This window comes from Tauraco erythrolophus, chromosome W (genome assembly GCF_009769465.1).
Source record: "Tauraco erythrolophus isolate bTauEry1 chromosome W, bTauEry1.pri, whole genome shotgun sequence".
Lineage (NCBI taxonomy): Eukaryota > Metazoa > Chordata > Aves > Musophagiformes > Musophagidae > Tauraco > Tauraco erythrolophus.
In genome coordinates, this window is record NC_141497.1 from 23,037,504 (window position 1) to 23,181,682 (window position 144,179).

Consider the following 144,179-nt stretch of genomic DNA (forward strand, 5'->3'; position numbering starts at 1 on the left):
GTCCCTGGCTAGCAATCCCAAAGGAGGGAAATCCCAAAACCGCAGTCCCAGAAGAGAGATAGCCAACTTCCTGGCCAACCCTTATTTATATATTGAGCAGGATGTTGCATAGTATGGAATATCCCATTGGCCAATTTGAGTCAGTTGCTCTGGCTATGTTCCTTCCCAGCTTCTTGTGCACTTGCACACTAGCAAAGCATGGGAAGTTGAAAAGTCCTTGATGTCTCAGCAACAACTATAAACATCAGTGTATAATCAACATTCTTCTCTTGCCAAATCCCATACTAAATCCAAAACAGAGTGCTATTCTAGCTACTAAGAAGAAAACTAACTCTATCCCAGCTGAAACCAGGATGTTAAGAAAGACTTTATGGTTTGGAGCATGAGTACTTTAGAGGGAATCAAAATTGCTGAAGAGCTACAAATTTTGTGAAGTGCTTCAATTTGTTAGTGACTAAAGTAGCACTGTAGTGAGTTTTGTAGGGCTTTTAGTGCAATCATATGCACAGCCTATAAATGTTCTTGTAATCTTCCTTAGGGTTTTTTTCCCCTCTCTATGTGTTTGGTGCTCTTGCTCATAAGACTCCCACTGTTAATATCAACATTTCTATTCAATAGGTGCAGGCGGCACACAGCCTCAGTCTGGACCAGGTGAAATGGAGGGGGATCATTGCAATGCTATCATAATAAAAGTAACCTGAAATTGTTGTTGGCATAAGTCACGTTAAAGGCAATCACTCCCTTGCTGTGAAAAAAAGAGCATATATTTTCACTCTCACATGTTTAAAGACTAAAAAGTTTGAGAAATTGAGATCAGAAAAAGCTTATAATTTAAAAAAAATATCCTAGGAAAATTATTAAAAATAAGTCCATACTAAGTTGTCTCTGTCTTACTAAGACTTATAAACATGAAATCACTTTTTTTGACAACGGACAGAATTTTATTCAAAGCGGTCTTAGGTATTCTAAAGAAAATGTCTCCTTATAGGACAACATGATTTGGTTATTTTGAGTGTTTGTGTGCATTCTTTCCCTTATTTTTTCTCCTTATTTTGTAAAGCAATATGAGAATAGTTCAATTTTCTTAGCAATCTCAAATGTTCATCCTTGTAAGGAAGGAAGGCTTGAAAGTTGTGGGTTTATAACGGAAAGATTTTGTCTTAAAATAAGAAAGGAACATTCATGTATCGTATCAATAGTGCATTTCCTGATCAATATTACACAGGGCAAAGTAAAAATTGCTAGTTGATTTACAATGTTTTCCACAAAAGCATGAATTTTTCTCAGCATTACATGTTTGGAATGATCTGACCTTTGTCATCTTTTTCATGTATTGTTTATGCCCTCTGAAATTCAACATCTGGTTAGTTGTAATTGGTCATAAATTGTTTTGTCTTCTGAATGAGTATAACTCAAGATCATAGAATCATAGAATGCTTTGGGTTGGAAGGGACCTTTAAAGGTCATCTAGTCCAACAATCCCTGCAGTAAGCAGGGACATCTTCCACTAGATCAGATTGCACAGAGCCCCGTCCAATGTGACCTTAAATGTTTCCAGGGATGGGGCATCTACCAGCTCTCTGGGCAACCTGTTCCAGTGTTTCACCACCTTTACGAATATCTTCCTTATATCTAGTCTAAATCTACTCTATTTTACTTTAATCATAGAATCATAGAATCATAGAATCATAGAATCATAGAATCATTTGGTTGGAAGAGACCCTCAAGATCATCGAGTCCAACCATTCACCCTGCATTGTCAGGATCCCTAAACCATGTTCCTCAACACCAAATCCACATGGTTTTTAAACACCTCCAGGGATGGGGACTCCACCACCTCCCTGGGCAGCCTGTTCCAATACTTCACAACCCTCTCTGGAAAGAAATTTTTCCTGATATCTAACCTAAATTTCCCCTGGCGTAACTTGAGGCCATTCCCTCTCATCCTGTCATTCATAACGTGGGAGAAGAGACCGACCCCCATCTCCCTACAACTTCCTTTCAGGTAATTGCAGAGAGCGATAAGGTCTCCCCTGAGCCTCCTCTTCTCCAGACTAAACAGTCCCAGCTCCCTCAGCTGCTCCTCGTAGGACAAGTTCTCTAAACCCTTCACTAGTTTTGTTGCCCTTCTCTGAACCCGCTCCAGCACCTCAACGTCCTTCTTGAAGTGAGGGGCCCAAAACTGGACACAGTACTCCAGGTGTGGCCTCACCAGTGCTGAGTATAGGGGAACAATCACCTCCCTGCTCCTGCTGGTCACACCATACATGCCAGGATTCCGTTGGCTTTCTTGGTTGCTTGGGCACACTGCTGGCTCATGTTCAATCGGCTGTCGACCAGCACCCCCAGGTCCTTCTCTGCTGTGCAGCTTTCCAGCCACACTTCCCCAAGCCTGTAACGCTGCAGGGGGTTGTTGTGGCCCAAGTGCAGGACCTGGCACTTGGTCTCGTTGAATTTCATATAGTTGGCCTCAGCCCATCGATCCAGTCTGTCCAGGTCCCTCTGTAGAGCCTCCCGACCCTCAGGCAGATCAACACTACCTCCCAATTTAGTGTCATCTGCAAACTTGCTGAGGGTGCACTCGATCCCCTCATCCAGATCATTGATAAAGATGTTAAAGAGAACAGGCCCCAACACTGAGCCCTGCAGAACACCGCTGGTGACCGGCCACCAGCTAGATTTAAGTCCATTCACCATCACTCTCTGGGCCTGGCTGTCCAGCCAGTTTTTGATCCAGCGAAGCGTACACCCATCCAAGCCATAGGCAGTCAGCTTCTGCAGAAGAATGTTATGGGAAACAGTGTCAAAGGCTTTGCTAAAATCGAGGTAAACAACATCCACAGTTCTTCCCTCATCCACTAAACGGGTCATTTTATCATAGAAGGAGACCGGGTTGGTCAAACAAGACCTGCCCTTCATAAATCCATGTTGACTGGACCTCATCATCTGACTGTCCTGTGCATGTCGCATGATAACACTAAGGATGATCTGTTCCACGAGTTTACCTGGCACTGAGGTCAGACTGACAGGCCTGTAGTTCCCTGGGTCTTCCCTCTTACTTTTCTCGTAGATTGGCATCACGTTTTCCAACCTCCAGTCAGCTGGTACGTCCCTTGTTAGCCAGGATTGTTAGTAAATGATGGAAAGTGGCTTGGTGAGCACTTAATACCATTACCCCTTCTCCTATCACAACAGGCCCTACTAAAAAGTCTGTCCCCATCTTTCTTATAAGCCCTCTTTAAGTATTGAAAGGCCACAATAAGGTCTCCCCATAGCTTTCTCTTCTCCAGGCTGAACAACCCCAACTCTCTCAGTCTTTCTTCATAGGAGAGGTGCTCCAGCCCTCGGATCATCTTCGTGGCCCTCCTCTGGACTCGCTCCAACAGCTCCATATCCTTCTTGTGTTGGGGACTCCACAGCTGAACACAGTACTCCAGGTGGGGTCTCACAAGAGCAGAGTAGAGGGGCAGAATCCCCTCCCTTGACCTGCTGGCCACACTTCTTTGGATGCAGCCCAGGATACGGTTGGCTTTCTGGGCTGTGAGTGCACATTACCGACTCATGTCCAGCTTTTCATCCACCAGTTTCCCCAAGTTCTTCTCCTCAGGGGTGCTCTCAATCCCTTAATCTCCTGGCCCATATTGATACCGGGGATAGCCTCGACCCACATGCAGGACCTTGCACTTGGCCTTGCTGAACCTCATGAGGTTCACATGGGCCCACTTCTTGAGCTTGTCCAGGTCCCTCTGAATGGCATCCCGTCCCTCAGGTGTGTCAACCACACCACTCAGCTTGGTGTCATCTGCAAACTTGCTGATGGTGCTCTCAATCCCACTATGTCATTGATGAAGATATTAAACAGTACTGATCCCAATATGGACCCCTGAGGGACACCACTCATCACTGATCTTCATCTGGACATTGAACCGTTGACCGCTACTCTCTGGATGCAACCATCCAACCAATTCCTTATTCACCAAATAGTCCATCCATCGAATCCTTCCCTCTCCAATTTAGAGAGAAGAAGGTTGTGGGAGATCGTGTCAAAGGCCTTATAGAAGGCCAGATAGAGGACATCCGTAGCTCTTCCCTTGTCCACCAATGTAGTCCCTCCATCATAGAAGGTCCTAAACCTCCCAATCTGAATCCTCATGGCAAGTGAGATTTACATTTGTCTAGCGGCGTGTATTCATTTTCTTGGGGATTGACTGGAAGCAAATGTCAGCAATTTAGTTCCCTCAAAATTGATGGGAACTTTCGCCTAAGGAAAAAAATCATTGGAATCTGAACCAATACTGACATAAAATTTGTATCAGTATTCACCCAGGTCTACTCATAATAATGAGCCTAAAGAGTTTCCTCCTTAGAGCACTCTTGTTAGAAACGTATTATTGAATTAATACATGATTACAGATATGCCACATTCTGCACTGTTATAGAATTTTGAAAAAATGGCAGTTAAACATTGACAGTCTGATTTTTATTTGTCACTTCTGAGACATCTGACCTTTTTAGGAAAAACTAGGAGAGCAGTTTTCAAAGACAAAAGTGCCAATTAAGACAACCACAGTGTTGTGCACTGTTGCACGCAAAAAAAAAAAAAATAAAATTGAGATTTACTTGATCTGTAACAGATACCTATTAGGAACACTCCCTCTTCCATAGAAGCTGTGATTGTTTACATTGCTTATAATTGGCTACAACACACTGCACTAGACAGAGGACGAATGATAAGTAGCTCTTATCCTTTTTCATGGTTTAAAAAAATGTCTGGGGCTGAATATCTCCAGAGTGAGCAGCAAGAAAGTATTCTAGCCATTGGCAAATGTTCCCCTTCATTTTTCCCTAGAATGGGCCACACGACAGAAGAAATCATCAGGGAAGAAGTGTGGGCAGGCTCGATTCGCAGCGCCACTGTCCCACTTCTTTTGAGGCAGAGCTCGGCTGTCCACCCTGTGACCTGGGGCTCCTCAGGGGCCTGTCTCTTCCCCTTTAGGATGGGAAAATGATCAGAAAGGGGAGGAAGAGGAAAGAAGAAGGGGGAGCAACTGCCACTTATCGCCACATATTGTGATTTTGTCTCTGGGAGGAAGAAACAGGACAGCAGCAGCTAAAGGGAATGGGAGTGGCTTTTGCAGGCTGTAGTCATGCTGTTTGATCGTGATTTTTCTGGTCTGTTTGGAGAAAAGAGGAAATTTCTTGGCTGCAAACAGGTGTGAAAGCCTGCTTTGTTCAAACTCCAGACTGGCATGTGGACAAACATGATAAATCTTTAAAACAGTATAAACCAAGGGATGGGATCGGAGGGATAAATAAAAGGAATAGTTTACATATCTGCTTTTCCCCCTTGCTTGGAAGAAGTTTGGTGTATTTTGCACTTTTTGCCTGTGAAGTGTTTCAAGACCAGACAATAATTACTTTATAAGCAGTTTTTCATAACTTCTTATTCACTTTGGGTGCCACGTTCAGTTTTCCACATGATTCTCTTGACAATTGCTTACTTTGTAATAATGACCAGAGCCTGAGAATAATTCTTTTACATTACAAGTGCATTCTTATAAACTATATTTTATGTTGGGCTGTAAAAGGACTTTGCACTCCAACACAAATGCAACACGATGTGAAGCTTTTTTTTTAAATAAAATTTATTCAAAATGTTCACTTTAATAAAAGTATTAATTTCCATGCTAGGCTATTTTTGCAATTAAATAATATTCATATTAAGATCTTTTAATGGCAAATGTAGCTAACATTTTATAGAATCATAGAATCATAGAATCATAGAATGGTTAGGGTTGGAAGGGACCTCAAAGATTATCTAGTTCCAACTCCCCTGCCATGGGCAGGGAAACCCTCCACTACACCAGGTTGCCCAAAGCCTCATCCAACCTGGCCTTGAACACTTCCAGGGATGGGGCATCTACAACTTCTCTGGGCAACCTGTTCCACTGCCTCACCACCCTCTGACTGAAAAATTTCTTCCTTATATGTAATCTAAATCTCCCCTCTTTCAGTTTAAAGCCATTGCCCCTTGTCCTATCACTACATGCCCTTGTAAAAAGTCCCTCTCCAGCTTTCCTGTAGGCCCCCTTTAAGTACTGGAAGGTTGCTATAAGATCACCCCGGAGCCTTCTCTTCTCCAGGCTGAACAGCCCCAACTCTCTCAGCCTGTCTTCATAGCAGAGGTGCTCCAGACCTCGGATCATCTTTGTGGCCCTCCTCTGGACCCTCTCCAGCATCTCTACTGAATTTTACTACTTCTCTACATTTTATCTAAAGACACAGCTGACAAAATGGAAGAAACCGAGTTTAATATAAAATGTGAATAATACATGATGAGAAAAAAATAAAAGTGAAGAGACATTTCATGATTTTGATATTTCCTAGGAGGTGGATTTTTTTCCCCCAGTATTAAGTATAAAACTAACTTTAAAAGATTTTCCTCCATATGGTTGTAAGATCTAGTCATAATGATAAGAAATAGTAATGATATCTTACATTAACTGTAGCAAATGAAATGAAAACTCATTAAAAAGAAAAAAAACGGAAGCATCACTCTCCTGTTCACCTGCTTCACAAAATCCTCAGACTCTGCCCTGCATCCTTCCCTCCTCAAAAATATTTAACATTTTCCATGTTCAAATATTTGATCAGAATAGTATATATGGAGAGAGGCAGCTTTTATATGTCATCTTTAATTATGCTTTTTGCAATATGGCCTAGGCAAGTGTCACGCCCTATCCTCTCCCATCAGCACTGCTGGGGATCTCAAGGGACCACCAAGCTGCCAGCACTGCCTTAGGCACAGTAGCCCCTAGGGGTCCCCAGTTCTGCACTTTGCCATACTGTGGACCGTCAGGAGTTACAGTGCAGGGAAAGGGCTCTAGGAGTGGACAACAAACTTGGAATGAAGCTGGAGCGGGACCTGTTGGGGAGAGCTCCCGTGGAACCTAGGGAAACAATTGTGGCAGCCATAAGTATGCAAGAGGGTACTGATGCATAAGGGGTTGGGGCACTCTCACAGCTCACTGAGACCCTGGTGTCCTCTCCTTCTCACAGAATCACAGAATCACAGAATGTTAGGGATTGGAAGGGACCTCAAAGGATCATCTAGTCCAATCCCGCTGCCGGAGCAGGACCACCTAGATTAGATCACACAAGAACGCGCCCAGACGCGTTTTGAACATCTCCAGAGAAGGAGACTCCACAACCTCTCTGGGCAGCCTGTTCCAGTGTTCTGTTACCCTTACTGGGAAGAAGTTCTTCCTCATGTTTAAGCGGAACCTCCTATGTTCCAGCTTATATCCATTTCCCCTTGTCCTATCATTGGATGCCAGTGAGAAGAGCCTGGCTCCATCCTCATGACAGTCACCCTTTGTGGATACTAAAAGGCTAGAAGCAGAAATTTTCCAGCTACTGCAGCATCCTGTGAAAGTTCTTTTTCCCATGCAGGCTAGCTGAGAAACAGTTTGAGGTTTTTGTAAACTAAGACTTTATCTTGCACCTGTAGCTTGTTATGCAGTCTTGTTTATGGCACACTGGGAAAGTTGTTTTGAAATGGGTGTTGTAGCATTTAGCCAATCACTCTGGGAGGTGGATGGTCAAGGGACCAATTGCCTTGGCCATCCTTGTGAACAATGTTATATATAATACGGATTTGTAATTAATAAACGGCTGATGCTGCTGCTGCCGCTGCTGATACTGCTGCTGCTGCTGTTGCTGTTGGCGTTGGTATTTTCTCCTGCACCTGAATTCTGTGTTGTTCTTCTCTCCGTCCCCGGCACAACAGCGACATTTGGTGATCCCGACGTGATACAACCGCAACTGAATTTAGAAGGTACGTGCTCCCCCCGAGGCTCCGGGGACAAAACTCTAGACTGAGAAGATGGGGCAAAGCTCCGTGAAAGAAAGCACGATATTTTCTGCCTTCAAAAATGTGATAACGATCGCGGGAGCTGACATAAGTGATGAAGCTCTCTGTGAATTGCTAAATTGGGCAGCAGAACATGAGTTTGTAGCTGATCCGAACACTGCCCTTAACCCAGAAGCTTGGGAACTGTTAGGGGATAAGTTATTTCATGAGACAGTGTTTGGAGATAAGAGCGTACTCGACCTGCTACGTACGTGGTGGTCGCTATACGGTATAATGCAGAAGTGGACAGCAGGAAGAGAAGGGAAAGAATTACTGGGCTCTGACGAATCTGCGGGTGAAGGCTCTGAAGGGGACGATGAGTTATTTGAGGGATCACTGACCCCGGACAGCACAGGCAGCGCACCCACCGCGTCTCTGCTGCCCTCGGGGACTGAGAGACTCGCGGGGACTGCGCGGAGGTCCTACCCCTCCCCGTGGGATTATGTTCCGCCTGAGTACCCCTCACCAGTGGAACAGTTAGCAAAACTAACCGGTCAAAGCAAAGCGTTGGAGCGGCCCCCCGCTCCTCCTCCGCACTACGGCCGCCCGTACAGCCGGCTGCTTCAGTTACCGCAGCGGGATCTGTCCTTCCTACGGCTCTGCCATTGCCGCAGTCAGGCACGGCAGCCGGGGTTCTACCGCAACCGGGAGGGGCAGGAGGTATCACGGCGGCGTCGGCTCCGGCGCCTTTGTGTCCCGCGCCAGCATCCGCGCATTTCCTGGCGCAAACGGCGCAGACGCCGGTGGCGGATTTCTCGGCACACCAGCGTACGGCGCTTTTGCGGGAAATACTACAGCAACTAGTGGTGCTGACGGAGGCGGTGCGACAGGCGCCGAGTGTGGCGCTGGCAGCCCCCCCCGACGGCGGCCCCGGAAGTGGCGCCGAGTGCGGCGCCGGCAGCCCCGGCGGCGGCGCCTGCACGGACAGTGATGCCGCCGCAAGCCGCAGCCCCCCAAGCTGCATTGCCGTGCGTAGCTCCGCAACCGTCCGCAGCCTCCGCCGCTACACCGCCTGCTGGCCCGGCACCTGTGCCCTGCCAGCCTTCCTCATCCGTGAGGCCCGATGATGCCAGCAGTGTTACTGCGGACTCGCTTACTACACTGCGGGAAACTGTGGCGGTGGTCAGACATCGGCAACCAGTAACACAGCTGGCCTACAGCCGTCCTTGGACGCTTCCCGAATGTAGTGTGACTGTGCGTCCAAAAAATTCAAAGCGGTTTTGGGAATTGGTCAAGAGGCGGGCTCTGGAGGTTGGGGACTGGGATTTAATAGAGAAAGTCGGGATGCCTAAAGATGAAAAGGGACCTGAGCGGGTTATTATAGTGCCTCAAAGTGCTGTGCAGGTAGATCAAGGTGGTAGTGAACCCACAGAGGGTATCATCCAAGCCTTTCCTGTACAGAAAGCTCTTCCTAACTCAGGTCAGTCTGACACACATGAAGTTATCGCTTGGAGAGTGGCCCAAGATTTGCAATCCAAAATGGCACAATATGGGCTAGGGTCTCCTGAAGTCATGCAGATTATTAGAGTGCTGAATACTGAGCTGCTCCCTCCATTTGATATTAAGCATTTAGGTCAGGTATTATTTCAACCTGTACAATATTCAGTTTTTGAGGCCAATTGGAAAAGGATGGCTGAAAAAGCTGCAGCTGGGAATATGCAACTGCCTCCAACTGATCCTAGACATGGAGTTCCAGCAGATGCTCTTATGGGAGCTAATGCCTTTTCTGATCCTGATCTTCAAGCCACCTGGCATCCTCAGGTCCTTGAGCAGGCTCAGAAGATTGGTATGGGAGCCCTATTAAAAGGCATGGACATGGCTGCTCCTAAAACACGATATGTGAAAATAACTCAGGGGCAGAAAGAGCATTTTTTATCTTTCGTGGAAAAGATTGCTGCAGCCCTCGAGAAGCAGGTCGAAGATGAGACCTTGCAGCAGCTGTTGTGCAGACAACTAGCAAGAGATAATGCCAATGATGAGTGTAGAAAGATCATAGATGCTTTGCCAGGGGAACCCACACTAACAGAGATGGTTGAAGCCTGTTCCAAAGTGGGATCTGAGAATCCTAAGTCTGCTCTGGCTGCAGTTCTGCGGCCTATTCAATTAAATTCTGATCATGGACTGAAAAGGCAACCTAAGGTTGAGAGCAAGCAGAAACAGATTAGACAAAAGAAGAAGAAGGAGAACAGGGAAGCTGCTCACTGCGAGAGATGCGATAGGCCAGGTCATTTTGCAAAATACTGTGAATCTATGTATGTCCTGGTTTTAGCTGGGACCGGGTTAGCTCTTCTTTTTAGCAGCTAGAAGAGCTCCGTGTTTTGGTTTTACTCAGAGGCTCGCTCTGAGAAGAATGTTGATAGCAAGCTGATGTTTGTAGTTGGACGTGAAACTCCAAGGACTTTTCAGTGTGCCGGAGTGCAGAAGCACGGCGGGATAAGGGGGGAGCATAGCTGGGACAAGGGGGACACGATTCCCCTTGTGATTTGTGGTGGAACTTAAGATTGAGGGCCAAACTGGCCAATTAGTATTCCATATCCTGCAGCGTCATGCCCAGTATAAAAGTGAGGGTCAGCCGGAAAGAAGGGCTTTTGCACTTTGGCTCTTTCGCCGCTTTTGCTCTTTTGCGCTTGCTGCGCTTTTGCTCTATTGCTTTTTTTTCCCTCTCTCTCCCAGTACTCCCACTCTCGGAGTACTCTCTCTCTCTCTCTGCCCCTCTCTATTTCGGGGCCTCGCGTTCGTCCAGGATTGCAGCTTCGGGACGAGACGGGCTTCACATACGAGGGGGTGGTGAGCATCTACACTGTGTATTAAATCATCTGTATTAAATTGTTCTTATCTCAACCCACGGGTTTCCCGTTTATCCTTTAATTCTCTCCCTCATTCCTGGGGGTGGGGGAGGGGGAGTGACCGGCTGTGGGGGGGGGTTCAGCCTAACCCATGACAATGTACCATGCCAATGGTAGACCCTTGACACGCTTGGGAAACTCGACCAGGAGCACAAAGGGGATGTGCGCTCAGACACAAATACTTCCCCAGGGCATGGCACCGACACAGGCCTACTCAGCCAGCTTAGAGCTGGCACCCAGGGATCAATCGGAGTGGATGTGCACACCGCAGCAACAGTCATCTTAGAATCCTGTCATGTTTATAAGGTTCCCTTGGATGCATTCGGGCCCCTAGGACAGGGACTGAGTGCATTGCTGGTGGGAAGATCTAGTGTCACCTCTCAAGGGATCTTTGTACACCCAGGAGTTATTGATGCTGACTTTACAGGCCAGATTTGTGCTATGGTTTCCACACCCACTCCCCCCGTCACTATTCCTGAAAAGACTCGAATTGCTCAACTTGTGCCTTTCAAGTCGTGTATTCCCAGGACAAAACAACGAAGTCGTGGAGATGGTGGCTTTGGATCTACGGGACTTCCGCAGGTCTTCTGGACCACAGACATCTCTAGCCAAAAGCCGCAGATGACGTGTACCCTAATCCTGCCAAATGCCCAGCCGTCCAAGATTCAGCTCCGAGGTTTGATCGACACGGGCACTGGCGTGACAATCATCTCCTTCTCTGCGTGGCCTCCTACGTGGCCTTTAGCCCCTGTGGGGTCAGCCATTGCAGGGTTGGGGGGAACCACACAGAGCTATTTAAGCGAACGACCTGTGGTGGTGAAAAATGCAGAGGGGCAAACAGCTACAGTTCAGCCCTATGTCACTGCAGGTCCGCTTAACCTCTGGGGGCGGGATGTATTGGCAGCTTGAGGGGTACGGATTGGGACAAATTTTTGATGGGGGCCACTGTGCTGAAGGGCGCACAGCATCCTATGCTGCCTTTGCGGTGGCTAGTGAGCAAACCCATCTGGCAACCCCAGTGGCCCCTACCAAAAGAGAAACTAGTCGCCCTTCATCAGTTAGTTCAGGAACAATTACAACAGGGACACCTTGAGCCTTCCACTAGTCCCTGGAACACTCCTGTTTTTGTAATTAAGAAAAAATCAGGAAAATGGAGATTGTTGCAGGATCTCCAAAAAATCAATGCAGTCATGGAAAGTATGGGGGCATTGCAGCCTGGTATGCCCTCACCCACCATGATTCCAGCAGGGTGGGAAATCCTGATCATTGATTTGAAGGATTGCTTTTTCACTATTCCTTTACATTCTGATGACAAGCCAAAATTTGCTTTTACTGTGCCTGCAGTTAACAATGCCGAACCTGCGAAGAGGTATCAATGGAAGATTCTACCTCAGGGCATGAAGAACAGCCTGACTATCTGCCAATGGTATGTCGCTCAAGCTTTGTCCGGAGTCCGCGAGCAGTTTCCTGAGGCATACTGCTACCATGCCATGGATGATATCCTGGTGGCAGCATCCACCCAGGACGAGTTGCTGAGGATACAGCCTCGGCTGCTCGCTGCTCTGCATTCTTATGGATTGCAGGTGGCTCCGGAGAAAGTTCAAAAGCATCCTCCTTGGAAATATTTAGGAGTCAAAATTCTGGATCAAACTATACAACACCAAGAGGTGCAATTCTCAGGTTCTATTAAAACCCTGAATGATGCTCAGAAATTCCTGGGTATCGTCAATTGGTTACGTCCTTATCTAGGGCTAACCACGGCACAACTTTCCCCACTTTTTAATATTTTAAAGGGGGACCCCGAGTTTAATTCAGCTCGGAAATTGACTCCTGAAGCGCGACGAGCGCTGGAGGAGGTTCAACAGGCTGCTTCTGCTCGTCAGGTTTATCGAGTGGATCCCTCCATTGATATCACTGTTTTCATTACCACTCCAGATTTTCACCCTACAGGTATCATTGGCCAGTGGAATAAACAGTGGCCCGACCCTTTGCATATTCTGGAATAGGTCTTTTTGCCACATCAGCCAAAAAAGACAGCACCCACATTGTTTGAATTGATCGCTTGTCTGATAATCAAATGCCACCAACAGTGTTTGCAATTAATGGCAGAGGATCCTGCAACAATTGTTCTTCCAGTACAGCAGGAACACTTTGAGTGGAGCCTTACTAACAGTGCTCCTCTCCAAAGTGCGCTGCAAAACTTTTCGGGACAGATTGCTTATTATCTGCCCAGCCATAAATTACTGCAATTGGCAAAATCGACAAGCTTTACCTTGTGGCCAAAAAACAGTCGGGTGCCAGTGCAAGGACCCACCGTCTTCACCGACGGGTCCGGGAAAACCGGGAAAGCTATTGTTACCTGGAAGGAGGAATCTGAGTGGCAGGTGCTGGAAGGCCACGAGTCAGGCTCAGCCCAGTTGGTTGAACTGAGGGCCGTTGCCATGGCTTTTCAGCCGTTCTCTCAGGTACCTTTGAATTTGGTCACTGATTCTGCCTACGTAGCAGACATAACCCAACGCTTAGATTGTTCACTTTTGAAGGAAGTGAATAATGCGGCTCTGTTTTCACTATTGAAAACTTTGTGGTGTGCAATTCAAGCTCGAGTTCATCCGTATTACATTTTGCATATTCATAGTCACACCAACTTGCCAGGTTTTATAACAGAAGGCAATGCCAGGGCTGACATGCTAGCTAACCCTGCATGGGTAGCGCCTCAGCCTGACAAAATTGCACAAGCCAAGGCATCGCATAGTTTTTTCTATCAAAGTGCGCATACCCTGCAGAAACAGTTCCACTTAACGCCCACTGAGGCTCGGGACATTGTCAGCGCTTGCGCTGACTGTCATGGACTTGCTGCACCTCTGCCATTGGGGGTAAACCCCAGGGGTCTAAAAGCCTTGCAGCTTTGGCAGACGGATGTAACGCATGTTCCTGAATTTGGCAGGTTTAAGGTGAGATGCACCTGCCTCGAGCGAAAGTCTGGGTACGGGACCTGCTCACTAAGAAGTGGGAAGGCCCGTGTGAGCTTATTGCTTGGGGTTGTGGGTATGCTTGCGTTCCCACAGATACTGGGGTACGATGGCTACCTGCAAGATGCGTTCGCCCTGACCTGCGGCACCAGAAGCAGAACAGGCAACCTCCAAGGCAACCTTCAAATGATGGCCAGAATGCAGATCATTCGATTGATGATCCTCCTGATGACGATCGAGACATCGACCATCAGCCCGGTCCTTCTACAAGCAGAGACTGAACTTTAAGTTTCTTATGTTATGGAGTCAGAATGTAGAGCAAACTACAGTTGACTGGACGTATAACTGGGTTTGCTATATGTGTATCTCTTATGGCATTGCTGGAGAATCTCTCTGCCCACTTTAAATTAGTCTTAAACAAAAAGGGGGAATTGTGGATACTAAAAGGCTAGAAGCAGAAATTTTCCAGCTACTGCAGCGTCCTGTGAAAGTTCTTTTTCCCATGCAGGCTAGCTGAGAAACAGTTTGAGGTTTTCGTAAACTAAGACTTTATCTTGCACCTGTAGCTTGTTATGCAGTCTTGTTTATGGCACACTGGGAAAGTTGTTTTGAAATGGGTGTTGTAGCATTTAGCCAATCACTCTGGGAGGTGGATGGTCAAGCAACCAATTGCCTTGGCCATCCTTGTGAACCATGTTATATATATATACGGATTTGTAATTAATAAATGGCTGATACTGCTGCCGCTGTTGCTAAGGCTGCTGCTGCTGCTGGCGTTGCGTTGGCATTTTCTCCTGGACCTGAATTCTGTGTCGTTCTTCTCTCTGTCCCCGGCACGGCAGCAACAACCCTTTACATATTTATAAACATTTATGAGGTCCCCCCTCATGAGGTCTCCTCTTCTCCAAGCTAAAGAGACTCAGCTCCCTCAGCCTTTCCTCATAAGGGAGATGCTCCACACCCTTAATCATTTTTGTGGCCCTGCGCTGGACTCTCTCAAGCAGTTCCTTGTCCTTCTTGAACTGAGGGGCCCAGAACTGGACACAATATTCCAGATGTGGCCTCACCAGGGCAGAGTAGAGGGGGAGGAGAACGTCTCTCCACCTACTAACCACACCCCTTCTAATACACCCCAGGATGCCATTGGCCTTCTTGGCCACAAGGGCACATTGCTGGCTCATGGTCATCCTGCTGTCCACCAGGACCCCCAGGTCCCTTTCCCCTGTGCTGTTCCCCAACAGTTCAGTCCCCAACTTGTACTGGTACATGGGGCTGTTCTTACCCAGATGCAAGACTCTACACTTGCCCTTGTATTTCATTACATTTCTCCCCAACAACTCTCCAGCCTATCCAGGTCTCTCTGAATGGCAGCACAGCCTTCTGGTGTGTCAGCCACTCCTCCCAGTTTAGTGTCATCAGAAAACTTGTTGACCATGCACTCTATTCCCTCATCCAAATCATCGATGAATATGTTGAACAATACAGGTCTCCTCCAGTGTCTTTCTTTTTTACCTTGCCTCATATGGTTTGACATTTGTGCCTGATTTCCAGCAGAAGCCTCAGTGACTTACACTGATATTACCTGCATCTCTTTGCCCTTTCCCTTCTTAATCTTCTACTTTTACAGGTGGAGAAACTGAGGCATGGAGCTAGCAAGACATAACTCTGACCACTTACTGGCCTATGACAGAGCCAAGCAGATTCCTAAATGCACCTGATACCTTGTCTTCTCTTTATCTTTTCCTCCACCCATTTTGATGTCCCCTTTATTAATCTTCTTGGAGATGGCAAACCATTTCTTAGACATTGTTAATCAAAAAACAGCATCAGGTAACCACAGACAGATACACTGTCGCGAATGGTTGATTTAGGCTGCTTAAAGAACCACTGTCAAAGGTATCAGCAAAAGTAGTTTTACTGAAATATGATGTTGTAAAAGTGCAACTTAACGAAGTTTGATGGCAAGGTTCACTCTATTACTTACTGCACAAATGATATAACAATGATTCAAACTACCAAGACAGAATCAAAGTTACCAAGACAAAATTAAAGTTACCAATACAGAATCTTAGTGCACTATAATACAAGATTATGTGCGATATCAGTCACTTAACAAAGAGCTGCAATTGGTAAAAGGTCTCTCTGCCTTGAGGAGTTGTCCTGGTTTCAGCTGGGACAGAGTTATCTCTTCTTTTTAGCAGCCAGAAGAGCTCTGTGTTTTGGTTTTAGTCTGAGACTTGCTCTGAGAAGAACGCCGACAGCGCACTGATGTTTAGACTTGGCACTGAGGCCTCAAGGACTTTTCAGCTGCCGTGTTCTTGCCAGTGTGCAGGAGCACAACAGGATAGGGGGGAGCATAGCCGGGATGGGGGGTCCACAACTCTCCTTATGATTTGTACTTAGACTTAGGATTGAGGGGCAAACTGGCCAATTAGTATTCCATATCATGCAGCGTCATGCCCAGTATAAAATGACGGTCAGCTGGAAAGAAGGGCCTTTTGCTGTTCTGGGACTCTCACTTTCGGACTCTCAGCATGCTCTCTCTGTCTTGCTCTCTATTTTCGGGCCTCTCATTCAACTGGAATTGCGGTATCGGGACTTATCTGTTTCGGGATCGTTAGTTCGGGATGAGATGGGCCTCGATCAAGGGGTGGTGAGCAATTGCACCGTGCATCACTCATTTGTGCATATTTATCATTGTACATAGTAGCAGTAGTAGTAAATTGTTCTCATCTCAACCCACGGGTCTTTTTTTCTTTTTCTCTTTTAATTCTCTTCCTCATCCCTGGGGGGTGGGGGAGGGTGAGTGAGCTGCTGTTTGGAGTTTAGCTGCCGGAGCGGCCTAAACCACGACAAGGAGCAATCTTGAGAGGTGTCCCAGCTCAAGGGGAGATCATCACCATGCAGCCAGCTGCTTAGCAGGGAGAACTCAAAGAAGGCTCATTTAGGCTGTCATATTTATGGAATAAAGTGGTTGACTCATAGTCAAATCACATGCCATGGAAAACGTATGCATGAGACTCCTCATATCCACAACTTTGTTCCTTGATAAATGAGTCTTGGAAAAGCCACTTGCTATTCATGTGTTAATCATGTAATTGGTGTTCCAAGCTCATATGCGTCAATGCTCACCATGTCACTCTGTTCCTTTGTGGGTTTCCAGAGAACAGATTGGAACTAGAGAAGTTCTTGGCCCAGTTACAGCTTAGACCTTTGCCTCCTTTGGAGCCTGAACCAAACTGCCACTAGTTTGGCCAAGGAGTGGAGTGCATCTGTCACATGCACAAATTTGTGCATTCTCCCTTCTTGTTGCTTAACTTCCTTCTTCTTATTCATGCACTAAAGTGTACATGAATTAGGTCTTGATATCAAAAGTGAACAGCAGAAAGAGTCTTTCATTAGAATTACCACTATATTCCTGAAACACATGGAAAAGTATTGAGCTTAAGTTTCAGTGATGTAGCAGGTCACACCCAAACTGATTCTGCTTTCTTTTATTGGAGAGATTTTCTTTGTGAGATAGTTTTGATACCGTAAAAGTCAGCAGAGAAAAACCCTCTAAGGCTTGTTTTGAAGTTTTAGAAGGCAGGCATTCTTTATTGCAGCACTGGAGACACAGGAGATAATTCCTCTGAACATGTCTGCTTTTGGTTGAAGTTAGTAGAGTTTATATAAGTCAATTGTATCCATATGTATTAGATTTCCAAGAATGATTATACATATTCATCCCATTTCCAAAAACTAATGATAATATTTGCATCCTGATTACACATGTGCCTTAAGTCCTTTGAGGTCTTCTGTGAGGGTCCTTTGGGGTCTTCAGGACCCTCTGGTGGTCGTTTTTTAAATGTCCTTTGGTTGAACTTTCTTTGGAGCATATGCTCTGAGGAAGCATCCAAGTGTCCTTTATTTTGATTCTAATGGTTAACCAGTTCTGGCTATTATTCAAGGTTGATCTGGTCTATGTTTAGCTCAAAGTGATTAGTTTTCTGCTCGTTAAAATTCTTGAATAATCATAGAATCATAGAATGGTTAGGGCTGGAAGGGACCTTCAAAGGTCATCTAGTCCAACCCCCCTGCAAGGAACAGGGATATCTCCAACTAGATCAGGTTGCTCAGGGCCTTGTCCAACCTGGCCTTGAACGTCTCCAGGGATGGAGCATCCACCACCTCTCTGGGCAACCTGTTCCAGTGTTCTACCACTCTCATGGTAAAAAATTTTTTCCTAATATCCAACCTGAACCTACCTCCCTCTATTTTAAAACCGTTACCCCTTGTCCTATCATAACTGGCCCTCCTGAACAGCCTCTCCCCATCTTTCCTGTAGGCCCCCTTGAGGTACTGGAAGACCGCTATAAGGTCACCCCGGAGCCTCCTCTTCTCCAGGCTGAACAGCCCCAACTCTTTCAGCCTGTCCTCATAGGAAAGGTGCTCCAGCCCTCTTATCATCTTCGTGGCCCTCCTCTGGACCCTCTCCAACTGGTCCATGTCCTTCTTATGTTGGGGACTCCAGAACTGGACGCAGTACTCCAAGTGAGGTCTCACGAGGGCAGAGTAGAGGGGGAGAATCACCTCCCTCGACCTGCTGGCCACGCTCCTCTTGATGCAGCCCAGGACGCGGTTGGCCTTCTGGGCCGCAAGAGCACATTGCCGGCTCATATTGAGCTTCTCGTCCACCAGTACTCCCAAGTCCTTCTCCTCAGGGCTGCTGTCGATCCATTCACCACCCAGTCTGTATTTATGCCTGGGATTGCCACGACCCAGATGTAGGACCTTGCATTTGGCCTGGTTAAACTTCATGAGGTTGGTACGGGCCCACCTCTCCAGCCTGTCAAGGTCCCTCTGGATGGCATCCCTCCCTTCCAGCGTGTCGACGGCACCACACAGCTTGGTGTCATCGGCGAACTTGCTGAGGGTGCACTCCATGCCACTGTCCACGTCACCGACAAAGATGTTGAAGAGGGCCGGGCCCAACACGGACCCCTGAGGGACGCCACTCGTGACCGGTCTCCACTTGGAGATAATAATTGGAGACAATAATCTATTGTTTAGATATAAAAAGGGCATATACAAAAAGAATACTATTTCAAATTTTCAGTATCAGTTTTAAAACAGGAAGTTTTATTCCTAAGTGTGCAGAGAACAATGACAGGTTTCTTCTACCTTGATTTCATTAATCCTAGTAAAGCATCAGTCAGAGCTCATCTTCATGAAGATGAAAAAATGATTTTACTAGTTAGAAAACTTAAGCTTGCTTTATAGTAGCAAGATAAACTATTAAAAAATACCTGTTTGAGTTAGGACCCAATTTTCAGGAGTCACATGAATACAAAGGTTTAGGACACAGATGAGAAAAATAGCTCAGGGGATCACAAGTATTGCAGGAGTAGTTTAAGACTACCATAATTGGTAGTTCCTAAGGGGGTACTGATATACTTGTGGCCTTATTTGTCCAATGCAATATGATACTACCTTTTACTTGTTGTAAGGTCCATATCCTCAGTTCTACATCACCTTCATGATACAGGCATAAGCATTGACCTTGATTCCCTACCATCCATTGGGCACTGCTCATTGTTCTATGTCTGCTTAAAGACTGGCCTTTTAGTTCCCACTTGAGAGTCTTTTGTATGCCGAGCAGGTGAGGCTTCCAACTTTGGTGTAATTTACAGGTTGTTGACAGATGTTGCTTCAGGCTAGTGCAGCAATGAGTGTTGGAGGAATTATATAGCCATCACCTAGACTGTTGGAGTGCAGATCCTTGAAGAGACTGCACGAAGAAAACCCTGTGTAAATAAAGACTGGAGCTCTAAAGTTAGGCCTCAAGGGCAGAATGCCCTTGAAGTTAAGGATAAGAAAACTATGCTGTATGATAAGGGAGTAGTGTTTGCTTAGAGCAGAGCTTCGCTAGGCAGGTACCTGTTTGAAATAAGCTGTTAAATATGACAAGCATATGTATCATCCAATAACGGTGTAGAAAAGGTGTGGTCTCAGGATTATTGGCAAATACTGTCTATATAAGCAATAAGAACTGCGCAATAAACAAGACTTCCTGCAGCTAACTCATATTGAGTCGTCTCAGTACTTCTCCAAATCCCTTCTCCGCATTATGGTGCCCGAACAGGGACGGGAAAAAAATGAGCTGGACTCACTATCGTTTCACTTGGGACATTATTACTTGTTCTGAACGAGTGTTATTTTAGCGGAGAAGGGACGGCGACTTCAGGCGGCCCATCGGGGAAAGCCGGGCGGATCTACTTCAGGCGGCCTATACGGGAAAGCCGACGATCCGCAGGATCCACATTCAGGCGGCCCATCGGGGAAAGCCGTGCAGATCTGCATACAGGCGGCCTATAAGGGAAAGCCGGAAGATCTGTAGGATCCACTGTCGCGGTAAGACGATGGAACGGGACGTTGCATTGTCGTTGTTGAGAAGCTTCTTAGAGGAGCGTGGATTAAAACTTGGAAAAAGATATTGGCCCCCCCTGATTGCAGGGGGGTATGCAAAAGATATTATCGTGAAACACGAAGAATTAGGAACCAAAAGAAAGAAGAAGTAAGCGACTGAAGAAAAAAAAAAAAATAAGCGACACCTGCCTCAACAGGAGGAGGTAAGCGACTGGGAACAATGGGAAGCACGGCTTTAACAGAACATAAGTCTGCACTTAAAGTGTTGACAAAGTGCTAGAGAAACCAGCACTATTAACAGTTCTGACTTGATAAAACTCCCGGTACTCCTGGTTTGGGTATCAGCCCATGTACCGGAGGCAAGCTCTTCAAATATATACCTGACAAGGACTTGGGACACTATAGACGTTAAACTTTGGCGTGCAGCCACCTGTGGGGATGCTGCTGGCCTGGAAAAGTCATCATCGAATCTTTTGATCCAGGGCCCCGAACGAAAGACAGACTTATTGCTTTCCCCCTCTTCCAACGAAGTCGGTACACCGGCACTCCTGCGCCGCGCCGCCCACCGCGCCCGGCGGCGCCCCGGGGACGCCGCTGCTGCTGCCGGCCGGGGCCGCGGGCGCGGCGTTTGCCTCGGCGCTGCCGCTCGTGTGCGGAGCGAGTCGCGGCTGGAGGGGACGGAGACGCGCGGCGGGCCCCGCTGCGCCGGTTCGTTCGCAGCTGATGGTCCCTCGGCGGGAGGGGGCGGCGGCGGTTACGGAGCGCGAGCGGCCGGAGCTGCGGCAACAACAACAACAACAGCAACAACAGCAAGGGGGGGCCGGCACAGGGCTGCTGGGTCGTCATCGCCACCCTGCCCCCCGCCCGGCTGAGGCGAGGGAGGGCTGACCCGTCCGTCCCTCCGTCCCCCCCCCCCCCCCCCCCGTCGCTGCTGCCCCCCCACCCGTCGGCCGCGCCTGGAGAGCGGCCCGCTTGGCCCCACCCCCCCCGCCCGGCTGAGGCCCGGGGCCCAGGTTGTACCGAGAGACAGCACATCTTAACTTGGATCGTCTCGATCGGCATCGCGGGAAATAACTAATCCTCTTCTGTTCCAGCAATTTCAACAATTAATATCAGTGTTGCAAAACCGTAAACATGCATATTCCATTGTACATCTGCGAGCGCACACCGCGCTGCCAGGGCCTATAGCAGAAGGGAACAGGCGAGCTGAGCCTCTCACGAGTGCAGCTCTGGTACCAAACTCGCTCGTGCAGGCAAACATCTTGCATGACTTCTACCATCAGAATGCTAATGCTATTAGGTGACAATTTGGTATAACAACAGAGCAAGCCCGCTCAATCGTACAATTGTGTAGTACCTGTCAAAATACGATCGTGCCACCAGTGAATGGTGTTAATCTTCGTGGTTTACGCTCGCAGGAACTTTGGCATACACTTCTTATCAGACATATGTATTTTTGTCATCATAAAGTATTGAGCATGTTGCTGGTATTTCTTACAACCCTACTGAGCAACCGATCATAGAATACGCACATTGTACTTTGGAGAATATGCTTTTGAAACAAGAAAAGGGAATGATGGGGAAATGTCCCAATGAAACAATAGCTAAAGTGTTATAAGTGTTAAATCTCTTAAATCGAGAGCTAAATATTTTGGGATGAATAAAATGTCACTCATGTCAAAATCAGGCACAGGCAAGGTTACAGCAAGTGGCTTTCCAACGGCTGACTGAATTGGCTACGAGAGCATTAAGACGTGTCCCTGATTTTTGGGACAGGGGAGGCTTCCTTTGCTTCCATTCGGCAGGGAGCACAGGAACCTTATGAGCATTTCTTTGATCAGCTACAAATGGCAGTTCAGAGATAAACAGAAAATCCGGCTACTGCAGATGTGTTGGTATTCCAGTTAGCCATTGAAAATGCTAACACAGACTGCCAACAAGCTCTTGATCTTATCAGAAATCGGGCAAAAACGATTGCAGATTTAGTAAAGGCGTGTCACAATGCGGGCTCGGAACACTATAAAGCAGAGATATTGGCAGCTAAATGTTTTGGTCAACAGTAATCACTGACACGTTGGTGCATTTAATTCCTACTGGTGTCTTTGGTCTTATATCACAAGGATTATGTGCACTATTGCTGGGACGATCATCCACCACAAAATTAGGATTGTTTGTACTCCCAAGGGTAATTGATTCAGAGAAAAAAAAAAAAAAAAAAGGCAAACAAACAAACAAAACACCAAAATGCTAGTAACTGCTTCTGCAGGGCTATAATAGAGCTTAGCAGGGTATTCCTTTGCATATAAGGGGAGATCCATGTACTATAGGGACTTTAAGAATGTATTTCCCTAACACCACCATGAACCTAAGTCATAGACACACCCGGAATAGGTGCAGCGCGCATGCTTATGATAGCTAGTGCGATTCCAGAGCAGAATTTTGGGAACCAGCTAAAATCATTGCAGCTTCAATATTTGCACCAGGAGTTGAAGTGGCACAGGTGTTAACTATACTGAATAAGTTGGGTTGTTGGCTTGCAAAACAAACTAATGCTACAGCTTCTGCTTTATCAATGCTCTTAATTGACAGGATGGTTAAAATCTTTAGTAAAGCAGACATTATATTGCTAGTAGTTCTTTTATGCATAGTAATAATCATCCCCTGCCTATTGTCACGCTCCCAGCGAACGGTACAGAGTACGGTTCATCAAGTAATGGTCATAGAAAAACAAAAAAGGGGAATTATGGAATCATACACACAGTTACAGTTAGGGTTTGACCTTGATGATTTAAGCCTGTGCTCCTTTCTGAAGTTGGGAAACACCGATAAAGAGGATGAGAAAGAAAAGGGAGTGTGAACAGCTGGTGCAGGGAGTGTGAGAAGCTGACATGGGGAGTTTGGGAAGTTGATATAGAGTGTGTGAGAAAATGATGTTTAGTTTAGCAAGTAAAAAATAGCTCCTTTTTAGGCATAGCCAATAGTAAAGTTAAAATAGGTGCGTGCACTATTGTTTGTACCCAATCACAGTTGGGTGAGGGCCGCGTGGACACATCGTGGCTAGAGTAATAATCTATAAAAGCTGCCTATATAACAACAATAAAGGTCACTCTGCTATCACAAAAGAATTTTGGACACAGACAGTCACAGCTGCACAGCCTCCTTTAACAGTAATCATTAATGGGAAGGCTTTTCTGGCCTAGTTGACACAGGGGCTGAAGTATCTATAGTGAAAAATCCTGACTGGCCGCCCTCTCGGCCTCTGATACAAGCCCTGGCAGCTGTGATCAGAGTAGGTGGAACACAGATCCCACAGCAGAGTGCACAGACCTTGTTAGTAGTAGGCCCAGGTAACAAACAAGCTATTTTGAGACCATATGTTTTTGATGTCCCATGTACATTATGAGGTCGGGATTTGTTGAATCACTGGAATGTGAGGCTAACCTCAAATTTTTAGCACGTCACTGATGTCCAGCCCTGACTCAAGCTGGCAAGCCGGTCTGGGTCGATCAGTGGCCATTAAAAAGTGAGCGGCTGGAGTGAGCTCAAAAATTAGTCGACGAACAGCTCAAATTAGGACATATAATTCTCTCCACTAGCCCATAGAATACTCCAAAATTTGTTATCTCAAAGAAATCAGGAAAGTGGAGATTTATGTTAAAAGATTTAAGAGCTATTAATGCAATCATTTCACCAATGGGTGCGTTACAACCGGGTGTACCAAATCCTACTATGATTCCAGAATGTTAGCATTTGATGGTGATTGATTTAAAAGATTGGGTTATTTCACCTTTTTACTTTTTTATTTATTTGCACCCTAACGATTGTCCTAGATTTGCCTTTTCAGTTCCAGTGCTTAACAATGAACGACCCACGCAACAATATCATTGGATTGTACTGCTTCAAGGAATGATGAATAATCCTACAGTTTGTCAATTGGTGGTAGATGATGCTCTCTGTCAGGTCAGACAGCAGATCAAGCTCAGCAGATTGTACGTGCCTGCCCCGACCGTCAACATATTGTGCCTTCAAATACTCCAGCAGGAGTAAATCCAACAGGTTTATGTGCCAATGAATTATGGCAATCTGATATTACTTACATTTCATCGTTTAATTGATCTAAATATGTGCATGTAACTGTTCTCTGCCTTTGTTGTTGCTACTGCTCACACTGAAGAAAACCATGGGAGTACCAAAGAAAATTGGGACAGACAGTGATCCAGTAGGGTGCCTTCTTACAGGATTGGGGAGTGACTCACACTACCAGTATCCCTCATTCACCTATGGGACAAGCTGTTATTGAACAAACTCATTTAACGTTAAAACAAATGCTTGATAAACAAAAAAGGGGCAGTCTTCCGTATATTTCCCCACAAGAGTTAAATTTATTAGGATCAAAATTTGTAGGTAGTGCCAGCAACAACCACGTTACACAAACATGTGTTGTTTTAATCTAAGTGACCATGGTGAGTCCATCCACGAACAATTGCAATGGCTTGGAGAGCATTCGGGGAGAATTGTGGTAGAGGATTGTATATTGATATGTAAACTGTCTTTATGTTTCTTATGATTTAGTATATTACGTGTGTGAAAGTTGTTTGTATATATTGCTTGTATATATGCTTTGTGTGTTTTTTCCAATCAGAAGTGAGCTACTGGAAGGAGAGGCGTTAACTGGTACCGAATTAATGACAAAGAATTACTAACTAGACTTAGTTGTGAGCACGTAACTTTGAAAAAGGAAGCTAGGAGAAATATGTTACAACTTAAAAAATCCGCTGTTGGCCAGCAGAGCACATACCTGGCGGCCTTGTTGCACGCACTGGCCACGCGTGCAGCAACGCCGTGTCAGTACCTATTTCATAGACTCTGCTGAGGGTGTAAAAGGGATGGCTCAGAGCGGAGCGGAAGGAGGCTGCAGAGCACACTTTGTGGATAAACAGGGGACGCCCTGAAGGTGCCGTGCCTGCCTCTCTTCTCTGCGATGACCCTGCCGATTGACACCCTCCTGCTCAGTGGAATCTTGGATATAGCAGAAATAGTAAAGCCCTCTAAAGGGAAGTAGTATGCTAGAAACTGCTTTTGCAAGGCTGTACCAAAACAACATGCTAGTAACTGGGGTTGACAGTCTCGTGCACAGGGTTTTCTTCGTGCAAGAAAAGAAAGGGGGATTTGTTGGAGTGCAGATCCTTGAAGAGACTGCACGAAGAAAATCCTGTGTAAATAAAGACTGGAGCTCTAAAGTTAGGCCTCAAGGGCAGAATGCCCTTGAAGTTAAGGATAAGAAAACTATGCAGTATGATAAGGGAGTAGTGTTTGCTTAGAGCAGAGCTTCGCTAGGCGGGTGTCTGTTTGAAATAAGCTGTTAAATATGACAAGCGTATGTATCATCCAATAATGGTGTAGAAAAGGTGTGGTCTCAGGATTATTGGCAAATACTGTCTATATAAGCAATAAGAACTGCGCAATAAACGAGACTTCCTGCAGCTAACTCATATTGAGTCGTCTCAGTACTTCTCCAAATCCCTTCTCCGCACTAGACCATGATAGGAATTATGTGAATGCCACCTCAACAGGGCTTTTTCCTAGGTTCTGCTTTAATAAAAGAATCAGAGTTATAATAGAACAGACTATTTCAGTTGGAAGGGAACTACAATGATCATCTAGTCCAACTGCCTGAACAATTCAGGGCTGACCAAGTTAAAGCATGTTATTAAGGGCATTGTCCAAATGCCTCTTAAACACTGACAGGCTTGGGTCATTGACCACCTCTCTAGGAAGCCTGTTCCAGTGTTTGACCACCCTCTTGGTAAAGAAATGCTTCCTACTGTCTAGTCTGAACCTCCCCTGGTGTGGCTTTGAACCATTCCCACATGTCCTATTGCTGGATACCAGGGAGAAGAGATCAGCACCTCCCTCTCCACTTCACCTCCTCAGGGAGCTGTAGAGAGCAATGAGGTCATCCCTCAGCCTCCTTTTTTCCAAACCAGACAAACTCAGAGTCCTTGGCTACTCCTCATAGGACGTTCCTTCCAGCCCTTTCACCAGCTTTGTTGCCCTCCTCTGGATGCATTTGAGTACCTTAACATTCTTCTTAAATTGTGGGGTCCAGAACTGCACACAATACTCAAGGTGAGGCCACACTAACGCTGAATACAGCAGGATAATCACCTCTTTTGACCAGCTGGTTATGCTGTGTTTGATGCATCCCAGGATGCGATTTGTCCTCTTGCCTGCCAAGGCACACTTCTGACTCATATTGAGCCTGCTGTTGACCAGCACCCCTGTATTGCGTTTGTGTGGGGAGATTTTGGTAGCAGAGGAGGGGCTACAGGGGTGGCTCCTGTGAGAATCTGCTAGAAGCTTCCCTGACTCCAAGTCGGACCTGTCTCTGGCCAAGGCCAAGCCAATCAGCAATGGTGGTAGCACCTCTGTGATAACATATTTAAGAAGGACAAAAAAAATAACCTGCTGGGGAACCTGCAGTGGAGAGAGAGGAGAGGCACGGGCCTTGCCCCCAGCCTCCTGCATAGGTGGCTGTCTTCACTGGGCCACTGCCACTCGCCTGTCGACAGGGTGGCAGCCACAGTGGCGTGCCTGGGGTGCCTCGCGGGCCCTTACATGGTCCCAGGCCAGGGAGCAGTTCCCCACAGTCCAGAGGCATTAGCTAAGGGCCTTCATTGCCCCTAAATTGAGACGCAGGGAGCACTCTGAACCTCCCGCTCCCAGAGCGTCCCCTGGGCAGAGCTCATCCCACTGTGTCGCAGCTGGAAGGCTTCAGGCGGCTCCAAGCAGACCAATGTTCTAATGCAAAGGCTTTAGGCTCTACTCTAAGGAAGGCCCACACTCCTCCAAGGCTCAGGAGGAAATGCCTCACCCTTAGGAGTAAACGCCCTGCCTTAAATAGTCAGGAGTCACATGATTTGCTAGATGGGTCAAGGCTATTGGTCACTTGACCATCCATCTCCCAGAGTGATTGGCTGAATGCCACAGCACCTGTTTCAAGGTAACTTTCCCAGTGTAACGAGCTACAGGTGTTTCTTAGTTAGCCTGCATAGGGAAAGAACTTTCACAGGATGCTGCAGCAGCCAAAAGGTTTCTCCACAATTCCCCCTTTTTGTTTTAAGATTAGTTTAAATCAAGCAGGGAGATTTTTCAGCAATACCATGGGAGATACATCTAGCAAACCAGTCATACATTTAGTTATTAATTCTAACTCCGATGGAGACTTGAAATTTAGTCTCTACTCATGGAAGGAACAGGTTGATGGCCGATGTCATTATTTCCATTAGAAGGGTCATTTGATTGATGATCTCCATTCTGGCCATCGTTCGGATGTTGCCTGTTCTGTTTCTGATGTTGCAGGTCAGGGCGGACGCATCTTGCGGGTAGCCATCGTACCCCAGTATCTGTGGAAACGCAAGCATACCCACGACCCCAAGCAATAAGCTCATATGGGCCTTCCCACGTCTTAGTGAGTAGGTCCCGTATCCAGACTTTTGCTCGGGGCAGGTGCGTCTCACCTGAAGACTGCAACGAAAGAAAGTGATTCAAAATAATGGGATTATTTGAATTTGATGGCACCGTAAGATGGTTAATTGTGTATAACGCTTTTTCTAGGCGACTCTGTGGGGTTTCTCCATGCATTCCCCCTTTTTGTTTTTCTAAAACACGCTTCAAGGTGCCATGAGCGCGTTCAACAATGGCTTGGCCAGTAGGAGAATGCGGAATACCCAAGGTATGATTTACATCCCATAGTTGTAAAAACTGCCGCGTCTTCTGTGAGACGTAGGCCGGGCCATTATCGGTTTTTATAGAAAAAGGCACGCCCAAGACCACAAAAGCGAGTTTCCAATGGGCAATGGCATCGCGACTTTTCTCCCCAGTATGAGCAGACGCCCACATAGCTGAGGAGAAAGTGTCAATAGACACGTGCACATACTTAAACCTGCCAAATTCAGGAACATGCGTTACATCCGTCTGCCAAAGCTGCAGGGCCTTTAGGCCTCTGGGGTTTACCCCCGATGGCAGAGGTGCCGCAAGTCCGTGGCAGTCAGTGCAAGCGCTGACAATGTCCCGAGCCTCAGTGGGCGTTAAGTGGAACTGTTTCTGCAGGGTATGTGCACTTTGATGGAAGAAATTATGCGATGCCTTGGCTTGTGCGATTTTATCGGGCTGAGGTGCTACCCATGCGGGGTTAGCTAGCATGTCAGCCCTGGCGTTGCCTTCCGTTATAAAGCCTGGCAAATTAGTATGACTATGGATATGGAGGATGTAATATGGGTGAACTCGAGCTTGAATTGCACACCATAAGGTTTTTAACAGAGAAAACAGAGCCACATTATTCACTTCTTTCAGAAGTGAACAATCTAAGCGTTGCGTTATATCAGCCACATAAGCAGAATCGGTGACCAAATTCAAAGGTACCTGCGAGAACCGTTGAAAGGCCATGGCAACAGCCCTCAGTTCAACCAACTGGGCTGAGCCTGACTCATGGCCTTCCAGCACCTGCCACTCAGATTCCTCCTTCCAGGTAACAATAGCTTTCCCAGTTTTCCCGGACCCATCAGTGAAGACGGTGGGTCCTTGTACTGGCACTCGGCTATTTTTTGGCCGCAAGGTAAAGCTTGTCGATCTTGCCAATTGCAGCAATTTATGGCTAGGCAGATGGTATGCAATTTGTCCTGAGAAATTTTCCAGCACACTTTGGAGAGGAGCACTGTTAGTAAGGCTCCACTCAAAGCATTCCTGCTGTACTGGCAGAACAATTATTGCAGGATCTGCTGCCACCAATTGTAGACAGCGCTGACGGCATTTGATTATCAGACAAGCAATTAATTCAAATAGCGTAGATGCTGTCTTTTTTGGTTGGTGCGGCAAAAAGACCCATTCCAGAATATGCAAGGGGTCAGACCACTGTTTGTTCCATTGGCCAATGATACCTGTTGGATGAGAATCTGGAGTGGTAATAAAAACAGTAATATCAATGGAGGGATCTATTCGGTAAACCTGACGAGCAGAAATGGCCTGTTGAACCTCCTCTAGTGCCCGTCGCGCTTCAGGAGTCAATTTTCGAGGTGAATTCAACTCAGGGTCCCCCTTTAAAATATTGAAGAGCGGCGCAAGTTGCGCCGTGGTTAGCCCTAGATAGGGACGTAACCAATTGATGACGCCCAACAGTTTCTGAGCGTCATTCAAGGTCTTAATAGAACTCGAGAATTGCACCTCTTGGTGTTGTATAGTTTGGTCCAAAATTTTGACTCCTAAATATCTCCAAGGAGGATGCTGTTGAACTTTCTCCGGAGCCACTTGCAATCCATAAGAATGCAGAGCAGTGAGTAGCCGAGGCTGTATCTTCAGCAGCTCGTCCTGGGTGGATGCTGCTACCAGGATATCATCCATGTAATGGTAGCAGTATGCTTCAGGGAACTGCTTACGGATTCCGGACAAAGCTTGAGCAACGTACCATTGACAGATAGTCAGGCTGTTCTTCATGCCCTGAGGTAGGACCTTCCATTGATATCTCTTTGCAGGTTCAGCGTTGTTAACCGCAGGTACAGTAAAGGCAAATTTTGGTTTGTCATTAGGATGTAAGGGGATCGTGAAAAAACAGTCCTTCAAATCAATGATCAAGATTTCCCACCCTGCTGGAATCATGGTGGGTGAGGGCATACCAGGCTGCAATGCCCCCATGCTTTCCATTACTGCATTGATTTTTCGGAGATCTTGTAGCAATCTCCATTTTCCTGATTTCTTCTTAATTACGAAGACAGGCGTATTCCAGGGACTGGTAGAAGGTTCCAGGTGTCCCTGTTGTAATTGTTCCTTAACTAGTTGATGAAGGGCGACTAATTTTTCTTTTGGTAGGGGCCACTGGGGTTGCCAGATGGGTTTGTTTGCTAACCATCGCAAAGGCAACGTAGGATATTGTGCGCCCTTCAGTACAGTGGCCCCCATCAAAAATTTGTCCCGATACATACTCCCCAGGCCGCCAAGACATCCCGCCCCCAGAGGTTGAGTGGAGCTGTAGTGACATAGGGCCGAATTGTAGCTGTTTGACCCTCTGCGTTCTTTACCACCACAGGTCGTTCGCTTTGATAACTCTGTGTGGTTCCTCCCAGTCCTGCAATGGCTGATCCCGCGGGGGCTAAAGGCCATGTAGGAGGCCATGCGGAGAAGGAGACGATTGTCACATCAGCCCCTGTGTCAATCAAACCTCGGAGCTGAATCCTGGACGGCTGGGCATCTGGCAATATTAAGGTGCAAGTCATCTGTGGCTTTTGGCTGGAGATATCTGCAGTCCAGTAAACTTGCGGAAGTCCTGTGGAACCAAAACCACCACCTTCACGACTCTGTCGTTTTGCCTTAGGGACGCTTGATTTGAAGGGTACAAGTTGAGCGATCCGAGTCTTTTCTGGTATTGTGACAGGGGGGGTGGGCGTGGAAATCATCGCACAAATTTGTCCTGTGAAGTCAGCGTCAATAACTCCTGGGTGAACAAAGATCCCTTGAATGGTGGTACTAGATCTGCCCACCAATAATGCACTTAGTCCATGTCCTAGAGGCCCAAACGCATCCAAGGGAACCTTATAGACCCGACAGGATTCTAAGACGACTGTTGTTGCGGTGCATACATCCACCCCGGCTGATCCCTTTGTGCTGGCTGAAAGCTGGCTGAGTAAGCCTGGGTTGGTATCATGCTCTGGGGAAACATTTCTGTCTGAGCGCACATCCCCATTGCGCTCCTGGGGAAGTTTCCCGAACGTGTCAGGGGTCGGCCATTGGCATGGTATAACGATTCACAATATCTCGCAGAATGGCCTGGCTTATCGCATCTTATGCAGCGAGCAGGTCTCCTGTTATCCTTGTTTCTTCTTCGTCTCGTCTGTCTTTGTCTATTGTCCCTCTTAGGTTGTCTTTTCAGTTCCAGGTCAGCATTTTTGGGTTGAATAGGCCGTAGAATTGTGGCCAGAGCAGACTTATAGCTTTCAGATTCTAGCTTAGAGCATGCTTCGATCATTTCTGTTAGTGTAGGCTCCCCTGGCATGGAATTTATGATTTTTCTACATTCTTCATTGGCATTGTCTTTTGCCAGCTGCTTACATAGTAGTTGTCTCAGGTTTTCATCTTCGACCCGTTTTTCAAGGGCTGCAGCAACTTTCTCTACGGAAGATAAAAAGTGTTCTTTCTGCCCCTGATAAATCTTCACATACCGTGTTTTTGGGGCAGCCATATCTATGCCCTTTAATAGAGCTCCCACGCCGATCTTTTGGGCTTGCTCAAGAACTTGGGGGTACCATGTAGCTTGAAAATCAGGGTCAGCGAAAGCATTGGCTCCCAGTAGAGCATCTGCTGGAGCTCCGTATCTGGGGTCAGTTGGGGGTAATTGCATATTTCCGGCTGCAGCTCTCTCAGCCATTCTTCTCCAATTGGCCTCAAAGACCGTATATTGTACTGGTTGAAATAATACTTGACCTAGATGTTTAATGTCGAATGGGGAGAGTAGGTCAGTATTTAATATCCTGATGATCTGCATGACCTGAGGAGAGTCTAAGCCGTATTGTGCTACCTTGGTTTGCAGGTCTTGGACTACCTTCCAGGCGATGGTTTCGTGTTTGTCAATTTGACCCGAGTTAGGAAGCGCCTTTTGTACTGGGAAGGCTTGGATAAGATCCTCTGTTTGTTCATTACTTCCCTGAACAATCTGCTCAGACCCCTTTTCAGGCAATCCAACTTCTTCTATTAGATCCCAGTCACCAGCTTCCAGAGCCCGCCTCTTGACTTCTTCCTAGAACCGTTTTGAATTTTTTGGACGCACAGTCACCTTGCATTCGGGAAGCATCCAGGGACGGTTGTGGGCTGGCCATGTTTGTTGTTGTCTGACTGTCGCCACGGCTTCCTGCAGTGATGAAACATTATCAGGCAGGGGTGTGTCCAATGGCTTCTGACAGGATGCAGACACTGGGCCAACGGGTCGTGTAAAGGCGGAGGCTGTGGCCGGTTGTGGAACAGTCCATGGAGATGCAGTCTGGGTTGCAGAAACTTGTGTCGGCACCACTGTCTGTGAAGGTGCCACTGCTGTTGTCAGTGGCATACTTGGCGCCACTTCCGGGGTCGTTGCTGGGCTGGTTGGCACGGCCAGCCCAGGTTGTCCCGGTACAGATTCGGCAGCAGTAACCTGCCGCAACATTTCCATCAATGCCGTTAGTTGTTGCGACATTCCTTGCAAGCCTGCCATAACCTGCTGTATTATGAAATGCGTTGTTCGGGGCTGCTCCATTTGTGCCCGTGGCAGATAGCTGGGCGCTATGGGTGATGCTGCAGGACATGAAGTTGCGGTAAACCAGGGTGCCATGCCCGGGAACTGTCCTTGTGGTGCCTGGTCTGGTTGAGGGGCCAATGGCGGAGCAGTAGGAAGAACATGTTCTGCTGTAATGGCTGAAGTAGCCGGTTGAGATGCAGAAGAAGGGGAGGCTGTTGGGGTAAAGGGTGGGGGACGCTCCGATGCTTTGTCTTGTCCGGAGGAGTATTCCCGCAAAAAACCACAAGGAGGACACTTGGGTTGGACATAATCTCGCAGGGAGGGGTAAAGCTTCTGTGCAGTCCCCACAACTTTCTCCATATCTGAGGACAGCGGGGGCACAACTGGTGCACTACCCATGGTCAGTCCCCTTTCAGATAATTCATCGTCCCCTTCAGAAACTTCACTTGTGGATTCATCAGAATCTGGCAATACTTTTTCCTTCCTTTCTACCGTCCATGTCTGCATTACATCATATACAGTTCCCCAAATACTTAGCAGACCAGTCAGGTTCTTTCGTCCAAATACTGTTTCATAGATTAGCTTATCCCCTAGCTGCTTCCACGCTTCTGAGCTAAAGGGGGTGTTGAGGTCGGTCAGGCATTCATGCTCTGCCACCCAATTTAGCAGCTCACAGAGAGCTTCATCACTTATTTTAGCCCCTGCGACTGTCATTGCAGGTTTGAGAACGGAAAACATCATGCTTTCTTTTGTGGAGCTTTGTCCCATCATTCTAATTTGCAGTTCATCCCTTGGAGCCCCGTGTACGGAAGCACGTACCTTCAGATCTTGGTTGTGGCTGGATCACGTCGGGGTCACCAGTTGTCGCAGCTGGAAGGCAGCTGGAAGGCTTCAGGCGGCTCCAAGCAGACCAATGTTCTAATGCAAAGGCTTTAGGCTCTACTCTAAGGAAGACCCACACTCCTCCAAGGCTCAGGAGGAAATGCCTCACCCTTAGGAGTAAACACCCTGCCTTAAATAGTCAGGAGTCACATGATTTGCTAGATGGGTCAAGGCTATTGGTCACTTGACCATCCATCTCCCAGAGTGATTGGCTGAATGCTACAGCACCTGTTTCAAGGTAACTTTCCCAGTGTAACAAGCTACAGGTGTTTCTTAGTTAGCCTGCATAGGGAAAGAACTTTCACAGGATGCTGCAGCAGCCAAAAGGTTTCTCCACACTACTGGGCGGAGCTCATCCTGCCAGGGCCACCAGGGTTCATCCGGTCAGTTGGGCCCAGTGCAGTAGTGGGGAGAGAGGAGCGAGATGTGAGAGAAACAACTACGCAGACACCAAGGTCAGTGAAGAAGGAGGGGGAGGAGGTGCGACAGAGCTAAGATTCCCCTGCAGTCCATGATGAGATGGCAGGCTGTCTCCCTGCAGTCCATGGAGGTGCAGCAGAGATCCACCTGCAGCCCATGGAGGACCCCATGCTGGAGCAGGTGGCTGCACTCGAAGAAGGCCGTGACTCCATGGGAAGCCCGTGCTGGAGTAATCTGTTCCTGAAGGACTGCGCCCTGTGGGAGGAACCCACGCTGGAGCAGTTCATGAAGAGCTTGTTGCGATTTAACCCCCAGCTTGTTGTGCACCTGCACACTGGCAAAGCATGGGAAGTTGAAAAGTCCTTGATTTCTTAGCAACAACTAAAAACATCAGCATATTATCAGCATTCTTCTCATACCAAATCCCATACTAAATCCAAAATGCAGATTATTTTAGCTACTAAGAAAAAAATTAACTCTTTCCCAGCGAAAACCAGGACAGAGCTGCAGCCTATGGGAAGGAATCACATAGAAGTTCATGGAGGACTGTCTCCTGTGGGCTGGAGCAGGGGAAGAGTGTGAGAAGTCCTCCCTCTGAGGAGGAAGGAGCGGCAGAAACAACATGTGACAAACTGACTGCAACTCCCATTCCCCATCCCCTTGCGCCGTTCGGGGCATAATTGGTGAGTGATCCCTCCCTGTCCTTGTCTTGACCCATGAGCCTTTTGTTATATTTTCTCCTCTTGGGGGGAAGGAGTGAGTGAGCAGCTGCATGGTGCTTAGTTGCCAGCTGGACCTAAACCGTGACAGTCCTCAGAACCCTTTCTGCAGGGCTGCTCTCCAGCCACTCCTCTCCCAATTTATACTTGTGCCAGGCATTACTCCGTCCTAGGTGCACAATTCAGCAATTGGACTTGTTAAATTTCATCCCATTAATCACAGCCCAATGCTCCAATCTATCTAGATCCTCCTGCAAGGCATCTTGTCCCTCAACAGAGTCAACAGCACCTACCAGTCTGGTACCATCAGCAAACTTCCTAATGGTGCACTGTGGGAAACTGCGGCTGGTCCGTGGATCCCAGGTCAGAAGATGAAGAAATTGACCTTGGAGAATCATAGAATCATAGAATGGTTAGGGCTGGAAGGGACCTTCAAAGGTCATCTAGTCCAACCCCCCTGCAAGGAACAGGGATATCTCCTACTAGATCAGGTTGCTCAGGGCCTTGTCCAACCTGGCCTTGAACGTCTCCAGGGATGGAGCATCCACCACCTCTCTGGGCAACCTGTTCCAGTGTTCTACCACTCTCATAGTAAAAAATTTTTTCCTAATATCCAACCTGAACCTACCTCCCTCTATTTTAAAACCATTACCCCTTGTCCTATCATAACTGGCCATCCTGAACAGCCTCTCCCCATCTTTCCTGTAGGCCCCCTTGAGGTACTGGAAGACCGCTATAAGGTCACCCCGGAGCCTCCTCTTCTCCAGGCTGAACAGCCCCAACTCTTTCAGCCTGTCCTCATAGGAAAGGTGCTCCAGCCCTCTTATCATCTTCGTGGCCCTCCTCTGGACCCTCTCCAACTGGTCCATGTCCTTCTTATGTTGGGGACTCCAGAACTGGACGCAGTACTCCAAGTGAGGTCTCACGAGGGCAGAGTAGAGGGGGAGAATCACCTCCCTCGACCTGCTGGCCACGCTCCTCTTGATGCAGCCCAGGACGCGGTTGGCCTTCTGGGCCGCAAGAACACATTGCCGGCTCATATTGAGCTTCTCGTCCACCAGTACTCCCAAGTCCTTCTCCTCAGGGCTGCTCTCGATCCAATCACCACCCAGTCTGTATTTATGCCTGGGATTGCCACGACCCAGATGTAGGACCTTGCATTTGGCCTGGTTAAACTTCATGAGGTTGGTACGGGCCCACCTCTCCAGCCTGTCAAGGTCCCTCTGGATGGCATCCCTCCCTTCCAGCGTGTCGACGGCACCACACAGCTTGGTGTCATCGGCGAACTTGCTGAGGGTGCACTCCATGCCACTGTCCACGTCACCGACAAAGATGTTGAAGAGGGCCGGGCCCAACACGGACCCCTGAGGGACGCCACTCGTGACCGGTCTCCACTTGGACATTGAGCCGTTGACCACTACTCTCTGAGTGCGGCCATTGAGCCAATTCCTTATCCACCGAGTGGTCCATCCATCAAACCCATGACTCTCTAATTTAGAGAGAAGAATGTCGTGCGGGACAGTGTCAAAAGCTTTGCACAAGTCCAGGTAGATGACATCCATTGGTCGACCCTTGTCCAATGGAGAGATTGCTGTGTACCCATGAAGATCTGGAAACTCCCTGAACAGAAGAAATGGAAACAACTTGCAGGTGCTGGAAGAGCCAGGGAACCATAAGATAAGGAGGAACTGTAAGATAAGAAACTGGACTGTGTTTTTGCACTAATTGCATGATGTAATGAATTTGGCTTGGATTATATAGAGCACGTGATCACCAATCATGTATTAGGTTAAGGCACGTGAACAGCTGTAGTTAACCAATCACCTAATTGCTTATGCTGCGTGCACTGTTAGAATTAGTATAAAAGCATGCTGAAACCTGCAAAACACACACGCACGCACAAATACTGCTTGAACCTGTGTATGTTGTGTCCGTCTCAACAGCGACATACAGCGACATCTGGTGACCCCGACGTGATACGTCAGGACACAAACTTTTTGACCGCAGGGTGAAGTGCGATGGAGACGGAGCCCAGCGTAGCTTGAGAGCGGCGGGGAAGCTGCGAATTGATACGGATCGACTTAGACACCTGGAGAGGTGTGCCGCTGGGAACGGGACAATGGGGAATAGCCTCACAAAGGAGGAGGAAGCCGTCCATTCTTTGTGGACGCTAATATTGAAAAGAAAAGGACTGAAAATGACTGTCATGGTTTGATGTGGAGGGGGGGTGGTTCTGGTGGCAGGAGAGGGGTTTTGCTCCCTGCGACCTCCCCGGTTTTGGAACCGGGTTAGGCTTAGTTCTGGCCACCAGATCAGACTGCCATCCCCCTCGGGGTTGAGCCAATAGGGCGCCTCTGCGAATTGCCCTATTTAAGTCAGGACAAAGGGACCGGAAAAGGTGATTCGCCCAGGATCGAGCAGAGAAGGGAGGAGGGCACTGCCCCCGCTCCCTGGCTCCCGGCCGGGCAGCTGCCTGTGTCGGGCCGGCGCTTCCCACGGAGAATGGCGGCGGCGGAGCCAGCTGGGGAACTCGGGGGCACCCCACTCCCGGGGTGCCCACTGGGCTGAGTTCACCTGGAGAGGACTGAGATCTGAGAGAAACAGCCGCATCGACAGCAGGTCAGTGAGGATGGAGCGGGAGGAGGTGTGCCGGAGCCGAGTTTCCCCTGCGGCTGATGGTGAGATGGCCGGCGGCCCCCCTGCAACCAGGACGGCCTCGGTGGAGCAGAGACCCACTCGCAGCCCGTGGAGAGGAGATGCCTGAGCCTGAGGATGGTCGTGTTGGGGTGCACGACAAGGCAGAGAGGCATCTGGAGTCTTCGTGACAACCCACGCCGGAGCGAGTGGCTACAGCTCCCTAAGTACCCGAGACTGTGGTAAAGCCCACACCAGAGCAATCTGTGGGGAAGGATTGTTTCCAGTGGGCTGGACTCACGCTGGAGAAGTTTGTGGATTTTTCCTCGTGGGTAGGGGATCCATTGGAGCAGGGGAAAAGGGTGTAAGGACTCCTTCTCCTTTAAGAAAGAAGCAGCAGTGACAGCATGGAATGAACTGACCTGCACTCCCCCAGTCCCTGCCCCCTGTGCTGCTGGGGGGAGGAGGTAGAGCCGGGAGGAAAAGGAAAGGGGGGGGGAAGGTGTCGGTTTTAAGATCTGGTTTTGTTTCTTTCTGTCCTCTCGAGTAATCAGTTTTCGTTTCCCTTTGTCCTTCTAAGTAATCATTAATAAACTGTTTTGCTTTGAGAAAAGCTCTGCCTGTTTTGCCCAGGACCATGGTTGGTGGGTGCTCCCTCTGTTCTTGTCTCAACCCTCAGTCCCTTTGGTTTTTTTTTCTCTCCTCTCTACTTTACTGGAGAAGGAGAGACTGTGTGAGTTTTAGTTGCTGGATCAGCCTAAAACCACGACAATGACTAATAATAACCTCCGAAAAATGTTGTTGTGGCGCAGCGACAAGGGCTTGAAGCGAACTCTGCCACAGCATTCAGTGTGTCTGTTTGGCAAGCCCTAGGGGAAAAACTATTTGATGCTGCTTCTGGTGGGGCAAAAGAAGCTACAGACTTATTGACAACGTGGCGATCACTTTTAGAGGCTTTGAAAGACTTGAAGTCTGAGCGCAATTGTTGGAGTGTGGATCTTTGAAGAGACTGCACGAACAAATCCCTGTGAAAATAAAGATTGGGAAGTTAGGCCTCCAGGGTGGAATGCCCTTGAAGTAAAGGATAAGAAAACTATGCTGTATGATAAGGGAGTAGTGTTTGCTTAGAGCAGAGCTTCGCTAGGCGGGTGTTTTTTGAAATAGTTAAACACGACAAGCATTATGTATCATCCAATAATGCTGTAGAAAAGGTGTGGTCTCAGGATGACTGACAAAAGTTGTCTATATAAGCAATAAGAACTGCGCAATAAACGAGATTCCTGCAGCTAACTCATATTGAGTCGTCTCTGGGGTCTTCAAATCCCGCTTCCGCACGTGATAAAGCAGAGGATAAGACGGACTCTGTTCCGATAACCTCCTCTGCAGTAAACGAGGTTGAGGGAGAGACTTCTGAAGTAAATGATAGCTCAGCTGGGAGGTTACCACCTGTGCTTAAGCCAAGAAAGAGTGCTGAAACCTGCTTGTTTAGTGGAGCCAGACTCCCTGGGAACGTATGTGTCCCCTGCAGAACAGCTAAAGGTGGCAGAAAAATCCTCAGGAACGTATGTGTCCCCTGTAGAACAGTTAAAAGCGGCGGAAAAATTTACTCCCTACAAGTTGCCTTGGCAGCAGCTGCAAGAGGCAAAAGAAAAATATGCAACTCCTAAGGTTGAAACATGCTCTCTCCCTTCTTCTCCATTGAATTCCTCTGATATTAAGGAGACAGAGGACGAACAAATACAGGATCAGTTATATCCCCCTTTACCGGAGAGTGACAGAGAGGATGATCCTATGAGAGATTTTGCTGAGATACCCACTATTTCTGCAAAGGGGGTGGGAAAACAGGGGGGTCTATCATGTCGGCCTCCCTTACCCTGGTCATGGGAGTTGCCACCTGCTACAGTGATGGTTCAGCCACGTAATGCAGCCATTCATTATTCTGTCGTTGGGATGATGCATCTGTAAACTACACTCCCTTTAAATCACTGTCCTCCTTTAGAGGGGGTGCTTCCCGGATTGGGGATGGTTCACTAGGCAGGGTTTAGAATAGTGAATTACTATCAATGTCCTTTTGTAATTTGGATACTTTAGCATTGCCCTCTTTAATTGGCATAATTTCATTTATCCCTTCCAGGTAAGCATACCGTTTGCGAACAGTGGGTTTCTGGGCAATGCCAGCAGGTGGTGCTGTGCCCTCGTGGACCATATCTAAAAGGCGGAAAGGTCCGCGAAGGATCACACTTTGCCCCTTCCTTATCTGTTCTACCCGCTTCACTGCTCGCACTAAGGACAACAGGCCTTTTTCAAGATCTGAATATCTTGTTTCAGTGTCATTAAAGGAGTGAGAGCTGAACTCCAGTGGTCTTTCTCGTCCGTCTGGTCCCTTTTGCCACAGATTACAATAGGAACCATGCTCACTGAATCCCCACTCTACACGGATGGGGTCTGTAGAGTGGATAGGACCGAGTTGTTGGAATAATCTCAGTTCCTTTATCAGGATCTCTAATGCATCCTCATGTTGTTTGGTCCAGTCCCATGATTTGTTTTTCTTAAGCAAGTTATACAGGGGATGAACAACAATGGAAAACCCAGCGATATGCTTACGCCAGTAACTTAAAGTTCCTAGGACTTGTTGTAACTCCTTTTTACTGGAAGGGTTTTGCCCATGTTCTATTTTTTCCAGGGTGTCTGGAGGAACAGAGGCAGCTCCTTTGATCCACCAGACTCCCAGGAATTTGGCCTCTTGGGCTGGCCCCTGACATTTGGATGGGGGTGTTTCTAGGCCCAAAGCTGTTAACTTTTCTTTTATGACATCCATCATCTGCTTGACTGCTTCTGGGTCCTCACCTCCAATTAGTATATCATCAATATACTGATAAACAGTGATATTTGGAGGGACAGGAATTTTTGCTAAAATTTTTGCTAATGCATTATGAGCAATAGTAGGAGAGTGTTTATATCCTTGAGGCAGTCTATTAAAAGTATACTGTGTTCATCTCCAAGTGAAAGCAAATTGTGCTTTATCTCTCTCTTCCAGAGGGATCATGAAAAACATGTCTTTTATGTCTAAAGCTGCCATCCAGGCATGCGCTGCTCCTTGAATTTGGATCATTAGTTCTGCAATGTTTGGTACAGCTGCTGTTAGAGGCACAGTGTTGGCATTTAATTGCCTGTAATCGATAGTGAGTCTCCACTGTCCGTTTGGCTTTTTAACCGGCCAAACTGGAAAGTTGTAGGGTGAGTGAGTGCGGGTAATTATACCTCGCTCCTCTAAGTCTTTTACCACCCCGTCAATCCCTGCCTGCGCTGCAGCTGACAACGGATATTGTTTTATGTTTGTGACTCGGGATGGGGGCAGGGGAATAGACACTTCTAACAGTTTCAGGCTTACAAAGTCAGAACCGACCTGCACCTGATTCCTGTCACTTCGTCCTGCAAAGCTCCACAACGAGCCATCGGGTAATTTCCATGTCCTCCCATATAACAGATCAAAACCTAAAATGTTAGTGTTGGCAGCCCTGACTAGTACCTTATCACGGGTTAATTTCTCCTCCCCCAGCAACCATAGGGTTACATTGGCTGTTGGCCACTCATTTACAACTCCTCCAATTCCTACAACTTTCACTTTGCTGCAGCTGTTTTTTATGTCTAAATCCTCAGCTGTTTCCTCAGTTACTACAGACATTTGAGCACCTGTATCAACATGGAAATCTGCATAAATTTTCCTTGGTCCAATTGGAATAGACACAATCGGGTCAGACAATTTGTTAGGGAGCCATTGTGTAGCTAATATCCATCGGAGAGGGTGGCTCACTGTCCTCCCCGGGGACTCACATTTTTTGGCTGGGGTTCTGATAGATCGATCAGATCTGACTGTGGTGCAGAAGGCACCTGTATATCTTTAGATTGCAGCTTATTGTGCGGCTGCCCTTTACTACTGCCACCACTCTTTACTTCAATAAAAGTTTGAACTATTTACAGAGACCTTCTGTGGTAGTACCTCACAGTAAGTGTACAGGCACTCCCAACTCTTGAGCTTGATTCCACCAGCCAGTCTGATTGTTAAGTTGGAATTTTTTCTCAAATTTAGGAGGTGGGGCAGTAAGTTGGTGGACTCAACGCGTACGATCTGTGGGTTTTTCTAGGATCATACTGACCCAACCCACTCGGCGCCCGTAACTGATTAAAACCCATAGTAAATCAGTCCAGCTAGGTATAGGAGCTGGCTGTTGCCTTCTCGGCAAGCCTGCATTTCTTGCAACGTCAGCTTGCAGATGATCCTGCATGACTAATAAATACGATTGCAGGCTAGCAGGGAGACCACGAATTAGAGGTGTTAAACATTCGGGATCAATGGGAGCCGACACAGGGGATCTCGTTCCCAAATTTCTGTTGTATATTGCTTATACACATGCTGCCTTTTGCACTGAAGAAGCCAAATCTGAGAGCCCCTTGGTGGTAATTACTAACAGATCACCTCTCTCCTGAGGATTTATACCACCTGCCCAGTATGCCGCTTGTGCAGTTAAGGAATAAACATGATTTCCAGGTGTAGTGTTTAAAAACACACCAGAGTCCCAAACACCTTCTGCCTCCTCCTCACTTAGCATAATATGATCTCCTCTGGTAAGGGAGACTCGCCACACATATTCAGTCTCTGTTTCGTCTGGGTGTCTGGAATATTTTTCTTGCAGTTTAGCTAGGTCTGCAGGGGACCAGGGGACTGTTCGCACTCTAGCATGAACTTCCCTGTTTTCGTCATAAGTTTCGGTCTTAACTATTGGTCTTAAAGGAAGTGGCTGGGAGTTGGGGTCGGGGGTCCCCGTAAATTCATTATCGTCATCCTCATCACACCAGATGTCCCTGTCCCAAGTCTCAGGATCTGCATAATGTGCTGATTTACGGAGATGTCTGACTGAAACAGAGATTGCCTTTCCAGCAATTCTCTCTCTTTGCGCTGTGCCTCGGTGAGCAGAGTTTTAAGGTGGTCCATTTCAGTTGTAAGGCGGTCCACTTCTGTTTTAAGGTGGTCCTTTTCAACTTTCATTAAGACCTTAGTATGATCCAATTCAGTCTTAAATTGATTATTCTCAATTTTAAGTTTATCATTTTGGGTTTCCAATTTTTCTTTCGTCTCCCTCTCAAAAGCCAATGATGATTTTAATACCTCATTTTCTGATTTCATGGTAGCGTATTCTACATTGGCAATCTGTTTAGAGGGGGCCGAAGAATCTTTAGCTTCCTGCTGTGTGCAAGACAAACAGGCTCCAAGCACAGCACAGATAACTCCCTTTTGGCCTTTTCTTTTACTTATTTTAAATCGCTGTTCAGCCTGGCATTGTTCAATGCGTTCTACTATTTTCTCCTCATCTCTCCAATGTTTCTGAGCCCACTCCTTCCCAGCTGGGGAAGGGGCACATTTATGTTTTTGTAGCAGTTTAGCCATGGCTATCCTGTCCGTGACGCCAATTTTACTGTCACGTTAAGTGGTTGAAGCGACCAGTCTGCAACTTGGAGAGTACACCAGTTTCGGTAGTACTATAACCCGATGTCCTTATAATAATAAGGGCAAGAAATCTCCAGGACTTTTGAATATAAATATATATTTTATTCATGACAGAATATAGATTCTTAGATAGCCAGTGATAGTGACTGACTACAAAAACAACTTTAATTGAAATACTGCAGTGTGGAGAAATCTTTTGGCTGCTGCAGCATCCTGTGAAGGTTCTTTCATCCAAATACTGTTTCATAGATTAGCTTATCCCCTAGCTGCTTCCACGCTTCTGAGCTAAAGGGGGTGTTGAGGTCGGTCAGGCATTCATGCTCTGCTGCCCAATCTAACAGCTCACAGAGAGCTTCATCACTTAATTTAGCCCCTGCGACTGTCATTGCAGGTTTGAGAATAGAAAACATCATGCTTTCTTTTGTGGAGCTTTGTCCCATCATTCTAATTTGCAGTTCGTCCCTTGGAGCCCCATGTACAGAAGCACGTACCTTCAGATCTTAGTTGTGGCTGGATCACGTTGGGGTCACCAGTTGTCACAGCTGGAAGGCTTCAGGCAGCTCCAAGCAGACCAATGTTCTAATGCAAAGGCTTTAGGCTCTACTCTAAGGAAAGCCCACACTCCTCCAAGGCTCAGGAGAAAATGCCTCACCCTTAAGAGTAAACGCCCTGCCTTAAATAGTCAGGAGTCACATGGTCTGCTAGATGGGTCAAGGCTATTGGTCACTTGACCATCCATCTCCCAGAGTGATTGGCTGAATGCTACAGCACCTGTTTCAAGGCAACTTTCCCAGTGTAACGAGCCACAGGTGTTTTAGTTAGCCTGCATAGGGAAAGAACCTTCACAGGATGCTGCAGCAGCCAAAAGATTTCTCCACACTGCAGTGATAATATAAAACAATTACTGATCAGTGATAATACTAAATAGCTAGCAAGATGTTAGTAAATAAGCACGCATAACACAATGTTCTTACCCAATAGGCGTCCCTAGTGAGGGGGGAGAAGAGAGGTTCAGCCCATCGACTGATCCCAGACATTCCGATGGAGGGGCTTCTCCCTAACATCCCCTTTGTTCTGCTGCCATTTTATACCTTTTTCATATCTTTTAGGTGGAGCTCGAGTGACTCTAGTCATACATAACTTTTATTAGTATTGGTGTAAATTGCTCTTGTGAGGGGTGGTCGCAGCTCAGAGGCAGGTGGAGGTGTGATTTAGTAGCTGAAGGACACAATTTCGCCATCACTGCTGAGGCAGCGGTTGTGATTCATTTCCCTTGATGGCATTTTTATGGTTATCTTTACCAGGTGCCTCTCATCCCTGATAACAGGGATGAGCCGTGATACCTTTGTACCACTCTACTCCCCATTTCAAGGATATTGAGGCCTTGTTTGTTCCTGGGAGCAGCAGCTGTGCTTCATCTCAGAGCTGCTCTAATATTAGCTGAATTCTGGGGAACAATATTCTCCCATTCCCCTCCAATTTCAATCATTTTCCCACAGCGACCCTTTTCACGGTGTAGGTGCTGATGTGTCGATGGGAATGGGTCAAGTGTTTAGCAATCTGGCAACTCAAGCACAGTGGCATCCCCAAATTCTTGTGCAAATTAAGCAAATAGGGATGCAAGCTTTAATGCGCATGGCAGAAATGGCGAGCCTAAGGCAAGGTATTCAACAATTAAACAAGGGGTCAGAGAACCTTTCTTACAATTTGTGGGAAAGTTGCAAGGGGCTATAGAAAAACAAGTATTTGACAGCAATTTTCGAGCCCTGTTAACAAAACAGTTGGGGAAAGATAATGCCAACCTTGATTGTCAGAGAGTTATTGAGACATTACTGGGGGACCCCTCTTTAGAGGAGATGGTTACTGCATGTGCTAAAGTCAGGTCTGTAGAGCATAAAATGACTGCACTGGCCACCGCCCTAGCTGCCTTGTGTGTTAAGGAGCAGAAGTGTTACAGATGTGGAAACCTGGGACATATAAAATCAGAATGCTCAGAACTGAAAGGTCAGAAGACAACAACAAATGCCAGAAAAGTTAATGGCTCAGTAATAGTTACTTGCCATAAATGTGGGAAAACAGGTCATTTTGCTAAACAATGTCCATCAAAGTTTTATACTAATGGTCAGCCAATTCAGGGAAACCGCAAAAAGAGCACGAGGGTGTTGGAATGTGGATCTTTGAAGAGACTGCACGAAGAAAACCCTGTGTGAATAAAGACGGGAGCTGGGAAGTTAGGCCTCAGGGGCGGAATGCCCTTGAAGTAGAGGATAAGAAAACTGTGCTGTATGATAAGGGAGTAGTGTTTGCTTAGAGCAGAGCTTCGCTAGGCGGGTGTTTTTTGAAATAGCCTGTTAAACACGACAAGCATATGTATCATCCAATAATGCTGTAGAAAAGGTGTGGTCTCAAGATGACTGACAAAAGTTGTCTATATAAGCAATAAGAACTGCGCAATAAACGAGATTCCTACAGCTAACTCATATTGAGTCGTCTCTGGGGTCTTCAAATCCCGCTTCCGCAGTGGCACCCAACGTGGGGCAAGCCACGGCCCCGGAGAATGAGCTGGACTCACGTTCGGGGTATACCTGGAGAATGAGCTGGACTCACGTTCAGGATATACCTGAAGAATGAGCTAAACTCACGTTCGGGACATTCCGGAGAATGAGCTAAACTCACGTTCGGGAGATTCCCGAAGAATGAGCTAAACTCACGTTCGGAATATTTATTACTTGTCGTGAACGAGTGTTTCGCGGAAGGAAGGACGAGCGACTACAGGCGGCCTATAGAGGAAAGCCGGAGTGGATCCACTGTCGCGCCGGAGAATGAGCTGGGCTCACGTTCGGCACATACCTGAAGAATGAGCTAACCTCACGTTCGGGATATTCTCGGAGAATGAGCTAACCTCACGTTCGGGACCCTATACTTGTTGTGAACGAGTGTGCTAATTCCGCAGAAAGAAAGACGAGTGACTACAGGCGGCCTATAGAGGAAAGCCGGAGCAGATCTACTGTCACGAATTAGGAACCAAAAGAAAGAAGAAGTAAGAATCTAAAGACAGAAAAAAAAATAAGCGACAACTGCCTCAACAGGAGGAGGTAAGAGACTGGGAACGATGGGAAGCACGGCTTTAACAGAACATAAGTCTGTAGTTAAGGTGTTGACAAAAGTGCTAGAGAAACAGAACAGCACCATTAACAGTACTGACTTGATAAAACTCCTGGTACTCCTGGTTTGGGTATCAGCTCACATACCAGAGGCAAACTCTTCAAATATATACATGACAAGGACTTGGGACACTATAGATGTTAAACTTTGGGACGCAGCCACCCGTGGGGATGCTGCCGTGCACCGACAGCTGACAGCCTGGTGTGCTGTGTTCGAGGCCTTGAAGGGCGCGGCGGGAGAGAGCGAGGGCGAGGGAACATCAGCGTCCGCCTCCCCCGGTAGCCCCGGCAGCGCCGCTGGCACCGGCAGAGCCAGCAGCCCCATCCCTGCCCCCCCCCCCCGGCAGAGGAGCTGTGCGGAGCTGCCGGCCTGGAAAAGTCATCATCGAATCCTTTTGATCCAGGGCCCCGAACGAAAGACAGACTTATTGCTTTCCCCCTCTTCCAACGAAGTCGGTACAGCGGACCCCCGCGCCGCGCCGCCCACCGCGCCCCGTGGACGCCGCTGCTGCTGCCGGCCGGGGCCGCGGGCGCGGCGTTTGCCTCGGCGCTGCCGCTCGTGCACGGAGCGAACCGCGGCTGGAGGGACGGAGACGCGGCAACAACAACAGCAACAACAACAAGGGGGGGCGGCCGGCACAGGGCTGCTGAGTCGTCGTCCCCGTCCGTCCCCCCCTCTCCCCCCCACCCCCAATCCGGCGGAGGTGAGGGAGGGCTGACCCTCCGCCGCCGCTGCCTCCCCACCCCCCCCCGCCGGCCGCGCCTGGCGAGCGGCCGCTTGGCCCCGCCCCCCCGCCCGGCTGAGGCCCGGGGCCCAGGTTTTACCAAGAGACAGCACATCTTAACTTGGATCGTCTCGATCGGCATCGCGGGAAATAACTAATCCTCTTCTGTTCCAGCAATTTCAACAATTAATATCAGTGTTGCAAAACCGTAAACATGCGTATTCCATTGTACATCTGCGAGCGCACACTGCGCTTCCAGGGCCTATAGCAGAAGGGAACAGGCGAGCTGAGCCTCTCACGAGTGCAGCTCTGGTACCAAACTCGCTCATGCAGGCAAAATCTTGCATGACTTCTACCATCAGAATGCTAATGCTATTAGGTGACAATTTGGTATAACAAGACAACAAGCCCGCTCAATTGTACAATTGTGTACTAGCTGTTAAAATATGATCATGCCACCAATGAATGGTGTTAGTCCTCGTGGTTTACGCTCGCAGGAACTTTCGCATACACCTCTTATCAGATACATGTATTTTTGTCATCATGAGGTATTGAACATGTTACTGGTACTCCTTACAATCCTGCTGGGCAACCGATCATAGAACACTCACATGGTACTTTGGAGAATATGCTTTTAAAACAAGAAGGGGGAATGATGGGGAAATCTCCCAATGAAACAATAGCTAAAGTGTTATAGGTGTTAAATTTCTTAAATCGAGAGATAAATATTTTGGGATGAATAAAATGTCACACATGTCAAAATCAGGCACAGGCAGGGTTACAGCAAGTGGCTTTCCAACAACTGACTGAATTGGCTAAGAGAGCATTAAGACGTGTCCCTGAATTTTGGGACAGGGGAGGCTTCCTCTGCTTCCATTTGGCAGGGAGCACAGGAACCTTATGAGCATTTCCTTGATCAGCTACAAATGGCAGTTCAGAGATAAACAGAAAATCCAGCTACTGCAGATGTGTTGATATTCCAGTTAGCCATTGAAAATGCTAACACAGACTGCCAACGAGCTCTTGATCTTATCAGAAATCGGGCAAAAACGATTGCAGATTTAGTAAAGGCGTGTCAAAATGTGGGCTGGGAACACTATAAAGCAGAGATATTGGCAGCTAAATGTTTTGGTCAACAGTAATCACTGACACGTTGGTGCATTTAATTCCTACTGGTGTCTTGGTCTTATATCACGAGGATTATGTGCACTAGCTGGGACGATCATCCACCACAAATCACGATTGTTTGTACTCCCAAGGGTAATTGATTCTAAAGAAAAAAAAAAGAAAAAAAAAAGAAAAAAAAATAAAAAGGAAAAACCAAAAAGGGGGAGCCTTCCGTATATTTCCCCACAAGAATCCTCAGACAAAGCTACATATGTTTTAAATTTTCTTAATTCGCCTGCTTCTAGGCAACATACTACGGCTGTGGATCATAATTTTAAACCCAGTGCCATTTTTGTACGAAAAAACAACAGTATATTATAAGAAACTGGGCTCAACTCATGGGATGGCCCTGTGCCTCTGCTTACATGGGGAAGAGGGTATGCTTGTGTTCTCTTTCCCACAGGTCCATACTGGTTACCAGCAAGAAACGTAAAGCGATGACAGAGACGCAGAATGAGGAAAATGGCTCAAAAGAGTTGTAATAGAAGATTGCATGTTGATATGTAAACTGTTTTTATGTTTTCTTATTGTTTGGTATATTACGTGTGTGAAAGTTGCTTGTATATATGCTTTGTGTGTTTTTTCCGATCGGAAGGTGTATGGATTCCACCCGTAGCTACTGGAAGGAAAAGAATTAACTGGTACCAAATTAATGACAAAGAATTACAAACTGGATTTAGTTGTGAGCACGTAACTTTGAAAAGGGAAGCTAGGAGGATTGTTATTGAACAACATGTTGCGATTCGCAAAAACTGCTGTTAGCCGGCAGAGCACATACTGGGCAGCCTTGTTGCACGCACTGGCCACGCGTGCGGCAACGCCGTGTCAGTACCTTTGTCATAGACTCTGTTGAGGGTGAAAAGAGATGGCTCAGAGCGGAGCTGAGGGAGGCTGCAGAGCACACTGTGTGGATAAACAGGGGACGCCCTGAAGGTGCTGTGCCTGCCTCCCTTCTCCACAACGACCCTGCCGACTGACACCCTCCTGCTCAGCGGAATCTTGAGTATAGTGGAAATAGTAAAGCCCTCGGAAAGGGAAGTAGTATGCTAGAAACTGCTTTTGCAAGGCTGTACCAAAACAATATGCTAGTAACTGGAATTGCCAGCCTCGTACACAGGGTTTTATTCGTGCAAGAAAAGAAAGGGGGAATTTGTTGGAGTGTGGATCTTTGAAGAGACTGCACGAAGAAAACCCTGTGTGAATAAAGACGGGAGCTGGGAAGTTAGGCCTCAGGGGCGGAATGCCCTTGAAGTAGAGGATAAGAAAACTATGCAGTATGATAAGGGAGTAGTGTTTGCTTAGAGCAGAGCTTCGCTAGGCGGGTGTTTTTTGAAATAGCCTGTTAAACACGACAAGCATATGTATCATCCAATAATGCTGTAGAAAAGGTGTGGTCTCAGGATGACTGACAAAAGTTGTCTATATAAGCAATAAGAACTGCGCAATAAACGAGATTCCTGCAGCTAACTCATATTGAGTCGTCTCTGGGGTCTTCAAATCCCGCTTCCACACGAGGGGGCGCGCGCAGGCACAAATGCCCTACAGTCCTGGCAACCCCTTTGCAGGAGCAATGCAGCATCCACAGACCAATTCGCAAACTTGAGTGACAAATTATCAGGGAAAACAGTCGGAGCTGCCAGGATGGATGTATCCATCGCCAACACAGTAACAATAAATAACTGTCAAATTCACAAAGTGCCTTTGGATGCATGGGGACCAATCGGTAAAGGACTTAGTGCTCTATTAATACAATGATCAAGTGGCACTTTGCAAGGGTTGATAGTGCATGTAGGAGTGATTGATGCTGATTATACAGGACAGATCTGTGCTATGGTATCTACTGCAACACCACCAGTAACCATTACTAAAGGGACTCAAATTGCTCAACTTGTGCCTTTTGTGAGTTGTGTTCCTAGAACAGAGCAGACTGTTCATGGCAACAACGGATTTGGATCTATGGGGAAACCATCTGTTTTTTGGTCCCAGGCTGTCACTGACAAGAGACCACAAATGATGTGCACACTTACAATGGATCATGCAACCCCATCGCAGCCAAAACTAATGGGTTTGTTGGATACAGGAGCTGATGTCAACATCATCGCGCAATGTGACTGGCCTTATACCTGGCCTTTAGTGTCGAATAATATGGGAGTAATGGGTCTTGGGGGGGGTTGCTAACAGTTTCATGGCCACCAAGCCTGTCCTTATTAGTAGCCCTGAGGGACAGAAGACCACTATTAGACCATATGTGACCACAGCACCCTTGAATTTGTGGAGGAGGGAATGTCTTGGACAATGGGGGGTGAAAATTACAACGGATTTTTAGTAGGGGTCACTGTGCTGCAGGGCGTGACACAGCCCACACTGGCATTAATATGGTTAACAGAAAAGCCTGTTTGGGTGGACCAGTGGCCCCTCAATCAAGAAAAACTCACAGCCCTGCACCTTCTGGTTAAAGAGCAATTGGCTGCAGGACATATAGAAGCCTCTCACAGCCCTTGGAACACACCTGTGTTCGTGATAAAAAATAAATCAGGAAAATGGCATTCGTTGAATGATTTAAGAAAGATCAATGAGGTGATGGCAACAATGGGGGCCTTGCAACCAGGGTTGCCCTCACCAACTATGATTCCAATACAATGGGAAATTGTAGTAATGGATTTAAAGGATTGTTTTTTACTATTCCTCTTGCTAACCAGGACATGGAGAAATTTGCATTCACAGTGCCTTCAGTGAATAACAGTGAACCAGCCAAAAGGTATCATTGGAAAGTTTTACCACAAGGTATGAAAAATTCACCCACTATTTGTCAGTGGTTTGTAGCGAAAGCCTCGATCCCTGTTCGAGCTGCATTTCCATCAGGGTATTGTTATCATTATATGGACGACATCTTACTAGCTGCACCTTTGCAGGTAATGCTATCTGAAATGGAGGCTGAAGCACGAAAGTCATTACAATACCATGGATTGGTGATTGCCCTAGAAAAAGTGCAACGCCAGCAGCCATGGTTGTACCTGGGTATGAAGGTGTTAGATCAAACGGTAATGCCACAACCAATTCAGTTGCAAATAGACGTAAAAACCCTGAATGATGTGCAAAAACTAGCAGGGGTGATTAATTGGGTCCGACCTTATTTGGGGTTGACGTCTTCCAAATTACAACTGCTTTTGGAGTTGTTAAAAGGGGACTCAGGCATTTCTGCACCACGAGTTCTAACTCCAGAAGCAAAACAAGTAATTGAAGAGGTGGAACAGGCAATCATGCAAAGACATGTATGGAGAATTGATTTAACTGTATCAGTACAAGTGTTTGTTTTGATAGATGATCTGATACCTTTTGCAATGCTTGCACAGTGGAATTCTGATTGGCAAGATCCCTTGCATGTTTTGGAATGGGCCTTTCTGCCCTTTAAAACTAAGAAAACTGCTCCTGGCCTTTTTGAACTTTTAGCTCAAATTATTATGAAAACTAGAGCTCGTTGTGTGGACTTGTTGGCAAGAGATCCTGAGAACATTGTGATACCAGTAAAAAGCGAATATTTTGAATGGTGCCTTGCCAACAGTTCAGCACTTCAAGCAGCAATGACAAATTATACAGGTCAAATTAGTTATCACCTGCCCTCACAGCCATTAATAAAAACGGGTGGCCAGATTCGATTTGCACAAAACCAATTAAGCCAGTCTGACCCTGTGCTTGGTCCCACAGTGTTCACTGATGGTTCAGGAAAAACAGGGAAGGCTGCCATTGTCTGGTATTATGGACATCAATGGCAGAACCGAGTGGAATACCAAGAAGGCTCTCCTCAAATTGTTGAACTGAGGGCTATGACTATGGTATTTCAGCAATTTTCTTGTCCTTTTAATGTTGTTACTGATTCGGCCTATGTGGCTGGGTTAGTGCAACGGTTAGACAAGGCTGTCCTTGGCCATGTTACTCAAGAAAAACTTTTTGGAATTTTAAAACTATTATGGACTGAAATTCAAAAGTGACACTCTCCTCATTACGTATTACATATTAAGAGTCATACGACCCTTCCTGGTTGTGATGGTTTGATGTGGGGGGGGAGGTTCTGGTGGCAGGAGTTGGCCACCAGATCGGACTCCCATCCCCCTCGAGGCTTGAGCCAATCGGTGCCTCCGCGAATTGCCCTATTTATGTTGGGACAAAGGAACCGGAAAGGTGTGCCTTTGCCCAGGAGCGAGGAGAGGGGAGGGGGGCGCTGCCCCTGCTCCCCAGCACCTGGCTGGGGCACCAGCCCGCACTGGGCCGGCACTACCCACTGAGGATGGCCGCAGCGGAGCTGCTTGGGGAACTCAGGGAGCGCCCCACTCCCGGGATGCCCACTGGGCCGAGTTCACCCAGAGAGGACTGAGATCTGAGAGAAATGGCCACACAGACACAAGGTCAGTGAAGATGGAACGGGATGAGGTGCACCGGAGCTGAGTTTCCCCTGCAACCGGTGGCGAGACGGCAGGTGGCCCCCCTGCAGCCAAGGCGGTCTTTAGTGGAGCACAGACCCACTCGCAGCCTGTGGAGAAGCCTACACTGGAGAAGAGATGCCCAGATAACTCAGTCGGTAGAACAGATGATGTAGTCTCTGCTGTGTGATGACCCACACCAGAGCGAGTGGCAACAACTCCCTAAGAATCCAAGACTGTGGTAAAGCCCGCACTGGAGCAATCCGATGGGGAAGGATTGCATCCTGTGGGTAGGACTCACGCTGGAGAAGTTTGTGGATTTTCCTCGTGAGTAGGGGATCCACTGGAGCAAGGGAAAATGGTGTAAGGACTCCTCCTCCTTTAAGAAAGGAGCAGCAGTAACAATATGGAATGAACTGACCTGCACTCCCCCATTCCCTGCGCCACTGGGGGGAGGAGGTAGAGCTGGGAAGAAAAGGAAAGAGGGGTGGAGAGGTGTTGTTTGTAAGATCTGGCCTTGTTTTCTTTTTATCCTTCTAAGTAACTGGTTTTGCTTGTCTTTATTCTTTTAAGTAACTGTTAATAAATTGTTTTACTTTAAGAAAGCTGAGTCTGCTTTGCCCGGGACCATGGTTGGTGGGTGCTTCCTCTGTTCTTGTCTTGACCCTCAGTCCTTTTATTATATTTTTCTCCTCTCCACTTTACTAGAGTGAGAGAGTGGCTGTGTGGAGTTTAGTTGCCAGATCGGCCTAAATCCACGACACTGTTTTTTTGGTGGAAGGAAATGCAAGAGCAGATGCACTAGTATCAGGCGTAGCAATGGGACCTACTCCAAATATTAAACAACAAGCTATTGCTTCTCATCAGTTTTTTCATCAGGGCTATCGAGCCCTGAGATGACAATTTTGCTTGTCCAATGCTGAGGCTTGTGCTATTGTTGCTGCATGTCCTGACTGCCAAGGCCAACATGTCCCTCACTACTATGGGACCAACCCTCGAGGGTTGCGGGCCCTCCAGATCTGGCAAACAGATGTTACTCATATTGCTGAATTTGGCAGATTAAAATTTGTTCATGTATCTATTGACACGTTTTCCTCGGTCATCATTGCTACTGCTCATGCGGGAGAAACTGCCAAAGATGCCATTCGCCATTGGCAATGGGCTTTTTCTACTGCTGGAGTCCCACATCAGATAAAAATGGGTAATGGTCCAGCCTATTTGTCTGAAAAAGTTAATTCATTTTTACAGTTGTGGGGTGTGACTCATGTTACTGGTATCCCTCATTCTCCCACTGGACAAGGTATTGTCAAACATGTTCATGGCACATTAAAACGACTTCTGCAAAAACAAAAATGGGGAATGGCAGGGGATCCTCCAGAGGCTCGATTGAACAAAGCTATGTATGTCTTGAATTTTTTACAGGTTTCTGATGATTCTCAGGAACCCCTGATAATACGTCATTTTGGCTCATTAACCACCACCTGTGGGATGTCCCCAGGAGCCAAAGTTAGGGTTCGGGATCCACAGACAGGTCAATGGTCTGATCCCTATGATCTGATAACCTGGGGACAAGGGTATGCTTGTGTCTCGACAGATGGTGGGCCCTGGTGGGTTCCTGCTCATTGTGTCTGGCCTGTGGTGGAAAGTTTACCTCGTTGAAGGATGAATGTTGGCTGAGTAAGCAAGCCAATGCTACATCAATAGCATTGAGTGATTTATTAACTGATGTTGATAGTGTTAGGCATGCTACACTACAGAATAGAGCTGCAATTGATTTTTTATTGTTAGTGCAAGGACATGGATGTGAAGATTTTGAAGGAATGTGTTTTTGTATGAATACACAGGAGCATACAGCTCCTGAAAAATGGAGTTAAGAAATTGAAAGCAGATGATGGATGGACTGGCTGAATAAATTGTTCAGGGGATGGGGTTTGTCCGGCTGGTTGTTATCATTGCTAAAAACAGGGTTGTTAATTCTGATTATTGTTGTAGTTGTGTTATTAATGTTGCCCTGTCTGGTCAGTTTGTTGCAAAGGGCCCTGCAGCGAACTGTCAGAGCAATTTTTTTTAGCACAAATACAAAAAGGGAGAATTGTGGGAAACTATGGCTGGTCTGTGGATCCCAGGACAGAAGATGAAGAAATTGACCTTGGAGAGATTGCTGTGTACCCCTGAAGATCTGGAAACTCCCTGAACAGAAGAAATGGAAGCAACTTGCAGGCACTGGAAGAGCCAGGGAACCATAAGATAAGGAGGAACTGTAAGATAAGAAACTGGACTGTGTTTTTGCACTAATTGCATGATGCAATGAATTTGGCTTGGATTATATAGAGCGCGTGATCACCAATCATAGAATCATAGAATCGTTAGGGCTGGAAGGGACCTTCAAAGGCCATCTAGTCCAACCCCCCTGCAAGGAACAGGGATATCTCCAACTAGATCAGGTTGCTCAAGGCCTATCATGTATTAGGCTAAGGCGCGTGAACAGCTGTAGTTAACCAATCACCTAATTGCTTATGCTGCGTGCACTGTTAGAATTAGTATAAAAGTATGCTGAAACCTGCAAGAGTTAGATGGAATTAATTATATAATAAATGAATATTGCTTGAACCTGTGTATGTCGTGTCCGTCTCAACAGCGACATACAGCAACAGTGCACCATTTAGCCATGAGTTCCTTCTTCTACTGTTTAATATGCAATAGTAGCTACAGTTAAAGCTGAGTACCTCTGAAGAGGGACCCCACCTATTGATTGTTACCGGATTTTGTAGTCTATAGTTCACTTGGTTTCCTGATGGCACTTCTGCTCATCCAATCCTCTTCCTGGAGTCTGGGGTCTTCTCTTCTTCTGATTTGCTCCCACAGCCTCCAGGCACCCTTTTTCTCTGTGTCTTAAGATATTTCTTTATCTTTTGTTACAGAATATCCTGTAGTTAAAGTTTTACTTATACTTCCCTACCTACTGGTTACATTTCCATAGATAAAAACCAAAGTTAAATCATAGAATGGTTTGAGTTGGAAGGGACCTTGAAGATCATCTACTTCCAACTCCTCCGCCTTCTTTTCTCCAGGCTGCACAACCCCAACTCTCTCAGCCTGTCTTCATAGGAGAGGTGCTCCAGCCCTCTGATCATCTTCATGGCCTTCCTCTGGACCCACTCCAACAGGTCCATGGCCTTCTTGTGTTGGGGACTCTAGTTCATGCAGCTTAAGGCTTCATTTACTTTAGTCACTAGTGCTAGGTTCTGGCACAAATTGCTCATAGCTGGTGTATCTGGCAACAGTCCATGTCCACAGTCTGCAGGTTGAAGATGTTGAGCTCGAGGAAGTTGCTGGGTGTCAGTTATGGTATCCTGTTATTACCCAGCTGGCTTGAATTGAATTGAATGTAATTAACTAATTAACTAAGGTATAGACCCTGCCTACAAAAGGTGGGCTGTTTCCTCCTGGCTGTGGAAGATGCAATGGCATCCTTGGAGCTGCAGTTCAGGCTGGTGAGCAACATCAGTTGTTGGCATCAGTTCTGTTTCCATCAAAGTTCATTTTTCATTAACCTAGATGATTCTTAATATAATGCTGTTAGCATAATATATAGCAGCCAGAGCAACAATGGTATGCAGTGACAGGGTTATTCAGCAATTAATATCATATGATTCAATTCATTGGCTATTTTCACCCAATATCAAATCCCCTTGAGGTACATATCGGACTTCCTTGTCCTTCTGCATCACCCACCAAGTGCACCCAGGTCCTTGAGCAAAAGCAATCCCACGAATGGGTTTATCTTTACTGGAGGCAGGAATAACCCAGACTGTCTTCCCTGGCATATTCCTAATGTGAACTACAGGGACTTTATCCCCTTCTACAGTACGTAAAAGTTCTGCTTGGGCAGGACCAGCTCGATTGGCAGATCCTCTAGTGTTGACTAACCAGGTGTCCTGGTTTCAGCTAGGACAGACTTAGTTCTTCTTAGCAGCTAGAAGAGCTCTGTGTTTTGGTTTTAGTCTGAGACTTGCTCTGAGAAGAACGCTGACAGCGCACTGATGTTTATAGTTGGCACTGAGGCCTCAAGGACTTTTCAGCTTGCTGTGTTCTTGCCAGTGTGCAGGAACACAACAGGATAGGGGAGAGCACAGCTGAGACAAAGGATCCACAAATCCTCTTATGATTTGAACTTGGCCAGTTTGACCCTCAATCTTAAGTCTAATGAAGTATTTCGTATCATGCAGCGTCATGCCCAGTATAAAAATGAGGGTCAGCTGGAAAGAAGGCCCTTTGCTCTTCCGAGGTCTCTCACTCTCAGAGTGCTATCTCTCTCTTTTTTTTTCAGGCCTCTCACTCATCTGCGATTGCAGTGTCAGGACTTATCTGATTTAGGATTGTTATTCTCGAACAGGATGGATCTTGGTCACCAGGTGGTGAGCAATTACACTGTGCATCACTTGTTGGTATATATTGCTATCATTATACATATGTATATATTCATATATTAGTAGTAGTGGTATTAAATTGTTCTTATCTCAACCCATAGGTCTCTCTCCCTTTTCCCCTTTAATTCTCTTCCCCACCCCCTGGGGGTGGGGGAGGGTGAGCAAGCAGCTGTGTGGCGTTTAGTTGCCAGCTGGCCTAAACCACGACACCAGGTAGCTTTTGCTAAATGCTTATCCCAATGTTTGAAAGTTCTACCACCTATTGCCCTCAGTGTAGTTTTTATCAGTCTATTGTATCTTTTGATCTTCCTGGAAGCTGGTGCATGATAGGGGGTGTGATATACCCACTCCATGCCACGCTCTTTGGCCCAAGTGTCTATGACGTTCTTTCAAAAGTGAGTCCTGTTCTCTGATTCATTTCTTACTGGGGTGCCATGCTGCAACAAGACTTGCTTTTCAAAGCCCAGAATAGGGTTCTGGGTGGTGTCATGGGGCACAGCATAGGTTTCCAGCCATCTGGTGGTTGATTCCACCATTGTGAGCACATAACGCTTGCTACTACGGGTTTGTGGATGCGTGATATAATCAATCTGCCAGGACTCCGCATATTTATATTTTAATTAACATCCTCCATACTAAAGAAATTTCAACTGCTTGGCTTGCTTGTTCACAGCACATGTTCCACATTCATGGATAACCTCTGCAATAGTGTCCATAGTTAAGTCCACTCCTCAATCATGAGCCCATCTGTACGTTGCATCTCTTCCTTGATGGCCTGAGGCATCGTGGGCCCAAGGAGCTAAAATTTTTCACCTTTGTGTTGGCAGTTCAGATCTACCTGAGCCACTTGAATCTTAGCAGCCTGATCCACCTGCTGATTGTTTCTATGTCTTTCAGTGGCCCCACTCTAGGGTATATGAGCATCTACGTGACACACTTTTACAGCCAGCTTCTCTACCTGGGCAGCAATATCTTGCCACAATGGAGCAGCCCAGATGGGTTTGCCTCTGCGTTGCCAGTTGCTCTGCTTCCATTACTGTAACCATCCCCACAGGGCATTTGCCACCATCCATGAGTCGGTGTAGAGAGAAAGCACTGGCCACTTTTCTCGTTCAGCAATGTCCGAAGCCATTTGGAAGGCTTCCATTTCCGCAAACTCAAAGAGTTGTGGTCAACGGTTCAATGTCCAAGTGGAGGCCAGTGACGAGTGCTGTTCCTCAGGGGTCAGTACTGGGGCTGGTGCTGTTTAACATCTTTGTTGGTGACATGGACAGTGGGATCGAGTGCACCCTCAGCAAGTTTGCAGATGACACCAAGTTGTGTGGTGTTGTGGACACGCTGGAGGGAAGGGATGCCATCCAGAGGGACCTTGACAGGCTGGAGAGGTGGGCCTGTGAGAACCTCATGAAGTTCAACAAGGCCAAGTGCAAGGTCCTGCACGTGGGTTGGGGCAATCCCAAGCACAAGTACAGGCTGGGCAGAGAATGGATTGAGAGCAGCCCTGAGGAAAAGGACTTGGGAGTGCTGGTGGATGAGAAGCTCAACATGAGCCGGCAATGTGCACTGCCAGCCCAGAAAGCCAACCATATCCTGGGCTGCATCCAAAGCAGCATGGCCAGCAGGTCGAGGGAGGGGATTCTGCCCCTCTACTCTGCTCTTGTGAGACCCCACCTGGAATACTGCGTTCAGCTCTGGAGTCCCTAGCACAAGAAGGATATGGAGCTGCTGGACCGAGTCCAGAGGAGGGCCACAAAGATGATTCAAGGGCTGGAACAGCTCTGCTATGAAGACAGGCTGAGAGAGTTGGGACTGTTCAGCCTGGAGAAGGCTCCGGGGTGATCTTATAGCAGCCTTCCAGTACTTAAAGAGGGCCTACAGGAAAGCTGGAGAGGGACTTTTTACAAGGGTGTGTAGTGATAGGACAAGGGGCAATGGCTTTAAATTGAAAGAGGGCAGATTTAGATTAGATATAAGGAAGAAATTTTCCACTCAGAGGGTGGTGAGGCACTGGAACAGGTTGCCCAGAGAAGTTGTGGATGCCCCATCCCTGGCAGTGTTCAAGACCAGGTTGGATGAGTCTTTGGGCAACCTGGTGTAGTGGAGGGTTTCCCTGCCCATGGCAGGGGGGTTGGAACTAGATGATCTTTAAGGTCCCTTCCAACTCTAGCCATTCTATGATTCTATGATCCTATGATTCTATACTTGTTCACCTTCAGGTTCTTTAGATGGTCTCGAACCTGATCTTCTCCTACAGTGGGTGGTTCTTCATTGTCCCAGTGCCTGCCTTTTCCTTCTGTGACTTGGGCTGTGAGGCTGGAGCTCTTGCCAGTGAAGACTGAGGCAAAGAAATCATTGAGAACCTCAGCCTTCTCCATATCCCAGGTAGCCAGGTCCCCCGTTTCCTTCCGGAGAGGGTCTACATTTTCCCTAGATCTCTTTTTATCACTGACATATCTATAGAAGTTTTTCTTGTTGCCCTTGATGTCTCTGGCCAGATTTAACTCTATCAGGGCTTTAGCTTTCCTAACCTGATCGCTGGTTGCTCGGACAATCACTCTGTATTCTTCCCAGGCTACCTGTCCTTGCTTCCACCCTCTGTAGGCCTTCTTTTTGCGTCCGATTTGGTCCAGGAGCTCCTTATTCATCCATGCAGGCCTCCTGGTGTTCCTACCTGACTTTCTCTTTGTTGGGATGCACCGCTCCTGAGCTTGGAGGAGGTGATTCTTGAATATTATCCAGCTTTCTTGGGCCCCTCTTCCCTCCAGGGCTTCATCCCATTGTACTCTACCAAGCAGATCCCTGAAGAGGCTCTGCTCTCCTGAAATCCAGGGTAGTGAGCTTGCTGTGCACTCTCCTTGCTTCTCTAAGTATCTTGAATTCCACCATTTCATGGTCACTGCAGCCAAGGCTGTCCTTGAGTGTCACGTTCCCCACCAGCCCTTCTTTGTTGGTGAGAACAAGGTCCAGCAAAGCACCTCTCCTCATTGGTTCCTCTACCACTTGGAGAAGGAAGTTATCATCCATGCATTCCAGGAACTTCCTGGTTTGCCTATGCCCTGCTGTGTTGTCCCTCCAACAGATATCAGGGTGGTTGAAGTCCCCTGTGAGGACCAAGGCTCATGAACGTGAGGCTGCTCCTATCTGTCTGTAGAGGGCCTCATCCACCCAGTCTTCCTGGTCAGGTGGTCTGTAGCAGATGACCCCTACTACTGTGTCCTCTGTCCCTGCTCTCCCTTTAATCCTGACCCATAAGCTCTCAGTCAGCTCCTCATCCATCCCCAGGTGCAGCTCCATGGACTCCAGCTGGTCATGGACATAGAGGGTGACACCTCGTCCTCATCTCCCCTGCCTATCCTTCCTAAAGAGCCTGTATCCTTCCATTCTGACACACATAGGAGCCATCTCACCAAGTCTCCGTGATGCCAATAAGATCATAGCCCTGTGAGCGTGCACCCACCTCTAACTCCTCTTGTTTATTCTTCATGCTACATGTGTTAGCATAGAGGCATTTAAGTTGGGCCCCAGGTGAATCTGATTTCCTGGCTGGAGTGGCTGGAATTTCTTTCTGCTGTTCTTCAGGTGCTCTCACCTTGTCTTAATCAAGCTTGATATCATCCCTCTCCCCCTTCAAATCTAGTTTAAAGCTCTGTCAATGAGCCCCGCTAGCTGTTGTGCAAAGACTCTTGTTCCCCTTTGAGAAAGGTGAATCCAATCCGGTGCCATGTAAGTGTGCCTGGTGCCGTGTAGGCCATCCTATTATCAAGAAACCCAAAAGTGTGGTGGTGACACCAGCCACGGAGCCACGTATTAATATACTGGTCACGTCTGTTTCTTCTAGTGTTGCTGCTTGCAACTGGAAGGAGAGAAGAAAAGATAACCTGTACTCAGATTCCCTTACCAGCTGTCCCAGGGCCCTGAAGTCTCTCTTGATCGCCCTTGGAGTTCACGTTGCAGCTTCATCATCACCTGTATGGAAGAGCAGTAGTGGGTAATAGTCCGTGGGCCATACCAGGCTAGGAAGTTTCCTAGCGATGTCCTTAACCTGGGCTCCAGGAAGGCAGCAGACTTCTCTAAGAGGAGAGTCTGCCCGGCATATCGGTCCCTCTGTTCCACTCAGAAGGGAGTCGCCTATAACTATAACCTGTCTTTTCTTCCTCGTAGAGGTGGTTGTGATATGGGTAGGTAAGCCTTTCTGACCCTGGCAGCACCTCTGGTGTAGATGGACCGTCATCCACATCATCCATTGACAGGCCTTCCACATTCAGAGCCTCATATCTGTTGTGCAGAGGCACCTGGGAAGATGAGATGGGCAAGGAGGGGGTTCACCTTCTGCCCCAAGCACGGACTTGCTTCCATTCACTCTTTTCCTTTAAGCTCCTGTCTTCAGCTTGGTGGGAGGAGGATACAAAATCCCTTTCATCTTGTGGGTTTTTTTTGTGGCTCTTCCCGTTTCTGTGTCAGGGAGGGCAGAGCATGGTTCTACCAGTCTCTCTCAGACTCCCTGATGCTCCTTGATCTTTCTACTTCCTCTCACAGCTCTGCCGCCTTGCTGAGCAGATCATCCACCTGGTCACACCTCACACAGCTGTTTTCACCACTGCCGTCCCTTACCAGGGAAAGGCTCTGACACTCCCTGCAGCCTGAGACCTGGACAGCTGTGTGTTTTCGTGGGAGCTCTGTCTGTGCTGCTACATCCCTTCCGCTGAGTGCAGAGGACTTCACCTTCTGCCGGGTGGTCACCATAGCTGATCTCCTGAGAGGGTGATGGCCACCAACTAAACTCACCTCTTGAGCTGGCAGGCTGACTGCGCCCTTCCCGTGTGCTCTTCTGTGTGAACTGCAGCGCAAACTAACTGATGTGTCACGCTCTGTTCGCAGCACTCCTGGTCGTTTGTGCTCTCTAGGCTGCTTTTTGTAGGGCTGAGGGTGGCTGCCATTGCTCTGACAACGCCTAGGCCACATCAGCGTCTCCTGAGAGAGCTGCTGGCTCCTGAGGAGTGTCTTTGCCCTCCTGGTATTTCCTTGCTTTTTTTATCACTTTTTTAAAATCGATTGTAATTCTCCAGGGGTTTTCAGTTGTTTTGTTGTTTGTTGTTTTTTTGTCTTTTTTTTTTTTTGTGGAGGGAATGGGACTATTGAAGGTCGAATGAGCTCAGAGAATAATTATAGCCTCCAAAAGCTATTTAACTGTCTGGGTGATCTCTGCATAGGCTCTGGCCAGCCTGTACCACTTGGATGCAACCACTTTGCAAGGAGGATCCAAACCAACAGGATCCATAACAACTTTTCCCACAATGCTAATACGAAGCTGAAAAGAGTATTTGCCTTCCATCATCATGAAAGTTTTATCTGCCAACATATTGTACCCAATATTGTTTGGATACTTTAGTTATCCATACCTTTGCCATGAACGACGGGTAGGAATTCAGTTGCAGTATCAAAGAGATTTCCAAAGCAGGTGGTTCTTCTCCCTCAAATTTTCATCAATCTATTTTTCAAATACCAGGATGAGTCCCCGTGAATTAAAGTTACCTCAGCCCCTATGTCCATTAAAGTCATCACCCTCTGCTGGTTATGATAGTTCCAATGTATTGTCAGAGGAATTTAAGGTCTATTAGCTCCTCGTGGGGCTCCAATCACCTATCATACCTTGGGGAGGAGATCCAAATCTAGTCAGTCTGTATGGGTTTTGTATGTTTTCCAGTGAGCCACTGAGATGTGATCAGGATAATTACTTGATTCTAGTGTACTCTCCCTTTCTTCACTGAAGCAGGTGGAGCAGAGTATGTAATCAGTCTATTCATTGTCCTAATTTTCATTTGTGATCTCTTTTCCTCTTTCAGTTGTTTATATTTTTCCCATAAATAGAGGTTAGGCTTCCTATCGATTTTGTCTTTTGGGACTTGGGACTGGAGTAAAGCTATGAACGTCTCCTTTTGGTTAACAATTTTCTTTTGCAGTTTATGCACAAAGGGCAATCTCCTCTTTTCCCTTCTGGTTTGGTATTCTCCTAACTGCCTCAGTGCAAGAATTAGTTCCCGAACCGTTTTCCCCTGGGCAGCTCCCAGGAGTGATGTGATGGTTACTTTAAGATTAAAAGACACTCTGGATAACAGCCTGGATTGCATTGCTGAGGTGAATACCTCTGAGTTGGGGCTAGTGAAGGCAGGACTGTAAACACCCTGTTGAATAAACAGTTCTCTCCGATACTGCTCCCTGTCATCTATGAACTTCCATGTCACTGTTCTATAATTCCAACTAGATGACGAGGGATGCTGTAGCTTTACTGCCTCCTGCAATCATTCCCAAAGAGAATAAATCACGTTTCCATTTCCCTGGGCCCCTTTTAAGCATTGCATCACCATTGGATTTTGGGAAACTGCTCCCAGAAACATCACTTTTGGGGCATGAACCTGGCACCCATTTGGGCTTTTCTTGCTCTCTGCTATTCATAGAATCATAGAATGGTTTGGATTGGAAGGGACCTTCAAGATAATTAAGTTACAATCCCCCTGCCATGGGCAGGGACACCTTCCATTAGATCAGGTTGCTCAAAGCCTCATCCAACCTGGCCTTGAACACTTCCAGGGATGGGGCATCTACAACTTCTCTGGGCAACCCGGTCCAGTGCCTCACCACCCTCAATGTAAAAAATTTCTTCCTTAGATCTAATCAAAATCTCCCCTCTTTCAGTTTAAAGCCATTGCCCCTTGTCCTATCATTATACACCCTTGTAAAAAGTCCCTCTCCAGCTTTCCTGTAGGCCCCCTTCAGGTACTGGAAGGCTGCAATAAGATTACCCCGGAGTCCTCTCCAGGCTGAACAGCCCCAACTCTCTCAGCCTGTCTTCGTAGGAGAGGTGTTCCAGCTCTTGGATCATCTTCGTGGCCCTCCTCTGGACTCACTCCAGCAGCTCCATATCCTTCTTGTGCTAGGGACTCCAGAGCTGAACGCAGTATTCCAGGTGGGGTCTCACGAGAGCAGAGTAGAGGGGCAGAATCCCCTCCCTTGACCTGCTGGCCATGCTTCTTTGGATGCAGCCCAGGATACGGTTGGCTTTCTGGGCTGCCAGTGCACATTGCCGGCTCATGTTGAGCTTCTCATCCACCAGCATTCCCAAGTCCTTTTCCTCAGAGCTGCACTCAATCCATTTTCTGCCCAGCCTGTACTTATGCTTGGGATTGCCCCGACCCACATGCAGGACCTTGCACTTGGCCTTGTTGAACTTCATGAGGTTCTCACAGGCCCACCTCTCCAGCCTGTCAAGGTCCCTCTGGATGGCATCCCTTCCCTCCAGCGTGTCCACAACACCACACAGCTTGGTGTCATCTGCAAACTTGCTGAGGGTGCACTCGATCCCACTGTCCATGTCGCCAAGAAAGATGTTAAATAGCACTTGTCCCAGTACTGACCCCTGAGGAATGACACTCATCACTGGTCTCCACTTGGACATTGAACCGTTGACCACAACTCTTTGAGTGAGACCATCCAGCCGATTCCTTATCCACAGAGTGGTCCATCCATCAAAACCATGTCTCTCCATTTTAGAGACGAGGATGTCGTGTGGGACAGTATCAAATGCTTTGAATAAGTCCAGGTAAACAATGTCAGTTGCTCTTCCCCTGTCCATCAATGCTGTAACCTCATCATAGAAGGTCACCAAATTAGGCAGGATTTGCCCTTAGTGAAGCCATGTTGGCTGTCACCAATCACCTCCTTATTTTCCATGTGCCTCAGCATAGTCACCAGGAGGATCTGCTGCATGATCTTGACAGGCACAGAGGTGAGACTGACTGGCCTGTAGTTCCCTGGGTCTTCTTTTTTTCCCTTTTTAAAGATGGGGGCTATGTTTTCCCTTTTCCAGTCATTGGGAACTTCACCAGACTGCCACGACTTCTCAAATATAGAATCATAGAATGATGGATAGTGGCTTAGAAACTTCATCCGCCAGTTCCCTCAGGACCCACGGATGCACCTCATAAGGTCCCATGGACTTGTCAGTTGCAGGGTCCCTGCTGCGGATGAGACCCGAGTCATGACCGTACACCAATATGGTTAGAAATCATGCCCGTTTATTAAAACCGACACACAGGTTATATAGAAGAATATGGCGTGACACATCTACATTCTACAATTGGTTTGTTTAAAGTAAACACACTCTCGTGGGTTATAGTGATAGGCTAGCTTTAGCAGACTACAGGTGATAAGCTCATCCCTTTGTTCTCCTCGTTGCAGTTCGATCATTGGAGAGGCAGCCGGGAGGCGTGCATCTGCGCTCTGGGGCCCAAACAGGGATTGTCCATACCCGAGAGAATATTGTGGCCAGTCTCGGAGAGGAATTCCTCCACACTTGTCCACCTTCAGGTTCCTTAGATGGTCTCAAACCTGGTCTTCTCCTACAGTGGGCGGTTCTTCATTCTCCCTGTCCCTCCCTTTGCCTTCTGTGACTTGGGCTGTGCAGCTGGAGCTCTTGCCAGTGAAGACTGAGGCAAAGAAGTCATTGAGTATCTCAGCCTTCTCCATATCTCCAATAGCCAGTTCCCCCATTTCCTTCCGGAGAGGACCTATGTTTTCTCTAGATCTCTTTATCACTGACATATCTATAGAAGCTTCTCTTGTTGCCATTGATGTCCCTGGCCAGATTTAACTCTATCAGGGCTTTAGCTTTCCTAACCTGATCTCTGGTTGCTCGGACAATTGCTCTATATTCTTCCCAGGCTACCTGTCCTTGTTTCCATCCTCTGTAGGCTTCCCTCCTGGGCTTGAGTTCGTCCAGGAGCTCCTTGTTCATCCATGTAGGCCTCCTGGTGTTCCTACCTGACTTTCTCTTTATTGGGATGCACCGCTCCTGAGCTTTGACAAGGTGATCCTTGAATATTAACAGCTTTCTTGGGCCCCTGTCACGTTAAGCGGTCAAAATGACCAGTCTGCAACTGGGAGAGTACACCAGTTCTGGTAGTACTATAACCCGATGTCCTTATAATAATAAGGGCAAGAAATCTCCAGGACTTTTGAATATAAATATATATTTTATTCGTGACAGAATATAGATTCGTAGATAGCCGGTGATAGTGACTGACTACAAAACCAACTTTAATTGAAATACTGCAGTGATAATATAAACCAATTACTGATCAGTGATAATACTAAATAGCTAGCAAGATGTTAGTAAATAAGCACGCATAACACAATGTTCTTACCCAATAGGCATCCCTATGGGGGGGAGAAGAGAGGTTCAGCCCGTCGACTGATCCCAGACGTTCCGATGGAGGGGCTTCTCCCTAACATCCCCTTTGTTCTGCTGCCATTTTATACCTTTTTCATATCTTTTAGGTGGAGCTCGAGTGACTCGTCATACATAACTTTTATTAGTATTGGTGTAAATTTCTCTCGTGAGGGGTGGTCACAGCTCGGAGGAGGCGAGTGGAGGTGTGATTTAGTAGCTGAAGGACACAATTTCGCCATCACTGCTGAGGCAGCGGTTTGGATTCACTTCCCTTGATGGCATTTTTATGGTTATCTTTACCAGGCGCCTCTCATCCCTGATAACAGGGATGAGCTGTGATACCTCCGTACCACTCTACTCCCCATTTCAAGGGTATTGCGTAGGCCTTGTTTGTTATTTCTTATCCCAGATAACAACGATGAGCCATGATACCTTCGTACCACTCTACTCCCCATTTCAAGGATATTGAGGCCTTGTTTGTTCCTGGGAGCAGCAGCTGTGCTTCATCTCAGAGCTGCTCTAATATTACAGCTTATGTTAAGATGTCGCTGAATTTTGGGGGACAATGTTCTCCCATTCCCCTCCAATTTCAGTCATTTTCCCACAGCTCCTCTTCCCTCCAGGGTTTCATCCCATTGTACTCTACCAAGGAGATCCCTGAAGAGGCCAAAGTCTGCTCTCCTTAAATCCAGGATAGTGAGCTTGCTGAGCACCCTCCTTGCCTCCCTAAGAATCTTGAATTCCACCATTTCATGGTCACTGCAGCCAAGGCTGGCCTTGAGCATCACGTTCCCCACCAGCCCCTCTTTGTTGGTGAGAAAAAGGTCCAGCAAAGCACCTCTCCTTGTTGGTTCCTCTACCACTTGGAGAAGGAAGTTATCATCCATGCATTCCAGGAACCTCCTGGATTGCCTATGCCAGGAACCTCCTGGATTGCCTATGCCCTGCTGTGTTGTCCCTCTAACAAATATCGGAGTGGTTGAAGTCCCCAGTGAGGACCAGGGCTCGTGAATGTGAGGCTGCTCCTATCTGTCTGTCGAGGGCCTCATCCACTCAGTCTTCCTGGTCAGGTGGTCTGTAGCAGACCTCCACTACTATGTCCCCTGTCCCTGCTCTCCCTTTAATCCTGACCCATAAGCTCTCAGTCAGCTCCTCATCCATCCCCAGGTGCAGCTCCATGCACTCCAGTTGGTCTTTGACATAGAGGGCGACACCTCCTTGTGTCCCCTGCCTGTCCTTCCTAAAGATCCTGTGTCCTTCCATTCTGACACTCCAGTCATAGGATTCATCCCTCCACATCTCTGTGATGCCAATAAGATCGTATTTCAACAGGCGCTCACACACTTCTAACTCCTCTTGCTTATTCCCCATGCTGCATGCGTTAGCATAGAGGCATTTAAGTTGGGCCCCAGATGAATCTGACTTCCTGGCTGGAGTGGCTGGAATTCCTTTCTGTTGCTCTTCAGGTGCTTCCAGCATATCTTGATCAATCTGGATATTACCCCCCTCCCCTTTGAATCTAGTTTAAAGCCCTGTCAATAAGCCCTGCTAGCTGTTGTGCAAAGACCCTCATCCCCCTCTGAGAAAGGCAAATCCCATCCAGTGCCAGTAGGCCTGGTGCCATGTGGCCCATCCCATTGTCAAAAAAGCCAAAATTGTGGTGATGACACCAGCCACGGAGTCACATATTAATTGATTGGATGCATCTGCTTCTTCCAGTGTCACTGCTCGGAAATGGAAGGATAGAGGAAAAGATAACCTGTGCCCCAGATCCTCTTACCAGCCGTCCCAGGGCCCTGAAGTCTTTCTTGATCGACCGTGGTCTTCGTGTTTCAGCTTCATCACCCCTCACATGGAAAAGCAATAATGGGTAATAGTCCGTGGGCTGTACCAGGCTAGGAAGTTTCCTAGCGACGTCTTTAACCCGAGCTCCAGGGAGGCAGCAGACTTCCCTCAGAGCAGGGTCAGCCCAGCATATTGGACCTTCTGTCGCTCTCAGATGGGAGTCACCTATAACTATTACCCTTCTTTTCTTCCTTGTAGAGGCAGTCTTGATACTGGGGGTTGTCCTCTCTGACCCTGGTGACACCTCCAATGCTGATGGACCCTCAGCCACATCATCCGTCAATGGGCCTTCCACTTCCAGAGCTTCATAGTTGTTCTGTAGAGGCACCTGGGGAGCTGAGGTAGGCAAGGAGGGGGGTCGCCTGTTGCCCCAAGCACGGACTTGCTGCCATTCTTGGTTTCCCTTTAAGCTACTGTCTTCTGCCTTGTGGGGTGAGGAACTAGAAACCCCTTCGTCTTGGGGTTCTTTTTTTGGCTCTTCCTGTTTTTGCTTCAGGTCAGGCAGCACCCGACACCACCAATCTCTCTCTTTCTCAGACTCCCTGATGCTCCTCAACCTTTCTACTTCCTCTCTCAGCTCTGCAACCATGATGAGCAGATCATCCACCTGATTGCACCTCACACAGCTGTTCTCACCACTTACCATGGAGAGGCTCAGGCACTCCCTGCAGTCTGAGACCTTTCTGCGGAGATCCACTTCAGAGCAGGTAAGACTGCGACTGGGGAGAGCTACTGCAGGAAAAAGCCAGAAAAAAGCTCTTTTCTAGGGCTTTTCTGGAAGCATTTTCTAGCCGGGACCAGATCTGCCGCTGTTGGGGGCGGTGCCGGCGTAGGCGGGCTGCTGCGAGAGCCGGGGAGGAGCCAGCACAGCTGTGAGTCACTGGGCTATAAATAGCCTCAGGGAGGGCCAGGACTAGTTGCTGCCCACTGAGATGGAGCTGAGGAAGGCTATTGTTCCCGCCTAACGAGGGGCCAACTGCTGCAGTTTACAGCTCCTTGGACGGGATTTGAGGTACTTCATCTTATCAGGGAGTCATGGTGGCCACTCGGAGGAGGAAAAATGTGCTTTCAGCACCCACTCGAAGGGATGTGGGTGTTCAGGTCACAGGCTGTGAGGAATGTCACAGCTTATCCTTGGTAGCTGGGAGCAACCCTGAGGATGGCTGTGTGAGGTGTGAGCAGGTTGATGACCTGCTAAGCCGGGTGGCACAGCTCCAGGATGAAGTGCTGGAGCTCAGGGAGGAGGTGAGCAGGTTAAGAATAATTAGGGAAAGTGAGAGGGAAATTGACAGCTGCCATAATCTGGTTGTGGCAGAGCAGAAAGAAGTGGAGAGGGTAAAGGGGATCAGGGAATGCAAGGAATTAGGGGACGAGGAGCAATGGCACAAGGTCCCTGCTCGGCGTGGCAAGCGCAATGGAATAGCAATTCCCCCGCCCCCTCAGGTGTCCTTATGCAACAGGTACAGTGCTCTGCAAGGGGAACTAGATGACAGGGAGGGTGATGGCTGTCCCTGCTTGGAGGTGTCTCCAAAGCTGGATCAGACTGCCATCGGTACTAAAACCTCATCAAAAGAAGAAAGCATAGACGAGGGCCCACGCAGAGGGTTGCCTAAGGGGAGTCAGTCTGCCTCACGACTTCTGACTGCCCCTATTAAAAGAAAAAGGAGGGTAATTGTCATAGGTGATTCCCTTCTGAAGGGAACAGAGGGGCCAATATGTCGACCAGACCCAACCCACAGGGAAGTCTGCTGCCTCCCTGGGGCCCACGTCAGGGACGTCACTAGGAAACTCCCTGCTCTGGTACGGCCCTCTGATTATTATCCATTACTGGTAATGCAAGTTGGTAGTGATGAGCTAACAGAGAGAAGTCCAAAGGCCATCAAAAGGGACTTTAGGGCATTGGGGCAATTGGTCGAAGGGTCAGGAGCCCAGGTAGTGTTTTCTTCAATCCCTTTAGTGGCAGGAAAGAACATAGAGAGGAACAGAAAATCAGATTTGATTAACAGATGGCTCAGAGGCTGGTGCCACCGACGGAAATTTGGTTTCTTTGATCATGGGGAGGCTTTCCCTGAACCAGGTCTGATGGTACCGGATGGAACATGCCTTTCTCAGAGGGGAACCAGGGTCTTAGCTCAAAAGCTAGCAGGGCTCATTGGCAGGGCTTTAAACTAGATTTGAAGGGGGAGGGGGGGAATATCAAGAATGATAAAGATATGCTGGAAGTACCCGTAGAACAGAAGAAGGGAATTCCAGCCACTTCAGCCAAGAAGTCAGATTCATACCGCTGTCAGCATGGCACCAGTGCCAGCACTGAGGGTCCAGAGGCTGGGGAAGGATCGCAGGTATGTTCAAATGAACTTACACTGCCGTCCAAGAGAACCCCTGTCGCTCCAGCCAGCGAGTCGGCTTTGTCGGGAGCCCAGCTGAAGTGTATGTACACCAACGCACGCAGCATGGGAAATAAACAGGATGAGCTGGAGATGCGTGCACATGAGCAGGGCTACGACCTTATTGGCATCACGGAGACGTGGTGGGACGACTCCTATGACTGGAGTGTCAACATGGAGGGGTATAAGCTTTTTAGAAAGGACAGGAAGGGGAGACGAGGAGGGGGTGTCGCTCTCTACGTCAGCAACCGGCTGGAGTGCGTGGAGCTTCGCCTGGGGTCGGAGGAGGAGCTGACAGAGAGCTTATGGGTCAAGATTAGAGGACGAGGACGGATAGGGGATGTTACGGTAGGGGTCTGTTACAGGCCACCTGGCCAGGAGGACAGAGCAGATGAGGCGCTTTATAGCCAGATAGGAGCAGCCTCGCAGTCACAAGCCCTGGTCCTCATGGGGGACTTCAACCACCCTGACATCTGTTGGAGAGACAATACAGCAGGGCACAGGCAGTCCAGGAGGTTCCTGGAATGCGTGGATGACAACTTCCTCCTGCAGGTGATAGAGGAGCCGACAAGGAGGGGTGCCATGCTCGACCTTGTGCTCACCAACAGGGAGGGACTGGTGGGCGATGTGAAACTTAAGGACAGCCTTGGCTGCAGTGACCACGACACGGTGGAGTTCAAGATCCATGGGGCAGCAAGGAAACCATTCAGCAAACTCTGTACCCTAGACTTTAAGAAGGCGGACTTCGGCCTCTTCAAAGACTTGATGGGCAAAGTGCTGTGGGAGGCGGCCCTGGAGGGACGAGGGGCCCAGGAAAGTTGGTCCACATTCAAGGAGCACCTCCTCCAAGCTCAGCAGAGGTGCATCCCGATGAAGAACAAGTCGGGCAAAAAGACCAGGAGGCCTGCGTGGATGAGCAAGGAGCTCCTGGACCAACTGAAAATGAAGAGGTTAGCCTATAGAGGGTGGAAGCGGAGACAGATAGCCTGGGAGGAATACAGAGAAGCTGTACGAGTGACCAGGGATCAGGTGAGGAAGGCTAAAGCCCTGAAGGAATTGAATTTGGCAAGGGATATAAAAAGCAATAAGAAATGCTTCTATAGGTATGTAGGGGACAAAAGGAAGTCCAAGGAGAATGTAGGCCCCCTCTGGAAGGATACTGGTGCTCTGGTCACCCGCGACATAGAGAAGGCTGAGGTACTCAATGAATTTTTTGCCTCAGTCTTCACTGATAAAGCCTCTTGTCTTACCACCCAAGCTGTGGAAAGAACTAGCAGGGACTGTGAGGATGAACCACCGCCCACTGTACTTGAAGAGCAGGTTCGGGAACATCTGAGGAACTTGAAGGTGCACAAGTCCATGGGACCTGATGAGATCCATCCGCGGGTCCTGAAGGAACTGGCGGATGAAGTTGCCAAGCCACTGGCCATTGTATTTGAGAAGTCGTGGCGGTCTGGCGAGGTCCCCGATGACTGGAAGAGAGGGAACATAACCCCCATTTTTAAAAAGGGGAACAATGAGAACCCGGGCAATTACAGGCCGGTCAACCTCACCTCTGTGCCTGGCAAGGTCATGGAGCAGATTCTCCTGGGAACCATGCTAAGGCACATGGAGAGCAAGGAGGTGGTGGGTGACAGCCAACATGGCTTCACCAAAGGCAGATCGTGCCTGACCAACTTGGTGGCCTTTTATGATGGGGTGACAGCATCGGTGGACAAGGGTCGACCAACGGATGTCATCTACCTGGACTTGTGCAAAGCTTTTGACACTGTCCCGCACGACATTCTCCTCTCTAAACTAGAGAGGCATGGGTTTGATGGATGGACCACTCGGTGGATAAGGAATTGGCTCAATGGCCGTACTCAGAGAGTAGTGGTCAACGGCTCGATGTCCATGTGGAGACCGGTCACGAGTGGCGTCCCTCAGGGGTCCGTGTTGGGCCCGGCCCTCTTCAACATCTTTGTCGGTGACGTGGACAGTGGCATGGAGTGCACCCTCAGCAAGTTCGCCGATGACACCAAGCTGTGTGGTGCCGTCGACACGCTGGAAGGGAGAGATGCCATCCAGAGGGACCTCGACAGGCTGGAGAGGTGGGCCCGTACCAACCTCATGAAGTTTAACCAGGCCAAGTGCAAGGTCCTACATCTGGGTCATGGCAATCCCAGGCACAAATACAGACTGGGTGGTGAATGGATCGTGAGCAGCCCTGAGGAGAAGGACTTGGGAGTACTGGTGGACGAGAAGCTCAATATGAGCCGGCAATGTGCTCTTGCGGCCCAGAAGGCCAACCGCGTCCTGGGCTGCATCAAGAGGAGCGTGGCCAGCAGGTCGAGGGAGGTGATTCTCCCCCTCTACTCTGCCCTCGTGAGACCTCACTTGGAGTATTGCGTCCAGTTCTGGAGTCCCCAACATAAGAAGGACATGGACCAGTTGGAGAGGGTCCAGAGGAGGGCCACGAAGATGATAAGAGGGCTGGAGCACCTTTCCTATGAGGACAGGCTGAAAGAGTTGGGGCTGTTCAGCCTGGAGAAGAGGAGGCTCCGGGGTGACCTTATAGCGGTCTTCCAGTACCTCAAGGGGGCCTACAAGAAAGATGGGGAGAGGCTGTTCAGGAGGGCCAGTTGTGATAGGACAAGGGGTAATGGTTTTAAAATAGAGGGAGGTAGATTCAGGTTGGATATTAGGAAAAAATTTTTTACCATGAGAGTTGTAGAACACTGGAACAGGTTGCCTGGAGAGGTGGTGGATGCTCCATCCCTGGAGACGTTCAAGGCCCGGTTGGATGAGGCCCTGAGCAACCTGATCTAGTTGGAGATATCCCTGTTCCTTGCAGGGGGGTTGGACTAGATGACCTTTGAAGGTCCCTTCCAGCCCTAACGATTCTATGATTCTATGACCTGGACAGCTGTGTCTTTCTGTGGGAGCTCTGTCTGTGCTCCCACATCTCTCCTGCTGGGTGCAGAGGTCTTCGCCTTCCGCCGAGTGGCCACCATGGATGAGCTTTTTCTGAAAGGATGACAGCCAGCAACTAAACTTACCTCTTGAGCAGCAGCCTGACTGACCTACTGCGCCCTTCCTCGTGAACTGCCGTGCTGCGCTCCTGGTCACTCGTGCTCCCTGGGCTGGTCTTTTATAGGGGTGAGAGGGACCGCCGTTACTCTGGCAGCACCCAGGCCATGTCAGTGTCTCCCGCGAGAGATGCCAGCTCCTGGGGGGGGTCTCTTCGCTCCCCTGGTGCTTCCTGACTTCTTCAGGAAAAGCCCCTGTGTGCCGAGATCTGCCACTCCACAGCGGGTCGAGCCGGCTAGTGCGCAGCTCCCTTCGGTGTAAAGGCTGTTGGGGGTGGGGTTCACAGAACTCTACAGTCTGTCCCCCATTCTAAAATTATAGATAAAAAGAAGCGCTATTTAATTGATCTAAATATCAATGACAATAATCTCTGTTTTTCTGAGAGTCTCACAGCACTTACAGCAGTGAGGGATCTGACATGCAGAATAGTTAAACAGCAATAGAGCTACATGACAAATTGGAGTGGTCTCTGCACAGGAAGGTCATGCTGAGTGACATCCCCTTGTTTGAGGATCTGCTACATATTAATATACACATCATCCTCCTATCTGCGAGGGGAAAGGGCTGGGGGATTTTTAGGTCAAATGACAATCTTAGATATTCCAACATCTGTTTCTTCCTTTTACATGATTAATGCTATTATGGTGTTAAGGATGTCAGGAAGGTATTTGAGGTGAGAAACTTTTGTGAGCTTTGTCATACATTGTACAACCATAGCCATATCTGTAAATATTATTGCTGGCTCTACTAGTCTCATGACTGTGCAATTAACTTGAGGACAAGGATAAGGTGCCCCAGCTGCAGGCTGCTGTGCAAGTCTGGGGATTGCTTACAGGGGCAAAAGGCCTTGGGTATTAAAAAAATAAATTGATTGTTTGGCTATGCTTTTCTGTGAAAAGTATAAGGCCTACATAGAAAAACAGAACAAATGTAAAGCCTGGAAGTACGGAATGTGCTATAAATAGATCTGTAATGTAAAACAGCAGCAGTGTTTCATGCCCGTGAGCAAAAGTCTAGAAAAAGGACAAGGTTATATTATTTGTGACATGGAATGTATGCAGGAAACTGGGACACATATCCTGAACTTTTGCCATTGAATTAGCTCCAAATTCCCCTTGGGATGAAGAAGAAGGGGCAGAAAGGAAAACTGAATGAGAATGTGAGTTTAAAGGGGCCACAGGTCTCATGGACTTTATTCAGTTGTTTATGGACATAAAGTTTCAGGGCTGCACTTTCCTAGTGCATAATGCTAAAGGCTATAATGGCTATTTTGTTGTTAGTCAGCTTCTGAAGGGAAAAATAGATATGCAATTAATCACCCGAGGTGGTAAACTCATGTAGAAGTACCCAGCCTGAGTATACATTTCATAAGCTCTCTACGTTTTTTACCCATGAAACTAAGCAGCCTTCCCCAAGCTTTGGGTATTGAGGACTTCAAAGGTTGTTTCCCCCATTTTTTAAACACTGCTGAAAATCAAAGTTATGTGGGCCCTCTTCCACCACCGGAATATAATGGGGGGGACAGCATGATGCTTGAAGAGAAAAAGCAGTTCTTGGCATGGCACACAGCTAATCAGGAGAAGATTTTTGACTTGCAAAAAGAACTGAGTTATTCCCAACAAGATGCAAAAATTCTGAGGGAGGCCTGCCAATCATACAGGAATGAGATTACAGCGATGACCTGTCACACATTCTATAAGAAAGAGAGCGATGAAAAGGTGAAGATTTAGCACTGTACAGATTCCTTTTAGTATATTTTGCATGTCCACATACCAGTTTATATTCCTTAAACCTAACATGATAGTACTCTTCCCTCCAGATGGCTATCACTGAAAGAAAAAGAGATATTCACTCCTCTATATTCAATGGCTTATGCATGTGACTGTGGTCCAAAAAGTAATGGAATCTGACAATATGTTATGAAGCAAAGCTTTATTGAGACAGTGGGAAAGATGAGCAAAAACATGCCCATACAGTGACTCACCTGATCACTGATAGCCAACACAGGATCATAGGTGATGCCATGGCTCCAGCAGACTGCCAAGGACACTTAATGTCCTGGTCATCTGGCAGCAACAGCCAACTGTGCAAATATCTTCTGAATGTGGGTAAGATTCGAGCCGCTCCTTGGCTCCACCAGTGGTAGTGTGACTTGAGAGAATTCTACCTTATATGGAATGTGGGCAGCACCCTGCCTATGCTGCTGATGTCACTCAATGGGCAGGGTGTCAGGGGACAGGGTATCACTTCTATCCCTTGATTCTCTCAAATCACTTGATGTGGAGTTATAGGCTAAGGTGTTATTTTGGCTGATTGTTGGCTAGGGGAGATTGGTGTTCTGACACCTGCAGGGTATAAGTTACATAGTTAGAGGTTGAAAGCTGGTGCATCATGAGATGAGTACCACAGAATCACCTCTATCAAGTATCAGTTGTGCGGGCATCTGGGAGGTGATTAATACACTGGCATCTTTCCAATCATTATGAGAGGCTGTGAAAGAGATTACAATTCAGGGTTAGCATCCGCTTATATCTAGTGGCCTCCCAACCCAGGTTGGGGAGTGGCTTGACCATGACTGGGAAAATGCTTAACAACACAATCTACGACCCCATCCACTGATACAAAACAAAACATAAATGATTACAATAAACAAGATAATCCCAAAAGGTACAGCCAAAATCTTTTGACAGCTACCCTGATATCTGGGAACCAAGAGGTAAGTCATGATGAAAATTCACCAATTCCCCAAATGGTATTTTCGGTTGCCACCTGATGCAAGGGATTTAGTTGTTCTAAGGTCTTCTTAAGATCAGTCTCAATGCATAGATCTTAGTTGACATAGACACAGCAGGTAGTATTTACTAATGTGCAAATGTCACCTTGCATGGCCAGCAAGTAGTCTAAGGATCCATGGGAGGTTTTTCATGGCACGGTTGCCACACTGCCATTATAAGGCAGATGCATCTATCGCGCTAAGGTCAAAGACGTGAGTAGTGCCTCTCACAATACAGAATCATAGAATGGTTAGGGTTGGAAGGGACCTCAAAGATCATCTAGTTCCAACCCCCTTGCGATGGGCAGGGACACCCTCCACTACACCAGGTTGCCCAAAGACTCATCCAACCTGGCCTTGAACACTTCCAGGGATGGGGCATCTACAACTTCTCTGGGCAACCTGTTCCAGTGCCTCACCACCCTCTGAGTGAAAAATTTCTTCCTTAGATCTAATCTAAATCTGCCCTCTTTCGGTTTAAAGCCATTGCCCCTTGTCCTATCACTACACACCCTTGTAAAAAGTCCCTCTCCAGCTTTCCTGTAGGCCCCTTTTAAGTACTGGAAGGCTGCTATAAGATCACCCCGGAGCCTTCTCCAGGCTGAACACTCCCAACTCTCTCAGCCTGTCTTCATAGCAGAGCTGTTCCAGCCCTTGAATCATCTTTGTGGCCCTCCTCTGGACTCGGTCCAGCAGCTCCATATCCTTCTTGTGCTAGGGACTCCAGAGCTGAACACAGTATTCCAGGTGGGGTCTCACAAGAGCAGAGTAGAGGGGCAGAATCCCCTCCCTCGACCTGCTGGCCACGCTTCTTTGGATGCAGCCCAGGATACGGTTGGCTTTCTGGGCTGCCAGTGCACATTGCCGGCTCATGTTGAGCTTCTCATCCACCAGCACTCCCAAGTCCTTTTCCTCAGGGCTGCTCTCAATCCATTCTCTGCCCAGCCTGTACTTGTGCTTGGGATTGCCCCAACCCACGTGCAGGACCTTGCACTTGGCCTTGTTGAACTTCATGAGGTTCTCACAGGCCCACCTCTCAAGCCTGTCAAGGTCCCTCTGGATGGCATCCCTTCCCTCCAGCGTGTCCACCACACCACACAACTTGGTGTCATCTGCAAACTTGCTGAGGGTGCATTCGATCCCACTGTCCATGTCTCCAACAAAGATGTTAAATAGCACTGGTCCCAGTACTGACCCCTGAGGAATGACACTCATCACTGGTCTCCACTTGGACATTGAACTGTTGACTGCAACTTTTTGAGTACGACCATCAAGCCAATTCCTTATCCACTGAGTGGTCCATCCATCAAAACCATGTCTCCCCAGTTTAGAGACAAGGATGTCGTGTGGGACAGTATCAAATGCTTTGAATAAGTCCAGGTAAACGATGTCAGTTGCTCTTCCCCTATTCATCAATGCTGTAGCCTCATCATAGAAGGCCACCAAATTATTCAGGCAGGATTTGCCCTTAGTGAAGCCATGTTGGCTGTCACCAATCACCTCCTTATTTTCCATGTGCCTCAGCATAGTCACCAGGAGGATCTGCTCCATGATCTTGCCAAGCACAGAGGTGAGACTGACTGGCCTGTAGTTCCCTGGGTCTACTTTTTTTCCCTTTTTAAAGATGGGGGCTATGTTTCCCCTTTTCCAGTCAGTGAGAACTTCACCAGACTGCCACAACTTCTGAAATATGATGGATAGTGGCTTATAAACTTCATCTGCGAGTTCCCTCAGGACCTCACCTCATCGGGTCCCATGGACTTGTCCACCTTCAGGTTCTTTAGATGGTCTTGAAACTTATTTTCTCCTACAGTGGGCAGTTCTTCATTCTCCCAGTCCCTGATTTTGCCTTTTATGACTTGGGCTGTGCAGCTGGAGCTCTTGCCAGTGAAGACTGAGGCAAAGAAGTCATTGAGTACCTCTGCCTTCTTCATATCTCCAGTAGCCAGGTCCCCCATTTCCTTCCGGAGAGGGCCTACGTTTTCCCTAGATCTCTTTTTATCACTGACATATCTATAGAAGTTTTTCTTGTTGCCCTTGATGTCCCTGGCCAGATTTAACTCTATCAGGGCTTTAGCTTTCCTAACCTGATCTCTGGTTGCTCGGACAATTTCTCCGTATTCTTCCCAGGCTACCTGTCCTTGCTTCCACCCTCTGTAGGCCTTCTTTTTGTGTCCGAGTTGGTCCAGGAGCTCCTTGTTCATCCATGCAGGCCTCCTGGTGTTCCTACCTGACTTTCTCTTTATTGGGATGCACCGCTCCCGAGCTTGGAGGAGGTGATCCTTGAATATTACCCACCTTTCTTGGGCCTCTCTTCCCTCCAGGGCTTCATTCCATTGTACTCTACCAAGCAGATCCCTGAAGAGGCCGAAGTCTGCTCTCCTTAAATCCAGGATAGTGAGCTTGCTGAGCACCCTCCTTGCCTCCCTAAGAATCTTGAATTCCACCATTTCATGGTCACTGCAGCCAAGGCTGGCCTTGAGCGACATGTTCCCCACCAGCCCTTCTTTGTTGGTGAGAACGAGGTCCAGCAAAGCACCTCTCCTTGTTGGTTCCTCTACCACTTGGAGAAGGAAGTTATCATCCATGCATTCCAGGAACCTCCTCGATTGCCTATGCCCTGCTGTGTTGTCCCTCCAACAGATATCGGGGTGGTTGAAGTCCCCTGTGAGGACCAAGGCTCATGAACGTGAGGCTGCTCCTATCTGTCTGTAGAGGGCCTCATCCACCCGGTCTTCCTGGTCAGGTGGTCTGTAGCAGACCTCCACTACTATGTCCCCTGTCCCTGCTCTCCCTTTAATCCTGACCCATAAACTCTCGGTCAGCTCTTCATCTGTCCTCAGGTGGAGCTCCATGCACTCCAGCTGGTCTTTGACATACAGGGCAACATCTCCTCTTCTCCCCTGCCTGTCCTTCCTAAAGAGCTTGTATCCTTCCATTCTGACACTCCAGTCAAAGGATTCATCCCACCATGTCTCCGTGACGCCAATAAGATCATATTGGCATGGTAGGTTTACATAGTGTAGGATGGACCCTGCCGCGTGGTTTGTAGTTGGTCATAAAGTTCTGGAGGATGTAGGATTCTGATCCATTCTTCACCAAGGCAGCAGTGAGTAGTTGGTGGTTGAGGGGTTAGCCCAAATAGAGTAATATTTGACAAAAGATTTAGGTGCATGGCCCTACAATTCCACTGATACATGCATTCCCACCACAGGCGTGGCGTCTGTCTCGGCGCTGCTGCTCATGGCCGCCCCCGTACTCTCCGATTCATCGACCGATGGATGGGGAGGAGCGCGGAAGCAAACCTGGGCTGGAGGGGACAGAGACATGCTGCGTGCCCTGCTGTGCGGCTTCTATTGCAGCTAATGGTCCTCCTCCGTGGGAGGGGTTTCAGTTCTGGTTAATCAAGGAGATAAGGCGAAGTGTGAAGGAATCAGGACTCACTTCGCCATATACAAAGGGTTACTGCAATCGGTATTTGCCACAAAGCTTTCTTTGCCTAATGACTCCCGGATGTTAGCACAGATCATTCTGACTCCTACCCAACACGTTGTGGGCACAAAGCTGGAGGGATTTGTGTGAGCAAGCTGCAATACTAAATTTGGAGCATCATCAGGGGGATCCATTGTATGCAATTGGGGCGCCAATACTCTTGGGAGAAGGTGCATTCGCACTCCACAATATTCAACTCCATATCGCTCGTGAAGCCCTAATGCAGAGCCAAGAGGCTGCACTTAAAGCACTATTAAGTATTCTGAGCAGTAATGGAGGAGCTGTGCGATCTTTCGCAACAATTAAGCAAGGCCACACTGAACCATATATGCAGTTTATAGATAATTTGAATGAGGCATTGGAAAGGCAGGTGGAGCATGGGGAAGCTCGCCTCGTTTTACTGAAACAACTAGCAGTGGCTAATGCAAATCCGGATTGCAAAAAAGTATTGGATGCTCTGCTGGCTGCCAATCACTCAGCTTTGGTAACCCAGACGGTGGAGGCATGTAATGTGGTTGGAACCAAAGGCTGGGAGATGCAAGCCATGGCTCAGGCATTCGCAGCTTGTCGGATCGATCACAGTAAAAAATCACAGACGTGTTATGTGTGTGGGAAACTGGGTCATTTTAAAAAGGATTGCCCAAAGGGGCCTGGGGTATGCCCACGATGTAAAAAGGGAAGGTATTATCCGAATCAGTGTAGATCAAGGTTCGATAAGGATGGCAAACCACTGGAGGAAAATAAAAATCAGGGAAACTGGAAAATGAGCGCCAGAGGGAAGTGCACGAGGACAACAAATGCTCCCCAAAGCCAAGCACCATGGGCAGGGTCAGCAGCCTCTTCCACCTCTTCCACGGAACGCGAGGGAGCACAGGGATGGACTTGGCCACCGCCAAGTCCGTATGTTTAAAGGACTCTGCCCCAATATCAATACCCACAGGGGTGTATGGCCCTGTAGGAGAGGGGTGTGTCCTGGTTTTAGCTGGGACAGAGTTAGCTCTTCTTTTTAGCAGCCAGAAGAGCTCCGTGTTTTGGTTTTACTCAGAGGCTCGCTCTGAGAAGAATGTTGATAGCAAGCTGATGTTTGTAGTTGGCACTGAGGTCTCAAGGACTTTTCAGCTCGCCGTGTTCTTGCCAGTGTGCAGGAGCACAACAGGATAGGGGGGAGCATGGCCGGGACAGGGGGCCACGACTCTCCTTATGATTTGTACTTGGACTTAGGATTGAGGCCAAACTGGCCAATTAGTATTCCATATAATGCAGCATCATGCCCAGTATAAAAGTGAAGGTCAGCTGGAAAGAAGGGTTTTTTGCCCTTTCGGGACTCTCACTTTTGGACTCTCAGAGTGCTTTCTCTCTCTCTCGCTCTCTATTTCGGGGCCTCCTGTTCATCCGGGATTGCGGTATCGGGATTTATCTGTTTCAGAATTGCAGCTTTGGGAAGAGACAGGCCTCGATCAAGGGATGGTGAGCAATTACACCGTACATCACTTGTTTGTATATATTTATCCTTGTACATATCCGTACATATATATATTGATAGTGGTAGTAGTAAATTGTTCTTATCTCAACCCACAGGTCTCTTTTCTTTTTCTTCTTTGATTCTCTCCCTCATCCCTGGGCATGGGGGTGGGTGAGTGAGCGACTGTGTAGAGTTTGGTTGCCGGAGCAGCCTAACCCATGACAGGTGTCATGCTTTATTATTAGGCAGATCTTCTGCAACCATGCAGGGACTTTTTGTCCTACCAGGGGTTGTAGATTCTGATTATACAGGGGAAATTCAAATGATGGTATGGACACCTCAGCCTCTGTGTTTTATACTGGAGGGAACTCGGTTAGCTCAATTAATACCTTTCACAACATTGCATAAGGGAAATTCGAGCAAGATAAGAGGAAATGAGGGATTTGGTTTGACAGGGGCACCTGAGATATACTGGATGGAACCATTATCAAAGCATCGGCCTATGCTACAATGTACAATTACAAGGCAAGGACAAAAAATAACCAGAGACGGGTTAATTGACACTCGTGCTGATGTGACAATTATAGCAACACATGATTGGCCACCATGCTGGGGAACGACTGCAGCAGCAACCGCGGTGACTGGATTGGGTGGAGTAACTGCTCCAAGACAAAGTGATTCTGTACTTCAGATAGAGGGCCCAGATGGCAGGATAGCCACAGTAAAACCTTTAATCCTCCCCATTCCTGTTACACTATGGGGTTGGGAATGTCTTAGTCAATGGGGATTAACATTATAAAATTTAGCCTGAGGTCCACTGGTAAAAGGCAGCTTACCCAAAAAATGCAGTGGCTTACAGATATCCCAGTATGGGTGGACCAGTGGCCTTCAACGAAAAAAAAGCTGCAACACACACACAATTTGATTGATGAACAATTGAAACTAGGACACATAAAGCCTACTCATAGTCCATGGAATACCCCAGTATTCGTAATTCAAAAGAAGTCAGGAAAATGGAGGTTACTTCAGGATTTGAGAGCGGTTAATGCAGTAATTGAAGACATGGGTCCACTACAGCAGGGGTTACCCACACCTTTGATGATCCCACGAGAATGGAGAATTGTAATCATTGATTTAAAAGATTGTTTCTTTACGATACCTTTGCATCCCGAAGATGCCCCCCGTTTTGTGTTTTCAGTCCCATCCATCAATATAGGGGAGCCGGCCAAGAGATATCATTGGACGGTGCTTCCACAAGGTATGAAGAATAATCCCATGATATGTCAAAGGTATGTTGCTAAGGCTTTGTCGAAAGTTAGAGCAAAAAATCCGAACTGTTTAATCTACCACTACATGGATGATATTTTAATAGCATCTCCACAGGAATCGCAGCTAGAAAGCATACTTACAGAAGTAACGTTATCGTTAACACAAATGAACTTAGTCATTGCCCCTGAAAAGGTTCAAAGGTTACCAGCATGGCAGTATTTGGGTTGGCAGATTATGGAGAGAACTATCATCCCTCAGCAGATGAAGACACCACAGAATATATTTTGTCTCAATGATTTGCAAAAGCTGTTAGGAGCGATTAATTGGGTTCGTCCATTATTGGGACTATCCACTAAAATGTTGTCCCCCCTATTTGAGCTGTTGAAAGGGGATCCAGACTTGACATTGCCCAGAACCTTGACAAAAGAAGCCCAAGAAGTGCTACAAGCTGTCTTAGAGCAGATTCAGAAATCGCAGGCAGACAGGTGCAATGCAAATCTTCTGTTTTCTATTTTTATTTTTAACGGGAAAACACAACTGAAAGTGCTGGTGAGTCAGGTGCTTAAGGATCACATTCTACAAATAGAGAGGGTATTTTTATCCCATATGGGAAAGAAAACGATAACCTCTTGGAGTGAGCAGATCGCTGGCCTAATTTGCAAAAGTCGTATGAGACCGAATAAATCGTTTGCTTGGACCTTGTAGTCAAATGAATCTGCAAGTGCAGTTCAGGTAAATTAAACACTTACAGGTGTAACTGTAAGGTCCAAGATAACATCTTCTACGCAAGAGAGTCACAGAATGTACTATTACAGCACAGCAGAGTCACAGAATGCACTATTACACACACAAGAGCGAGAGAACACACAAGCGCACTAGACTTAAAGCATGCTAAAAAAAAAAAAAAAAAGCAATCACTTACCCCCTCAGGTAAGGGCTCTCTGTCCTGGTTTTAGCTGGGACAGAGTTAGCTCTTCTTTTTAGCAGCTAGAAGAGCTCCGTGTTTTGGTTTTACTCAGAGGCTCAGACAAGGGGGACACGATTTTTACTCAGACAAGGGGGACACGATTCCCCTTGTGATTTGTGGTGGAATTTAAGATTGAGGGCCAAACTGGCCAATTAGTATTCCATATCATGCAGCATCATGCCCAGTATAAAAGTGAGGGTCAGCCGGGAAGAAGGGCTTTTGCGCTTTGGCTCTTTCTCCGCTTTTGCTCTTTTGCACTTGCTGCGCTTTTGCTCTATTGCCTTTTTTTTTCTTTTTTTTCTCTCTCTCCCAGTGCTCCCACTCTCAGAGTACTATCTCTCTTTGCCCCTCTCTATTTCGGGGCCTCGCGTTCATCCGGGATTGCAGCTTCGGGACGAGACAGGCTGCGGATAAGAGGGGGTGGTGAGCATCTACCCTGTGTAGTACTTATCTGTATTAAATCATTCTTCTCTCAACCCACGGGTTTCCCGTTTCTCCTTTAATTCTCTCCCTCATTCCTGGGGGTGGGGGAGGGGGAGTGACCGGCTGTGGGAGTTCGGTTGCCGGAGCAGCCTAACCCAGGACACTCTCAATTCCAGGGAAGTTACCTTGGCCAGCATTCCGATCAAGGGGGGAAAGAATCTCCTCACAGACTAGCTGTGTAGTTGGAGAAGCAGCTCCCCATTTCCAACCCAAATCGTAGGGCTTTTATCCCCTGATGTACGTGACTGTGTAGGTACCATGCCTGAGAAGGGTCTTTAAGGGTGTGACAGGGAGCTTCCCCTTATCGATTGTGCCTGAACACCTTATCTCAGGCAACTGGACAATGGTTGATTTGAGACTCAGGACATATTCTTTCATATTCTTTTTTGGTGAGTGATTGCCTTTACATCACTTGTTTTATTTTCTTCTCTCTTCTTCCACTTATCCTTCACTTATTAAACTGTTTTGTTCGGTTTGCTTTGTTTTATCTTGATCCCCAAGTTTTCTTACTTTTATTCTTCCTTTCCTCTTCCCCTGTCTCACTAGGGGTGGGGTGGGGGAGGAAGTGAGCAAGTGGCTGTGTGGTACTTAGCTGCCCACCAGGGTTAATCCACAACACCTGGAAATGGCTAAACACCTGCCTGTTGATGGGAAGCAGTGAATGAATTCCTTATTTTGCTTTGCTTGCATGCACAGCTTTTGCTCTGCTTATTAAACTGTCTTTATCTCAACCCAGGAATTTTCTCACTTTTGCCCTTCCAATTCTCTCCCCCATCCCACTGGAAGGAGAGCGAGTGAGCAGCTGTGCAGTACTTAGCTGCCTACCAGAGTTAAACCCCAACAATCTGGAAAAATCCTGCTATATAGCTGTTTATTGTAGTTGCTTTACTTGTACTACTGTTGGTTGTTCTGTCCAAGCCCTGATTTTGAATATGCTGTGGATACTGTTCTTGGGGACAGTCCACCAGGGCCTTGCTGATTTGGATTCTAACTTGTCAATTCGCACGTCTCAGGTTGTATTTGTACACAACATCCTGCATCTGGGCACCAAGGGATTCCCATGGTGGTAATGCCAGTATCAGTGGAATTGTGGGGCCATGCACCTAAAACTTCTGTCAAATATTACTCTGTGGAGGTTTAAGGCATGGACCCCGCTGAGTGCTTCAGGCGAAATCACTTCAGGCGAAATCATTTATTGAGCCGAACTGGCAATCTTATATACATGCAACAAGCCTCCCTCCCGCATTTGGTCCCAGTCCTTGTTTACTGTAAGAATATTTTCTGTTCTCAGTCCCGTGTCCTGAACATCTGTTCTTGTTACCCGTTGTTTACAGTTCTCACGCGCTTCTACTTCTTTGTCTCGTTCTCACGTACTTCTATTTTTGTGTCCCACGGTCTCAGGGGAATTCCGTCTCCCACATCTCTCCCTTCTTGTTTTAGCATGACAGCAAATGCGCTTCAGTTCAGGGCCTTCATAAAAGCATTCTGTAAGCACTGCAATAAACAAGGCACTACACAAGCCAATATTAATAAAATTATCAACACCATTAATCCTCCTTTCACTAAGGGTCTAGTAGAATCTACATCAGTACCATCTCGACTATGCCCAAGATTCCGCTGAGCAGGAGGGTGTCAATCAGCAGGGTCACTGCGGAGAAGGGAGGCAGGCACAGCACCTTCAGGGCGTCCCCTGTTTATCCACACAGTGTGCTCTGCAGCCTCCTTCCGCTCCGCTCTGAGCCATCTCTTTTATACCCTCAACAGAGTCTATGAAACAGAGCACTGACACAGGGTTGCTGCACGTGTGGCCAGTGCGTGCAATAAGGCTGCCCAGTATGTGCTCTGCCGGCTAACAGCGTTTTTTGCGGATTGCAACATGTTCAACAACAATCCTCCCAGCTTCCTTTTTCAAAGTTACGTGCTCACAACTAAGTCCAATTGTAATTCTTTGTCATTAATTTGATACCAGTCAATTCTTTTCCTTCCAGTAGTTATGGGCGGAATCCATACACCTTCCGATTGGAAAAACCACACAAAGCATATATACAAGCAACTTTCACACGCGTAATATACCAAATAATAAGAAACATAAAAACAGTTTATACATTAGTATGAAATCTTCTATTGTGAGTCTTTTGAACCATTCTCCTCATTCGGCGTTTCTGTGATCTCTGCTTGCTCTGCTAATTCTTGGATCTCCCTTTCTCTATCTGTAGTTTCAAAAGTCCTGGCTGGCTTCACGTTTCTTGCCGGTAGCCAAAAGACCTGTGGGAAGAAGAACACAAACATACCCTCTTCTCCAGGTTATTAGCTTGTACAGTCCTTCCCACTTTCCTGTTCCCAAATCTCTAACCATGACTTGTACCCGATTTTGACTGATATGTGACATTTTTTCTATCCCAAAATGTTTAGCCATCGGAGCTAGATCGTCTTTCAACCGATTTAGGAAATTTAACACCTATAACGCTTTAGCTATTCTTTCATTGGGAGATTTCCCTATCATTCCCCCTTCTTGATTTAAAAGCATATTTTTCACAGTACCATGTGCATGTTCTATGATCGCTTGCCCAGTAGGATTGTAAGGAATACCAGTAACATGCTCAATATCTCAGGCAACTGGACAATGGTTGAATTGAGACTCAGGACATATTCTTTGTTGAGGGATTTCAAGGCTCAAATCAAGTTTTGGTTCTTTGTATAATGCAGCACTGACTCATCAGACAACTCAGGGCTGAGCTATCTACACAGCTCCCTGTGGGTCGTCTCTGCCTCAATGCAATACAAAGCTGGGTTGCTTCTACAACCCCCCTGTGTCACCTGTGTGCTGGGCATTGCCAAAAAACTTGATTTGGATTTATGAGCCGGATGATCCATACACTGGCTCAAGTTCACTCCTGATTTCTCTACCTCCTCCCCCTGAGCGGCGCAGGGGGATGGGGAATGGGGGTTGCGGTCAGTTCATAATGCTTTGTTTCTGCTGCTCCTTCCTCCTCACACTCTTCCCTGCTCCAGTGTGGGGTCCCACCCATGGGAGACAGTCCTTCATGACTTTCTCCAAAGTGGGTCCTTCCTACAGGCTGCAGTTCTTTACGAACTGCTCCAGCGTGAGTCCTTTCCATGGGGTGCAGTCCTTCAGGAACTGACTGCTCCAGCATGGGTCACCCATGGAGTCAAAGGTCCTGCCGGAAAACCTGCTCCAGCGCGGGCTCTCCACGGGGTCACAGCCTCCTTTGGGGCACTTCCACCTCCTCCGGCATGGGGTCCTCCATGGGCTGCAGGGTGGCTATCTGCTCCACCATTAACCTCCATGGGCTGTAGGGAAACAACCTGCTTCACCATGATCTTCACCACAGACTGCAGGGGAATCTCTGCTCTGGCACCTGGAGCACCTCCTGCCCCTCCTTCTTCACTGACCTTGGTGTCTGCATAGTTGTTTCTCTCACATGTTCTCGCTCCTCTCTCCCAGCTGCTGTTGCACAGCAGTTTTTACCCTTTCTTAAATATATTTTCACAGAGGCTCTACCAACATTGCTGATTGGCTCAGCTTTGGCCAGCAGCAGGTCTGTCTTGGAGCCAGCTGGAACTGGCTCTATGGGACATGGAGGAAGCTTCTGGTGTCTTCTCACAGAAGCCACTCTGTAGCCCTCCTGCTACCAAAACCTTGCCACATAAACCCAATATACACCTATGACACATGGAATAGGAAATTTATAAAACATCTGAAACTTTTCTCCTAAAAAGCTTGTCTTTTACCATATCCCAAAAAGGTTTTCGCTTCAGGGTTTTCTTTGGGTCACACATGTAATGAGAGTTTTTCTCAATTTGAAGCCTAAAGAAATTTATTCCCACTTTTAGTTATGTTTTAGGACAACATCTTAAAAATCAATTTATAAAATAAATTATTTAAAAACTGAGTTTTGCTGCTGACAGGTCTTCAGTTATACAAGCTAGTTAAGACCTAAAATCTGCAAGTAAATTACAAACAAAGGATCTTTGATTCTTTGACTTATATAATTTCCATCCACCAGCACAAAGTCACTTCTTGAAAGTATTTTAACATATATATTAATGCAAATACAATTGAAATAAAAATATTTATTTCAAATGCATACTTTTTTTTATCGGTGTGGAATGTGGTCATTCCTCTCAGTTCTGAAAAATTGAATTGCCCTAAAATTTAAATAGAAATGTAGCAGATGGTCATTGCTGACACATGAGCAAACATTTTTTCCTGCTTCTGTTGGCAGTGTACCTTGGTTTAAGATTCAAAGCAACTTAAACAGTGAAACTGACTCATTGTAGTGGTTTGACCTTGACTGGCTGCCAGACACCCACTCAGCTGCACTCTCACTCCCCCTCCTCATCTGTGTGTGGGGAGAAAATAAGATGGAAAAGCTCATAGGTCAAGATAAAGACAGGGAGATCACTCACCAATTACCGTCATGGGCAAAGCAGACTCGACTTGGGGAACAATAATTTAATTTATTGCAAATTAAAAATAGAGTAGGCTGGTGAGAAAAAAATACAAAACTAAAACACATCTTACCCCCACATTCCCCTTCTTCCCAGGCTCAACTTCACTCCTTTGTTCCCAACTACTCTACCTCCTCCTGCTCCCCCACAGAGGGGAAGGGGGGATAGGGAATGAGGGGGTTGCAGTAAGTTCATAACAGTTTATCTCTGCTGCTCCTTCCTCTTCACAGTTTTCCCTGGCTCCAGTGTGGGTCCTCTCCATGGGCTACAGTCCTTCAGGATAAAAATGCTCCAGCATGAGCACTAACCAGGTACTAACCTGGTTGTCTAACCAGAGTACTTATGATGGAGCTTCACAAAATCATAGAATGGTTAGGGTTGGAAGGGATGTTTAAAGATCAGGATGGAAGAGAAAACCACCTGGGCCCCCATGCCCTTGACCCTGGCCCCCAGAGCCATGTTGTCACTCTTGCTACATTCCAGGTCTCCCCTGGAAGTATTATTGGTGCCCACGTGGATAAGCAACAGGGGATAATAGACTGCTGAGGGCCAAACAAGCCTTGATAGTCTCTCCACAGTGTCTCAGATCCAAGCCTCTGGCAAGCAATGAATCTCCCTAGACAGCAGGTCAGGTTAGCAGAAGGAGGCCTCTGTCACTCACAGGAGGGAGTCTCTAACTACTGTCACCTGCTGTGTCCTCTTGGTGTCAATGCATGGTTAGAGCTTGGCTGGCTCTGGTATTTCTCCAGACATGGCTTTCTTTCCATCATCTCCTATCAATCAGGGCACTGAACCTATTCTGCCATTGCAGATCTGCAGGTGGAGAAGGAGCCTTCCTCCTATTGCTAGAAGTCATGGGCCTCCAGCCTTCTACACCATGGGAGTCTCCATTTGCCACTCAAACACAATCTCTGATTACTCCGCCTTCTGGGCAGTTAGGGGTTCAGACTTCCATCTCTGCAAGGTCTCTGTGAAGAACCTGTGTAGGGCCTTAAGGCGCCCCAGTCAAGTTATAGGTTTGGGATACGGTAACAGACAGCAGACCAAGAGCTTTAGATTTACCGTTATTTCAGAATAACAGCACAGTAACAAATACATATCATCAGTACAATTAACCATGTCAAAATGACAGTAAGTCCAGTAATTCACTAATACTAGGCTAAATTTAATATCAAGATGTGCAAAGACTTATATAAGCATGATTATGAGGTAGGGTGGCAGGAAGCAGGGTGTGGCTTCTTCAGATGAGTGAGTTGGACCAGCCAACAGGTTTGGGGAATCCCAAATTCCCTGATCAGACTGTCCTCCTTGGTTGAGTCACAGAAGCATTATCTGGACTTGTTAACCAATGGACATATTCCACCTCTGCTCCCCCTCTGTGCCAGTTCTGCCCTTGGCGTGCACAGGCCCGGAAATATCATATAAGGCAATACTAGTCCCACATTTCCACTCCTTGCTTATGTGACTCACTGGGAGGAAGGGTGGTCATCTTGTCACGGTGGCGTAAGGCCAACACTGATGTCAATGCCTCCCACCTCCCCAGGGATGTCGGGTGCAGAGGGAAGTTTGGTCATGGAGTGATGAAGGGTTAAATTGAGTCAAGGTAGTCAATAAGGTTGTGTGTTGAGAAACCATCAGAATTGTGCAGGCCAAAATCCAAGTACGAATATATAATATGATGACTAGAACAAGTAAGAAACCGCTCAAAATAAGGATAACAACTAGAGGGATGAAGTGGGACGTTTAATATCCCTGTAGCAGTGGAGACCATCCTAAAAGGGACTCCCACCAGCTATGTCTGAATATTTTCTGAACACATGCCAGGATTTGTTTGATCTCTGTGATATCATGGCAGACAGCTATTAAAATTTGTTGTGCCTGCTCCTTTGCATGCTTCAATACTCGATGTAAGTCTTCATGTTGCAAAACCCATTCAATTAGAGACAAATTCATACCAATAGGGGTAGGGGTGATGTGGTGGTAGAGGGTATAGTTAGTTGACAGTACTTGATAAATGATAATTGGGGCAGTATAGTTAAAATCGCATCCAGATAGGGGTGTAAAATAACAGGTACATAGATTAACACTAGTAGATAAAGTATGGTCATACAAAAGGACATGAAGATCGTAAAGATGCACAGCTGTTCCAAGATATAGACAAGTGTTGTCTCAGCGTGTTCGTTGAGGTCTACTGAGAAATGATAGACTCTGCTAGGGGAATTAAGGCACATATCAAAGGTTCCAAAGGAATTCCCTTCACATACAAACCCCAGATCTGGCTCAGGGATGCAAGCATCAGTGTCTACCAATCACCATCCCTTCATTTCCTGCCAGGCCCATTGTTGATGATCCACAGGATAGATCATGGATCAGTCAATATTAAAGTAGTGGGGCTCTGCGAGCCAGGTTTTCCCATTTGTCCTGTAAGTTTAGTGAACCAAGAGTCATAGGAAATTGGGATTTCTTCTTCAGAGTAGCAGGATGTCAAAGGAGGCAATCTATAAGAAAAGAACAAAATGCATCTTGTCTAGGCTACAAGCAAAGCAGCAGGTAGTTGAGTTCCTCCTTTCAGAATTCCTTTGTACAAATTTGGTCCTAGTACCTCTGCAATTAGAGCTGTGGTGATGGTGTTGGTAGGGGGAATATGTGCTCACACTGTAGTCCCTACAAGAGCTTGTGAGGGTGGTGGAAGGAGACGCTTCTGTAATAGTTGAGTTGGAGAGATCATCAGTAGCTACAGGACAGGGAAAGGAGAGAGGGATGAGAATAAAATGGTTGGGACCTCAAGGTCAGACTCTGTCAATGATAGCAGAGATACCAAGAACCCAATGCTGAATGGTAATGTGTCGGAGTGCAGATCCTTGAAGAGACTGCACGAAGAAAATCCTGTGTAAATAAGGACTGGAGCTCTAAAGTTAGGCCTCAAGGGCAGAATGCCCTTGAAGTTAAGGATAAGAAAACTATGCAGTATGATAAGGGAGTAGTGTTTGCTTAGAGCAGAGCTTCGCTAGGCGGGTATCTGTTTGAAATAAGCTGTTAAATATGACAAGCGTATGTATCATCCAATAATGGTGTGGAAAGGTGTGGTCTCAGGATTATTGGCAAATACTGTCTATATAAGCAATAAGAACTGCGCAATAAACGAGACTTCCTGCAGCTAACTCGTATTGAGTCATCTCAGTACTTCTCCAAATCCCTTCTCCGCATTATGGCGCCCGAACAGGGACGGGAAAAATGAGCTGGACTCACTATCGTTTCGCTCGGGACATTTATTACTTGTTTTGAATGAGTGTTATTTTAGCGGACAAGGGACGGCGACTTCAGGCAGCCCATCGGGGAAAGCCGGGCGGATCTACTTCAGGCGGCCTATACGGGAAAGCCGACGATCTGCAGGATCCACATTCAGGCGGCCCATCGGGGAAAGCCGTGCAGATCTACATACAGGCGGCCTATAGGGGAAAGCCGGAAGATCTGTAGGATCCACTGTCGCGGTAAGACGATGGAACGGGACGTTGCATTGTCGTTGTTGAGAAGCTTCTTAGAGGAGCGTGGATTAAAACTTGGAAAAAGATATTGGCCCCTGATTGCAGGGGGGTATGCAAAAGATATTATCGGGAAACACGAAGAATTAAGAACCAAAAGAAAGAAGAAGTAAGCGACTGAAGAAAAAAAAAATAAGCGACACCTGCCTCAACAGGAGGAGGTAAGCGACTGGGAACAATGGGAAGCATGGCTTTAACAGAACATAAGTCTGTAGTTAACGTGTTGACAAAGTGCTAGAGAAACCAGCACTATTAACAGTTCTGACTTGATAAAACTCCCGGTACTCCTGGTTTGGGTATCAGCCCATGTACCGGAGGCAAGCTCTTCAAATATATACATGACAAGGACTTGGGACACTATAGACGTTAAACTTTGGCGTGCAGCCACCTGTGGGGATGCTGCTGGCCTGGAAAAGTCATCATCGAATCTTTTGATCCAGGGCCCCGAACGAAAGACAGACTTATTGCTTTCCCCCTCTTCCAACGAAGTCGGTACACCGGCACCCCCGCGCCGCGCCGCCCACCGCGCCCGGCGGCGCCCCGGGAACGCCGCTGCTGCTGCCGGCCGGGGCCGCGGGCGCGGCGTTTGCCTCGGCGCTGCCGCTCGTGCGCGGAGCGAGTCGCGGCTGGAGGGGACGGAGACGCGCGGCGGGCCCCGCTGCGCCGGTTCGTTCGCAGCTGATGGTCCCTCGGCGGGAGGGGTCGGCGGCGGTTACGGAGCGCGAGCGGCCGGAGCTGCGGCAACAACAACAACAACAGCAACAACAACAAGGGGGGGGCTGGCACAGGGCCGCTGGGTCGTCATCGCCATCCCGCCCCCCCGCCCGGCTGAGGCGACGGAGGGCTGACCCCCCCCCCGCCGCTGCTGCCCCCCCACCCCCCCCGCCGGCCGCGCCTGGCGAGTGGCCGCTTGGCCCCGCCCCCCCGCCCGGCTGAGGCCCGGGGCCCAGGTTTTACCGAGAGACAGCACATCTTAACTTGGATCGTCTCGATCGGCATCGCGGGAAATAACTAATCCTTTTCTGTTCCAGCAATTTCAACAATTAATATCAGTGTTGCAAAACTGTAAACATGCATATTCCATTGTACATCTGCAAGCGCACACCGCGCTTCCAGGGCCTATAGCAGAAGGGAACAGGCGAGCTGAGCCTCTCACGAGTGCAGCTCTGGTACCAAACTCGCTCATGCAGGCAAACATCTTGCATGACTTCTACCATCAGAATGCTAATGCCATTAGGTGACAATTTGGTATAACAAGAGAGCAAGCCCGCTCAATCGTACAATTGTGTACTAGCTGTCAAAAAACGATCGTGCCACCAGTGAATGGTGTTAATCCTCGTGGTTTACGCTCGCAGGAACTTTGGCATACACTTCTTATCAGACATGTATTTTTGTCATCATAAGGTATTGAGCATGTTACTGGTATTTCTTACAATCCTACTGGGCAACCGATCATAGAACACGCACATGGTACTTTGGAGAATATGCTTTTAAAACAAGAATGATGGGGAAATCTCCCAATGAAACAATAGCTAAAGGGTTATAGGTGTTAAATCTCTTAAATCGAGAGCTAAATATTTTGGGACGAATAAAATGTCACACATGTCAAAATCAGGCACAGGCAGGGTTACAGCAAGTGGCTTTCCAACAACTGACTGAATTGGCTAAGAGAGCATTAAGACATGTCCCTGATTTTTGGGACACGGGAGGCTTCCTTTGCTTCCATTCGGCAGGGAGCACAGGAACCTTATGAGCATTTCTTTGATCAGCTACAAATGGCAGTTCAGAGATAAACAGAAAATCCGACTACTGCAGATGTGTTGGTATTCCAGTTAGCCATTGAAAATGCTAACACAGACTGCCAACAAGCTCTTGATCTTATCAGAAATCGGGCAAAAAACGATTGCAGATCTAGTAAAGGCATGTCACAATGTGGGCTGGGAACACTATAAAGCAGAGATATTGGCAGCTAAATGTTTTGGTCAACAGTAATCACTGACACGTTGGTGCATTTAATTCCTACTGGTGTCTTTGGTCTTATATCACAAGGATTATGTGCACTATTGCTGGGACAATCATCCACCACAAAATTAGGATTGTTTGTACTCCTAAGGGTAATTGATTCTGAGGGAAAAAAAAGCCAAACAAACAAACAAACCAAAACACCAAAATGCTAGTAACTGCTTCTGCAGGGCTATAATAGAGCTTAGCAGGGTATTTCCTTCGCATATAAGGGGAGATCCATGTACTACAGGGACTTTAAGAATGTATTTCCCTAACACCACCATGAACCTAAGTCATAGACACACCCGGAATAGGTGCAGCGCGCATGGTTATGATAGCTAGTGTGATTCCAGAGCAGAATTTTGGGAACCAGATAAAATCATTGCAGCTTCAATATTTGCACCAGGAGTTGGAGTGGCACAGGCGTTAACTACACTGAATAAGTTGGGTTGTTGGCTTGCAAAACAAACTAATGCTACAGCTTCTGCTTTATCAATGCTCTTAATTGACAGGATGGTTAAAATCTTTAGTAAAGCAGGCATTATATTGCTAGTAGTTCTTCTATGCATAGTAATAATCATCCCCTGCCTATTGTCACGCGCCCAGCGAATGGTACAGAGTACGGTTCATCAAGTAATGGTCACAGAAAAACAAAAAAGGGGAATTGTGGCATCATACACACAGTTACAGTTGGGGTTTGACCTTGATGATTTAAGCCTATGCTCTTTTCTGAAGTTGGGAAACACCGATAAAGAGGATGAGAAAGAAAAGGGAGTGTGAACAGCTGGTACAGGGAGTGTGAGAAGCTGACATGGGAGTATGGGAAGATGATATAGTGTGTGAGAAAATGATGTTTAGTTTAGCAAGTGAAAAATAGCTCCTTTTTAGGCATAGCCAATAGTAAAGTTAAAATAGGTGCGTGCACTATTGTTTGTACCCAATCACAGCTGGGTAAGGGGCGCGTGGACACATCGTGGCCAGAGTAATAATCTATAAAAGCTGCCTGTATAACAACAATAAAGGTCACTCTGCTATCACAAAAGAATTTTGGACACAGACAGTCACAGCTGCACAGCCTCCTTTAACAGTAATCATTAATGGGAAGGCTTTTCTGGCCTAGTTGACACAGGGGCTGATGTATCTATAGTGAAAAATCCTGACTGGCCACCCTCTCGGCCTCTGATACAAGCCCTGGCAGCTGTGATCAGAGTAGGTGGAACACAGATCCCACAGCAGAGTGCACAGACCTTGTTAGTAGTAGGCCCAGGTAACAAACAAGCTATTTTGAAACCACATGTTTTTGATGTCCCATGTAAATTATGAGGTCGGGATTTGTTGAATCAGTGGAATGTGAGGCTAACCTCAAATTTTTAGCACACGTCACTGATGTCCAGCCCTGACTCAAGCTGGCAAGCCGGTCTGGGTCGATCAGTGGCCATTAAAAGGTGAGCGGCTGGAGTGAGCTCAAAAATTAGTCGATGAACAGCTCAAATTAGGACATATAATTCCCTCCACTAGCCTATAGAATACTCCAATATTTGTTATCCCAAAGAAATCAGGAAAATGGAGATTTATGTTAAAAGATTTAAGAGCTATTATGCAATCATTTCACCAATGGGTGCATTACAACCGGGTGTACCAAATCCTACTATGATTCCAGAATGTTAGCATTTGATGGTGGTTGATTTAAAAGATTGGGTTATTTCACCTTTTTACTTTTTTTTTTTATTTATTTACACCCTAACGATTGTCCTAGATTTGCCTTTTCAGTTCCAGTGCTTAACAATGAACGACCCACGCAACAATATCATTGGATTGTACTGCTTCAAGGAATGATGAATAGTCCTACAGTTTGTCAATTGGTGGTAGATGATGCTCTCTGTCAGGTCCGACAGCAGATCAAGCTCAGCAGATTGTACGGGCCTGCCCTGACCGTCAACGTATTGTGCCTTCAAATACTCCAGCAGGAGTAAATCCAACAGGTTTATGTGCCAATGAATTATGGCAATCTGATATTACTTATATTCCATCGTTTAATCGATCTAAATATGTTTTCTGCCTTTGTTGTTGCTACTGCTCACACTGAAGAAAACCATGGGAGTACCAAAGAGAATCGGGACAGACAGTGATCCAGTATGGTGCCTTTTACAGGATTGGGGAGTGACTCACACTACCAGTATCCCTCATTCACCTATGGGACAAGTGGTTATTGAATGAATTCATTTAACATTAAAACAAATGCTCAAAAAAAAAAAAAAAAAAAAAAAAAAAGGGGCAGTCTTCCGTATATTTCCCCACAAGAGTTAAATTTATTAGGATCAAAAGTTGTGGGTAGTGCCAGCAACAACCACGTTACACAAACATGTGTTGTTTTAATCTAAGTGACCATAGTGAGTCCATCCACAAACAGTTGCAATGGCTTGGAGAGCATTCGGGGAGAATTGTGGTAGAGGATTGTATATTGATATGTAAACTGTCTTTATGTTTCTTATGATTTAGTATATTACGTGTGTGAAAGTTGTTTGTATATATTGCTTGTATATATGCTTTGTGTGTTTTTTTCCAATCAGAAGGGAGCTACTGGAAGGAGAAGCATTAACTGGTACCGAATTAATGACAAAGAATTACAAACTAGACTTAGTTGTGAGCACGTAACTTTGAAAAAGGAAGCTAGGAGAAATATGTTACAACTTAAAAAATCCGCTGTTGGCCAGCAGAGCACATACCTGGCAGCCTTGTTGCACGCACTGGCCACGCGTGCAGCAACGCCGTGTCAGTACCTTTTTCATAGACTCTGCTGAGGGTGTAAAAGGGATGGCTCAGAGCGGAGCGGAAGGAGGCTGCAGAGCACACTTTGTGGATAAACAGGGGACGCCCTGAAGGTGCCGTGCCTGCCTCTCTTCTCTGCGATGACCCTGCTGACTGACCCCCTCCTGCTCAGTGGAATCTTGGATATAGTGGAAATAGTAAAGCCCTCAGAAAGGGAAGTAGTATGCTGGAAACTGCTTTTGCAAGGCTGTACCAAAACAACATGCTAGTAACTGGGGTCGACAGTCTCGTGCACAGGGTTTTCTTCGTGCAAGAAAAGAAAGGGGGATTTGTCGGAGTGCAGATCCTTGAAGAGACTGCACGAAGAAAACCCTGTGTAAATAGAGACTGGAGCTCGAAAGTTAGGCCTCAAGGGCAGAATGCCCTTGAAGTTAAGGATAAGAAAACTATGCTGTATGATAAGGGAGTAGTGTTTGCTTAGAGCAGAGCTTCGCTAGGTGGGTGTCTGTTTGAAATAAGCTGTTAAATATGACAAGCATATGTATCATCCAATAATGGTGTGGAAAAGGTGTGGTCTCAGGATTATTGGCAAATACTGTCTATATAAGCAATAAGAACTGCGCAATAAACGAGACTTCCTGCAGCTAACTCATATTGAGTCGTCTCAGTACTTCTCCAAATCCCTTCTCCACAGTAATGGATTGTGCATGTCCTTCAGGAAAGGAACATTACAAAGGACATTGTGAAGAATAAGACGTAAAACCTTAAGTGTGAGGGGGCGATCCCCAAGGAGCTCATAAATATCAGAAAGGGCAAGAAAGGTGGTGAGTAAAGCATGCTCCCATTCCCAATAAGAGGCTTGTGCACCTTGTCACCCCTTGCTAACAAAATGGATCAGTTTAGGGGGAGGGTCCTTGGGACCTCTTTCCTGGAACGATCCTCACCAGGTGCTGTTTTCAATGTGCTGGACCCTGAGTTCAAGTCTGCTGGTAGGGGTGAAGGGTCCCAAATATTGATACTGATAAATACTTTGTAGGAGAAGGGTTAGGGCCTGTTGGTGACTTGCGTTCCTGTTCCAGGTGGAACGTTTGCACAGCAAGGACTACAAAGGATGGGCTAGATGACTAAAACCAGGGATGTGGGCATGCCAAAAGTTTAAAGTGCCTAGGAGGCTCTGGAGATCATGTTTGGCAGAGGGAGTAGGCAAAGATAAAACAGATTGCAAAACACTTTCAGGAATACCTTTGGTACCAGAACACAAGGAGACTCTGAAGAAAATTAGGTTTTTGGCAGGACCCTGGCATGTACTGGGAGAAATAGAAAGATCCCAGTGTTCTTTGAGGGTTGAAATTCAGAGGGTCATATCTTGTGCAACAGATTCACATGTAGGTCTTCCCAGAAGAATGTAATTGATATACCGATGGCGAGAAACATCAAGAGTGGGAGAAATTTCAGCTAAGGTTGAGGCCTTAGCTGATGGTCTCTTAGATCATGAGCAATGGTGATAGCCTTGAGGTAAACAAGTAAAGGTATACTGAATGTCATTCCAAGTAAAAGCAAAGCGAGTGTCGTGGTTTAGGCCATTCCGGCAACTAAACTCCTCACAGCCGCTCACTCACCCACCCCCACTCCCTGGGATAAGGAAGGGAATTAAAGGAGAAAAGGAAAAGAGACCCGTAGGTTGAGATAAGAACAATTTACTACTATTGCTACCAATATATATATATGTACAGATATGTACAAGGACAAATATATACAAACGAGTGATGTATGGTGTAATTGCTCACCACCCCTTGACCGAGGCCTGTCTCATCCCGAACTAATGATCTCAAAACAGTTAAGTCCCAATACCGCAATCCCGGACGAGTGAGAGGCCCGAAAATAGAGAGCAAGACAGAGAGAGCACTCTGAGAGTCCAAAAGTGAGAGTCCCGGAAGAGCAAAGACCCTTCTTTCTGGTTGACCCTCACTTTTATACTGGGCATGACACTGCATTATATGGAATACTAATTGGCCAATTTGGCCCTCAATCCTAAGTCTAAGTACAAATCATAAGGAGAGTCATGGACTCCCTGTCCCAGCTATGCTCCCCCCTATCCTGTTGTGCTCCTGCACACTGGCAAGAACACGGCAGCTGAAAAGTCCTTGAGGCCTCAGTGCCAACTATAAACATCAGTGAGCTGTCAGCGTTCTTCTCAGAGCAAGTCCCAGACTAAACCCAAAACATAGAGCTCTTCTGGCTGCTAAAAAGAAGAGCTGACTCTGTCCCAGTTGAAACCAGGATAAATACTTAAAGGGGGCTTCTAAGAAAGATGGAGAGAAACTTTTTACCAGGGCCTGTAGTGACAGGACAAGGGACAGCGATTATGAAGTGAAAGAGGGGAGATTTAGATTAGATATTAGGAAGAAATTCTTTACAATGAGGGTGGTGAGAACTGGAACAGGCGGCCCAGAGAAGTTGTGGCTGCCCCATCCCTGGAAGTGTTCAAGGCCAGGTTGGATGGGGCTTTGAGCAACCTGATCTAGTGAAAGATGTCCCTGCCCATGGCAGGGTAGTTGGACTATATGGTCTTTAAAGGTCCCTTCCAACCCAAACCATTCTATGATTCTGTGAAGCTCCACACAAGTACTTTGGTTAGGCAACTGAGTTAGTACGTGGTTAGGTACTTTTAGTCCTTAAAGACCTGACAACTTTCTTAAGCTCCTTTGCCCTTTGGAGCAGCCGCCCACGGGATCCTGCTTTCCAATTTCTTGAATAAGCCAAAATATGCTGTGAATTCCAGAAGATTTCTGGAGAGTGTCACACATGTCTTCTTGATATAGGTACTAGATGAACCAACCAGGGATGATGCACAGCTGGATCTGTGTGGTGAGTTGACCTTGGCTGGCTGCCAGGTGCCCACCAAGCCACTCTATCACTTCCCCTTCTCAACAGGACATGGGGAGAAAATAAGATGGAAAAGCTGGTGGGTTGAAATAAGGACAGGGGGAACTCACACTCAAACAGTGTCTTTTTTTTTTTCTTAAAGGACTGCAGCCTGTGGAGAGGACTCATGACAGAGCAGGTTTGTCCTGAAGGACTGTGGCTCATGGAAATGACCTACGCTGGAGCAGGGGAAATGTGTGAGGAGGAAAGAGCAGCAGAGAGGAACTGTTATGAACTGACCATAACCCCCCCTATGTCACTTGGGGGACGATGAAAGAATCATAGAATCATAGAATGATTCAGGTCGGAAGGGACCTCAAAGATCATCTAGTTCCAACCCCCTGCCACGGACAGGGACACCTTCCACTACATCAGGTTGCTCAAAGCCTCATCCAACCTGGCCTTGAACACTTCCAGGGATGGAGCAGCCACAGCTTCTCTGGGCAACCTGGTCCAGTGCCTCACCACCCTGAGGAAAGAATTTCTTCCTTATACCTAATCTAAATCTGCCCTCTTTCAATTTAAATCCATTGCCCCTTGTCCTATCACTACACGCCCTTGTAAATAGTCCCTCTCCAGCTTTCCTGTAGGTCCTCTTTAGGTACTGGAAGGCTGCTATAAGATCACCCCGGAGCCTTCTCCAGGCTGAACAGCCCCAACTCTCTCAGCCTGTCTTCATAGGAGAGGTGTTCCAGCCCTCGGATCATCTTTGTGGCCCTCCTCTGGACCCGCTCCAGCAGCTCCATATCCTTCTTGTGCTAGGGACTCCAGAGATGAACACAGTATTCCAGGTGGGGTCTCACGAGAGCAGAGTAGAGGGACAGAATCACCTCCCTCGACCTGCTGGCCACGCTTCTTTGGATGCAGCCCAGGATACGGTTGGCTTTCAGGGCTGCAAGTGCACATTGCTGGCTCATGTTGAGCTTCTCATGAACCAGCACTTCCAAGTCCTTCTCCTCCATGCTGCTCTCAATCCATTCTCTGCCCAGCCTGTCCTTATGCTTGGGATTGCCCCGACCCACATGCAGGACCTTGCACAGCATGTCCACCACACCACACAGCTTGGTGTCATCAGCAAACTTGCTGAAGGTGCATTCGATCCCACTGTCCATGTCACTGACGAAGACGTAAAAAAGCACCAGCCCCAATACTGACCCCTGAGGAACACCACTCGTCACTGGTCTCCACTTGGACATTGAACCATTGACCATAACTCTTTGAGTGCAACCATCCAGCCAATTCCTTATCCACCGAGTGGTCCATCCATCAAATCCATGTCTCTCCAGTTTAGAGACAAGGATGTTGTGCGGGACAGTATCAAATGCTTTGGATAAGTCCAGGTAGATGGCGTCAGTCGCTCTTCCCTTATCCACCAACACTGTAACCCCATCAAAGAAGGCCACCAAATCTATCAGGCACAATTTGCCCTTAGTGAAGCCATGTTGGCTGTCGCCAATCACCTCCTTATTTTCCATGTCCCTTAGCATAGTTGCCAGGAGGATCTGATCCATGATCTGTTGCTAATTTCTGGGTTTCACCTGGAACAGACAATAGATGATGATGTTTTCTGTTCTTTCAGATTAATTTTTATTTTTTCAGACTGTTTTCCTGTTCTTGCAGTTAGACCAGCCAATGACAATTACCGATTCATACTTCCTCAGGATGTTTTCCCCTTTTTTGAGACTATTTTTCACCTTTTCAGACAATAAATTGCTGTTACAGTTCCATGTTTATGCTCTTATCAACGATATCTCAGGATGTCTCCGGTTTCAAGGTACTCAGCTGTACTTCAAGGATGCTTTGGGTTCCCAGGCCTAGTTCCCAGGCTCACAGTTCCCAGGCTGGCAGGCAATTTCTTCTTTTCAGTAATTTCCCCCTTCTAACTAGGTCGCTGTTATGTTTTGAAGTGGAGGGGGAGGTCCGGGTGGCAGAAGCTGCCCATCACGCCGGACTCCCATCCCCCTCGGGGCTTGAGCCAATCGACGCCTCTGCGAATTGCCCTATTTACGTCGGACAAAGGAACCGGAAAGGTGTGCCGGTGCCCAGGAGCAAGGAGAAGAGAGGAGGGGCACGGCCCCCGCTCCCGGCGCCCGGCCGGGCCGGCGGCCCGGGCCGGGCCCTTCAAGGATGGCGGCGGCAGAGCCGCTTGGGGATGTGATAAATGAGTGAGTCCCAAACAGAACTCCAATTAAAGTTTACAATTTATTAGGCGGATAAAAGCAAGCAAACAGCGCTGGGTGCACCGGGAGTCTCCGCTCCACCAAGACGCACACCATGTAGTTCTTATTTCTGGTTTATATTCCTTTTACTAATACATATTCTCAATTATTTCCGAGAAAAAGGTGATCTTATTACAACGGGCTCGGAGAAGTCATCTCCATAGTCTCCACCCCTAACCCCCCCCAGTTGCGCGTGCGCAGTGTCTCCTGGTGGTCGTGAGTAGGGGTCTCAGGGATGAAGGCTGTATGTCTTCCTCGTGATGACTTTTTCACCTCCCCAGAAAATTAGCCAAGTCATCATGACTGTGCTCTGCGAAGTCATCAGGATCGTCCTTGTTCTCCATCTTGGCTCCTGCTTATCTTACACAAGAGTTATGCAAGTTACAGATACATGACTTAAGCAAGCTAACTTAAAAGTGGTTAAGCGAGATTAGAGATTAAGCGCATACAGGCCCCTAGGCCCCTCTTGTCTAACACCTTGCAACTGGCAGTAAAAAGAAGAAGAAAGAGAAAAAGAAAAAGAAAACCCAAAATGTTAGGTGGCTTTTGCAAGAAGCGAGAGCTATATACATACCATTCTGCTTTCTCTAGGGCTACAGTTATACAAGAACAAACAGAATGGTTAAAGGTTACATATACAAAAAGGTCATATTTCACTATGCGACCCTAACTTTGTTTTATATTGATATGTATCAGGTGAACCCATTTCACAATTAGGGCCCCTGGTTAGTAGCATCATGAGGCGTTTTGCAGGTTTACGTTTTTGCATTTCACAGAGATCTTAAACGAAGATAATCACTTATCTTGAATAAGCACACCCGTTGTCCCATATTGACACGAATCAAATGAACATATTTCACAGGGAACTCGGGGAGAGCTCCGTTCCTGGGGTGCCCACCGGGCCGAGTTCACCCAGAAAGGACTGAGATCTGAGAGAAACGGCCACACAGATAAGAGGTCAGTGAAGATGGAGCGGAACAACGTGTGCCGCGGCTGAGTCCCCCTTGCGAGCAGCCCCTTTGCAACAAGTCCTCCACTCACAGCCCGTGGAGGATCCACGTCGAGAAGAGATGCCAGAGCCAGAGCACGGTACACATCTAGAGTCCGTGGGATGACCCCCGCCGATGGGGAGGTGTTTCGTTAAAGGAGATGCCTGAGCCTGAGACTATTGTGAATCATGGGCACAGGTCGAGGCGCATTTACGCATCTAAGTCTGTACGGAGACGCATTTAAGGTCGATATGACGACCCATGCCGGAGGCATTTAAAGTCTGTATGATGACCCACGCCAGAGCGAGTGGCTGCGGCTCCTTAAAAGTACAGGACTGGTAAAGCCCGCACTTGGGGCAAATCCGATGGGGTAAGGATTTGCCCCCCAGCAGGTAGGATTCACGCTTTCGCCGTGAGTAGGGGATCCACTGGATCAAGGGACAATGGTGTAAGGACTCCTTCTCCTTTAAGGGAAGCGGCAGTAACAACGTGGAATGAACTGACCTTCACTCCCCTGTTCCCTGCCCCCCTGCGCCGCTGGGGGGAGGAGGTAGAGCCGGGAAGAAAAGGCAAAGGGGGGGAGTGGTGTTGATTTTGAGACCTGGCCTTGTTTTCTTGTTATCCTCTCAAGTAACCGTTTTTGTTTGCTTTTCTCTTTCTAGGTAGCTGTTAATAAATAGTTTTGCTTTAAGAAAACAGCCTCTTTTGCCCGGGACCGTGGTTGGTGGGTGCTCCTCTGTTCCTGTCTCGATCCTCAGCTCTTTTATTACATTTTTCTCCTCTCCATTTTACTGGACTGGGAGAGCTGCGTGGGGTTTAGTTGCCGGATCGGCCTAACCCACGACAGTCGCCTTTATGACTACTTGTATCAGGTGTAATATCTACAGTATTTGACCCTCTCAGAATTATTTGGTGTATTGAGAGTCTTGCAGAAGATATTGTATTTGAGGAATTAGTGATCTTGGACAAGCCGTGTCAGCCATATTAGGCCTAGTAACCCATATGTTAGTATGAGTGACTGCTATATAGTCCTATGTATGTAACAATGTCAGAGAACATGGGAATCTTCCAAGCAGATCTTTGAAGAGGGCAGTCTGCTCTCCTGAAGTCCAGGGTTGTGATCTTGCTTTTTGACCTCCTCCCTGCCCTCAGGATCCTGAACTCCACCATCTCATAATCACTGCAGCCCAGACCACCTTTGATCTTCACCCATAAGCTCTCAGTTGAATGCAAAAAGGCTTTATGCACAAGGAGAGAGAAGCTACAAAGGTAGATTAAAGAAACATTGCCTGGGCACGTAGAGATGGTGTCAGGAAAGCCAACTGTGGTGGGTTAATCTTGGCTGGCTGCCAGGTGCCCACCAAGCCATGCTCTCACTTTCGCTCCTCAGCAGGACAAGGGAAGAAAATAAGATGAAAAAAAGCTCGTGGGTCAAGATAAAGACAGGAGGATCACTCAACAATTATTGTCACGGGCAAACCAGACTCAACTTGGGGAAGATTAATTTGATTTATTGCAAATTAAAAATAGAGTAGGATAGTGAGAAACAAAGACAAAGCTGAAAACACCTCCTCCCCCTCCTTCTTCCCAAGGTCAACTTCAATCCATTGTACCTGACTCTTCTATCTCCTCCTCCCCATATTCAGGAACTACTCCAGTGTGGTTACGTTCCATGGGATGCAGTCTTTCAACAGATTGCTCCAGTGTGAGTCCCCTACAGGCTGCAGTTCCTGCCAGAAAATCTGCCCCTGCATGGTCTCCTCTCCATGGACTGCAGTTCCTGCCAGGACCCTGCTCCAGCATGGGCTCTCCACAGGCTGCAGCTTCTTTCAGGGCACATGCACCTGCTCCAGCGTGAGGTCCTCCACGGGCTGCAGTGTGGATATCTTCTCTGAAGTGGTCCTCCATAGGCTGCAGGGGGACAATCTGCTTCACTATGGTCTTCTCCATGGGCTGCAGGAGAATCTCTGCTCCGGCAGCCAAAGCACCTCCTCCTCCTTGTCTGACCTTGATGTCTTCAGGGTTGTTTCTCTCACATTTTTCTCATTCCTATCTCACAACTGCTGTGCAGCATTTTTTACCCTTTCATAAATATGTTTTCACAGAGGCACCACCAGCTGCACTGATTGGCTCATCTTTGGCCAGTGGCAGGTCTATTTTGGAACTGACTGGAATGGCTCTGTCCCATATGAGAGCAGCCCCTGGTCTCTTCTCACAGAAGCCACCTGTCCTAGTTTTAGCTGGGACAGAGGGGTTTGGTTTTTTTTAACAGCTAGAAAAGCTCCATGTTTTGGTTTTACTTAGAGGCTCACTCTGAGAAGAACACTGATAACAAGCTGCCAAGGACTTTTCAGTGTGCCAGAGTGCAGAAGCACGGCGGGATAAGGGGGGAGCATAGATGGGACAAGGGGGACACGATTCCCCTTGTGATTTGTGTGGAACTTAAGACTGAGGGCCAAACTGGCCAATTAGTATTCCATATCATGCAGCGTCATGCCCAGTATAAAAGCGAGGGTCAGATGGGAAGAAGGGCTTTTGCGCTTTGGCTTTTGCGCTTTTGCCGCTTTTGCTCTTTTGCGCTTGCTGTGTTTTTTTTCGCTCTATTGCTTTTCTTTTTTTCCTTTCCTCTCTCTCTCTCCCAGTACTCCCACTCTCGGAGTACTATCTCTCCCTCTCTGCCCCTCTCTATTTCGGGGCCTCGCGTTCGTCCGGGATTTGCAGTTTTCGGGACGAGACGGGCTTTGCATACGAGGGGGTGGTGAGCACCTACATTGTATTAAATCATCTGTATTAAATCACTCTTATCTCAACCCAGGGGTTTCACGTTTATCCTTTAATTCTCTCCCTCATTCCTGGGGGTGGGGGAGGGGTAGTGACCGGCTGTGTGTGTGTGGGGTGGTTCAACCTAACCCACGACAGTCTTAATTGGCGCCCAACGTGGGGCTCGAAGGGGTTGAGATAACGATGTGGCTGGCCGGAATGCTGTTTGTTATGCTTGCGTACATGTTACCGGACATTCATAATTTATTGTCTTATCTACCCTATATGATGTTAGGTGGAATGTTTATGCGGTTTTCTGGCTCTGGGTGTTGGACTAGCATGAAAAGTATGTTATCGGTAATTAAGGGTTTTGATATACTGTACGGTATAACTCTGATAAGATCATCGGTGCTGGGACCAGCTCAGTCTTTGTATTCAGCGGTGCAGAGGGGGATGGTGATGTGGAACTCGTTTATTAATTTTGAGCGTCACCTGGCGGATATCATCGCCAATTATACCGGTGACTTTTCATTCACAAAAGCTTACGTTGATTTTGATAATGCCGAACATCATTGGAATAATTTAACCGGTTTGATTGTCCTGCAAGGTCTCCTGAATATATGTTTAATTATCTATATATTCAAAATCAATCGGCCATTTAGGGGTGTATATCAATTTATTTCTCGGGTTATTGTGCTTGCCATCTCAACTCCCATGACAAGCACTATAGCTACTCAGACTACAACGGTATCAGTTGCCCCCGTAAGGAAAAGAAAATGTATACAAAAGTTAGACGATGAAGAAGAGGAATCAGGGCCATCACAACAACCAAATGAGGAAGAGCAACCAGGGCCATCAGAGCAACCAGACAAAGAAGAGCAACCAGGGCCATCACAACGATTGGAGGAAGAGCAACCGAGGAAATGTGTGCGAAAGTCAGAACGCAGAGGAGAGGATGATGATGATGAAGAGCGACCAGGGCCATCACGAGAAATGAAGTGGGAGCGTTCTGTTTCGCCCCAGAGGAAATCTCAATGGAGGAGGAGTGACATCATAGATGAGAGAATAACCACCAGATCTCTAAAAATGAGCGAGCTGCGAGATATTCGAAAAGATTATGGCCGTCTTAAAGGTGAGCCCATTGTCTCTTGGTTGCTCAGATGCTGGGACATGGGAGCCAATAGTCTGGAGTTAGATGGTAGTGAAGCTAGGCAGCTGGGAGCCCTTGCCATGGATGGAGGCATTGATAAAGCAATTGGAAGGCAGACACAAGTCTGCAGCCTCTGGAGACGACTCCTGGCAGCCATAAAGGAAAGGTACCCCTACAAGGACGAGGTGCCATGTAATGTAAGCAGGTGGACCAACATAGAAAAAGCTATTCAGTATCTGAGAGAACTGGCTGTGCGAGAGTTGATTTATTTTGACTCGAGAAGCGGACCAAGACTCGAAGATCCAGATGACGTCCGGTGCACACGACCAATGTGGCAGAAGATTATACGGAGTGCGCCAGCAGCATATTCCACCTCATTGGCAATAATGGACTTCGGGGACGATGAAGCACCACTATCCGTAGGTAATCTGGTCACCTACCTCCGACGATATGATGATAACACTTCTATACGAACCTGTGTTGCGGCTGTGGAAAAGCTGTCTGAAGAGGTCCGAGAATTAAGAGAAAAAGTAGATTTCCCACCACCCGAACGTTCTAGAATTTCAGCTGTCAGAACCAGGCGTTACCCTCCTCGAGAGAGACAAGAGAGACGGTACAGATCACGGGGTGAGCTGTGGTTCTACCTCCGTGATCATGGAGAAGACATGAGAAGGTGGGATGGAAAACCCACCTCCGCTTTAGAGGCCAGAGTACGCCAGTTGGGAGGAAGAACCAACAGGAATAGAACTTTCTCCAATTCCTCCAGGACAGCTGTTGCCCCAGTCTACAGTGAGCAGTCCACTAGTCAAAATGGGAGGGCTGATCCTCCTAGCCACCCTGACTCCAATCCTGCTGACTCCTCTGATGAATATGATAACAGGCATTAGAGGGGCCCTGCCTCCAGCCAGGTGGAGGAGAGGGATAATCGAGTTTACTGGACTGTGTGGATTCGGTGGCCTGGCACATCATGCCCCAGAAAGTATAAGGCTTTAGTGGATACTGGTGCCCAATGCACCTTGATACCGTCGAACTTTAGAGGGGCAGAATCCATCTGTATTTCTGGAGTGACAGGGGGGTCTCAACAACTGACTGTGTTAGAGGCTGAAGTGAGTCTAACTGGAGAGCGGTGGCAAAAACACCCTATTGTAACTGGCCCAGAAGCACCGTGCATCCTTGGCATAGATTATCTTAAGAGAGGGTATTTCAAAGACCCAAAAGGGTATCGGTGGGCTTTTGGCATAGCTGCAGTAGAGACAGAAGAAGGCAGGCAGTTGTCTACTTTGCCTGGTCTTTCAACGGACCCTTCTGCTGTGGGGTTACTGAGGGTCGAAGAACAACAGGTGCCAATTGCTACTACAACAGTGCACCGACGGCAATATCGTACCAACCGAGACTCTCTAATTCCTATCCATAAGTTGATTCGTCAACTGGAGAGTCAAGGAGTCATCACAAAGACCCGCTCACCTTTTAACAGCCCTATATGGCCTGTACGTAAGTCCAATGGCGAGTGGAGGCTGACGGTAGACTATCGTGGCTTGAATGAAGTTACACCACCATTGAGTGCTGCCGTGCCAGATATGCTGGAACTTCAGTATGAACTGGAGTCAAAGGCAGCCAGGTGGTACGCTACAATTGATATCGCTAATGCGTTTTTCTCAATTCCTTTGGCACCGGAATGCAGGCCACAGTTTGCTTTCACTTGGAGGGGCATCCAGTATACCTGGAATCGACTGCCCCAGGGGTGGAAACACAGCCCCACTATTTGCCATGGACTGATCCAGACCACACTGGAACAGGGTGATGCCCCAGAACATTTGCAATACATTGATGACATCATTGTATGGGGCAACACAGCAGAAGAAGTTTTTGAGAAAGGTGAAAAGATAATCCAAATCCTTCTGAAAGCAGGCTTTGCCATAAAACAGAGTAAAGTCAAGGGATCTGCCCAGGAGATTCAGTTTTTGGGAATAAAATGGCAAGATGGGCGTCGTCAGATTCCGATGGACGTGATCAATAAAATAACAGCTATGTCCCCACCAACCAACAAAAAGGAAGCCCAAGCTTTCTTAGGCATTGTGGGTTTCTGGCGAATGCATATTCCCGACTACAGCCAGATTGTAAAACCCCTCTACCAAATAACCCGAAAGAAGAATAATTTTGAATGGGGCCCAGAGCAAAAACAAGCCTTTGAACAAATTAAACAAGAAATAGTCCATGCAGTAGCCCTGGGACCAGTCCGGACAGGACAAGATGTCAGAAACGTGCTCTACACTGCAGCCGGGGAGAATGGTCCCACCTGGAGTCTCTGGCAAAAAGCGCCAGGGGAGACGCGAGGTCGACCTCTTGGGTTTTGGAGTCGAGGATACAAAGGATCCGAAGCCAACTATACTCCAACTGAAAAAGAGATACTAGCAGCATATGAAGGAGTCTGAGCTGCTTCTGAAGTGATTGGTACGGAAGCACAGTTGCTCCTGGCACCCCGATTGCCAGTGCTCAGCTGGATGTTCAAAGGGAGCGTCCCGTCTACACACCACGCAACTGATGCCACATGGAGCAAGTGGATCGCGCTGATCACACAAAGAGCTCGGATAGGAAACCTCAATTGCCCAGGAATTTTGGAAGTGATTACTAACTGGGCTGAAGGTAAAGACTTTGGAATGTCACCAGAGGAGGAGGAGGTGACACGTGCTGAGGAGGCTCCACCTTATAATGAACTATCAGACAATGAGAAGAAATATGCTCTGTTTACGGACGGATCCTGTCGCCTTGTAGGAAAACATCGAAAATGGAAAGCTGCTGTATGGAGTCCTACTCGACGGGTCGCAGAAGCTACCGAAGGAGAAGGCGAATCAAGCCAGTTCGCAGAGGTGAAAGCCATCCAACTGGCTTTAGACATCGCGGAACGAGAAAAGTGGCCAATGCTCTATCTCTATACCGACTCTTGGATGGTAGCGAATGCCCTGTGGGGATGGCTACGGCAATGGAAGCAGAGCAGCTGGCAATGCAGAGGTAAACCCATCTGGGCTGCCCCGTTGTGGAAAGACATTGCTGCTCGAGTAGAGAAGCTGATTGTGAAAGTACGACATGTAGATGCCCATGTACCCAAGAGTCGGGCCACAGAAGAACATGAAAACAATCAACAGGTGGATCAGGCCGCCAAGATTAAAGTGGCTCAAGTGGATCTGGACTGGCAACATAAAGGTGAAAAATTTCTAGCTCGTTGGGCCCATGATGCCTCAGGCCACCAAGGAAGGGACGCCACATACAAATGGGCTCGCGATCGAGGGGTGGACCTAACTATGGACACTATTGCAGAGGTGATCCATGAATGTGAAACATGTGCTGCAATCAAGCAAGCCAAGCGGTTAAAACCTCTTTGGTATGGAGGGCGTTGGTTGAGATATCAATATGGAGCGGCTTGGCAAATTGATTATATCACACTTCCACAAACTCGCAGTGGCAAGCGTTACGTGCTTACAATGGTGGAAGCGACCACTGGATGGCTGGAAACCTATGCTGTGCCCCATGCCACCGCCCGGAACACGATCTTGGGCCTTGAAAAGCAAGTCTTGTGGCGACATGGCACCCCAGAAAGAATTGAGTCGGACAACGGGACTCATTTCCGTAACAATCTTATAGACACCTGGGCCAAAGAGCATGGCATCGAGTGGGTATATCACATCCCCTATCATGCACCAGCTTCTGGGAAGATTGAACGATATAATGGATTGCTAAAAACCACACTGAAAGCAATGGGTGGTGGAACCTTTAAACATTGGGATACGCATTTAGCAAAAGCCACCTGGTTAGTCAACACTAGAGGCTCTGCAAATCGAGCTGGTCCTGCACAATCAGAACTTCTACGTACTGTAGAAGGAGATAAAGTCCCTGTAGTGCACATGAGGAATATACTCGGGAAGACAGTTTGGGTTATTCCTGCCTCGGGTAAAGGTAAACCCATTCGTGGGATTGCTTTTGCTCAGGGACCTGGGTGCACTTGGTGGGTGATGCAAAAGGACGGGGAAGTCCAATGTGTACCTCAAGGGGATTTGATGTTGGGTGAAAATAGATGATAAAATGAATTGAATTGTGTGCACATTGTACTAATGTCATTATATTAAGAATCATCCAGGTTAATGAAGAATGAACTTCGTCAGAATCAGAACCGATTCCAAACACCCAGCAACTTCCTTGAGATCAACATCTTCAACCTGCAGACAGCGGCTGGATACACCAACTACGAGCTCCAGGCGCCACACGCAACAAAGACTACATGTCATCCGTTCTACCGACTGAGCTAATTCCACGTCATCTTTCCTGCCCTGAGAGACTACTACAACAGATGAAGACACATTTAGGAGGGATGACCCATGGCTAAGGGAATAGTATATATGTAAGGTTTGAGCATGACGTGCATGGTATGGAATAAGGGGTGGATACTGTCCTAGTTTTAGCTGGGACAGAGGGGTTTGTTTTTTTTTAACAGCTAGAAAAGCTCCATGTTTTGGTTTTACTCAGAGGCTCACTCTGAGAAGAACACTGATAACAAGCTGCCAAGGACTTTTCAGTGTGCCAGAGTGCAGAAGCACGGCGGGATAAGGGGGGAGCATAGATGGGACAAGGGGGACACGATTCCCCTTGTGATTTGTGTGGAACTTAAGACTGAGGGCCAAACTGGCCAATTAGTATTCCATATCATGCAGCGTCATGCCCAGTATAAAAGCGAGGGTCAGATGGGAAGAAGGGCTTTTGCGCTTTTGCCGCTTTTGCTCTTTTGCGCTTGCTGTGTTTTTTTCGCTCTATTGCTTTTCTTTTTTTCCTTTCCTCTCTCTCTCTCCCAGTACTCCCACTCTCGGAGTACTATCTCTCCCTCTCTGCCCCTCTCTATTTCGGGGCCTCGCGTTCATCCGGGATTTGCAGTTTTCGGGACGAGACGGGCTTCGCATACGAGGGGGTGGTGAGCACCTACATTGTATTAAATCATCTGTATTAAATCACTCTTATCTCAACCCACGGGTTCCACGTTTATCCTTTAATTCTCTCCCTCATTCCTGGGGGTGGGGGAGGGGTAGTGACCGGCTGTGTGTGTGTGGGGTGGTTCAACCTAACCCACGACACCACCCCTGCAGCCCACCCCCTCCCCCATTACCAAAACCTTGCCACTTAAACCCAATGCACTAATGCTCACCTGAACTTTAGACTTGCAAGGGACATCAAGGCCAAAAAGAAGAGCTTATACTGTAGGAAATAGCATAGCAACATTGTATCAACGATGCAGCAAATATCAGTGTGAGACCTTATAGGAGGGGAAGGTGATTTTATTTAAAATAAAAACTGAAACAAAACAAGTGCCAGTCACAGTCTCACACTCACAAGGAGCACAGTAAGTGTCCAAGAAGTCTGTCCAGCAGTCAGGCACCTGTCAGGGTCCTGAGTGCACTAGTAGGCCTTAATGGCTCTGACCAGCCTCAATTGAGGTCTCTACCCACACCCCCTACTCATGGGCCCAGGAGCTCCATTTAAGCTCAGCCATGAGCCATGGATCTTCTGTCCCTGCCTGAGCTACATTGTAGAAATGCCTATCTCCAGCTTAGCCACAGCCATGGCTGTGCCAGGCTATGACCCCCATTGAACTGGACCCTGAGCCGCAGACTGACTTCCTGGCTTGATCTCAGACCTGCCCCATCATCATGAACTTGCCTGATGATCTAGACTCTTGGTTGACCCTGGCTACCCTTCTCGGATCTGCCTTAGTTGGGTATTGTGGGACTGGGCCCTGGATGGCAAGGCCTCTACCCTGCTGGCCTTGTTATCATGCCGAGCTCCCCATCCCTTAGAGAGCAGCTAGCCCTCCTTGCTCCCTGACAGCACCGGGGTTATGCATGTTCAAGCCATTCATCCAGCAGTCAGGCAGCAAGATGCCAGATGTCAGGTGATGACATGAAGGACAAGGGATGCCAACTGTTAAGTCCTTCTAATGTATCCTGGGTTATTCTTAGGTTAGTGACCACGTGCAGATTTTGGATATGCCTTTTTGTACCCTTTTGGAGCTGACAGTGATCAGTGTCTCCACCCTATCCCACCCCTGTGATTGTCACAGATGAGCAAACAACCACCCGTACTGGATCTGGATACTGGGGGTTATTTAAGAAACAATGAAATTAGAGCTTTTTACCCTACTTTGATTATCTTATACGCTCACTCACTCTCCCCCTCACCCCAGCAGTAAATTCACTATGTCTCTACTTCCCTTCCCATTGGGAAGATCACTGCTGGTCCAGGAAGGTTGAGCAGAAAGTCATGTTGGTTTTGTGCTGTGCGACTGCTCCCAGTTACCAGTCTCGGGCATCACTGGCCAAGGTTCCTGCATGTTCCCCTGCGTTTGTCTTCATGCATCTCCCTGATCTCCCCTACTTCCAGGGTCTTTCCTCCAGCCAGGATCTTCACCTTCATCTTTCCAGGCCCCCTTCTTCTTTTTGGTAACCCAAGTCCCCAGTTTTCCCGATTTAAATAGTCTATGTGCAGAAGCACAACACATGATCAGGCTCCTAATTGGCGGTTCTGTCTCTGAATCGGAGGTTTCAGGACATGACAACTTTTGTTTAGTCCAGGTGTTAGTTATCAAAATTTACAACCAGCCCGTACTGAATGCAGCTAGCAAGTGACAGACTTGTGCTTGAGAGTTCTAAAGTTCAGTTTTGGACATTCGCTCTGTCCTGGTTTCAGCTGGGACAGAGTTAGTTCTTTTTAGCAGCCAGAAGAGCTCCGTGTTTTGTTTCTCGTCCGTGATTGCAGTTTCGGGATTGTTTGCCGGGATGGGACAGGCATTGGTCACCAGGTGGTGAGCAATTATACTGTGCATCACTTGTTTGTATTGTTCGTATATATTATTATCATTATACATATATATTCTATGATTATGATTATGATTAAATTGTTCTTATCTCAACTCATGAGTCTTTTTCCCTTTTCTCCTTTAATTCTCTTCCCCATCCCCTGGGGATGGGGGAGGGTGAGCGAGCGGCTGTGTGGTGTTTAGTTGCCAGCTGGGCCAAACCACAACATCCCCCCACATTTATCTGCGGCCTGTCAGCATTCACAATTTAAGCTCACAATTTTTTCTGCCTATCACAATGAATTATCAGGATTTGTTCACTGTTCTTTGTTTCCAGATCTGGATGTCTACTGTAATGGCTGGTAGATGTGCTGGAGTCTTGATGACCTACTAAACTGTGTGCCATTAACACATGCAATTCTGAGAGCCCTTGTCCTGCTGCATGTTCCTTTTGGTGTCTCCACACACAGAGGTTCCCATTCATTCTCTATTCATGCTAATCTTAGCCTTTCTATCAAAACTCTCTACGCTACTGCTACAATACCAGTAAAAGGTTGACCAAGGAAAAACTGGGACGATTGCTGAATAGGGCGGATGATTTAGTGACAGTGGACACAGATAAGGTTGAGGCACTCGATGCCTTCTTTGCATCCATCTTCACTAGCAAGGTCTCCCAGGCCTCTGTGCTTAGTGAAAGGGTTCAAGGAGGAGAATTACCAGAAGTGGATGAGGATTGAGTCAGGGATTATTTGCGAGAACTCATGCAAGTCCATGAGACCTGACAGGATCCATCCAAGGGTGCTGAGAGAGCTGGCTGATGTCCTTGTAAGGCCATTGCATACCATCTCTGGAAAGTCATGGCTGTGTCATTGTGTCATTGTTGCATTCGTCTTCAAAAATGGCCAAAAGGACAATCTGGGGAACTACAGACTGGTCAGCCTCACTTCAGTCTCTGAGAAAAACGTGGAGCAAGTCCTCTTGGAAAACAGTTCTGGACTCATGAAGGAGAAGGCTACTGGAAACGATCATCATGGATTTACCAAAGATAAATCATACCTGATTGCCTACTTTGGTTAAAATAGTTATGGTTGTGGACATTTACCTCGACTTTATCAAGGTTTTTGACATTGTCTCCCACCCTATTCTCATATCCAAATTAGTATGCTATGGTCTGGATGAGGGGGGGAAGGGGGGGCAACTAGATTGGTGAAAAACTAGTTGGATGATCGAGCTCAAAGGATAGCGGTTGATGGGTCATATTCTACCTGAAGGCCAGCGACGAGTGGAATACTGCAGGGGTCTATCTGGGAACCTGTCCTGTTGAACATCTTTATCAATGACCTGGAGGTGGCAACAGAGTGCCCTCTTGTCAAGTTTGCAGATGATGCTCTTAAGGACAGGGCTGCCATTCAGAGAGATCTAAACAGGCCGGAGGAATGGGCCCATAGGAACCTCATATAATTCAACAAGAATAAACACCTAGTCTTGCACCTGGGAAGGAAGAACCCCTTGCAAAGATACAGGCTGGGGACTGCCTGACTGAGGAGCAGCTCAGCTGAAAAGGACATGGGAGCTCTTGATACACAGCAAGCTGAACATGAGCCAGCAGCGTGCCCTGGCAGCAAAGGTGGCCAACAGCATCCTGGACTGTATTAACAGAAGCATTGTCACTAAAAATACGGACAGAAAATCTCTAACACAGTTTGCAGTGTTAGAAAGCAGCATTACTTTATTGTGGCACCCGGTGCACAGGGGATATCTCCTCCTAGCATGCACACCTGGCCCCTGGACAGAAACTTGGTTATACACTACACTCATGCATATTCATAACATGTTTGCATATTCATTGTTATTCTCTTAAACAATTGGTTACTTTTCTCTTGCTTTACATGTAAATTACTTCGCATGCTCAGTTTTCTTCCTCCGCCCCTTTCTTTTGGGTCCGGGGTATGTTTAGGGTAGGTGGTCCATGAGTCGGTGGTTACGATCTCCCGCTGCCGGAATTACCTTTTCCCCGAGTCACTGCTGCACATGTTCACAGTTCAGAAAAACATGAGAACAAAGTTTATCTGTTCTCTGGGATGTTCCCTTCAAGGGCAGGTAGTTCTTGATAAAGAGTCTCCCTTCTAATCACTCCTGGCAACTTCAAGGATGCTCATCTTGTTATGTTCTTTAGGTATGTGCAAACCGTCTACTAAACTCTTCATGAAATTCTTGCACAAAAATGTTAACCCCTTCATTGTTGGATAACAATTCCCCCCCCAAGACTTATCTAATATCAATTTTAGATGAGTCTCACCTTTTGTGGCTTTCGTACAACATTTTCACACAACTTATTATTAACAATCTATAATAAGCAAAGCAACTGTTATTAATGTTTCACAACTTGACAAAAGTCTTATTTATGCCTCTAAACTAACAAAAGTAAATTGTATTCATGCTTCTAATGTATCTTATTATTTCCATATGGGTTTTAAAAATTATTCTTCTCATACACCCAATGCTGATAGCAATGCATCCTTTGGAGTTGCATTTTTATCACGTGTCCCTTTCCCAAACACAATTCTGTTATCATTTGGCGTCCTCGTCAAGATAATAAGATACATTAGCTGCAATGAAAGCCTTAGAAATGTGATCATATCCCTCTATAACCCATAGATTTACAGGAATTATTCCCCATGGCATGGGCTGGCCAGCTGCTTGGAGGATAGGTATGCAGGCTGTTAGACTAGTAAGATTGCGCATTTTTCCAAATCCTTGGATTAAAGCCAAAATTAAATTCTCCTCACCCTCCTCTGTGCATAGTACTCCTAATCGGTTCAAACAGATTATTAATGTCATTATTGAGATTTTCAAGTAAATTTTAGATGTGTTGGTCCTACTTGTTCGGCTTCCCATTCTGGTGCTGCAGCTGGCTTTATCCTACTGCAGTGGATCCAGATTTTGATCCCGGAGACTTTCACTGTTGTGTTGTGAGCAGGACTTGGTATGGCCCCTTCCACTTTTCCTTCAAAGGTTCATCATTCCAGGTTCGAACGTAGATCCAGTCCCCTGGCTGAAAATTATGCACCTGGACATCCAAGGTGACAGGTGCAGTCAATGTGATGGACCTGTGTAAAGAGAAGAGAACTTTTCCCAAAGATATGACATAATCTTTTAATGATTTTTCCCCAATAACATGTGTCTCCCCAATTCCAGTTATAATTTGATAGGGCCTCCCACATAAAATTTCATAAGGACTTAACTTGATCTGATTCCGATTCTCAATAAAGCTAGTGGCAATGCATCAGGCCATCTTACCTGAGTCTCTTGATATATCTTACTCATTTGGTCTTTTTAGACTCTGATTCATTCTTTCAACTTTTCCACTTGTAAATCCTATCTTATTTAAAAAAAAAATATAAACCTCTTGTACTAGTTACACTACAAAATAAGGACCTCTATCTGATGATATTCCCTCTGGAATTCCAAATCTAGGAATTATTTCTCTTAACATCATTTTATTACTTCTCTAGTTTTGTTGGTTTGACACAGGAAAGCTTCAGGCCATACTGAAAAGGTATCTACTATTACCAAAAGGTACTTATATCCATTACTTCTAGGTAATTCAGAAAAATCAATCTGCCAGTATTCCCCGGAGAGATATCCCCATTTTACCTCTCCAGGTGGAGGGTTTTTGATGTTGTTGGGTTATTTTTACAACAAATTTGACATTGTCTAACAATTCCTTCTGTGTACTGCTGCATTCTGGGTCCAATTGCATATCTCAACAGCCAAAACTAACACATCTGCTCCCATATGTGTATCTTTATGAGTTTGATGCAACAAGTCCCTCATAATTGGAGCTGTAACTATACATTGTCCATTGGGTGTGACCCACCATTCATTTTTCTTACCACAATTCAAAATTTTCTTTATATTGTATCGTGGAGCTTTTGATTCTATTTTTACCTCCAAATTAGGAATTCGAGCACCAACTATTTCACTAAAGGATACTCTTTTGTTACTTCGTCGGCTCTTCAGTTTCCTTTAATCACATCGGTCTGTTACAGCCACTTCCTTGGGAAAAGAGCCGGCTGTGAATAGTTTCATAATTTCCACTCTATGTTTTACAGGAGCTCCATGAGAGGATAGCAGTCCTTGTTCGTTCCATATGGCTCCGTGAGCATGTATAACTCCGAAGGCATACTTAGAATCAGCGTAGATCTTTACCCATTTTCCAGAGCTCTTGTGAGAGAAATCAATTCTGCTTTCTGTGCGGTATTTATCAGAAGAGGGTGTTGCATCCACCTCTTCTCCCAAAGTTACTACTGCATATTCAGCTTTTTGTTCTCCCCCCAAAATGAAGCTACTACTGTCCGTATCCTTCAGGGGAACATAGAATCATAGAATGGTTAGTGTTGGAAGGGACCTCAAAGATCATCTAGTTCCAACTTCCCTGCCAAGGGCAGGGAAACCCTCCACTACACCAGGTTGCCCAAAGCCTCATCCAACCTGGCCTGGAACACTTCCAGGGATGGGGCATCTACAACATCTCTGGGAAACCTGTTCCACTGCCTCACCACCCTCACAGTGAAAAAATTCTTCCTTAGATCTAATCAAAATCTCCCCTCTTTCAGTTTAAAGCCATTGCCCCTTGTCCTGTCACTACATGCCCTTGTAAAAAGTCCCTCTCCAGCTTTCCTGTAGGCTCCCTTTAAGTACTGGAAGGCTGCTATAAGATCACCCCGGAGCCTTCTCTTCTCCAGGCTGAACAGCCCCAACTCTCTCAGCCTGTCTTCATAGGAGAGGTGTTCCAGCCCTCAGATCATCTTCGTGGCCCTTCTCTGGACTCCAGCAGCTCCATGTCCTTCTTGTGTTGGGGACTCCGGAGATGAACGCAGTATTCCAGGTGGGGTCTCACGAGAGCAGAGTAGAGGGGCAGAATCCCCTCCCTCGACCTGCTGGCCACGCTTCTTTGGATGCAGCCCAGGATATGGTTGGCTTTCTGGGCTGCCAGCGCACATTGCTGGCTCATGCTGAGCTTCTCATCCACCAGCACTCCCAAGTCCTTCTCCTCCGGGCTGCTCTCAATCTATTCTCCACCCAGCCTGTACTTGTGCTTGGGATTGCCCTGACCCACGTGCAGGACCTCGCATTTGACCTTGTTGAACTTCATGAGGTTCTCACAGGCCTATCTCTCCAGCCTGTCAAGGTCCCTCTGGATGGCATCCCTTCCCTCCAGCCTGTCCACAACACCACATAGCTTGGTGTCATCTGCAAACTTGCTGAGGGTGCACTCGATCCCACTGTCCATGTCTCCAACAAAGATGTTAAATAGCACTGGCCCCAGTACTGACCCCTGAGGAACACCACTCGTCACTGGCCTCCACTTGGACATTGAACTGTTGACTGCAACTTTTTGAGTGCGACCATCAAGCCAATTCCTTATCCACCGAGTGGTCCATCCATCAAAACCATGTCTCTCCAGTTTAGAGACAAGGATGTCATGTGGGATAGTATCAAATGGTTTGAATAAGTCCAGGTAAATGATGTCAGTTGCTCTTCCCCTATCCATCAATGCTGTAACCTCATCATAGAAGGTCACCAAATTAGTCAGACAGGATTTGCTCTTAGTGAAGCCATGTTGGCTGTCACCAATCACCTCCTTATTTTCAATGTGCCTTAGCATAGTCGCCAGGAGGATCTGCTCCATGATCTTGCTGGGCACAGAGGTGAGACTGACTGGCCTGTAGTTCCCTGGGCCTTCTTTTTTTTCCCTTTTTAAAGATGGGGGCTATGATTCCCCTTTTCCAGTCAGTGGGAACATCACCAGACTGACACGACTTCTGAAATATGATGGATAGTTGTGGAAACATACACACGGTTACATCGAATCCTTTTGATCAGGAGTCTGAACGAGAGCCAGACTTATTCCCCCCCTCCCCTTTCAACGAAGTCGGTACACCGGCACTCCCGCCAGCCGCGCCGCCCACTGCGCCCGGCGGCGCCCTGGGAACGCCGCGGCCGCCGCTGGCCGGAGCCGCGTGCGCGGCGTCTGCTTCGGCGCTGCTGCTCATATGCGGAGAGAACCGCGGCTGGAGGGGACGGAGACACGCTGCGTGCCCCGCTGTGCCGGTTCTATTGCAGCTGATGGTCCTCCTCGGTGGGAGAGGTCGGCGGCGGTGACGGAGCGCGAGCGGCCGGAGCCGCGGCGGCAACAACAGCAACAACAAGGGGGGCGGCCGTCACAGGGCGGCTGGGTCGTCGTCCCCACCGCCCCCCCTCCTCGCGGGCCGGCTGAGGCGAGTGAGGGCTAACCTCCCCCCACCGCAGGCCGCGCCTGGAGAGCGGCCACTTCACCGCCGCCCGTGGCCCAGGTTCTACCAAGAGACAGCACATCTAACACTTAACTTGAATCATCTCGATCGGCATTGCGGGAAATAACTAATCCTCTTCTGTTCCAGCAATTTCAACAGTTAATATCAGTGTTGCAAAACCGTAAACATGCATATTCCATTGTACATCTGCGAGCGCACACCGCGCTGCCAGGGCCTATAGCAGAAGGGAACAGGCGAGCTGAGCCTCTCACGAGTGCAGCTCTGGTACCAAACTCATTAATGCAGGCAAAATCTTGCATGACTTCTACCATCAGAATGCTAATGCCGTTAGGCGACAATTTGGCTTAACACGAGAGCAAGGCAATTGTGTAGTGGCTGTCAAAATATGATCATGCCACCAATGTGTGGTGTTAATCCTCGTGGTTTACGCTCGCAGGAGCTTTGGCATACACCTCTCATCAGACACACGTATTTTTGTCATCATGAGGTATTGAGCATGTTATGGGTATTCTTTACAATCCTACTGGGCAACCGATCATAGAACACGCACATTGTACTTTGAAAAATACGCTTTTAAAACAAGAAGGAGGAATGATAGGGAAATCTCCCAACAAAACAACAGCTAAAGCGTTATAGGTGTTAAATTTCTTAAATTGATGGCTAAACATCTTGGGATGGATAAAATGTCACATATCAGTCAAGATCAGGCACAGGCAGGGTTACAGCAGGCAGCTTTCCAACAACTGACTGAATTGGCTATGAGAGCATTAAGACGTGTCCCTGATTTTTGGGACAGGGGAGGTTTCCTTTGCTTCCATTTGGCAGGGATCACAGGAGCCTTATGAACATTTTCTTGATCGGCTACAAACGGCAGTTCAGAGACAAATAGAAAATCTGTCTGCTGCAGATGTCTTGTTATTCCAGTTAGCGATGGAAAATGCTAATGCAGGCTGCTGGCGAGCTCTTGATCCTATTAGAAATCGGGCAAAACCAATTACAGATTTAATAAAGGCATGTCAGAATGTGGGCTCAGAACACTAGAAAGCAGAGATATTGGCAGCTAAATGTTTCAATCAACAGTAATCACTGACACGGTGCATTTAATTCCTACTGGTGTCTTTGGTCCTATACCACAAGGATTATGTGCACTATTGATGGGACAATCATCCACCACGAAAATAGGGTAATTGATTCTGAGTACAAAAAAAAAACCCACAAAAACCCCAAACCAACCAATCAAAAAAAAAAACCACAAAAAAATCCCCACCAAAACTGGCCGCCCTCTTGGCCTCTGATACAAGCCCTGGCAGCTGTAATCGAAGTAGGTGGAACACAGATCCCACAGCAGAGTGCACAGACCTTGTTAGTAGTAGGCCCAGGTAACAAACAAGCTATGTTGAAACCATATGTTCTTGATGTCCCATGTACATTATGGGGTTGGGATTTGTTGAATCAATGGAATGTGAGGCTAACCACAAATTTTTAGCACACGTCACTGATGTCCAGCCCTGACTCAAGCTGGCCTGGTTGACTGACAGGTCGGTCTGGGTCGATCAGTGGCCATTAAAAGGTGAGTGGCTGGAGTGGGCACAAAAATTGGTCAATGAACACCTCAAATTAGGACATATAGTTCCCTCCACTAGCCCATGGAATACTCCAATATTTGTTATCCCAAAGAAATCAGGAAAATGGAGATTATGACAAGATTTAAGAGCTATTAATGCAATCATGTCACCAATGGGTACATTACAACCAGGTGTACCAAATCCTACTATGGTTCCAGTATGTTGGCATTTGATGGCGATTGATTTAAAAGATTGGGGTTTTACTATTTTTTTTACACCCTGACGATTGTCCTAGATTTGCCTTTTCAGTTTCAGTGCTTAACAATGAACGACCCACGCAACAATATCATTGGATTGTACTGCTTCAAGGAATGATGAATAGTCCTATGATTTGTCAATTGGTGGTAGATGATGCTCTCCGTCAGGTCAGACAGTAGATCAAGCTCAGCAGATTGTGCGCACCTGCCCTGACTGTCAGCATATTGAGCCTTCAAATACTCCAGCAGGAGTAAATCCAGGGGTTTGCGTGCCAATGAATTATGGCAAACTGACGTTACTTATATTCAATTGTTTCGTTGATCTAAATATGTGCATGTAACTGTTGATACATTTTCTAAAGGGGGAACCTTCCGTTTATTTCCCCACAAGAATCCTTAGACAAAGCTACATATGTTTTAAATTTTCTTAATCTGTCTGCTTCTAGGCAACGTACTACGGCTGTGGATCGTAGTTTCAAAACCAGTGCTTTTTTTGTAGAAAAACCAATGGTATATTATAAGGAACTGGGCTCAACTCATTGGGACAGCCCTGTGCCTCTGCTCACATGGGGAAGAGGGTGTGCTTGTGTTCTTCTTCCCACAGGTCCATACTGGTTACCGGCAAGAAACGTAAAGCCAGCCAGGACTTTTGAAACTACAGATAGAGAAAGGGAGATTCAAGAATTAGCAGAGCAAGCAGAGATCACAGAAACGTCGAATGAGGAGAATGGTTCAAAAGACTCGTAATAGAACATTTAATGTTAATATATAAACTGTTTTTATGTTTCTTATTATTTGGTATATTACGCGTGTGAAAGTTGCTTGTATATATGCTTTGTGTGGTTTTTCCGATCGGAAGGTGCATGGATTTCGCCCATAGCTACTGGAAGGAAAAGAATTGACTGGTATCAAATTAATGACGAAGAATTACAAACTGGACTTAGCTGTGAGTACATAACTTTGAAAAAAGAAGCTGGGAGGGTTGTTATTGAACAACATGTTGCGATCTGCAAAAGCCGCTGTCAGCCAGCAGAGCACATACCTGGCAGCCTTATTGCACGCACTGGCCACGCGTGCAGCAACGCCGCGTCAGTGCTCTGTTTCATAGACTCTGTTGAGGGTGTAAAAGGGATGGCTCAGAGCGGAGCAGGGGGAGGCTGCAGAGCACACTTTGTGAATAAACAGGGGACGCCCTGAAGGTGCCGTGCCTGCCTCCCTTCTCCATGATGACCCTGCTGATTGACACCCTCCTGCTCAGTGGAATCTTGGGCATAGTCGAGATGGTAAGACTCCCAGAAAGGGGAACAAGATGCCAGTAACTGCTTCTGTAGAGCTATAATAGAGGGTATTCCTTCGCGTATAAGGGGAGATCCATGTACTATAGAGACTTTAGGAATGTATTTACCTAACACCACCATGATCCTAAATCATAGACACACCTGGAATAAGCGAAGCACACATGCTTATGATAGCTAGTGCGATTCCAGAGCAGAATTTTGGGAACCAGCTAAAATCATTGCTGTTTCAATATTTGCACCAGGAGATGGAGTGACACAGGCGTTAACTACACTGAATAAATTGGGTTGTTGGCTTGCAAAACAAACTAATGCTACAGCTTCTGCTTTAGACATGCTACGCTGCAAAATCGAGCCGCCATAGATTTTTTATTGCTAATGCATGGGCATGGTTGTGAGATACTAGAAGGAATGTGCTGCATGAATTTGTCTCATCACTCAGAATCAATTCATGAAACGATACAGAAATTGAAGGACCAAGTGAATGAGATATTTAATTATAGAATCATTGTCTGGTTGGAAGAGATCTTCAAGGTCATCGAGTCCAACCATTCACCCTGCACTATCAGGGTAAAAATTACAGGAATTACAGCATGGTTGGTATCCTTAGTAAAGGCAAGGATTATGTTACTAGTTCGTCCCCTGTCTATTGTCATGCTTTCAGCGGATGATACAGAGTACGGTTGATCAGGTAATGGTCATAGAAAAACAAAAAAGGGGAATTGTGGAATCATACTTACAGTTGGGGTTTGACCTTGATTATTTAAGCCTGTGTTCTTGACGAAGTTGGGAAACACTGATAAAGAGAAAGAATACTGATAAAAAGGAAAAGGGAGTGTGAGCAGCTGGCATGGGGAGTGTGAGCAGCTGGCATTCAGCTTAGCAGATAGAAAATAATGCTTTTTTAAGCATAGCCAATAGCAAAGCTAAAACAGGCACATGCTCTACTGGTTGTAATCCATCGTAACTAAGCAAAGGGCACGTGGACACATTGTAACTGGAAAAATGATCTATAAAAGCTGCTTGTAAATTGTAATAAAGGTCTCTGGTATCACATCTATGGAGTCCGTGCATTCAGCCACCGCAGATAGTGGCTTAGCAACTTCATCTGCCAGTTCCCTCAGGACCCGCAGATGCACCTCATCAGGTCCCATGGACTTGTCCACCTTCAGGTTCTTTAGATAGTCTCGAACCTGATCTTCTCCTACAGTGGGCAGTTCTTCATTCACCCAGTCCCTGCCTTTGCCTTCTGTGACTTTGTCCTAGTTTTAGCTGGGACAGAGGTTTTTTTTTTTTTTTAACAGCTAGAAAAGCTCCATGTTTTGGTTTTACTCAGAGGCTCACTCTGAGAAGAACGCTGATAACAAGCTGCCAAGGACTTTTCAGTGTGCCAGAGTGCAGAAGCACGGCGGGATAAGGGGGGAGCATAGATGGGACAAGGGGGACACGATTCCCCTTGTGATTTGTGTGGAACTTAAGACTGAGGGCCAAACTGGCCAATTAGTATTCCATATCATGCAGCGTCATGCCCAGTATAAAAGTGAGGGTCAGACGGGAAGAAGGGCTTTTGCACTTTGGCTTTTGCCGCTTTTGCTCTTTTGCGCTTGCTGTGTTTTTCGCTCTATTGCTTTTCTTTTTTTTTTCCTTTCCTCTCTCTCTCCCAGTACTCCCACTCTCGGAGTACTATCTCTCCCTCTCTGCCCCTCTCTATTTCGGGGCCTTGCGTTCGTCCGGGATTTGCAGTTTTCGGGACGAGACAGGCTTCGCATACGAGGGGGTGGTGAGCACCTACATTGTATTAAATCATCTGTATTAAATCACTTTTATCTCAACCCACGGGTTTCACGTTTATCCTTTAATTCTCTCCCTCATTCCTGGGGGTGGGGGAGGGGGAGTGACCGGCTGTGTGTGGGGGGGACGGTTTAACCTAACCCACGACAGTCTATAATTGGCGCCCAACGTGGGGCTCGAAGGGGTTGAGATAACGATGTGGCTGGCCGGAATGCTGTTTGTTATGCTTGCGTACATGTTACCGGACATTCATAATTTATTGTCTTATCTACCATATATGATGCTAGGTGGAATGTTTATGCGGTTTTCTGGCTCTGGGTGTTGGACTAGCATGAAAAGTGTGTTATCGGTAATTAAGGGTTTTGCTATACTGTACGGTATAACTCTGATAAGATCATCGGTGCTGGGACCGGCTCAGTCTTTGTATTCAGTGGTGCAGAGGGGGATGGTGATGTGGAACTCGTTTATTAATTTTGAGCGTCACCTGGCGGATATCATCGCCAATTATACCGGTGACTTTTCATTCACAAAAGCTTACGTTGATTTTGATAATGCCGAACATCGTTGGAATAATTTAACCGGTTTGATTGTCCTGCAAGGTCTCCTGAATATATGTTTCATTATCTATATATTCAAAATCAATCAGCCATTTAGGGGTGTATATCAGTTTATTTCTCGGGTTATTGTGCTTGCCATCTCGACTCCCATGACAAGCACTATAGCTACTCAGACTACAACGGAATCAGTTGCCCCCGTAAGGAAAAGAAAATGTATACAAAAGTTAGACGATGAAGAAGAGGAATCAGGGCCATCACAACAACCAAATGAGGAAGAGCAACCAGGGCCATCACAACGATTGGAGGAAGAGCAACCGAGGAAATGTGTGCGAAAGTCAGAACGCAGAGGAGAGGATGATGATGATGAAGAGCGACCAGGGCCATCACGAAAAATGAAGCGGGAGCGTTCTGTTTCGCCCCAGAGGAAATCTCAATGGAGGAGGAGTGACATCATAGATGAGACGATAACCACCAGATCTCTAAAAATGAGCGAGCTGCGAGATATTCGAAAAGATTATGGCCGTCTTAGAGGTGAGCCCATTGTCTCTTGGTTGCTCAGATGCTGGGACATGGGAGCCAATAGTCTGGAGTTAGATGGTAGTGAAGCCAGGCAGCTGGGAGCCCTTGCCATGGATGGAGGCATTGATAAAGCAATTGGAAGGCAGACACAAGTCCGCAGCCTCTGGAGACGACTCCTGGCAGCCATAAAGGAAAGGTACCCCTACAAGGACGAGGTGCCATGTAATGTAAGCAAGTGGACCAACATAGAAAAAGCTATTCAGTATCTGAGAGAACTGGCTGTGCGAGAGTTGATTTATCTTGACTCGAGAAGCGGACCAAGACTCGAAGATCCAGATGACGTCCGGTGCACACGACCAATGTGGCAGAAGATTATACGGAGTGCGCCAGCAGCATATTCCACCTCATTGGCAATAATGGACTTCGGGGACGATGAAGCATCACTATCCGTAGGTAATCTGGTCACCTACCTCCGACGATATGATGATAACACTTCTATACGAACCTGTGTTGCGGCTGTGGAAAAGCTGTCTGAAGAGGTCCGAGAATTAAGAGAAAAAGTAGATTTCCCACCACCCGAACGTTCTAGAATTTCAGCTGTCAGAACCAGGCATTACCCTCCTCAAGAGAGACGGTACAGATCACGGGGTGAGCTGTGGTTCTACCTCCGTGATCATGGAGAAGACATGAGAAGGTGGGATGGAAAACCCACCTCCGCTTTAGAGGCCAGGGTACCCCAGTTGGGAGGAAGAACCAACAGGAATAGAACTTTCTCCAATTCCTCCAGGACAGCTGTTGCCCCAGTCTACAGTGAGCAGTCCACTAGTCAAAATGGGAGGGCTGATCCTCCTAGCCACCCTGACTCTAATCCTGCTGATTCCTCTGATGAATATGATAACAGGCATTAGAGGGGCCCTGCCTCCAGCCAGGTGGAGGAGAGGGATAATCGAGTTTACTGGACTGTGTGGATTCGGTGGCCTGGCACATCATGCCCCAGAAAGTATAAGGCTTTAGTGGATACTGGTGCCCAATGCACCTTGATACCGTCGAACTTTAGAGGGACAGAATCCATCTGTATTTCTGGAGTGACAGGGGGGTCTCAACAACTGACTGTGTTAGAGGCTGAAGTGAGTCTAACTGGAGAGCGGTGGCAAAAACACCCTATTGTAACTGGCCCAGAAGCACCGTGCATCCTTGGCATAGATTATCTTAAGAGAGGGTATTTCAAAGACCCAAAAGGGGATCGGTGGGCTTTTGGCATAGCTGCAGTAGAGACAGAAGAAGGCAGGCAGTTGTCTACTTTGCCTGGTCTTTCAACAGACCCTTCTGCTGTGGGGTTACTGAGGGTCGAAGAACAACAGGTGCCAATTGCTAATACAACAGTGCACCGACGGCAATATCGTACCAACCGAGACTCTCTAATTCCTATCCATAAGTTGATTCATCAACTGGAGAGTCAAGGAGTCATCACAAAGACCCGCTCACCTTTTAACAGCCCTATATGGCCTGTATGTAAGTCCAATGGCGAGTGGAGGCTGACGGTAGACTATCGTGGCTTGAATGAAGTTACACCACCATTGAGTGCTGCCGTGCCAGATAGGCTGGAACTTCAGTATGAACTGGAGTCAAAGGCAGCCAAGTGGTACGCTACAATTGATATCGCTAATGCGTTTTTCTCAATTCCTTTGGCACCGGAATGCAGGCCACAGTTTGCTTTCACTTGGAGGGGCATCCAGTATACCTGGAATCGACTGCCCCAGGGGTGGAAACACAGCCCCACTATTTGCCATGGACTGATCCAGACCACACTGGAACAGGGTGATGCCCCAGAACATTTGCAATACATTGATGACATCATTGTATGGGGCAACACAGCAGAAGAAGTTTTTGAGAAAGGTGAAAAAATAATCCAAATCCTTCTGAAAGCAGGCTTTGCCATAAAACAGAGTAAAGTCAAGGGACCTGCCCAGGAGATTCAGTTTTTGGGAATAAAATGGCAAGATGGGCGTCGTCAGATTCCGATGGACGTGATTAATAAAATAACAGCTATGTCCCCACCAACCAACAAAAAGGAAGCACAAGCTTTCTTAGGCATTGTGGGTTTCTGGCGAATGCATATTCCCGACTACAGCCAGATTGTAAAACCCCTCTACCAAATAACCCGAAAGAAGAATAATTTTGAATGGGGCCCAGAGCAATGACAAGCCTTTGAACAAATTAAACAAGAAATAGTCCATGCGGTAGCCCTGGGACCAGTCCGGACAGGACAAGATGTCAAAAACGTGCTCTACACTGCAGCCGGGGAGAATGGTCCCACCTGGAGTTTCTGGCAAAAAGCGCCAGGGGAGACGCGAGGTCGACCTCTTGGGTTTTGGAGTTGAGTATACAAAGGATCCGAAGCCAACTATACTCCAACTGAAAAAGAGATACTGGCAGCATATGAAGGAGTCTGAGCTGCTTCTGAAGTGATTGGTACGGAAGCACAGTTGCTCCTGGCACCCCGATTGCCAGTACTGGGCTGGATGTTCAAAGGGAGCGTCCCGTCTACACACCACGCAACTGATGCCACATGGAGCAAGTGGATCGCGCTGATCACACAAAGAGCTCGGATAGGAAACCTCAATCGCCCAGAAATTTTGGAAGTGATCACTAACTGGGCTGAAGGTAAAGACTTTGGAATGTCACCAGAGGAGGAGGAGGTGACACGTGCTGAGGAGGCTCCACCTTATAATGAACTATCAGACAATGAGAAGAAATACGCTCTGTTTACCGACGGATCCTGTCGCCTTGTAGGAAAACATCAAAAATGGAAAGCTGCTGTATGGAGTCCTACTCGACGGGTCGCAGAAGCTACCAAAGGAGAAGGCAAATCAAGCCAGTTTGCAGAGGTGAAAGCCATCCAACTGGCTTTAGACATCGCTGAACGAGAAAAGTGGCCAATGCTCTATCTCTATACCGACTCTTGGATGGTAGCAAATGCCCTGTGGGGATGGCTACGGCAATGGAAGCAGAGCAGCTGGCAATGCAGAGGTAAACCCATCTGGGCTGCCCCGTTGTGGAAAGACATTGCTGCTCGAGTAGAGAAGCTGATTGTGAAAGTACGACATGTAGATACCCATGTACCCAAGAGTCGGGCCACAGAAGAACATGAAAACAATCAACAGGTGGATCAGGCCGCCAAGATTAAAGTGGCTCAAGTGGATCTGGACTGGCAACATAAAGGTGAAAAATTTCTAGCTCGTTGGGCCCATGATGCCTCAGGCCATCGAGGAAGGGACGCCACATACAAATGGGCTCGTGATCGAGGGGTGGACCTAACTATGGACACTATTGCAGAGGCGATCCATGAATGTGAAACGTGTGCTGCAATCAAGCAAGCCAAGCGGTTAAAACCTCTTTGGTATGGAGGGCGTTGGTTGAAATATCAATATGGAGAGTGTTGGAGCTAAAGTGTTAACAGTAAGAAATGTATATCAGCGAATATAAAAAGAACGCTGTCCTTGAGATAAGAAGGTAGGTTGAAACTATGAAAAACAAGATGCTGAGCAAAACATACTAACCGCAAAAATGTTGAAATATTGTAACAAACGTAGAAATCTCTATCCAATCACAGTGTATATCATACTCGTGCTTGTCGCGTGAACAGTAGTGCTAGACCAATTAACTTGCTAAGTACAGCGCATGAAGGCATGTACAGAACCGAGCTATGCTATAAAAAGAGCAGTGTCACAGAATAAAGCGGAAGCCTTTTTACTCATCACATTGATGCGTCTTGCTTCCCCGTCTTCGGCCGCGGCATCTGGTGACCCTGACGTGATCGAGAGGGTTTGCAACGACCACAACGCGGACGAGAGAGAAGACGGCCATCCCGGCGCCCGAGAGAGGCGGATAGCCCGAGAGAGGCGGATAGCCCGAGAGAGGCGGCAAACAGCGTAGCTACGGCTGACCGGTGAGTCAGGCAGACCGAGGTCTGGTTCGGGATGGGGAATGCTGCAATGACAGCCTTGGAGCGAGCCACCGTGGACGAGATCATGAAAATTGCGTCCACAACGGGCCACAAGATAGACCGCAGGGAATTAATAGACCTGCTATTTTGGTGCAGGCGGCGCGGCTATCTCGCAGAAACTGATCAAATCTTTGATCCGAGAGCTTGGAGAACTGTGGGGTCTGAATTATGGGAAAGCGTGCAGGCTGGCATGAAGGGGGCAAAGACTATGGCACAGACCTATCGAGCGGTGCGTTTAATGATGGACCAAGTTCATGCAGATGCAGAAATAGCGCGCGCCCTGCAAACAGCGATCGCCTCCCATAGTGTAAAGGACCCTGAAAAAGATCCGGAGGAGGAATCCCCCGGTAGCCCCGGCAGCCCCGCTGGCACCGACAGAGCCAGCAGCCCCATCCCTGCCTCCCCCGCGGCTCCACCGGCAGAGGAGCTGTGCGGAGCTGCCGGCCTGGAAAAGTCATCATCGAATCCTTTTGATCCAGGGCCCCGAACGAAAGACAGACTTATTGCTTTCTCCCTCTTCCAACGAAATCGGTACAGCGGACCCCCGCGCCGCGCCGCCCACCGCGCTCCGGGAACGCCGCTGCTACGGAGCGAACCGCGGCTGGAGGGACGGAGACGCGGCAACAACAACAGCAGCAACAACAGCAAGGGGGGGGCCAGCACAGGGCTGCTGAGTCCTCATCGTCACCCCGCCCCCCCCGCCCGGCTGAGGCGAGGGAGGGCTGACCCGCCCCCTCCCCCCCCCCCCGCCGCTGCTGCCCCCCCACCCGTCGGCCGCGCCTGGAGAGCGGCCGCTTGGCCCCGCCCCCCCGCCCGGCCGCTGCCTGTGGCCCAGGTTGTACCGAGAGAGCACATCGTAACTTGGATCGTCTCGATCGGCATCGCGGGAAATAACTAATCCTTTTCTGTTCCAGCAATTTCAACAATTAATATCAGTGTTGTAAAATCGTAAACATGCACATTCCATTGTACATCTGCGAGCGCACACCACGCTTCCAGGGTCTATAGCAGAAGGGAACAGGCGAGCTGAGCCTCTCACGAGTGCAGCTCTGGTACCAAACTCGTTAATACAGGCAAAATCTTGCAGGACTTCTACCATCAGGATACTGACGCTATTAAGTGACAATTTGGTTTAACACGACAACAAGCCCGCTCAATCGTACAATTGTGTACTAGCTGTTAAAATATGATCATGCCACCAGTGAATGGTGTTAATCTTCGTGGTTTACGCTCGCAGGAACTTTGGCATACACTTCTTATCAGACATATGTATTTTTGTCATCATTAAGTATTAAGCATGTTGCTGGTATTTCTTACAATCCTACTGAGCAACCGATCATAGAATACGCACATGGTACTTTGGAGAATATGCTTTTGAAACAAGAAAAGGGAATGATGGGGAAATCTCCAAATGAAACAATAGCTAAAGTGTTATAAGTGTTAAATCTCTTAAATCGAGAGCTAAATATTTTGGGATGAATAAAATGTCACTCATGTCAAAATCAGGCACAGGCAAGGTTACAGCAAGTGGCTTTCCAACGGCTGACTGAATTGGCTAAGAGAGCATTAAGACGTGTCCCTGATTTTTGGGACAGAGGAGGCTTCCTTTGCTTCCATTCGGCAGGGAGCACAGGAACCTTATGAGCATTTCTTTGATCAGCTACAAATGGCAGTTCAGAGATAAACAGAAAATCCGGCTACTGCAGATGTGTTGGTATTCCAGTCAGCCATTGAAAATGCTAACACAGACTGCCAACAAGCTCTTGATCTTATCAGAAATCGGGCAAAAACGATTGCAGATTTAGTAAAGGCGTGTCACAATGTAGGCTTGGAACACTATAAAGCAAAATTTTGGGAACCAGCTAAAATCATTACAGCTTCAATATTTGCACCAGAAGTTGGAGTGGCACAGGTGTTAACTACACTGAATAAGTTGGGTTGTTGGCTTGCAAAACGAATTAATGCTACAGCTTCTGCTTTATCAATGCTCTTAATTGACAGGATGGTTAAAATCTTTAATAAAGCAGACATTATATTGCTAGTAGTTCTTTTATGCATAGTAATAATCACCCCCTGCCTATTGTCACGCTCCCAGCAGACGGTACAAAGTACAGTTCATCAAGTAATGGTCACAGAAAACATCATACACACAGCTACAGTTGAGGTTTGACCTTGATGATTTAAGCCTGTGCTCTTTTCTGAAGTTGGGAAACACCGATAAAGAGGATGAGAAAAAAAGGGAGTGTGAACAGCTGGTGCAGGGAGTGTGAGAAGTTGACATGAGGAGTTTGGGAAGTTGATATAGAGTGCGTGAGAAAATGATGTTTAGTTTAGCAAGTAAAAAATAGCTCCTTTTTAGGCATAGCCAATAGTAAAGTTAAAATAGGTGCGTGCACTATTGTTTGTAATCAATCACAGTTGAGTGAGGGCCGTGTGGACACATCGTGGCTGGAGTAATAATCTATAAAAGCTGCCTGTATAACAACAATAAAGGTCACTCTGCTATCACAAAAGAATTTTGGATACAGACAGTCACAGCTGCACAGCCTCCTTTAACAGTAATCATTAATGGGAAGGCTTTTCTGGCCTAGTTGACACAGGGGCTGTTGTATCTATAGTGAAAAATCCTGACTGGCCGCCCTCTCGGCCTCTGATACAAGCCCTGGCAGCTGTGATCAGAGTAGGTGGAACACAGATCCCACAGCAGAGTGCACAGACCTTGTTAGTAGTAGGCCCAGGTAACAAACAAGCTGTTTTGAAACCATATGTTTTTAATGTCCCATGTACATTATGAGGTCGGGATTTGTTGAATCACTGGAATGTGAGGCTAACCTCAAATTTTTAGCACACGTCACTGATGTCCTAGCCCTGAACTCAAGCTGGCAAGCTGGTCTGGGTTCGATCAGTGGCCACTAAAAGGTGAGCGACTGGACTGAGCTCAAAAATTAGTCAATGAACAGCTCAAATTAGGACATATAATTCCCTCCAATATTTGTTATCCCAAAGAAATCAGGAAAATGGAGATTTATGTTAAAGATTTAAGAGCTATTAATACAATCATTTCACCAATGGGTGCATTACAACCGGGTGTACCAAATCCTACTATGATTCCAGAATGTTAGCATTTGATGGCGATTGATTTAAAAGATTGGGTTATTTCACCTTTTTACTTTTTTATTTATTTACACCCTAACGATTGTCCTAGATTTGCCTTTTCAGTTCCAGTGCTTAACAATGAACGACCCACGCAACAATATCATTGGATTGTACTGCTTCAAGGAATGATGAATAGTCCTACAGTTTGTCAATTGGTGGTAGATGATGCTCTCTGTCAGGTCAGACAGCAGATCAAGCTCAGCAGATTGTACGTGCCTGCCCTGACCGTCAACATATTGTGCCTTCAAATACTCCAGCAGGTGTAAATCCAACAGGTTTATGTGCCAATGAATTATGGCAATCTGATGTTACTTATATTCCATCGTTTAATCGATCTAAATATGTTTTCTGCCTTTGTTATTGCTACTGCTCACACTGAAGAAAACCATGGGAGTACCAAAGAAAATTGGGACAGACAGTGACCCAGTATGGTGCCTTTTTACAGGATTGGGGAGTGACTCACACTACCAGCATCCCTCATTCACTTATGAGACAAGCTGTTATTGAACAAACTCATTTAATGTTAAAACAAATGCTTAATAAACAAAAAAGGGGCAGTCTTCCGTATACTTCCCCACAAGAGTTAAATTTATTAGGATCAAAATTTGTAGGTAGTGCCAGCAACAACCACGTTACACAGGCATGTGTTGTTTTAATCTAAGTGACCATGGTGAGTCCATCCACGAACAATTGCAATGGCTTGGAGAGCATTCAGGGAAAATTGTAGTAGAGGATTGTATATTGATATGTAAACTGTCTTTATGTTTCTTATGATTTAGTATATTACGTGTGTGAAAGTTGCTTGTATATATTGCTTGTATATATGCTTTGTGTCTTTTCTCCGATCGGAAGGTATATGGATTCCACCCGTAGCTACTGGAAGAAAAAGAATTAACTGGTACCAAATTAATGACAAAGAATTACTAACTGGACTTAGTTGTAAGCACGTAACTTTGAAAAGAGAAGCTAGGAGGATTGTTATTGAACAACATGTTGCGATTCGCAAAAACCGCTGTTAGCCGGCAGAGCACATACTGGGCAGCCTTGTTGCACGCACTGGCCACGCGTGCGGCAACGCCGTGTCAGTACCTTTGTCGTAGACTCTGCTGAGGGTGAAAAGAGATGGCTCAGAGCGGAGCTGAGGGAGGCTGCAGAGCACACTGTGTGGATAAACAGGGGACGCCCTGAAGGTGCCGTGCCTGCCTCCCTTCTCCAAAACGACCCTGCCAATTGACACCCTCCTGCCCAGCGAAATCTTGGGTATAGTGGAAATAGTAAAGCCCTCGGAAAGGGAAGTAGTATACTAGAAACTGCTTTTGCAAGGCTGTACCAAAACAATATGCTAGTAACTGAAATTGCCAGCCTCCTACACAGGGTTTTATTCGTGCAAGAAAAAAAAGGGCAACGCTGTCATTGATCAGGCAGTTTCCCAGCCCCTCTCAGCTGTAACTGCCGACACCCCTCTCCTGACAAAAGCACATCGATCACACAAATTTTTTCACCAATCTGCTTGAGCTCTTCAGAAAGAGTTTGCACTGTCGCGAGCACAAGCCCGTGCCATCGTCGCTGCATGTCCTGATTGTGCCCGTGTTATAGCCTTACAAGATCAAGGCACCAACCCTCGAGGATTGCAACCAAGAGGAGTGTGGCAAACTGATGTAACTGAGTTTCCCGCCTTTGGTCGACTGCGCCATATCCACGTCACCGTGGACACTTGCAGCAGAGCTGTATGGGCGACACCAGCGCCTTCTACCGCCTTCCGATGTGTAAAACAACATTGGCTTTCAGCATTTGCTGCTCTTGGCTTACCACAAGTCATCAAAACAGACAATGCTCCTGCATACGCAGGAACAGCATGTGCTGCATTTTTAGCGGATTGGGGAATTGAACATAGAAAAGGTGTTCCGTACAACAGTACGGGTCAGGCTATTGTTGAACGGCGCCATCAAGATGTAAAATGACTTGCTGCCATTTTGAAAAAAAGAGGGGGAGATGTCCCCCAACGCCGTATTAATGAAGACCTGCTATGTTCTAAATTGATGTCCCCCAACGCCGTATTAATGAAGACCTGCTATGTTCTAAATTGGAAAAATCCCGTCGGTGATGATGATGCTGTTCCAATGGACTATCATTTAACTGGCAATCCACATGATTTAAGCAAATGGGATGTGTGGGTGGAAGCCTGGGATCCAGTGAAAGGAGGATGGGAAGGTTGCAGGAGTCGTTTATTGACCTGGGGACGGGGCTACGCTTGTGTCGTTACAGGTACATCTGCTCCAAGGTGGCTTCCAGCCAAGTGGGTACGACCGTGGCTGAGCGAACTGAAAGGCGAAGGCGGAGGCAATCCAGGAGTTCCCAAGGACTCGGACCTCTCTGCAGAAGAATAGAAGAAGTGCTAAATCTTCCAAAGAACATATTAGACGACTCTGATCCAGACGAGATAGATTTTGCCTTTATCCGTAGTCTGATACGCACGCGCAAAGCTGCAAAATTATACCCGCTAACGCACTGTAGGTGTAGATGTAGAAATTTACAGGTTATAACTATAGAGTGTGGAGGTTGTAGTCGCATATGTCATGAATCGCAACGTGATGCAGTGCAAGGCTGTGCAGATTGTAGACGCGCTTTAGATATTAGCCCATACCAGGTGCTCGCTGCTTGGCTTAAAATAGAGAACGCTTCACGACAAAGGTTAACTGCGTTGTTTGAAAGTGCAGAAGAAGCTATATTAGCATACGCAGCCTTTAGGTTACAAAAACTACTGACTGTTGTAGAAGTAGCACAAAAGACACAAGTGTTGGGTACCAGATATCAGAAGCAGTGTAGACATCATGACAAGGATGGAGGAGTTTATTGGTAAGACAATACCTATAGTAACAGGAATCTTAGTTTGGTGCCAAATGACCTACGGAATCAACTCCATCAGCCCGAGAGACAACATATGGGTAACCATTGCTAACAAAACAAACCAGTCATCAATCTGCCTAGCCCTGGGTGGTATTGGAAACCCATTCCGTACCTGTCTCATAGGAGTGCCAACATGGAAAGTGGCAGCCTTTAGAGGGCTAGTAAACACCACCAACCTAACATATAGCAACTTCAATACCACAACGATCTACAGAGCGACCCCTCAACAGTATGACGGAGCAGTACAATGCCGGCTTATTCATGCACTTAATGCTTCCCTCCAGTCTGATCCAGAAGAACTAGACCTGCTTGGTAGTATGCATGCAAACACTACCGCTGGGAAAATAGGAGGATGGTTTTCATTTTTGCCATTAGACCCAAACAACTTGAATAAAAACAGGAAACTATGGGCAACCTTAGATTCTAATCTTGACAGCGCATCGGTATTTCACTTTCTATACTCGAGCTGCAATGGCAGCAACATTACTGAACCTCGAAGGTTGCTCGAAGGAATTTTCTTAATTTGTGGAGACAGGGCATGGAATGGCATTCCAAAACAACCAGAAGGAGGTCCTTGTTATTTAGGCCAACTAGCCTTATTCCATCCCAATATATCCCTATTAAGAAAATGGAGTAAAAATCACACCAGGGGAAAAAGAAGCCTACATGATCTAGACTGTAGCAGTGTAGGCAATCCCACATTTTGGAGTGAATTTGGACGAGTAGCTGCCTCCACACTTTTCCCAGGGTTAGCAGCAGCAAAAGCGCTTACCTTAGCAAAACAACTAGGTTGCTGGGCTCGCGATGAAATAAACTTAACATCCAGCATTCTAGATGAATTAACGAAAGATGTAGAAAGTGTAAATCATGCAGTATTGCAAAACAGAGCAGCGATTGACTATTTGCTTTTAGCCCATGGGCATGGTTGCGAAGAGATCGAAGGAATGTGTTGTATGAATTTAACAGGTCCAGGAGAGTCAGTGCATAAAAAACTTAAACAACTAAAGGACAAACTACGTGCCTTGAAAGAGGTAGATGGCATCGATGGATGGTTGACTTCCTGGGGAATAGGTGGTTGGCTGAGAGATCTCATCAAAACGTGCTTGGGGCCTCTTTTGTTGTTAGGCTTTCTCTTGCTTTTTGGACCATGCTTAATGCAATGTGTGACCCAACGCTTGTCAGCAATAGCGCACGCCGTTTTTGAAAAAAGAGGGGGAGATGTTGGAGCTAAAGTGTTAACAGTAAGAAATGTATATCAGCGAATATAAAAAGAGCACTGTCCTTGAGATAAGAAGGTAGGTTGAAACTATGAAAAACAAGATGCTGAGCAAAACATACTAACCGCAAAAATGTTGAAATATTGTAACAAACGTAGAAATCTCTATCCAATCACAGTGTATATCATACTCGTGCTTGTCGCGTGAACAGTAGTGCTAGACCAATTAACTTGCTAAGTACAGCGCATGAAGGCATGTACAGAACCGAGCTATGCTATAAAAAGAGCAGTGTCACAGAATAAAGTGGAAGCCTTTTTACTCATCACATTGATGCGTCTTGCTTCCCCGTCTTCGGCCGCGGCAGGAGAGGCTTGGCAAATTGATTATATCACACTTCCACAAACTCGCAGTGGCAAGCGTTACGTGCTTACAATGGTGGAAGCGACCACTGGATGGCTGGAAACCTATGCTGTGCCCCATGCCACCGCCCGGAACACGATCTTGGGCCTTGAAAAGCAAGTCTTGTGGTGACATGGCACCCCAGAAAGAATTGAGTCGGACAACAGGACTCATTTCCGTAACAATCTTATAGACACCTTGGCCAAAGAGCATGGCATCGAGTGGGTATATCACATCCCCTATCATGCACCAGCTTCTGGGAAGATTGAACGATATAATGGATTGCTAAAAACCACACTGAAAGCAATGGGTGGTGGAACCTTTAAACATTGGGATACGCATTTAGCAAAAGCCACCTGGTTAGTCAACACTAGAGGATCTGCAAATCGAGCTGGTCCTGCACAATCAGAACTTCTACGTACTGTAGAAGGAGATAAAGTCCCTGTAGTGCACATGAGGAATATACTCGGGAAGACAGTTTGGGTTATTCCTGCCTCGGGTAAAGGTAAACCCATTCGTGGGATTGCTTTTGCTCAGGGACCTGGGTGCACTTGGTGGGTGATGCAAAAGGACGGGGAAGTCCAATGTGTACCTCAAGGGGATTTGATGTTGGGTGAAAATAGATGATAAAATGAATTGAATTGTGTGATATTAATTGCTGAATAACCCTGTCCCTGCATACCATCATGGCTATGGTTGTCACATTGTACTAATGTCACTATATTAAGAATCATCCAGGTTAATGAAGAATGAACTTCGTCAGAATCAGAACCGATTCCGAATACCCAGCAACTTCTTTGAGATCAACATCTTCAACCTGCAGACAGCAGCTGGATACACCAACTACGAGCTCCAGGCGCCACACGCAACAAAGACTACATGTCATCTGTTCTACCGACTGAGCGAATTCCACGTCATCTTTCCTGCCCTGAGAGACTACTACAACAGATGAAGACACATTTAGGAGGGATGACCCATGGCTAAGGGAATAGTATATATGTAAGGTTTGAGCATGACGTGCATGGTATGGAATAAGGGGTGGATACTGTCCTAGTTTTAGCTGGGACAGAGTTGGTTTTTTTTTTTAACAGCTAGAAAAGCTCCATGTTTTGGTTTTACTCAGAGGCTCACTCTGAGAAGAACGCTGATAACAAGCTGCCAAGGACTTTTCAGTGTGCCAGAGTGCAGAAGCACGGCGGGATAAGGGGGGAGCATAGATGGGACAAGGGGGACACGATTCCCCTTGTGATTTGTGTGGAACTTAAGACTGAGGGCCAAACTGGCCAATTAGTATTCCATATCATGCAGCGTCATGCCCAGTATAAAAGCGAGGGTCAGACGGGAAGAAGGGCTTTTGCGCTTTGGCTTTTGCCGCTTTTGCTCTTTTGCGCTTGCTGTGTTTTTCGCTCTATTGCTTTTCTTTTTTTTTTCCTTTCCTCTCTCTCTCCCAGTACTCCCACTCTCGGAGTACTATCTCTCCCTCTCTGCCCCTCTCTATTTTGGGGCCTCGCGTTCGTCCGGGATTTGCAGTTTTCGGGACGAGACGGGCTTCGCATACGAGGGGGTGGTGAGCACCTACATTGTATTAAATCATCTGTATTAAATTGTTCTTATCTCAACCCACGGGTTTCACGTTTATCCTTTAATTCTCTCCCTCATTCCTGGGGGTGGGGGAGGGGGAGTGACCGGCTGTGTGTGGGGGGGACGGTTTAACCTAACCCACGACAGACTTGCGCTGTGCAGCTGGAGCTCTTGCCAGTGAAGACTGAGGCAAACAGTCTTTCAAATCTGGCAGGTAACAAGGTTGCTAGATTGAAAGTAGATGTTTTTAGTGTTACATCATCTTGTTCAACTAACACAGTGTGATACTGAACCGTTCTACTTGGGGATAGTCAATGATGTCCTTTTTGTTCCAGGACTGCCAGTAATAATACTGTGGAAGCAACTGCTCGAAGGCACGCAGGCCATGCCTTGCTTGCTTCATCCAATTGTTTTGAGAAATATGCTACAGGTCTTTTTCAATCCCCCAATATCTGGGTCAAAATTTCCAAAGCCATTTGTAATCTTTCATGTACATATAATGTCAAATTTGGCAGTCTTAAGGCAGGAGCTTTCTTTAAAGTCTTTTGAAGTCATCAGAGCCTTTCCGGCACTCTGGTGTCCTCTCCAGGGCTTCTCCTGGCCCTTTTATGGCCTCATACAAAGATGGTGCTCCTCTGCATCATCCTGCCATTCCCCAAAATCTCCTTAATTCTCTCTTTGACTCGGGGGGGTGGGGGGGGTGGGGCAGAAGTACCACATATTGCCTCCTTTCATTCAGTTCCCAGCTTTTCTCCTTGGGAAACAGTCTTTTGTATTACCTGTGCCTTTCTCTTAGACACCCAGTACCCTGCCAGTTCCAGAAAATTAGTAAACTGGTAGTTGCTTCTTGACACTGTCGTTCTGTATCTGTTCCCAGAAGTATATAATCCACATATTGTAAAAGAGTAATAGCAGAATTCTTACCTTGCCAGTGTTCTAGTTCTTTAGCCAATACATTACCAAACAAGGTAGGACTATTCTGGAATCCTTGCAATAGCACTGTCCAACAAGGCTGCATTTTCTGCCCAATGGATGGGCTTTACCCATTCAAAAGCAAACAACTGTTGACTTTCTGTCTCCACAGGTATGCAAAAGAAAGTGTCCTTTAGCTCTTAACACAATAAAATAGATGTTACTTTCAGAAAGCACAGACAATAATGTGTATGGATTTGGTTGCACAGAGTGTACATCAAGTACAATTTGATTAATTGCTCTTAAATCCTGCACTGTGGAAGGATACCTGAGAATCAACAGACACGTGAACAATCCAGCCTTTCCTGGGAGCACGTGCCTGGATGCAGAAAGGGAATTTGACACCATGATGATGTTGCTTCTGGGATGCAACCAATCATACTAAGGGGTGGGCTATTGTTTGTATTGTAACCAATCATAGATTGCCAAGTCACATTTAGAAAGCTATAAAGCACCCTGAGTGTATGCAAATAAAGGCTCACTTGTTTGATCACATTGATCGTGTCAGGTGTCCTCACTCATCTCCCGCAAATGGCGCCCAGAGTAGGGACCCTCAGAATCCTCATGGTAAAGTTGCGAGACTTGGCGAGGAAGAGGGTGGAATGCCGACCGAATGATCCGCTGCCCCGGCGGAATGAGCAGTGACCTGCCCAGTCACTAAGTAGAAAAAGGTGCACCTGTTTAGTTGCCGGATCGACGCTGGAATCTTGCCTAGAAGAGGTGAGCGGTCGGGGAGACAGATGGGGTTGGATAAGCAACAAGAGGCTGTCCTAAATCTGCTCCAGCATATGCTCTCTGTGAGAGGACTTAAATATGAATCCTCGGCTCTTAAAAGGCTGTTAATGTGGGCATGGAACAAAAAATTAATCCCCTCAGTAGGAGTTGTTTTTGAACTCTCTACGTGGGAAGCCACAGGCATGTTACCGAAAATCCAGAATAAGAGGGGGGGGCTATGAATATGTTTGTATAAATACAAGAAAAACTGCCACAGCAGGTGTGCGTCTTGGTGGAGTGGAGACTCCCGGCGCACCCAGCGCTGTTTGCTTGCTTTTATTTGCTTAATAAATCGTAAACTTTGATTGGAGTTCTGTTTGGGACTCACTCATTTATCACACTATGAAACTCCTATAGCCCTGTACCAGGACCAAAGGGATTGTTACCGAAAATCCGGAATAAGAAACTTATCAACACCAATGGGATGTAGATAAGCAGACACTTCTTTATTGTGGCGCCGGGTGCACGGGGGATATCTCCTCCTAGCGTGCGCGCCTTGCACCGAAATCAAACTTCTTATATAGAGCTGACATATGCAAATCCATTAGGAAATCATACATAAACATACAAATTCCCAAAAATCATTAGCATATTCTCCTCCCATTTCTGATTCTGTGCCATCAAAGTTAGAATCATCGAGAAATGAGTCTGGGGTGCAATATAGGTAGGTGGTCTGTGAGTCGGTGGTCGCGATCTCCCCCTGCCGGAATTACCTTTTGCTTAAGTTCACGGTTTCTGGCAGGTACCCATAGACCATTACGAAATCGTTACGGTTGGCTTTCTTCATCTTCATTAATCTAGACCTTGATAGCTACATGCATTCTTCTAGTTCTATGTAGGTATCATAAATCAGTTTACAAATCAACTTGTGCTTTGTACTACATGTTCTTACTGGATGATTCTGACCTATCCCTTTGGTCCTGGTACAGGGCTATAGGAGTCTCATAGCAGCAGTTTCATAGCAGCATGTGTTTACTATACGAGCATACTTTTCATTAAAAGATTTCTTATAATTCTATATTATTAAAATCAACTACTAACTAGTTTATAATTAAAGAAACTATTGATTAAACTTTAATTACCAAAAATTCTAAGTATCAGTAACATTTCCCCCCTTTGAAAGTGTTGAAATTGCTATTTCAATACTTTCACCACTTTTATTGTTTGATACTCACTTATCATCATGTTCAAAGCTGAGATTCGTTTCAGCATACCTTGGCGATAAACCGTGGTCTGGTGGAATAGTAGGTAACTCTCTCATGATTCTGCGATTAATCGCAAGTCTATTAGCAAACTGTTTCTTTAAACAATTGTATATTAGCATGATCATGAGGAAGACAATTAGCAACAGAAACAGATTTTTAATCAAAGATTGGATCCAAGAGCTTAGATTCCAGCCTAGTCCTTTGAAAATTTTCCCTATCCAATCTTCTGACATGTCCTCTCGGATTGATTCTGTTTCTTTCTCAACTTTTTCTAGCAAAGCCAAATCATGCTCCACATCCTGTGTAACGTTTGGGATGTGTATACAACAGTGGTCTAATTTATCTTTGAGATATCCACATACTCCATGTTCTTTTACTCAAAGCGTGTCTAAAGCCATTCTATTTTGAAGTACCATTCGAGATGTTGCCTGCAATTGAATGTTTAATTCTTTGAATCCTTTCTTTGTAACATTTGCTAACTTTTCTACTTGACTTGTTAAATGATACAGCCATTCTCTGTTTCTATATGAGGCTATAGGATTTAAAAGAGACTCAAGAGCCCAGCTGATTTTCAGTCCTGTCGATGGTTCGTTCCAAATATCATCTGTCTCAGACCTTTTAGTTAGTTTTAAATTTAGACTTTCTAGGGGTCCTTTAAATGGTGATTTTTTCCAAATTGGACACAATGTTGGCATGCCTAAGGTAATTTGTTTAACTTTACCATCTAATGGTAAGTGTGTTGTCCAGGTTCCATCATTTAGTGCCCAGACCAGGTGTCCAGGACTCTGGATTGTACTTTTCTTACAGCTTATAAATGTTCCCCTTTTAATTTGATAATCTGCAGTCACTTGAAGATCGTTTTTGAGTCCTCGACAGAAACACCCATATCTCACTGCAGCTGCTAAAGGGGGAATTTCTTGTATTGTTTTACTTACTGTACTACAATTGTAAACTTTGTCACATTTCCACCAAGATACTGAACTTTCCTCTTCTAGTGACATAGTTCCTCTATCTGTTACTGTTGGCCAAAATCCAGAAACTGACCCCACCCACGCAAAACACCAAGGGGTTTTTGCCATGTATTGAAATTGGGAGAATATAGTCATGGACCAAATTGATTCCCAAGTAAGTTGTTCTTTTTGTGAAGTTTGAACGCTTTCTTTGCATTTCCATTCCATTACCATACGGCTCACATTTTTCTTTATTGGTTCATCATAAGAACACCATCCATAACCATATCCTGAATCTAGTCCTGTCCAACCTCCACTGATGTCTACGAAGTTTGAATTCAGTAATTTTGTACATTCATCCTTACTTCCTAGGGACTTCCATTGTTTTCTGATATATTTCACTTGTTCATACCATTGTGTCACTGGCTGTTGTTCACAATGAGTGGTCTCATTTTTATGTTCCTGAGTTGTCAAATTCATAGTTAAGATTCCCCATGGAATGGATTCACCTACTGCTCTTGGTATCGGTAAACAAGCAGTAATTTGTGTAACATTCTGCAAATTGACAAATCCTTTGATTAATCCTAATATCAAATTTTCCTCAGAGGTTTGTTTGGGAATTTTAATCACTCGTTCTGTTTCTAATTGTCTTTTGTTCCTACTCACCAAATCAGTCCATGGTTTTACCAGTACTATCTTCCAGCATAAGATCCAAAGAACGATTACAAACAGATATGAGAAATTAGACATGTTTCAGAGTCAGTTTCAAAGTCTCTGGGTCATGATTCACAATTTTCCAGGGTGCTGGTGCTTTCTTCACTCGAGTGTAATGTATCCAGGCTGTAGATTCTGCAATCTTGACTGCTGTGAAGGTTGTCAACAGTATCTGGAAAGGTCCTTTCCAGCGCTCTTGCAGAGGTTCAGAAGTCCACGTCTTTACGTAGACATAATCTCCTGGTTGGAAATCATGCACTGGAGTGTCTAAAGATAAAGGTCGATTCCAAATCACAGCACTCCGAATTGCAGCTAAGGTTTTCCCTAGAGAAAGCAAATAGTTATATACATCTTGTTTTCCTTTTACATGCATATTTGGATTTGGTTCCGGAGACTCATAAGGTTTTCCATACAACAATTCATAAGGACTGATAGAGGTTCCACTCTTTGGCTGTACTCTGACTCGAAGTAATGCCAAAGGTAATGCTTGAGGCCATTTTAAATTTGTTTCTTGACAAATTTTACTTATTTGTCTCTTTAGAGTCTGATTCATTTGTTCTACTTTTCCACTGGATTGTGGCCTCCAAGATGCATGTAAATCCCAGGCAATGCCTAATACTTTGCTAATGCTTTGGACTACTTCAGCAACAAAGTGTGGACCTCTGTCAGATGAAATTCCAATTGGAACTCCAAATCTTGGAATTATTTCTTGTAGTAACCATTTTACTACTTCTTTCGCTTGTGTGGTGCGACAGGGAAGGGCTTCAGGCCATCCTGTAAAAGTATCAACCCCCACCAGGATGTACCGGTACCCATTCTGTCTAGGTAATTCTGAGAAATCTACTTGCCAATAATCTCCAGGTTCTGTACCAGATTTTAACTTACCCATTTGGACT